This window comes from Notechis scutatus, chromosome 3, assembly GCF_049901735.1.
Source record: "Notechis scutatus isolate UNSWTSFEM ecotype Mainland chromosome 3, rNotScu1.2, whole genome shotgun sequence".
Classification (NCBI taxonomy): domain Eukaryota; kingdom Metazoa; phylum Chordata; class Lepidosauria; order Squamata; family Elapidae; genus Notechis; species Notechis scutatus.
Window position 1 is genome coordinate 84,059,004 of NC_142011.1, and position 144,179 is coordinate 84,203,182.

Here is a 144,179-nt window from a genome sequence, read left to right on the forward strand (position 1 = left end):
GGCATTTTTTTAGAGGGCCGCACAGCCCTCCATGTGCTCACCAGAGGTAGCCTGACTGCCATTAGGTACTGAGATGAGACCCTCAGACCCCTTGTGAGACCATATGCTGGTACGGTTGGTCCTGGGTTCCTCCTAATGCAAGAAAATGCTAGACCTCATGTGGCTGGAGTGTGTCAGCAGTTCCTGCAAGACGAAGGCAGTGATACTATGGACTGGCCGGCCCGTTCCCCAGACCTGAATCCAATTGAGCACATCAGGGACATCATGTCTCGCTCCATCCACCAACGCCACGTTGCACCACAGACTGTCCAGGAGTTGGGGGATGCTTTAGTCCAGGTATGGGAGGAGATCCCTCAGGAGACCATCTGCCACCTCATCAGGATCATGCCCAGGCGTTGTAGGGAGGTCATACAGGCACGTGGAGGCCACACACATTACTGAGCCTCATTTTGACTTGTTTTAAGGACATTACATCAAAGTTGGATCAGCCTGTAGTGTTTTTTTCCACTTTAATTTTGAGTGTAACTCCAAATCCAGACCTCCATGGGTTGCTAAATTTGATTTCCATTGATAATTTTTGTATGATTTTGTTGTCAGCACATTCAACTGTGTAATGAACAAAGTATTTAATAAGAATATTTCATTCATTCAGATCTAGGATGTCTTATTTTTGTGTTTCCTTTATTTTTTTGAGCAGTGTATTTTACAAGGTTGTTGTTTATAGGGAAAAATAGGAAGAGGAAGGAATAGCCTGAGTTCCTGAAAAAAAAAGTGGGATAGAATTTAAAAAGAATTAAGTAAATAGAATATTTTAGGTTGCCAGTGGGAGAAGCTAACACTACATGACTCCCTCAGAAGAAGGGTTAGATAAAGATATAATGAATAAAATGTCCTTAATTTTTGCTTTTGCAAAAAGCAAGATATTGTGTGTGTGTGTGTGTGTGTGTGTGTGTGTGTGTGAGAGAGAGAGAGAGAGAGAGCGAGAGAGAGAGAGAGAGAGAGAGAGAGGAGGGGAGGGAGGGAGAGGGAGAATTGTTACATATAGTGCCATCTTGTGGTCTTTCCATAGAAAAACATAAAAGCAAACCTTTAAACAACTGGAAGTGACAGTAAGCTTAACCAGAAATGAGAAAAGAATGAAGAGAGAGAGAATCATTGGCCCGGAAGCAGCCCTTAAATGTTCACTGATTTTTTTTCCTTGAAGATGCCAAACACATTTGCAATGTTTAAACCAGAGAATGCTAAGCAAATTGTGCCGAGCAATAGTGACAGGTTAAATATCAAATTCATGATTCCTGGATTCTCTAAAACACATTTCTGAAAATGAATCCGCAGTACTGCCCAGCCCTACTTACATTGTATTAATCAAGTATATTAGGAATAGATATTTATTATTTTAAGCTTAGCATAGACATTTTTAACCAGTTTATTTTTTTATTCTGTTAGACATCTTACTATAAAAGAAGATAAATGCTATGTTCTCTCCTACTTTATAAATTGCAATATAATTGTAATTATCTAAAAATGGTTAACCCTGATTATATTTTAAAACATACGTTGTTGGCACAAGTTGTCGGCTTAAGTTGACACTTGATGAGACCATGGAGTTTACATCTATCCCACATCAACAGGAAAAATATATCTTTTCTATGCACTAGTTATATTGTCACCATTCTGAACATTTAAAAAAAAAATTAAATGAAAACCTACCTTAATTCAAAATGAGTTTGCTTTCATATCTCTCTTTTTTCCTCACCTGAGCTTGCTACTGTTGGCATTATTTTTAGATCAATTAACAGGATGCTGTAATTATACATCTGAAAATACTTTATGCTACATTTTTATAGAAATCACATAGCTAATAGCTCAGACAGTATTTTCTTTCAAGTTGTTCACTAGACACAGCTCTACAGAAATAACACAATATTAAAAGCAAGAGAGATTTCTTAAAAATGTAATCTTATTTGTAAGAGGAAGATAGAAGACCTCATTACTTTCTACAAGTATAAACACTAATATAGTATATAAATGTTAGCATTTTATTTTATTTTTTTATTTGAAGTGAGAAAAATCATATCTTGGTATGTAATCATTTGGCCTACTTAATAAGATGATCATTGAATGTTTATTAGTATTTCTTTGGCATTTTGGTAAAGATCATGATTTTGGTCTTATGGTAATTACCAATTGGACATTGAGGTTGTATTAACTAAGGGCCTTCAAGGCTCCTGAGACCAACTGGAATCTATGATCGCATCACCCCAATTATCTGCATAGAAAGTGAAATGCAGTTGTTCCCTAGATGAAGTGTCTACAGGTAGTCCTCGTCTTATGACCACAACTGAGCCTAAAATTTCCATTGCTAAGCAAGTTGTTCAATGAATTTTGCCCCATTTTATGACCTTTCTTGCCATAGTTGTTAAGTGAATCACTGCAGTTGTAAGTTAATAACATGGTTCCTAATTGAATTTGGCTTCTCCATTGACTTCGCTTTTCAGAAGGTCACAAAAGATGATCACAGGACTCCAGGACATTGCAACCGAAATAGAAATTCTGGAATAGCCCCACCGCCCCGTATAATAATTAAATAAATTACTACAAAGAATAATTACAGTTCTTTATATATGAAGCTGTCTCATTATGCCCAGAGATAATTAGATAGATTAGTACAATGAATAAGTAAAGTCATGAATTGTAAGTCATGAATTGTAATTAAGTTCTGGGCTTCTAGATGACATAATTGAAAAGACGGTCAGGTAGAAATTACATGGTACCCAGTCTGCAACTTCTCCTCCGTTAATTGTTATTCAGTAACAGTAAACTTTTTCTAAATGGACACGGTTATCCCCAAGTTGATATAATAAGGGAGGGGGGTCTCCCTTTCACAGGGAACAAGTCTGCAATATTTTGTATTGGTTGTGCGTTCCGGCCCCCTTGAGCCCCCGCTTTCCCTGGTCAGTAGATCAATAGTGGCCCAGATCTTAGGCTGTTGCTCTTAAACCCAGGTTGGTCTACAATAAGGCACCCCTCATTATTGACTGGATCACCACCAAGAGTGTATAGGCTTGGCATGTATCACGGATACATAGGACCAGAGGGAAGATTTCCTCTCTCAGAAATATACCTAGCCAGATATCGGGTATGGGCACCAGTCCAGATTGCGGGGCAGGGGAAGTAATGTGACTGTTGCTTTCCAAGAGCTGTTACCAAGGGCATAGCTCCACAAATGCCCATTGTGAGACCTTTTTCCTTAGAGTGGTCCAGAGGTGGTATTCAGCAGGTTCTGACCAGTTCTGGAGAACTGGTAGCGGAAATTTTGAGTAGTTTGGAGAACCGGTAAATACCACCTCTGACTGTCCCCGTCTATTCTCTGCTTCCCGAGTCCCAGCTGATTGGCTGGGTCTTCTTTTGTTGCCCTGCACAGGAGAACGGAGCTGGGAAGCAGGTTAGTGGGGTGGGGAGGGAATGGGGATTTTGCAGTATCCTTCCCCTGCCACGCCCACCAAGTCACGCCCACAGAACCAGCACTAAAAAATTTTTGAATCCCACCACTGGAGTAGTCTCTAAGGACTGCTGCTATTGTATTAGTCTCATTGCCACCTAGCAGTTTCCCTGCCCAAGCTCTTGAACCAAGCTACAGGGGTGGTGGTGGAGTTTCCCAGGCTGATGATGATCTGGGGGGCTTCAACCTGCCTTCCATGGGAGTGGGGTGTGTGTGTCAGAGATAGCTCAGGAGTTCATGGAATGACATTCATGGGCCTGTCCCTAGATATCCAGGACTCGACTAGGAATAATGGTCACACTCGATTTGGTGTTCTTATTGGAATGGTGCCTTTGTGATGTGGAATTGGTGGATCTATCTTTTGGCCCCATTGTCATGTTCAGCTTAGAGCAAGGGTCTTCAAACTTGACAGCTTTAAGACTTGTGGACTTCAACTCCCAGAATTCCTGAGCTAACATGACTGGAGGTGGAATTCTGGGAGTTGAAGTCCACAAGTCTTAAAGCTGTCAAGTTTGAAGACCCCTGGCTTAGAGTGTGGTAATGATGAATTTCTCTAAGGCTGTACCCCTCTGCAGGGATGTGGAACTTATTAGATCAATTCATCCCTGGCAACGGATGGATCCTGATGGGTTTCAGAAGTTGGGGGCTATAACTAAGGATCTGCTCTATAGTCCTGCCAAGAACCTAGTCCCTACCTGGAGTAAGAAGTCCTGAATAGGATTGTGCCCCCTCTCTCAACCTTGGATCTTGTTGTTTCCTAGGGTTTGCAGAGGAACTGAGAGAGATGGAATGGCTCAAAAGATGCCTACAAGGATTGCTGTTGAAAGATAAAGGTTGAACTCAACCCGAACACATATAAGAACTATCAAAGATTTGTTGCCCATTGCTGGAGAATGGAGTTTAGAGAATCCATAAATGGGGCTGTTCTTATTGCACTTTTTCTTACTCTAATATATATGGGTGCGGAAGGTGATGGTTAAATGAGCATAAAAAGATAATGGAGAGATACTAAGCTATTCTCCTGTTTGCATTGTCTCAAAATAGAACTGACTTTAAAAATGGCACTGTAAAAATTGGCACTGTGAACCTCACTTACAAATATTGGCTTTATGGTAATCAGTTGGCCATTGGACATTCTGACTGGTGTAAAATATTTATTAGATTTTTATTTCATTTGTATTACTTTATAAATAACTCAAGGTGACAAACATAATGCTCCTTCCCTTTTGTATTTTCCCCACAACAAACCTGGAAGGTGAGTGAGTGAGTGAGTGAGTGAGTGACTGGCCCAAAGCAAAGAAGCCAGACTCTGACCAGTTAATACAACTGGTAAAAGTTCAGATGTAATTGTCTCACTCTCTAACCAATCTAATTTGTAAATGTTGGTTTACAGCTTGGCTTCTACCAAATTGTGGTTTAATCATCTGAAAGGCTGAATGAACAAAAATGGATACCTTCCCACCATGCATCAATTTGGCTCACAATTAGTATTTCTGGTGAGCATCCTGGTTTTACTTCATTTAGTACAAAATGATTTGTTCTCCTTGAGATCCAAAGTATTGCCATCAATTTTCTATAGCAATCTTTTTAAAGTCAACTACATATTCACAATTGTATTTGTTGGTCACCTGCCCATCTGTTTAACCATCTCCATATCATTCCCTCTCAACATAATCTAAGGTTAAGTACGAATCTGCTCTGGCATGTTCCTTTTTGTTTTCAACATCGTCCCATTATGATGAGACTTTTCAGCAAAAAAAGACAGGCAGCTGTAAAACCTAACATGCAATCCGATCTTAGTTAGAAGCAAGATCCAGGGAGTCCACTGTTTTCTCTTGAGTAAGCGGAGGTTGGTGTTTTACTACTCTAATCGTTCGACCAACCGGGTGTAAGTCTTAATTATGCATAGCTGTGTGTTTCCCTTAGGGGTATGGCAGCAGGGTTCCCACGTTAAGACATAATTCTGCAACCACTTTATGTCTTCGGCGCCTTGCGGAACTTTAGCCGTTGTTTCCATAAGCATTCTACCTTCTTTTTCCAGAGGAATCGCCATTAAATATCCAGGCGATCGAACAAATGTTAAGAGGTTGGACGAGAAGGTCATTCTCCTGGTTTTTTTCCCCACGGCGTGAAAGTTTCTTACTTTACCTACTCCCAAAGGTGCGTTTGGGTTCTTTCGCTCGGGTTCTCGGCTCCGCCCCTTGTGGGATGCGATGCAGGAAGAGTCCTGGCTATAAGAGCCTATAGATAAGCATGTTTGCCTGCGTGCTTGATAGCGTTAACGTATAGGCTGTGTGTAGGAAGTCTTCATTCCTTGCTGGTGTTTTCGGGCAAAAGTTTGGGTGGTTAAGTTTATGCGGTGTTATGACAAGGTAAGAAACGGGTGTTTTGGGCATCTCGGTATTCAGAGAAGCAAAGGATGGACGAGAGACGCAATCTGTACTGCAACATACAGAGAACATAAAATAAGCTTCCAGTTAATGTAAGGCAACGAGTGTGAGTTAAGTTTATGGGAAGCTGGCCTTGCTGCGGAAAGGACTTGTTGCTATAGAAAGTAGGCCGGCTGAATTAGTTTAAAACAGCTTCCCTGGGACGTGTTGGGCAGCTTTCATTAGATTGTATCCAGGAGTTCACTGCTATTGCTTCTGATGTGTAGTAAAACTACCCAAGTACGTTACTAGGAATAGTTTAAAGAGGAGTTGCTGGTGATCTGCTTTTAGAAGGCCCCACTGAAAGTCAAGTATAAATGAAGAAATGTTCGGGGTTTTTATTAAACCCTGGCTGGTATGTAGTAAAGCTACCCAAGTTACTAGGAATAGTTTAAACCAGAGGTCTCCAACCTTGGCAACTTTAAGACTTGTGGTCTTCAACTCCCAGAGTTTCTCAGCCAGCTGTTGAAGTTCACAAGTCTTAAAGTTGCCAAGGTTAGAGGCCCCTGGTTTAAAGAGTTGCTGGTCACCTGCTTTTAGAAGCCCCCACTGAAAGTGAAGTATTAAATAAAGAAATATTAGGGGGAGGAGCGATTTGTTAAAACCCTGGCTAGGCCTTTTGGAAGCACACTTCTACTGTATTTTGTAAACAGAGTACGCCTTTGCATCACTTTACATTTTACGTAGGTTGGCAATGATGAATAGTTGAAAGTTTCTTCAGAGAAACTTTTCATCCAGCAACATTGAGAAATCTCAGTATGGTTTGGAACACTGTCAGCCAGCACATTTTCTTTTAGAGAGAAAATATATATTCTATAATATTAATGGAGTGTCCAAAAAGAAAAAAATAGTTGCAGAATATTGTGGAAAATCCACTCTGATACATTGCATATAAATTGTTTTTGAATTGGCCTCTTCATGTATGAGATATTTAACAAGATGCTTCATGATAGCACTAATTACTGCTAGTAGAAATACAAAAAAAAAAAAGCATGTTCTTAAGATTTCAAATAATTCCTAGATAATCCTGCTATGTTATATTCTAGATAAATATAAATTTTAGAGACACGAGAGATGCTGTTGGATATGAGATAGTATATAGTATTTGTGTTGTAACCTTTGCAAACTATTTTAATTACGCTTAGCTATTCTCAGGGAATAGATTTGGGAGGGTTCCAATCCATCATTACTATTTATCCTGATTTAATTTCTATTGAAAACATCTTTGAAAGAATGGCATTTGATGGTTAATCTCTGACACTCCAAACTGTATAACTAACTTTAGAATGCTAAAACAAACCTGTTAAGTATATATATTTCCCTAAATATATATGTTTACTTTTTTAGATTTCAGACTGAGAAGTAGTAAGCCGAGTAGCAATTTCCAAGCCTCCTATAAAAGCAGCTGAAATATAGGAAGTTTCCTAAATAGAAAAATGAATCACAAAGAAGCAGTAATTAAAATCTGCTTCCCAAATTCAATTATAAAATATAACTGAACTTCATTGATTTATTTCTCCCTCCTCCTTAGATGGCCAAATCCATGCCTAAGAAACTTAATAGGCATTTTTGAAACCTAGTATCTTTTGGACTAATTTTTTTTACCATTCATGGATAAAAATGTGATGGAGATAGCATATACTGCCATTGAACTCCTTGGAGGAAAGCTGATAAATTAAGGGGATGGAAAGATCAGCAGAGTAGACATTCCTTGATAATCTTGTCTTTCATTGATATTGTGACCTAAAGGCCATTTAATAAATCATATTTTGGAAGATTTCATTTGAACACAAACTGGCAGAGTTGTTCCACTGAATGTATACCCTTGGGTGTACTTCAGAACAAATACTTTTTTGCCCAGTGAAGCTTGTCTTTTCTCTTTTAGAAGCTCAATTGTATTTAATCTGTCTCTCTCAAATGTTATCAGTTATCAGACCCTTCTTTTCTGACTCGGCCTTGTATATGGAGCTCTGTTTGCAAAGTCCAAATGGGTCATCTTGATATAGCAATAACCTAGTAGTCTAGTTTTCTCAATGGCCAATGAGTGGCAACATTATCATTCTTAATATGTTACCTTTCTTTTTTTTAAAATAATAATAATACACAGTCTTCTTTATAATTAGGGGTTCATTGGAAAGTTGAATTATTCCTGAATCTTGTTCTTTCTCTGACCTTACTCTGAAAATAATGTCTAATGTGGATAATAGCATAAATATATTTTATTTTTAGTAAAACATTGATCCTGCATACTAAATTCTGATGATTTTTCATTGGCTACTATATTTTATTACTTAGCAATTATGTTTAACATTTATTCATTACATTTATATCCTACCTATTCTTCAGTAGTTCTAGCATTCCATTTTTATCCACAATGTTCCTGTAAGATACGTTTGGACAGAGAGATGATGACTATTCTGGGTTGGTCCTCCAAGCCTAATCTTCACCGTTACTGAAATGTAATTCAGCTGCTCTTTCATGACCATTTCTTCCATATTCTTTCTTAAGAACCTAAATCAAGCTATGTTGTTATCTCACAAAACCCTCATTCTGTTTTTTTAATTTTCTATGTGTAGACAATAAAATAGCCACATTAATCAAGTGATGCCAATATGCAGAAATTGATATTTGGACATCAGATTTGCCTCTACTGTAATTGGATTATGAAAAGCAGTCCATTTCTTCAAGTTACAGAACCATTGTAGCTCCTTTAATAAAGATGGTTCTTTTGAGTAGTTGTCGAAAAACTTGCTTTTTCTATCAAGGGGAATATAGAAAATTACCTCCCTTCTTCCTGCTCTTCAAGTTCTCTTTCTCCCCAAATATATATTTTGCTTCTTTGTTTAACCATCATTTCATTAATATCCTCATTGGTGTATGATGATGTAATGGTGTCATTTCAAATAGAGTTAATATAGTACTGGTGAATGATTCAAGAAACAGAGGGGAAAATGGCTTCTTTTGCAAGTTCCATCAATATAATATGAGAAAGTAGTTTGCTTAGAGTGGTCATATATTGTCCTTTACAGAAGACAGGATTTTATTTGGCGGGCTATCAAAAGAAATGTTGAAAAATGATGCAGTCCTTGCCTTCAAGTTGCTTATTGGCATTTCTTCTCTTGATGACGTATGAGTGGGTGTCATGGAACCCTTCATAGACTATAAATTTGAACTTGCTATACCCCAGAAAATATTAATAGGTGAAATGAAGCTCATACCTGATAAGTTCTCTGTAACTCAAAGTGGTAGTTAAGCTTATGTTTTGCTACATGTTTCCTCAAATAACACATATGTAACTAACATAGTGTAACAGGCAGCAACTGATAAATAGCACATATGTCCCTGTGATTTTGTTTTTAATATATGTTTCTTAGGATTTAGTCTGTTCCAGTTATGAAGAATGTGGTCAGATCTGTTTGGGATCTGCTTTTGGAGACTAAGAGTTATAGAAATATTTTCAAATAAACTAATCAAATGTCTAACTCTATCACCAGTCTTAGTCTAGAGTTACATGTCCTGCCAATATGGTTTATGACTGGGATCATGCGACATGCTAAGCTCAGATCAAACCAACACTTTAACATTAAACTGCATTTAAACCTAGTATTACTGTGGGGTTTTTTTCTGTCTCTAGACTGTTAGGCTTACTTAAACCTATAATAATCTATGAGAGTAAGGAAGAGGATTTTGGTGGAAATATGCAGGATACTATTACTTAGGCAAAAAGGGCTGTAATATTTTTGAAGTTTGGAGAAACATTCAGAAGTAATTCAGGCAAATAACTGTCTAATTCTCTGGAGAGAGATGTATAAACCAGACGTCTCCAAACTTGGCAACTGGCTGGAGAATTCTGGGAGTTAAAATCCACAAAGTTGCCAAGTTTGAGGATCCCTGTATAACACAATCACACTGACAAGCTTTTATTAGTTTAGCCCATCTATGCTTCTAGCCCAATCGAATGGGGTTGACGCTTAAGAGTTTTCCTTCAAAACCAGCTTGATTGAGAAATTCCTAGCACTTCTTAACTCAGTTCTTCCACACTGATGTGTGATCACAAATCAGTGACTCACAGTGCTGACTCCTTTTTTTGAGGAAAATTTTTGAAGTTCATTCAGCTCTTCAAGGATTTTTATATTTGTAAAGAGCTCAAACATGAAATGAACTTTGATTATTTGCCTATGAATTCAAAGAATGAGTGTTACCGGCATCTCCTTGAAAGAGATGGATGGTCTAGAAATGTGAAATATAATCTTATGACAAGGTGGAGGAAGGTATTTATATATGTTGGCAGTCTTGAGATGCTTATAAAGTAATAAAGGTGGGATAAAAATCAAATACATATATACTAATTGTATCCCTTTTAAGTAAGCTCTGTGAGTATCATATAAAATTATCATATAAGACATAACAAAAGTACAATGGAAGGTATGCAAATGAATTGTAGAAAGGATCTGGGATAGGTAGGTGATGTTGTTTGATGGTGTTAAAGATATTGTAGCAGGATGTACGCTATTCCAAGTAAAGTTGCCTTTAGCAATTGACTGATGGGTGATTTTGTCAATACAGATGATGTTCATGTGAGGCTTCAGAGGTTTCTCGATTGCATCCAAGGCACCTATTAATATGGGTACCATCTTTGCTTTCTTTTGCAACACTCGTTCTACTTCAATTTGCAGATCTTTATTTACTTGAGTTCTTTCTCTTCTCTTCTGCTGACCCCAGGAACTGCCACATCCAATATCCAGATTTTTAAAAATCTTTTTTATTAACAATTGTTAAGCCTGGGATATGTTGTGGCAGGTGCTTGCCTGTCAGAATTCTAAAGTCCCAGGAGCACTGTAGCTTCTTCATTTTCTGTTTGTCTGTTTTGTGGTCCCACCAATTATTGCTTGGAGGAAGTGGTATTCCAATGCAGATATTCCAATTCCAATGCTCCATTGTTCTTAATTTGTTATGCTATTGTTTGTAGTCAGTCTGTGTGTTCTTGCAGCAGTTAACCTGGCAATCTACTATTTCTTCAGCTTCTTTGTAGAGGCAGCATTTGTTGTCTCTTGCTGTCATCTCAATTATGGCCTTGTATGCATTTGTTTTTAAAGCTTGGTCTTGTGCAGCCAGAATTAGCTCCTCTGACTCTTCAACTTTTCTGCTCTTAGCTGTTACCAGGTCTTGTTGTTAACTGCTTTAGGTAATATTTGTTTGTTTAATTTATGGTAAAAATGGGGAGAAAGGGTATTTAAAAATTTAAGGAATGCAATATGCGGTGAAATATGTAAAATACACAATAAAATAGTGTATTTTGTTTTAAAGCAGAATGTCAACTAAATTAATGCCAAAACTCAAATGGTGTCATTCTTTGTTAAATCTTTATTTCTTGAAAAAAATCTACATTTAAAAAATCCCAAAGACCAATGGTTATTACATTCTAAATGTATGTTTCAGTTGTGTCAGCATTTCTCACTCGTTGGAACAATGATGGATTGTCTTGAAATTAAAACATGAACGGAAGTATTTGTTTAAATTGCAGTTAGTATTTAACTCCAGATCGAATAGACCTAAGACAGTATGGCTATTCTCTCTTGGATGGTAGTTAAGGATATTAAATTGGGGTTAGAGTATTTTAAACTGAGGTTGAAAGAACATAGGTTTTTAATATTGCTCACTGGTGATAATTACAACATTGAAAGAAATGATTATAGGGACCCAAAGAGAATGAAGTCACAATATATCTAGTCCCAGATTTTAAAATGGAGATAAGTAGTGGGTTGTGGGCTATTAATCCACAAAGATCAGGTAGAATGTGTGCTCTTCAAGTCCCTTTGATTGAACAGTGTCATCCATGGGGATCAAAGGAGAATGCCTTGTTTGTTACATCACCCTGGAGACTCAGCTGTTTCCACCCTGATGATATTCTGAAAGCCCTTGAAAACTTGGTGGGATCCCAGACCTTGTCTTTAAAGTGTAAACCAGTGGTCCCCAACCTTTTTGTACCAGGGACCGGTTTCAAGCAGAAAATTTTTGCAAGGACCCGGGGGAGAGAAGAGAAGGAGGCTTCGCCTTTGCTCCACCAGCCCAGGAAGAAACTGCTTCAAAGAAGGGGCTTCTTCCTGTCGCCGCAGCTATTCCAAAGCGCCATTTTCACCCCCACTCACCACCGCCCGCCCGCCGCGCTTCAATCCACAGTGTCCCGTTGCTTGCCTGCCTGCCTGCCTGCCTTAGTTTCTGGTTGTTTGGGAGCAGCTTCGCTGAGAATAATAACTATTCGCTCTTTTACTCAGCCGAAGCTGTTCTGATTCAACCATTAACGAAGGCAGGCAGGCAGGCAGAACGGAGCACTGGGTTGAACCCCGCGGGCAGGCGGGCGGACGGGTGGGGGGGGGAGAACGGGCGCTTCGGAGGCGCTGCGGCGACAGGAAAGTCCCCCGCTTCTTTGAAGCAGTTTCTTCCTGGGCTGGTGGAGCGAGAGAGCTGACCCAGAGAGATGACAGGCTTCTCTTTTTTAGCCACCCCATCCAGCAGCATTCACCAAGGTGAAGAAAGCCATTTTTCCTTTATGCGGCCCGGTAGAGGTGCTCCACGGTACCGGTCCGCGGCCCGGTGGTTGGGGACCCCTGGTGTAAACCATCCAGAGTAATCAGGAGCCAGGTTGCCTAAATTTAATAAAGTGAAAACAAAGAAATGAATCAATATCTTGCAACATGGGGAATGAAGGAAGAAAGTGGGCACACTGAATTAAGGAACTAATGTGAAACCAAGTGGGAAGAATTTAGTACAAAAATCCAGTTGGCCGTGAAGCTCGCTAGGGAATCTTACTCCAGTGACTATCTCTTGGCCCACTCTATCCTTTGGGATTCTAGCGAAGGTAATGTCTCTCTTCCTTATGAAAAGCAGAATGCTATAGTCTTCCTTGGCCAGAAGAAAGGAATAGCAGAAAAGTAACCTTTGGAGGACAGATGGTCCTTGATTTACAACTGGTTGCTTAGTTACCATTCAAGGTTATGGTGGACCTTAAAACAGCTACTTATAACCTGGATTTGAAGTTCCAGTGTCTGGGGTCCCTTTGTAATCACACAACTGCATTTTGGGCTCTTGGTAACTGACCCACATTTATGGCCGTTTGCAGCATCCCACAATCATGTGATTGCGATTTACAACTTTTCCCCAGAAACTGGCATTTACATGACAAATAATGGGCTTGCTTCATGACCACTCTATTCATTTGACAACTCCTGCATTTGCTTAACAAGCACTTCAAAAAATGTCGTAAAATCGTGTGCAGTCACATGATGGTTTGTTTTATGATAATCACAACATAGAACTAAAATTGTGTGCTTAATCACAGTCATAAGTGAAGGACTACCTATATATGTTAGTATACTATGGTAAAAGTCTGTTCCTGGCAGAAATTATCATCATAGAAATCATCTCTTATTCTTTGACTTTGAGCAGGTGACTATACTGGCTCATCTTATCTGGGCCTACAGAGAATTAACAAGGTTGTATACTAGTAGGGGCCTGCAAAACCTGTTCATGTACATGTTGCATACATGTATAACCTGTTCATGTATGCAGCACAGTAGGTTTCAGTAGTTTATAGTAAGAGATGTTTGGTCCAAGTTCAAAATAACCCAAGGCCCTTTAATTCTGGAAGCGAATCAAAATGATTGTTCTGATTCATTTAAGAAAAAGGAAAGAGGTTGGGATTAAACTTTAAAAGACCGAGGTCCCTGCAAGGCTGCTTTGGGAAAATGTGAAGGAAGGAATGACAACAGCTCTGTGATGTTCACTCTTAATTTGTTTTGGTAGATGAAGTCTTCCAGAATAACCTTTATTGCTTGGCTGCTTGCGTGCCTTTCTGATCAATCAGTTGGTTACCCAGATGGAAGAGTATCCGAATCCTGTGACTCCATGTTGCCTTTTCACGGAGGGTCACCTCAGGAATTTCCCAAGCATACCATTGAAGTCAATGTGACAGAATTTAAGCCAGGAGATCGTGTGAAAGGTATTGATTTTCGCCAAGGCTCTCTTATGGTGCTAACACCATCTTCTCATGTTTTTGTGCTTGTTTATATATATGTCCTCAGCATACATATTAGTTTAGTGGCCATTCAAAGTGACAATGGCATTGAAAATATGGCATATAAACATTTTTCATCCTTATGACCATTGCAGCATCCCCATGTCACAAATTTAGATGCTTGCCAAGCGACTCATGTTTATGACGGTTGCAGTGTCTCTGGGCCATGGGATCCTCCTTTGCAACCTTCCGACAAAGTCTCTAGGGAAGCCAGATTCACTGAACAGCCATGTTCCTAACTTAACAACTGCAGTGATTCATTTAACAACGGTTGCAAGAAAAGACGTAAAATAGGGTAAAATTCAGTTAACGAATGTCTGGCTTAGCAACAGAAATTTTGGGCTCAATTTTGGTCATGTCGCAGATTAAATGTACTTTTTAAATATGAACATTTATATGTTTACGTTTTTAATTGTGCTGCATGTGGCACACAGATCACTTCTTTCTTGGTGGGATGGGCAACCATTCAAATTTGACAATTTTTCCCCCACTGCTGTTTCCTTCAGAAATGTGGGTGAAATGCTGGTTATAGGTTAGCTTTCCCTAATGGGTTGGAATGACTTGTTGGGCCCAGTTTGAGTTCACAATGGTTCATTCCTAATGCGAGAGTATAAACTATAAACAACATTTATAATAGGCTCTACTGGTTTTTCCACTCTTAAAAGGTGAGTTGTTTCCAGAAGGAGCCTAGGGCAGCTATGCCACTTTTATTTTCCTAGCAACATAGGTTTTTCAAGAGTGTTTTCTAAATTACCATGCTACCATTCTAGGAAGTTGCCATCTTGTCTATCTTAATTCAGGTTCTGTATCTGAAGTTTGTTTTAGATTATAGTATCTGTTTTTTTAAAAAAAATAAAAAATAAAAGGGTGACTGTAACATTCAAATTATGTGGTAAACACGAAAAGACAAGCTAACATTGTTCCAGGTTTTTACATTGTATTTTAAACATGTTCTAGTTGTATTATAATTCCCATAACCAGCTTAGCCATTGAAGAGAATTCTGGGAGTAGAAGTCCATATACACCTGGCAGTTGGCAATTTTACAAAATGCTGGATTTGAGGCCTGCTCTTGTGGCCAGAATAAACTGAGATTCATCTCCATTCCTTTTCTCAAATTCTTGATTTTAGTTAGTTTTTCTGGCCCCGCATTTGAAGGCTTTTTGCTACAAGCTCGTAATGCTGACCGCTTGGAAGACCCGCCCATTGGTTCTTTTGCATTAGCTGATCGGAAACGGTCTCAGCTCCTTAAATGTGGACACGTAAAGGTAAGAAAATCTTGAAAATGGCTTCTGACAGCCAATTTTGACTAGCTTTTGAGCAATAAATAATGTAGGGAGCATTCTTAACACTGTTGCTTTAAATTACAGTTTTATATTTGCATCAGTTTCATATTGGAATTAATCAACACTAATGATGCTTTAATAATACCTTTTCCTTTATAGACTATTTTTCCTTTATAGATTAAGTTTAAATATCAGGGTTCCCTCTGCTGGTTATCCGATGCAGAATAAGTTAGTAGCTGTTAGCACACTATATTGCCATGTTTTATATATCCTTCCCTGTGTGCTTTTTATCTCACTTAACTTTTCAGAATCCCTCTTATCTTTTTCTGATGGACATATTCAGATTGTAGAGCAATGTGCAGATTAAGTAATATTGATGAGTTTCTGGTGGGTTCAGATAACAGAAATAAATCCTCAAGTGGTTGAAATTTTAAACAGGTGGTATGCAGATATTAAAATGAAACATGATTTGCTGCTTCCTCTGAGTAACCCAGCTCTTTATAGGGATGGCCTTCCTGAGAATATGTAGGCTAGAAGCTATAATATGAAAATATAATAAAATAGTAAAAGCACCTTCAAATAAAAGAACCATTAAAATGAAATATTAAAATACCTAATAACAGTGAGCAACTGAAATCTTTAAAATTAAAAGCTGAGGGAAATCATTTGATAACACAATCCGATTTTAGGCAGAATAAAACTCCTAGTGCATACATTCATAGCCTTAAATGGTTTAGGATGTAGGAACTCAGACTGCCTTTCATATGGGATTGTTTGTACATTAACCCTAGTTGTTCCAGTAAAGTTGTTTGGCACCTCAATAATTGCATTTATATCATGCTAAGTCATAAATAGTTTGTAAGGTTTCTGTTAACGGATGTCCGTTTTATTTTAAGCTGTGCCCCCCAATTGGGTTTATATATAATGCTAAACAATAAACTGTTTTTTAAACTGTAAAGTTGCATTCATAGAACATATTAAGCTAAACAAATCAGATGTATCTGAGCTTAATCAGTATGGTGCGTTGAACCAAAATTTAGTTTTTGTATGGCTTGGTGTTTGTGAACCAGTTATGAATTGTTAGATTGGAATTTAGTATGGTTTATAAACCTAATTATTGAGTTGGTTCATACATTTTACTAAGTCTTTATATATTTTGCTTTCTGACTTGATGCATTGTTGGTACTCAAGTGGTTGCGGCTTATTCAAAAAGCTATTGTTAATACAGTGTCTTGATAAAGTGCCATGTATGAATCCAGCCATTATGTAATGCTAAAATGGGGCTTCTGTATTTTGTAGAATTCAGCTGTTAGTCACACCAGTAACTCTAAGAAAAACCATATGGATGCTTATTGGATTGCTCCTAGAGATGCACCAAAGAATGTACAATTTCTGTAAGTGTATTAAAATAATTTTCCTGTTTGGATGTTCTGATGTATTCCTTTCAAAAATACGTATGGCCTGCAGATAATGAAAGATATGCAAATCTCTGAACTGAATGTCATGTTGACAAAGTCCTGTATGACCTTTCAGTCTTCACATATCAGTGTTGGAATCCCTGTTTTATTTGTACAAAGCAGCTGGCAAGAGCTTCAGCTCAACTTGAACCAAGGTTGAACCCTCTAGGTCAGGGGTCCCCAACCACTGGGCCGCGGACCGTACCGGGCGTGGAGCACTCTCTACCGGGCCGCAAAGAATTTTTTTTAAAAATGGCGGCTTTCTTCACCTTCGGTGAATGCTGCTGGGATCGGGATCAAGGACACAAATGAAAGAAGGGGAGGGAGGAAGCAACCGAAGCCTGTCCTTCTCTCTGGGTCAGCTCTCTCAGTCGCTCTCTCGCTCCTCCACCAGCCCAGGAAGAAACTGCTTCAAAGAAGCGGGGGCTTTTCCTGTCGCCGCAGCGCCTCCGAGCGCCCGTTTCTCCCCACCCGTCCGCCCGCCCGCACGGGGTTCAACCCAGTGCTCCGTTCTGCCTGCCTGCCTGCCTTCGTTAATGGTTGAATCGGAACAGCTTCCGGCTGGGTAAAAGAGGCGAATAGTTATTATTCTCAGCCGAAGCTGCTCCCAAACAACCAGAAACTAAGGCAGGCAGGCAGGCAGGCAGAACGGGACACTGTGGATTGAAGCGCGCGGGCGGGGGTGGGGTGGGGTGAAGCGAGGTGCTTGAATAGCTGCGGTGACAGGAAAAGCCCCGCTCTTTGAAGCAGTTTCTTCCTGGGCTGGTGGAGCAGCGAAGAGCGAACCTCCTTCTCTTCTCTCCCCCGGTCCTTGCAAAAATTTTCTGCTTGAAACCGGTCCCTGGTACAAAAAGGTTGGGGACCACTGCTCTAGGTCAGTGGTTCTCAAACTTTTCTTCACCATGGACCCGCTTAAAATACCTTTTATGGCCACAGACCCCCCAAGACATAACTCAAGATTTAAATCATAACACTTCTTTAAGCCTTTGCAAACCTCCTGTGACTGTATCACCTAAATATGAGCCAGCAGTGGGCTGCAGCTGCCAAAAAAGCCAAGGCAATCCTAGACTGCATTAACAGAGGGATAGAATCAACATCATGTGAAGTGTTAATATCACTTTATAATGCCTTGGTAAGACCACACCTGGAATACTGCATCCATCTTTGGTCGCCACAATGTAAAATAGATGTTGAGACACTAGAAAGAGTGCAGTAGAAGAGCAACGAAGATGATTAGGGGACTGGAGGCTAAAACATATAAAGAACAATTGCTGGAATGGGGTATATCCAGTTTAATGAAAAGAAGGACTGGGGTGACATGGTAGGAGTGTTCCAACATCTAAGGGATTGCCACAAAGAAAGGGAGGATAAGAAGCGATGGATGGAAACTGATCAAGGAGAGAAGCAACCTAGAACTAAGGAGAAATTTTCTGACATTACAATTAATCAGTGGAACAACTTGCCTCCAGAAGTTGTGAATTCTCCCTCACTGGAACTTTTTAAGAGGAGATTGGACCACCCTTTGTCTGAAATGGCAGGGGGTTGACCTAGAAGACCTCCAAGATGTCTTCCAACTCTGTTATTCTGTATTCTGACATCACAGCCCCCAGAGTCCACAGACCACAAGTGGAAAACCACTGTTCTAGGTAATTAGGAGCTGTCTCAGAGCTTCTATTTAGTCTGAAGGCTAGTATAAACAGTATGTAGACATCGGGAAGATTTTCTTTTCATTAGTTTAGCTTCTCTGTATCTAGACCTGTGATGGCAAACCTATGGCACATGTGCCACAGGTGGCACGCAGAGCCATTTGTGCCAGCACGCAAGCTGCAGGCAAACTTACCTCACTGTGCGCCTCACAGCTGATTTTCAGCTGGTTTGAGGCCTTTTTCGGCCTCCCAAAGGCTTGAGGAAGGCTTCTGCAGGCTTTGCAGGCCGAAAACTAGCCCCGTTTCATCACTTCCCATTTTTCCGAAAATACCGGAAGTGACGAAACGGGGCTAGTTTTTGGCCTGCAAAGCCTGCAGAAGGCTTCCTCAAGCCTCTGAGAGGCCGAAAAAGGCCTCAAACCGGCCAAAAATAAGCTGTGAGGTACAGTGCAGGTAAGGGGGTGGCAGGGGTGGGTGAGTAGGGATTGCATGTGCATGCCTAGGGGGCGTGGGGGCACGCGCATTGCCTTTTAGGTGCTGGCATGCGAGTGTGAGTGTGCAAGTGCGCGCACAATTTTTGGCACACGAGCCCAAAAAGGTTAGCCACCACTGATCTAGACTGATCACCTGCAATACAGTTAAGAAACTCAAAAGATCTGGAGAATAAATACCACAAAGATTGGATATGGTCTCTTCCTTTAACATTTGTTATAGATCTGTATGAATCCTTGGGACTTTTGCCTCTATCAGTCATTGGTTATGATTAATCCTCCTACCACTATTTAATTAGGAATTAAAATTTAAATAACTCTGGAATGGGTTTAAATAACTCTTAAAGGAACAAATGGTGGATTTTCTGGGTTAATTTAGATGGATGTTTGGTGGGGTCATTTTTTAAAAGGGTATTGTATGTCTGTGTTAGGATATTTTTACAGTTCAGTTGTTAACTAAGAGGCTTTGTCTCTTCACAGACTCACAGTTGTACAAAAATTCATTATCTATTGGGTAAAAATTCCTGGTCCTAAGATTTCTCAACCTAGTATGCTTCCTTTGACAACAATGTCTACAGATTGGACTATTCCAACATCCTTGCCTGTCTCTTCCATAAGCCAACCAGTAAGTAGGAATGAGTTAATGGATTGTTGTTATTGCTGAATTTTCTTACACATAGCAGAAAAACCTAGAGTATTGCTAATGTATTGAAGCAGTGTATACATTTCATGAATAAATATTTGTACAAAACCTTATTTGAGTTTCATATGCATTATCTAGATCAGTGTTTCTTAAACTGCTTTTCTCAGGATCATTTCCCAGTTTTAAAAATTATGGAGCGCTCCAAAAGAGCTTTTCTTTGTGTGGGTTATATTTATCTTTTCTTAATAAATTTTTTTTATTAAAAGAAGATTTTTAAAAAAAGTTTAAAAGCTACTGAAACATAGAAGAAGAAACAGAAAATGATTATAGAAGATTATATTTTTGTAAATATGAAAATGAATAACAAAAAAGCATGAGAGAAAAATATCTTTAAAAAATGACTTCCAAACTTCTTTGTAGCAGTTACAAAGGTAACAATTACTGGTTGGAAGGTATATATTTTTTTATCTTGGCTCCACAAGTTTTGGAATGGAGATGATTTTTAAACCCTTTTGGGTCAAAGTTCAGACTGATTGGGTACAATATTTAGGGTACCTTGGTAAAATATATGCCCTTCTTGGAAGAATGGCTTTAAGAGGTGATGTTTGGGGTTCCTATCTCACTATTTTAATTATGGTTTTGTATTGCCCAAACTCTCTCGAAATGCAGCATACAACTTTTTAATATAAATAAATGAATAAAATTGGGAGAGGCGGTCTAGAGTTTTGGCATGCTTAGATGTTTTTATTATGGTGATTTTGCTTTTTTACTAGATATTGCAATGTTTAACTTGACTTACAAATGTTAGGTACTATATCTACACTCACTCATCTGTACCTGGACCAGCACATAAACCCAATAAATAAGTTAATGGAAAAATGCAGAGCAACATATTCAATCTAGCCAAGATTACAAACTCCTCAAATTCAGCTGGGTATTTTGGAGCACTCCTTGTTTAGGACTGAATTTGCTCAGGTTTCAGTGACAGCTAGAAGTATACTTGCATGCTAAATCTAGTGTGTAACTGCATGCATTCCTAGAGATATTGGATCTGACCGTAGCAATGCATGCCTTAATTATATCCTGCTTGAATTACTGTATTACTGTAGTGCATTCTATACATGGCTCCTTTTAGAAAGTTGGAAAGTTCATTGATGTCACCATTGATCTGTTTCTGGACAAAATTCAAAGTGCTGTCTAGAGCCTATAACGGCACATGTCATATGCAAAGAAGTTCTTTGAAAAGTCACATGTTTCCAGATGTGAGTGACTGGAGTTCATGGCTTTGGGGAAGAATGTTTTCTCTTTCCTGCCATAATAAGAGATCAATATGACAGGAACTTGAGATGCAGCTCCAAGGCTATAAACTACCCTACCAAGTGAGGTCTGACTGTTTCCATATCTCCTATAAGTAAGTCTGAAAGCATTTTTAAAAAATAAACAGCCTTTATTAAATGTGTGTCTTAAGGTTTTGATTTGATAGATTTTGCTCAAATGATGTATTAATTTGAATTGCAAATAGAACTTGATTTGATGCATATTGCTGGCCATATCCAGTAGCATTTTAGTGGACTATCAACAATTGCACTTAATAAGTAACTTTCCAGCAATGACATCATAATATTGATAAAATGATTAGGATATTTATTTACTTCTTATACTTTATACTAGAGTTTCCTTTATATTCGGTTGCTTTATTTACTTAAACATTGATATGGTTGCTCATGTTATATAAAACAAACCCTAGGTGACTAACAGCCACGTATACATATGACAAAAAAATACAACAAAATTAAAACTCTAACCTAGCATCAGGCACTCTAATACTGCATCTCAAAAAGAAAAATGTTGAGCTCATTTCCCATCCTAGCTCAATACCCGAGGAAAAAGCCAGGTCTTATCAACCTTCTGGAAGGCATAGATGATAGGGATCCTCCATAACTCAAGGGGAGACTGTCTGATATTTGAGGTGCTGCTACAGAAAGAGTTTTTTAGGTGCCACCAAATGGCAATGTTTAAAAGAGGGGAACTGAGACACACCCATCCTTACACAATATGGAAGGATGGTTAGATGTCATTGAAAAGAGAAAATATCTTAAATAACATGGTCTGTACCATGCAGGACTTTAAAGGTGAAAACTATCACCTTATATTGCACCCCAAAATAAACCGGAAGCCAGTGAAGCTCTCACACAGCGGTGGTGTAACACGAGCAAAATATAGAGCATTCAGAACTGCACACACTGCTTCATGCTGGACCAGCTGGAGACTTCAACTATATGTCCATATAGAGTGATTCAAACATTGTGGTTTAAGTGGGAAGTGATTAGGTAAGGTGTGGGTTGTCATGAGCACACTTCCTAGATATTGGTTCGTTCTCTCTCTCTCTCTCTCTCTCTCTCTCTCTCTCTCTCCCTCTCCCTCTCCCTCTCCCTCCCCCTCCCCTCCCCTCCCCCTCCCTCCCTCCCTATTGATCTACTATCTATCTATCTATCTATCTATCTATCTATCTATCTATCTATCTATCTATCTATCTATCTATCTAACTAACTAACTAAATTTATATGGCAAGATGACTGTCATGGCTGTCTAAATAAAGTAGTGCTATAGATTTTTTTTTTAAAAAATAATTTTTTAGTCTTTTTGCAGAATGACCAAAATTCTGTCCTCTTAAAAAAAAAGACCTCTGTGCATAGAGTTAGTAATTATAGAGCACTTTGTGTTGATTTAAAAAGCCTTTAATTGTTCTACAGAATAAATATCTATATCCGTATTATACATTTAAGTATCTGACTAGGACTGTAATTGTAGTGTGCATCCCAAATTATAGACTGTTGCTGTGATGTCAAGAATCTGGCTTAAACAGAATTGTGGATTTGAGGCGTAGAGCATAATAATTGCCAGAAAAATGAACTCTTTAAAAATGCTTTAATATGAAAAGAATGAACTAAAACAACAAAACAAAACTGATTAAATTACATATAAAAAGATAAATGCAGTTTTTATCTTCCAAAATATAATTTTATACTAATATTTTTGAAAAGAAAGATTAGAAACTAATGTAATGTAAAATAAGGAGGAAGAGAAACAAAGCTAAAAGTGCAATAAAAAAAAACGCATTAGCAAAAATAGAAAAGAAAAAAGATATAAAGTTGTACTTTTGAATTATAAGTACTAATATAATGCCAGTATATTATTACAAAATGTCAATACAATATCAGTACAGTTACAAATTTACCTCTATGGTTACAACATAACTCTTTTCTTTCTACAATTTAATTAATTATAACCATAAACTATAAGCTTTCTTTTCTGTTTTATGCAAAAAATTCATAAGGGGTTTCCAGCCAGCAATAAATAGATACTATTTTTTCTCATTTCATATTCGAGTCAATTTAGCCATCTCAAGAAGCTCCATCATCTTTAACAACCATTCCTCTATTGTGGGTTAATGCTGAATCTTTCCATCTTTGTTCATACAATAATCTTGCAGCAATTATCGGGTATAAGAACAAAATCCTTATTGGGATTTGTCCTTCGATCCTCCTCAAAAAAAACCTCTGGTCTCGATTTAATTTTTAAAAACTACGGAATCCGTGTGTGTTTTTGAAATTTTCCAGGTTTTATTTCATGGCCTCTCCTTTGTGGGATGCTGTAGAGCTAAGTGCTTTCTCCACTCCTTTTTAACATGTACATGAAATTGCTGGGTAAGATCACCTCTCACCAGGGGACAAAGTATCACGAATATGCTGATGATATCCAGATATATACCTCCCTCCTGGGTGAAGTGAGTGATGCAGTGGACATACTTTCATGGTGTCTGGTGGCTGTGGGGGTCAGGATGGGGAATACGAGACTTCAATTGAACCTTGGTAAGGCAGAGTGGCTGTGAGTGGGCCCCCTGTATCTAGGAGTTTATCACTTTCGGTCTTGGATGGAGTCACACTAGCCCTGTTAGACCCAGTGCATAACTTGAGGATCCTGTTAGACTCACAACAGCCTTGGTCCGCAAAATGCACTGGGTCCGGTATTGGTCATAACCTATAAAGTTCTACATGGCATGTGGCCAGGTTTCCTGTGGGACCAGCTGTGCCCCATGGCATCAGCCCAACCCACTCAATCAGGCAGGGAGGATACATTGCAGACCCTGGCAGTCAAATAATTTTGACTGGCAGGGTCTAGGAAGAACGCCTTCTCTGCCACTCCCTCCACATTATGGAACATTCTTCTTCTAAGGGTGAGATGGACTCATGCTGTCCTGGTCTTGCTGGAGGGGGCACAAAGGTGCATGTAACCGTGAGGATGGCTGGTGCCATGAGAATCCTCTCTCCGCCTTATTACCAACGTTAAATGACCATCTTGGAATTCTTATTTTTCGTTCTTTGAAATAAAATTTTCTAATGTTATAATCTTACATTTTTAAAAACCTTTAATCCTACATTAATCTTAATGTTTTATTATTAATTTTATATGCTGTTTTATAAGTTGATTATACTGTACGCTGCTCAGAGTCCTTCCTTGAGGAAGATGGGCCGCCTAGAAACATTGCAATACAAATAAATGTATAACTAGATTTTTAGCTCCCTGTATCATACATTTTCACTTGTTCTTATTTCTTATTTCAAATTTCAACAAAACTTTATACCTTTTAGCAGTTACATGTTCATCATCTGCATACAATTCTATTTCAAATTCAGTCTTACAAAACCATAAACTTATTTATCTACTTTAAATCTTTCTAATAGTTGTAAATAAGAATACCATTGCCTATCCCTCTGCCACCAGTTCTTCTCTTGATTTTATTTTACATTCCCCTTAACCAAATTCTACGATTGTGTGATTTTATAGGCTCATCTATTAAATGGTTCTTGTGCCGAGAGCCACAAAAGTATTTAGGGGCACAATTTTTAATCGGTAAATAGAACTTTGTGGTTGTGGGAAATGTATTTTCCTTAAATCCTATAACTTACTGATGCTCTGAAAATGCCCCATTTCTCCAGCAGTGGTATGTGGAGTAACTTAACCTTGCTTTTTGTCTCCTTAGTTCAACTCTTCAGACTGTGGAGATCGCAAATTCTGTGTGAGAAATCCAACACACTGTGATCCTAAATCCAACAATTGCTTCTTTCTCTCCTTCAAGCAAGATAATGACTCCGTGTGGATTGAAATGAGTGGTCCCAGTGAAGGCTATATTGCATTTGCATTATCTCATGATCAGTGGATGGTTAGTAAGTCTTCTGACACCTGGAAAAATGGCAGCACCTTTTGAGGCTACTCCTGTGGCCGTTTATTAGTGTTTTAACTTGGGTAATTTCTATAGTATGCGTGAGCAAAAGGGTGGTGTGTCAGCATTCCAGAAAAACTCAACTCCAATTAAAAACTCTGCAACAGGCATTTTCTCAAAGTTTCCTTTTATTTAGGGTAGTATACTAGCACATCTGGGAAAACCGAAATCTGAGAGTTCCGGGTTTTCCCTTAGTAATTCAAAAGCCCTGCACCCATCAGTCCATCACATGGTCCAATCACCATCCACCCCAGCTAGAGACATCCCTTCAACCAGTCCTCCTTCAGGTGCAGGAATAACATGACCTTGACCGAAGGGAAGCATGCTATTATGTCTAACTACCAACACTCTACCATTCCCCCCCTCCTACTTTCCCAGGCACAGGAATGTGGCAGCATGGAAGCTTCTGGTACTAATATGGCTTCCAAAGCTGACATTGTGTTCATCAAAAATTTTCCTACATAAATTTGTTCATTAAACTGCCCATGATAAGTAATGCTTTTCTGACATAGCTTGTAGCAGGGATAGTTTAAAAAAAAAAAAAAAAAGTTAGCACAGCATCTATTCTAGCTGCATTCTGCCCAAGTTAAGCACATTAAAAGTGGTCAAAATCTTGTGCAATCATGAAATCTCAGATTCTAGCATTCTTATTGGAAATGTTGCAGTGAGATTATGATAGTTGAAAATATGTGGGAGAGGGAATTCCCAGGCAATTATGGGAGGTTGTGCATTAATATCCAAGGTCTGTGAAGACTCTTTAACTCTTGATAATAGGATAAATGTTGCATAATTACTAGCATATTCCCTTTTGTATTGGGCCAATGGTACATATTTATTTAAGCCTCATTTCTTATGAACTTGTCCCTAAACTATTTTAATGAAACCCTGCATTATTTTACCAGATTTTTCAGCCACCGGTATTTGTCCTTTAAGATGGAATGTAATGATTCTCATAGCTTTGCGTTTACTACCATAAATAAAACATCAGAGAGGTGCATCTCTAGCTCATCCTTCTCCAACCTGATACCTTCCAAATTAATTTACAACTAGTAATGCTTGTAGATTGACATACAATTCTCATGGTTCTCACAATTCAAGCCTTTTTTAGAATCATACTTGCACAATGCTGTTACAAAGATCACAAGGTGCTATATTGCCACAAGTGATAAACAGCGCTTTAAAAAAAAAATGGATAGAAAGAAGATATAAAAAAAATGAAAATTACCAATTTGTGAAATGACTAAACCACTGCTAGCATGTTAAATGCATGCCTAATGTAACATGTTTAGAGGATGCCATTTGGGGAGGCTGGATTTAATTATTAACTTACTCTGAATTTGAATGTGGGCCATATAGACTGGCAAAGTAAAGTGGAAAAAGAGTTTAATAATCTCTTTGTTATTTCCAGGGTGGTGGTGATGATGCATATCTTTGCATTAGTAAAGTTCATCATGCTGTCATCAGGACAGCTTTCCTGGTTGGGCGATCTTATCCAGAATTTGACTCGAAGGTACTGTAATTTCATGTTATTACAGGGTTGAACTCTGAATGCCCTTGTTACAAAATACCTTGCACAGTACAAACAAACATGTCAAGATAAGTTGTCTTGCTAACAAAACCCATGGAGACCTGTGATATTTGTCCCGTTTTGTCATACAGAATCTGGACTTCTGTATGAAAATCTTCTTGCATCATGGAAAACAACTGCAAAAGTTAAAGAAGCTGTCTGAAGGGGTTGCACTTTAGGAAACTTTATCCTGGCTCTGGCTCTCTGCAGAGTTATTTTTATGCATTTTGCACAGTAGTATGTAATGGAGAATTCTAAACTTAATATGTCTGTATGCAGTTGTTCTATATAATTCTTATGCTGCTGCACAAAGCAATAAATAGGGCCTTTCTTCAACTGTTTCTACAGAATGTAGATATGGTTGTTATTCTACACACAGATTAGTATATCTCGGAGGGAAAAAAATGCACTATCAAGATTTTAGGTCCTTATTTGGATCAAGGTGTTTGCATTCAGTTGGCTTCATTTTGCAACAATAAATATTAGAGAAATCATTGCCTCATTCCTGACAAGTTCAGTGTATACCTGTTTTTACTGGTATTGTAGAAAACCGGTAAAGACGGCACATGATAACGGAGTTAAGAGGACTGAGGTTTGAAGTATTCTTTGAATGATTCCATATCATATTTGAAGGATCCAGTTTTTGTTTAATTATGTGATCAATAGGCTTAGCAAGCCCCAAATTGGCTGCTGAAAAATGATCAGTCTAGTTACATGTTGGTCTTTAGTTTTCAAAAGCATTAAAGTTTACAAGCCAGCAGGATGGTGCTGAAGACATTTGAGAAGGTCACTAAACTTATAATGGGAAGCAGCCCTGACTTGTCTTGCTAAATATTTCTTATCTGCTTCATAAAATCCAACTAATTAAACCTGTTTGGGTTTCGTATATTCTTTCTTTGATAATGATAGGTCCCTGATAAGCTTTTGACAGAAGCAGTTGCAATATATGTGATGGTTTATCTTTTGAGATACAAAAGTTAAATCTGCATTGCCTGTTTTCCAGAGTGCTTTGGAGAATACATCTTGGAGACTGGCTGATGACCTTATCCAGTGTTCTTTCAGAAGAAAAATTCACCTTCCAGCTTCTACAGGAAGATATAATCTGGATGCAAACTATTACATATTTCTGGCTGATGGTGAAATCAGTACAGGTAAAAAGTTTATGACTGTAGGAAAAAAACATTAAATTAAGTTTCACATCAGGCATATTTTTCATGCTGAATTCCAAGCATTACTTGGTTGTCACCTGTTGCTAGCTAATGTTTAGGTTGGAGAAGGAAAAATAATTCTTGATTCATGATTAATCTTAATGGGGTTATGGAAGAGCGTTAATAATAGGTACAGATATGGCAACCTTTCTCTTCCTTGAGTCTTTAACATATTGCATTTGTACTTTGTAGAGTTATACCATGCTTGCAGCTGCCGTCAATATGAAACTAAATAAATCCCTCCTTCCTTATTTTTATTGGTACATGTGTGATCTTTCTATTGCAGATTCACAATATGAATAGCAATGGAAATTTCATACAAGACTTCATACTACATTTTTAAGAAATGCCCAAGCAGTTTAACTTGGATTGCTTTCCAGATGATCTGTGACTCTCATCATTCCCAAACAACATTTTTATTGTACTGGTAAATTAAGCTGAGAGTTGTAAATTAACACATTGGGAAATTAAATCTTAGCCATTAACGAGATTCTGATGCCACAATTATACACTGCTCAAAAAAATAAAGGGATCACAAAAATAAGACACCCTAGATCTGAATGAATGAAATATTCTTATGAAATACTTTGTTCATTACATAGTTGAATGTGCCGACAACAAACTCACACAAATTTTTTCAATGGAAATCAAATTTAGCAACCCATTGAGGTCTGGATTTGGAGTTACACTCAAAATTAAAGTGGAAAAAAACACTATAGGCTGATCCAACTTTGATGTAATGTCCTTAAAACAAGGCAAAATGAGGTTCAGTAGTGTCTGTGGCCTCCACGTGCCTGTATGATCTCCCTACAATGTCTGGGCAAGCTCCTGATGAGGTGGCAGATGGTCTCCTGAGGGATCTCCTCCCACACCTGGACTAAAGCATCCCCCAACTCCTAGACAGTCTGTGGTGCAATGTGGCATTGGTGAATGGAGCAAGATATGATGTCCCAGATGTGCTCAATTGGATTCAGGTCTGGGGAACGGGCGGGCCAGTCCATAGCATCAATGCTTTCGTTTTGCAGGAACTGCTGACACACTCCAGCCACATGAGGTCTAGCATTGTCTTGCATTAGGAGGAACCCAGGGCCAACTGCACCAGCATATGGTCTCACAAGGGGTCTGAGGATCTCATCTCAGTACCTAATAGCAGTCGGGCTACCTCTGGCGAGCACATGGAGGGCTGTGCGGCCCCCTAAAGAAATGCCACCCCACACCATTACTGACCCACTGCCAAACCGGTCATGCTGGAGGATTTTGAAGACAGCAGAACGTTCTCCATGGCGTCTCCAGACCCTGTCATGTCTGTCACATGTGCTCAGTGTGAACCTGCTTTCATCTGTGAAGAGTACAGGGCACCAGTGGCGAATTTGCCAATCTTGGTGTTCTCTGGCAAATACCAAACATCCTGCACGGTGTTGGGCTGTAAGCACAACCCCCACCTGTGGATGTCGGGCCCTCATACCACCCTCATGAAGTCTGTTTCTGACCGTTTGAGCAGCCACATGCACATTTGTGGCCCGCTGGAGGTCATTTTGCAGGGCTCTGGCAGTGCTCCTCCTATCCCTCCTTGCACAAAGGCGGAGGTAGCGGTCCTGATGCTGGGTTGTTGCCCTCCTACGGCCTCCTCCATGTCTCCTGAGGTACTGGCCTGTCTCCTGGTTCTGGACATTACGCTGACAGACACAGCAAACCTTCTTGCCACAGCTCGCATTGATGTGCCATCCTGGATGAGCTGCATTACCTGAGCCACTTGTGTGGGTTGTAGACTCCGTCTCATGCTATCACTAGAGTGAAAGCACCACCAGCATTCAAAAGTGACCAAACCATCAGCCAGAAAGCATAGGAACTGAGAAATGATCTGTGGTCACCACCTGCAGAACCACTCCTTTATTGGGGATGTCTTGCTACCTGCCTATACTTTCCACCTGTTGTCTATTCCATTTGCACAACAGCATGTGAAATGGATTGTCAATCAGTGTTGCTACCTAAGTGGACAGTTTGATTTCACAGAAGTGTGATTGACTTGGAGTTACATTGTGTTGTTTAAGTGTTCCCTTTATTTTTTTGAGCAGTGTATTTATGTATTATTTCAATTCATATAGCCATTCATTTCAAATAGAATACTCTGGATGGCTCAGAGCAATTAAAAGCAATATGAAAAACCCAATAATAAAAAAAACTCTTAAGTGGTAAGAACAATATAAAAACCATGTAAAAACACAGTTCAAAGTCAAGTCATACCAAAACTCATCAACAATAATCAACATAGCCACCGTAAGGGCACTATCCACGCTCAGTTCCCCACACCAGTAGCAAAACCAAGTCTCTTAGGCCCTATGCAATTCTAGTAGGATTGGGGCTAATCTAGGGGGATAATGTTTCAAAGGATGGAACACAACAGAAAAGATCTTTTCCTGGGCCTCAACAGATGACGTCCCTAGTAGGTGCAATGTAGAGCATACCTTTTTTAGATGTAGACAGATATAGTTGGAGAGAGGTGGTCCTTCAAGTAACCTAAAGGGTCATCACCAGCACCTTGAATTGAATCCAGAAGCAAACCGATAACCAATAAATACTACTTGCAGAGTAGAGGTGTAACTTGTGCCGAATGAAGAGTGCACAATACCCACTCGCATAGCTGCATTCTGCATAAGCTGAAGTTTCCAATACTTTTCAAGGGCAGCCTCCTGTAGAGTGCATTGTAGTTGTCCACATGGGATGTGTGATTAATTGTGGGCAGGGCCTCCCAGGCCAGCAATGGGTGCTACTGGCATGCAACACACAGTTATGTAAAGTTGTTCCTGGTCACAGCTGCCACTTGTCACTAGGAGCCAGAGAGACCCCCAAATTGTGCACAGGGTCCTGCTGGTGCTTGTGCAACCCCATCCAGAACAAGAGTTGGAATGTCCCCAGAATCGGGGCTCCCCAAAACCCAAAGCCACTAGGTTGGTCCACACCCTTCAGACATTGAGACAGGATCACCTAAATTCATAGCACCACCTAATTGTCTTGCAGCAGAGATAAACAGCATACTGATAATTATGATATTATTGCATACTGTTGTTAATTTTTCCATGGCAAAGGATTATAATGTCAACACGTGGAATGCATTAAAATGCTAATTTTCACCTAGAAACATTTGCGGGGTTGACTTTGGGTAGCAAATTGGAACCACATAGAGAAACCAGTCTCTGCAGCAAACAATTTCTTTTCTGAAGTCTTCACCGGTGGAGAGAATGTTATTTACTCTTCCTTTGTTGGTAGTGCATAATCTATTATTGTCCCCTCCTACCCCCCCCCCCCCAGGAGGTGCAATCTACAAACACCACCAACAGCCTCTGATTACAAACGGAAAATACAACGTTCTAAGTCCATTAAAAGATATTGGAGGATCCCGCTCTCCATTCCTGATCAAAATCCATGGCAAGTTTAATTTTTGTAAAACACTATAAAATGCATATGTACAAAATGGGGCTCTTGTTGTGTGATGGCTTGGGGTGGAGTTATATGAAGAGGTCCAATTGTTATTGCCTAGCTAGCAGGTTGGATAGCTCACAAAGATTTGATTATTTTATTTCGTCTTCACTTCCAAAGAAAGTTGTTTTGCTCCAGAAAACATTGCAGGGAAACTTGGGAAAATACTATGGAAATATCTTTTTGGCCATGTGGACATCTTGTGGGTATTCAAAATCTGCAAACAAAATACAGTGCAATGATTAGCTTGCAATAGAATAAATAAGGGAAGAAGGCAGCTAAAATGACTTTGATACAGTCTTTTGCTCTTCTCTGACTCTGAAATGAAATGGAAACGTATTTTTAAGAGCAAGTGCTTCTTAGCACTGCAACTCAAGTCATTATCAAGTGTCTTGTATTTTTTTTTCCTTTCAGGTGCATTAATGTTTATTGGATGGATAACTACAGTTAGCATAGGGGTGATCGTTGCCCGGTTTTTCAAGCCTGTCTGGACTAATACTCTACTGTTTGGAGAAGAGATTTGGTTTCAGGTGGGGAAAATGAATTGTGGGGAGTCTTTATTCTATATTGATGCATACAAAATATGTCTGGCAATGTTTTACTATTATTTATTTTTATTCATTTATTTATTTAATTTCTACTAGCTGCCTGTCTCAGCCAAATAAATAAGAGTAGAGTAGAGTAGAGTAGTGTAGAGTAGAGTAGAGTAGAGTAGAGAGTAGAGTGAGAGGAGAGAGAGAGGAGAGGAGAGAAGAGAATTATTGGCCAAGTGTGATTGGACACACAAGGAATTTGTCTTGGTGCAAATGCTCTCAGTATACATAAAAGAAAAGATACACTTATCAAGAGTCAAGAATCATCAGGTACAACACTTAATAATAGTCGTAGGGTACAATAAGCAATCAAATACTAGGAAACAGTCAATATAAATAGTAAGGATATAAGTGACAAAGTTAGAGTCATACAGTCACAAGTGGGAGGGGAGGGCGATAAGGATGACGCTGGTAACTTACAATTCTAAAACTATAAAACAGTTAAAACAACTAAAAACAATAAAAACACCCAAAAATTCATTCAGCTGATGAGATACTTAGCCAACTAACAGTAAATCTAGGAAATGGGGCCCTTAGCATATTCCAAGACCCAGGCCTGAGTACATAGTCAAGATTTTAAAGCCTTACAAAAGGTCTTATACCAGAGTTTGCTTGTTTGTTCTATTCTTAACTGATGAATTTTCTATCAAACATTCTTAGTAATAGAATATGTGTAATAGGCTACTCTTTAGCATTTCCTAATGTTATTTTTTTTAAATATAACTTTTCTAGATCCATCGTTCCTTGATGATAATAACAATATTGCTCACAAGCATATCTTTTGTTCTTCCTTTTATATATCGAGGAGGCTGGAATAAAGTAAGTGACAAGATAAATATGGATTTATCTGCTTAAAATCTAACAACAATCATTTAAATCTTATTTCAAGGGCTTGGTATTCTGTCCTTATCCCCTGTTTAAATACAAGACAGTATTCTAAAGTTACTGTTGTGATATGTATGTTGCAAAAAAGGAAAATGATTGTGCTGCTTGCCAAGTTTGGAACATCCTTGGGATCCAGTGGCTGGTCCCTACCTTCTTGATCCTCACTAAATCTTTGAAAACCAAGGGCTGTTTTGTGGGGTGTTTATGCTGGTTTAATGTTTTTTTTTAATTTTTATTATTATTTGTAAGCTTCCCAGGGTTATGCTTTGTAACATAGGACAGCTATGTACAGTAAATCTTTTAAATAAACGAAGTACATAAAAAGCCTAATTATAACTAACATTCATTTTTTTAATATAGCAAGCAGGTTTTCACCCCTATTTTGGCAGCACTGTGATGGCTCTGGCACTTTTTCAGTCTCTTATGGCAGCGTTCAGACCCCCTCTACAAGCACCAAGGTATTCTGATTTTGTACTGTACTCTTAATTGCTCAAATGTTTCTTAACAAAATTGTTAGTAGGTTATTGGAAGATTTAAATGATCATTCAGCTTAGTATCCTTTCGATGCCAAACTACCTTCTAGAATTATCAGCCAAGTATTGATGTTGGCCAGTTTGGACCTGCAGGTTGGGAATTATAGGGATTTCATTTAACACATGTGGAAGTACCTTATTCTGTGTCTTTTATCTTAGGAATTTAGCCCCTGCAAACCTCCAAAGGTCTTCTGCAGACACTATTTTTTCCAGCTTGTATAAATGTTTAAATGAAAATCCATAATATATTTCTGCTTCCCTTCCCCCCTCCCTTTCCTTTTCTTTCCTTTCCTTTCCTTTCTCCTTTCCTTTCCTTTCCTTTCCTTTCCTTTCCTTTCCTTTCCTTTCCTTTCCTTTCCTCTCCTCTCCTCTCCTCCTTTCCTTTCTCCTTTCCTTTCCCTTTCCTTTCCTTTCCTTTCCTTTCCTTTCCTTTCCTTTTCCTTTCCTTTCCCTTTCCTTTCCCTTTCCTTTCCCTTTCCCTTTCCCTTTCCCTTTCCCTCCTTCCCTTTCCTTTCCTTTCCTTCCTTTCCTTTCCTTTCCTTTCCTTTCCTTTCCTTTCCTTTCTTTCCTTTCCTTTCCTTTCCTTTCCTTTCCTTTCCTTTCCTTTCCTTTCCTTTCCTTTCCTTTCCTTTCCTTGAAATAAGAAATGACTTCTTCTTTCCTTTCTGGGGACAGAAGGCAGATTTTCAACTGGTTACATTGGAGTGCTGGCACAACTGCTAGAATATTAGCCGGTGAGTTTCCTATTTTAACTCTTCCGTGTACAACTGCATGTCACATAAGAGGAAAAAGCCACTTTTCTGCTCTCTGCTGACTGCTTGAAATTCCTCTAATGCAGTCTGTTGCTTTCCAGATGTGTTGGACCACTCTCTGACTATTCTCCATTCAGCATAATCTCAGAATTCAGGGAGTTGCATTTAACATATCTAGTAGGCACCGGTTTGCAAAATGCTACTGTGGCATGTGGGATTTCGCTCTTCTGGTTATAATCCAACTACATCTATAAAAGTTCCGTCTAGTACAGTAGTGCATTTAGATTATTTAAAGAATGGGAAGCTAGCAGCCTGCAAAATAAAGCTGCCTGGTATAATCTTTATTTACTGCAGTGATTCTGGGCCTCACATATACTTTAAAGATATTCTCAGAAAATAAAAACAGCAGAGGACTGGAACTCAGTGTCTGAGCAGAAATTAGGGTTCAGCTCACAGAAATAAATCTGCCCAAATGCTTCAAACAAAGAGAGAAGCCAAAGAAGCCGAGTCATCCTGGTAAATGGGATGGTGGGAGCCAGTTTTGTGAGAATGCCCACAAACGCTCCCAAGATTTTATGTGGAGTAGATGGTAAAAAAATGTTGGGATTCTCTGATTTAAAGGCTCTGCAGCACTCGCCTATTGAAGTGGAGAGGATGTAAAGTTCCCCCAGCTATTAACAGCGGCTAGGATTGTATTTGATAAAAACTGGAAAAATGAGAAAACACCATCACAGGAGGAAATCATTAAGAAAATATTGGAATGTGCTGAAATGAGATTGACATTTGAAATTAGAGAACAAGACGATAAACAATTTTATAAAATTTGGGATCTATTCTATCAATGGTTAGACAATAAAATACAGTAATGAAATATGTAGACTCTTAGAAAATAATAAATATACAAAGATGTACTTCTTATTATATCTACAAAATGATTTTAGGATAGATTTGGGATGATAATATGAACTGTTATAAAACAAACTAAGTAAATTATGATTATCTTGTAAAACATGAATGATTAAAAGTATAGTCAAATGATTGATTAATGATACTAAGGTATTTAATTTTTGATTGAAAATACAAGATTATATGCAATGTAATTGTAACTGAAGACTAAGAAATGGAAGCACAAAACAATTTGTAAACCAACCGGCACACTGTATGTACACATATGGAAGATGGCTTGATGTTTTTATGTTTTGTTTATGTTTGTTTTTAAAAACCAATAAAATTTATTAAAAAAACCAATAAAAAATAGAAAAAAAATAAAGAAAAAAAATAAAGTTCCCCCAGGGAAACAAGCATGCCCCAATGCTCCCTAATTCCATCTCTACAAAAGATTTGAATGAATGTTTTGGTGCACAGTACTTTTTGAATGCCTCAGAAAGGAATCTAAATTTGGTCTTGTTCTTAACTAGTGGTAACAATATTCCTGGGAATGGACTTGCCAGCTCTCGACCTTCCTCCATGGGATACTTACGTAATGATTGGATTTGTAGCTTGGCATGTTGGGATTGATGTGCTTCTGGAGTTACACGGCTACTGCCTCATCCGCAAAGGTTTGCATGGAGAATAATCAAATTACAAAAGAACAATTTTTCTGGGTTTTTTTTGTTTTTTGTTTTGGCAGGGCAGGGGTGGCTTTCTGGAAGATCTTGGCTTTTGCTATTTGTGATTACTTCGTACACTTTTTCCTGTGACACATTCCTATACAAGTCACAGAAACAATAGGCAGCTCAATATTTTAATCATTGAGTTTGGTTGCCTTGTTACACAAAGATTTATATTTACTGTTTCTTAAAGTACTGAATTGTTAATTTTAGCGAGGTGAGGTTTTGCTGTGCAAAACTGCATATGAACAAAAATCTGTTCTTAGATTAGAAACCTGCGATGCCACAAAACATAATAATCATGATGTAAAACTTCAGGGAGGGAATTCCACCATTTTGTCTTGTTGCTGTTCAGATAGACCAAGAGAATTTCATTGTTTGGCTTCTGTTAACAGAGAAAAATAGCATTTTGGAATCCAAATAGTATTTTCAGGTGAGGAGGTGAAAGAGAAATCCCAATTCACCTCTCCTGCTAGAAAACTATAATGCTGTGTCATTTGGACAGCTAGTTACTGTACAGAAAATAGCACTGTGCTGAGAATGCCAATAAAAATGCCTTTCACTGACTTGCTGTGAAAGGGCAGGTTTTAAGTAGCATTTAAGTGGACGAGTATTCTTTCTCCTCTAGCCACACTTAATAATATCTCTGTGTGTATACGTGTACATATAGAGACTTATACATGAGACACTGTGCCATTTTTCAGATGAAGCCATCCACAGCCATTATGGCCAGTATTTTATTTTTGTAATGCAACAAATGGCAGGAAGGATTTCCCCCCCCCCCCCAGATGCCTTTGAGGGGGGCAGTTATTGCAAATTGGAACAAAGAGCTATATAGAAAAAAAGGCAGAATTGTAATTATATTTGTCTCTAAAGGCCTATGTTTGACCTCCTGGGGGCCATCCAATGTGAAACTTAAAAGGCAACACATTTTAAGGGGAAAAAAAACAAACATAATGAATTTCAAACATATCCTATTAAATAGATCTTTATTGTACTGTGAATGGATGAGTGGTCGTATTACAGTGAACCTAGTATGTTGTATGGTTTGTATGTACAATATTATCTTTTTGGATAAAGTATTTCTTTTATTTTGTCTGGGGAATTCCGAGAATTGAACTCCATACATCTTAAAGTTGCCATGGTTGAGAAACACTGATTTAAGGTGATAGTATGTATGTGAGTGAACGGAAGAAAGCTTTCCTGCAGAATAGCTTTAATTATACTTCTCTTTTACAGTTGAGGTGTTGGAGGATGACAGGGTACAAATATTGCAATCCATATCTTCTGCAGAAGCCCAGGTAAGCGTAGCGCTTTGTCAGATGGTGAAGAGAATGGAAAGACAAACTTACTTGGTTTTAACATGAAACACCTTCTAAGATCTATATTATTTTATGACAATAGGGTTAGAGCATATGAATACTTCTTTTTCTCCTTAGGAAAGAGAAGCCTCTCTGGGGGTCATGTCTCGGCTAGTATTTTTCATTTTCAGATGATTTTTCATTAACAGATGATCCTGTTAATTTTATCATCCTTGAAATGCTAGTATTGTTTTTCACAGATTAACTTTCTAATACTCTCTTTCATTTCTACCACTACCATCAAGAATAATTATAGACATGCCTTTTTCTGATGTGGTTTAATCATTTCATAAATGAGTAAACAAATTTTCTTTTCCCCCTTTTCTTCCCCCAGGGCCATACATTTAAAAAAGCAATGCTGTTCATCTACATTTGTGGCAACATAGCATTTCTTGTCACCTTCATAACAGCAGTTGTGCAAGTATGATTCCTCAAAAAGCCGTGACTAAAGACTTTGTCATTACAGTTCAAAATAACTTCTTACTAGATTTCATATCTGTCAACGAAACTTATCTCCAAGATGTGAGAACAACTCTTCACCACACAGCCATTGAAGAGCAAACTTTCTTGGTCTTGATAAGAATCTGCCCCAAAGATGCTGCTGCATGTGTCTCGTGTTTCCTACATTTTGTCTTCCCTCCCACACACAAATAATCACTATTTCAGTATTATGAAGCCCATCTCCAAGTACAGACATTTTTAGAAGAAGCTCCTTTACCTGGAATTTTTTTGAATTCAAGATATTTGTATGAGGAGAACACTCTTTGGAAGTATTTATTACTGATTTTTAGATTGATTGAGATGTGCAATAACACATATTATTCCAAGAGTGATGACAATTGTTTGAACATTGTTGTTTCTTGACACTTCTAAACACTTGAATATGTTTGTAGACTACCTCTTTCTCTTGAAAATAACTAGGTACTATACAGATTGTCCTCTTTAGCATGTATTTAATGAATAATGCCTAGCATATTGTTTCTAAAGTTAGGATGATCTCTAATTGTATTCATCCATTGGTGACCCTTCTGTTACAGACCTGTGTATGTGTTCTACAGGGTTAGAAGAACCTCTAGAGAAGAAGTTGAATGTATGTATGTTGAATGTATGACCCTGATCCTAAAGAGGCTTCAGGAAAATCTTTCAGCTCAGTCTCCTTGGTGTTAGACTGTTTCCATTAGTATGCTCCATAAAAATGATGTCCGTGACCAGCAACACTGTAGTTTTATAGATGTATATTGCACACCAAAGATTTAATATTTTTAATTTTATGAAATTCTTGTCTGTTTTTGAAGGGAATTTCTTTATAACTTCTAAGCAGCGTTGAACGAAATATATAGCTGCTAGTCATATTACTACCGTATTCGCTGCAAATATATTTTCCATTAGAGAGTTTGTTCACCTATTATGTTAAGTAGAGTGTCATATCTTCTTAAATTTCTATGACGTAGTATTTATGTAATGTAATTTTGCTAGATATTTTTCTCTAGGCAGCAACTGTACCCATCACCTATGAATCAGTGTCTGAAAACTTAATAAAGATAACATTAAAATAATAAATCTGTGAGAATTGTGATGTCTAGAAATGAGAAGAAAAACTTGCTAGTTCTTTTAAGACACAAAATTCCGTCTAAGACCCTTGTAGTTATTTTAAAATACTGCTGGTTCCAATCTTGCTTTTAGATCGGAAATTATTAGTAAGGTGATAACAGCTTCCATTAGAAAATTATAAGCAGTCTTGTGAATGATTTGCAATATACTCCTGTGTACACAACTAGAAGTCAGAATAGGTAGATTATGGAAAAAGAAAATTATTTTCATCCTCATATTTTTCATCACAAATATATAAGCAACATAGAAAATATCATCTGTAGCAGTGTATTTTAAATAGGCTTTGACCAAGTTTTCTTTTGGGGAAGAAGATAGCTTCATAGTCTCGTGTATAATGTATTGTTCATATATTTCCCACAGGATAAGTGCATTTTAATTCCATTTTGGCCTTTTCACTGGCCTCTTTCATTCCTAGGAAACATGCATAGTGCCTTCTGAAGTATTTTTAGATTGGACTCTTAAATACACCAAAATAACATTTCCACAATTGAGACACTGTGTGGTGCTATTGATCAGGTTTATAGCCATAGCTTGTCATGTTGAAGTTGTCCACAGTAGTCTAAACTTTCCAAGAGAAATACATTTGGAAAATGCATAATATTAACAAAACATCTGAATTACACTGAATATTTTTCAGAACACAAATATGAAATACTGTATCCAAACATACAGACTCAACCAAACAAGAAAGCCTTGCATATATCATAATAGAACATTTTGATTTCTGGGCCAAGCTGCATTCAGAAGCAGATACCGATGGCCAGTGTGATTTTTATAACCCAGTTTCTGAGTAATGGCAAGTGTCTAAGTATTGAGATACTTTGATGATAAATGCAAGATTTGGTAACTAAACTGGGAGAGAGGTATGTACATTCCAGCTCAAAAGCAAACTTTTTATCAGAGGGCTAGAGGAAATGAACTATTGGACAAGGATGCCTTACTGGCTAAATTCCAAAGATGAGCAATAAACACAGATAGGAATATAGCAAGCAAATGACATGGGTAGAGTGGCCCACATTTCCCAAACAATGGGGCATTTTCCAATGTTCAAAGGAAAATGAGATGGCTGCCTCTCCAGGATACATTACTATTGATAATATTAGGGGTACTTTAATGGCTTTATCCACCAGCCATAATAAAGCTCTTATTCTTTACAAGTGAACTGTTGGTAAATGACATAGCTTCTGCTGGCTATGCTGGAGGTCATCAGCTTCCAATATCAAACACACATGGAGAATGCTTGTGTCAAGTTTGAAAACCACTGCTGAAATGGAATAGAGTTTAGTAATTGGAAAGTCAGCATGTATCCTATATTCATGTTTAGGTGTAGTCAGAGAAGAAGATTGAGAAGACTCCTTCAACAAAACGAGATGCATTTGTATTCATGACAATGACCCTTCAGCTCTTATAAAATACAACAAGGCTGACAAATTCCTAACAAATGCCACTAATAATTCCTTGAGGAACACACTGTTTTAACAATATTCATTTATGGATCAGAGTATCCATATATCAGGACTGGAAAACATTCATTTTCCTGTAAAGTGCCATTATTCTTATGGATGTATAGTTGAGTAAGTAAAAGCTACCCAGGTCCAAAACATAGAAAATTATTCTTTTGCTTTTGTTAAACTGCCAGACTTTTAGCATTATATCACTGCAGCTGTTTAAATCACCTTTTTCCCCAGTTTTGCCATTCTCATTCTCAGAGCTGTAAAAAAAAAAGCAAAAGTAAAATATTATATATTGATATGATATTGTAAAATTATAGTATTAATTAGTCAGAGAGTGTATACTTACCTCACAAGATTAGTCCCAGAAAGTACTGTTAAGTTAGTATAAAAGAAGACCAGAAATTAATAAATGTACTGTCAAGTTACAGCATAGCCACATGAGAAATAAAGAATGGATGATTTTCAAACTTATAGTGACAGCTGAATCTGCGTTCCATATTTACCTAAATAATTTGGCTTTTCATTACAAGTCTAGACTTCTGTCCGTAATGAATATAATACCAATGTAAGGGTTAGTTTGTTCACTTGCACTAATCTAAAATAGAATCAAGTTTTCCTATGGTATTTACCTTTCTAAAACATCTGTCCACTTTTGCAGGCTTACAAGTCACTGTAAGTTTAGAAATACAGGTACTCCTCAACTTATAACTACAACCGAGCCCCAAATTTCCATTCCTAAGCAAGATAGTTAAGTGAATGTTGCTCCATTTCTTGCCACAGTTGTTAAGTGAAATTTTGCAGTTGTTAAGTTAGTAACACAGATGTTAAGTGCATCTGGTTTCCCCATTGACTTTGCTTGTTAGAAGATTGCAAAAGATGATCACATGACCCTGGGACACTGCAAATAAGCCAATTACCAAGCATCTTAATTTTGATCATGTGACTGTGGGGAATGCTGCAATGGTCTAAAGCTGAAACATATACATAAGTCAACTTTTTTTTTCAGTGCCATTGTAACTTTACTAAATGAACTGTTGTAAATTGAGGACTACCAGTATGTTGGCTAACGAATTCTGGGAGTTAAAGTTCACACATTTTAAAGTTGCCAAGTTTGAAAAATACTGCCATGAATCATTTAGTGATTCACATTTCATCTAGACGCCTGGCTGGTCTGAAATCTGTATTATATTTTTTAAGACAACTTTGTTAATATGAATGTTGAGGCCCATCATTTCTACCTCATCAAGATGTGAAACAATTATAAAGTGAAGAGGCTTTCTTCCAGTCTACAGTTGCTTACATCCTTTCTTATACATTGGGTTTTAGTGCGCCCTATATTTTATTTTATTCTTTAGTGCCTTTTAGGCTTTGGTTTTCTACAAAGAAAACTATTTTATCTTTTCCATTAAAAAGACTGCCATTGATTTCAGTGGTTTTAGACAAAGGAATTTTGCTGAAAATATTCCAAGAAAAGAACGTTACTCACTTCACAAACAACCCTTTGTACGTTGCTACCTTATTCTTCCTGGCTTTGTTTTCCTTTTAGAACAAGCAGTATAATTATGAGATTGTTTTGGAAAATTACTCATTTCCCTGCGTTCTCTGATTATTCAGTAAGTGTTATGGCAGAGGGACAATGTGTGGGAAAACTATGGAGGAGGGGACCAAGTCAAGGGCAATCGAATTGCTTCAATAGTAGATAGCAAATATTATGTGGGTCTGTCTACAGCTGATGTGCTTATTTCAGTTCCATACTGAGAATGACGGGTAGGGCAATGCCTCTGTAACATTAAAGAAATTGTGGATAAAGAGAAAGCACTGACTAAGTTCATTAGCAAAGCATGCACAATATATTCCTTATGGACAAAATTGGGCTACTCATTATATGTTGGGTTGTTTTAACAGCATTAAAACAGCATTCCATATGTTAAGGAGGAAAAACAAAAAGCTAGCAATTGCAACTTAGAAATGTTTTATAGACACTACCCTTCAATACTTGGGAGGTCCATAACCATGGATTCAAAGAAATACATCAAGTTCTTATCATCATCATCAGTTGTCATCAGTTCTTATACCATTCCTCACAGACTTAAGTCCTAGACCTGTGATGGCTAACCTATGGCCCTGTGTGTTAAAGGGGACACACAACACAACATTTTGGGTGACATGCCAGCATTCAACACTTGACAACTATTCTTGAAAGCATGCCTATTTATCACTTGATTTTCAAAGCCTACGGAGCTGAATGAGAATTGGCTGTGTTCTCATATGGCCTCTGAAAATGGATGGCAATTCAGTTGCAGTTAAATTTTTACACTGTATGAAGAGGTATTTCCTTTTTTTATCTCTTGAATCTCTCAGCAATCACCAAAACTGCTGCTAGATTGCCCTGCAGGGCAATTCCAAGAATACTCAGGATAATCATGCAATAAAGTATCTTCTTCAATGATTTTGAGGGGGATAAATCTGCTTTCCCTTCGGCTCCATCATCAAGATGGTTTAATCCAGTACCCACCTATTTAAAGCAGCCAAGTCAAGTTTTACTTATGAAAACCCTGTTGAAGCTCTAACCCCTTTTAGCTTTAACTTCTGAACTCTTTTTTTTTTTACTTTTAATTTGTAAATCTTAGCTTCATTTTTAATTTCATTCTTAACTATGCGTTATTAGTTTACAATGTTCTTTGTAAACCACCCAGAATCACTTAGATGAAGTGGGTGGTGTATAAATTTGATTAATAAATATCACGCAGGACATTGTCTCCTTGTAGATATGTCCCTTTGGGCTTCACTATATTCATCTCAAACATTTAGATCTCCAATATTTTTTTCCCCCACCCAAAGGAAACCAAACTTGGACAGCCAATTAACTTTGCACTCTCTCATCACTCAAGAATGTGAGGCGTGTATAAGAATATACCAACTGTTCTTTTAATAAGTGGGCATTGCTCTCTCTCCTATACCGTATCAGTCTGCTACTATTGAACTGGCATTTTAACATGTGTTATCAAGCTATAAATTGCAGGCTACTGTCAAGCTCTGTGAGTCAAACTGAGAAGGAATGCCACATTGGACCAATGTTTTGGGAACTCTGCTGGTCTGCCTGCTGTGAATAACTCTGAGATAATGAGAGTTAGGAATTGGTCCTAGAATGTCCACTTCCAAACTTCTCTGACAGCTTCCAGGTAAAAAGAATTATAATCAACAATGCAGCACCTTCAGGGACAGTCCAAGTTGAGGTATACCCTGGCCCAAATGGTATGCTAACTGGATTATACTACAGTATTGTGAAAGCTTATGATCTACTTGCTGCCTATGTTGCAACAACACTTCCACTGTTTGTTCTGCAGGAAACAGAGTGCCTTTCTATAGCCATTGGTCTAAGTCAGGAGTGTCAAACTCGAGGCCCGGGGGCCAGATGTATGGGGTGCTTAGATCTGGCCTGTGGGGCCACTCGGGAAACAGTGAAGGACCGGCCCGTGGTACCCCTGCCAGAGAAAATGGAGCTTGCAAGGGCTGCGGGAGGCCCTCACGAGTTCTGTTTTCACTGGCAGAGGGTTGCAGGAGGCTGTTGGAGCTCAAAATGGACCTTGGGAGCCCATTTTCACTGGTAGAACACTCGGGCCACCACAGGAGCCCAACACAAGTGGCGTTGAGCTGGCCATGCCCTCTCCCAAGGTCAAACACAACCCTGATGCGGCCCTGAATGAAATAAAGTTTGATACTCCTGGTCTAAGTCCACAAGGCAGGATTCAGTGCTTCTACTGAGAGAGAGTAAAGAGGCTTTAAATATTAATATCATCTTTTGAGAGATTTGCAAACTAGAAACAAGAATCAGTTGGACTTCTGGAAAGCTTTCTAGTCTTCATATCTATTCTAAACTCCAAGGCACATTAATTGGGATATGATTGTTATAAAACAGGAAAGATTTGGCCTTCATTTCTCAAAATATATTTTTCTAAAGCGTGTGTGTGTGTGTGTGTTTGTGTATGAATCTTGTCTGCAAAGAGATGGCTGCAATCTCCAAGCACTGAATGAGGCAAGAACTTGTACTATTTTATCAACGTAACTTTTTCTTCCATAAAATTCTTCTTGAAAGTGCAAGAATTATATAGAGCATATGTGGTTTATTGCTACCAAATGTACTTTTTTTTGCTGACCAATGAAAGAAACTTCAGCTTATTGCTTTCCCTTGCACTTCTCTTTCTATTCCCACCATGTCATAAGCCTGAGATCTGTATCAGCAGTTGGGATCGCTAGACATTTGCCAAAGAAGACATTCTAGCTATGCTTTTATTTCTCAACATCATTTCCTGTTCAGTACTTAAACAATAATGAACGAAGGGAAGATAGGGCATCCTTTCTTTGCTTTGTCCACTAAATAGGATTAAAAGACCAATTTAGAGCATCTTAGATGAAAAGCAAACATTTTATCTTAGACCAAATATAGGCTTGCATGAACAAAAGGCTTGATTGTATGTAGATTGTGCTATCTGTTTTGTGGTTGTCGAAGAAAGCTACTATTAGTTGTGTTTGCATGGACGCAAAATAAAAATATGAACTCTGACACCACTTGATTTTAAGGCTATTATGATCTGAAAAACATTTTGAATGCAAAAGATTAATAGTGAGATGATTTCATGCAAAAGATTAGAAAATGTAACAGTTTTTATTAAAGGTAGATATACAGTCTGAGATTAATAAAAGAAATGGATTTCTGTTATTTTTAGCTATTAAAATAGGCATTCTCTGTTAAAACAGGATAAAATTATATATTAAAAGTTGCATTATGTCCTATCAAATGAAACAGGCACTATCGAATAATGATTAAGGCAAGACATATGAGTAAATTCCAAAAATGGAAAGAAAGGTTATTATTTAATCACCAAACTGCAATTTGATTTGATTTGCCACATATTGCATAGGTGCAGTGAGAATTCTTAATACTATTTTCAAAACATGCTTAAATTAGAAAGTAAAATATCTGATTTGCATTATTATTCTGATCTGATTTTAGTAATATTAAACAAACTTTCTGTTCTGATCACTTAGATCCTTCAAAGTGCTATGACTGCACGTTATTAAAAATTAAATAAAGCCCTCAAACAAGTCTCCTCAATCTGCAGCCCTCCGGATGCATTGGACTTCATTTTCTATGATGTATAATCAATCTAGTATGTTCAACTCAACTCAACCACTGAAAATGTCAGCAAGGGACTATGGAAACTGGGAATTCAATACATGAGGAAGGGTGGATTAGAATTTAGAAGAGCAGGAAGAAATTGGTTAGAGGTTGCAGATGAATCAGAATTAAAATGAAAAACAAGAAGGGGAAGAGAGTGATGTGAGTAATGAATCTGTTACACAAGAGTACAGCAATGCTTTGACTTGCCCATTTTTTTACCTGTTAAGGAAGGTTCTTCTGTTCCATCACTTGCTACATGGCCATCAAGTTGACCATTAAAGGTAGAACAGCTCAAACTTTCTTCTTGTTCTTTCAGTGACATGGAATTTCTGTAAAGTGGCTTGTTTATGTTGTCTCCAGAAGTTTTAGTCTGTGATCCTGCACATGTCTGATTGGATGGCTGAAAGACCTGGCTATAAGGACCCACTGGATGATAAAGAGGTGTCTCGATTTTTTTCCCTTCATCTTCACTGTCATCGCTGATGACAACAAGTTCCGCATGGATAATTCCATCATACCCACAGATTTTTTTATTCAGTTCTTCATCATCCACATGCTGGTATCCCATGAAAATCATTGTAACCGGTTCTTCTGTATCATCCACATAACATGGCATAGCTTGGACCACGCTATAATTATCCTCACTCTCTAGTGTTACCGGAGAAGAGTTTTTGATCTTTTGATCTTGGTACTCCTTCATCTTTTGATATGACTGAGCAGTTTCTTGTATAGCTTCTCTTTGGGCAGAAGATACTAGCTTATTTTGAGGACTAACCTGTAAGGGCCTTCCTAATGGTTGACTAACTGGACAGTGAGAATTCTGCTGGCAGCTCTTTGAAGTATCTAGACCATCTTTTTTAACATCATGCCATTTATCCTTATCAACAAGTTCACTAGAAAAATTGTCAAGGTGGCTGATCTTATTCTGGTTTTTATCTTTTCCATCATTTGCTTCTTGGATGAATTTATCCTTTTGAGGCGTTCTGGGTCTGCAAAACTGGTTGGCATATACCGGCTCATGATATTCAGTGGGAGACTTGGATTGTTTCTCAGTGGCTTGTCTTAAGATATCCTCCACTTCAACTGGAGCAAGATCATCCACGTCATCATTCTTTACGCTCCCATTGGCGCACACCGCATAGACCGACTTTCTGCCATCGTCATACACTTTGACTCCTGCTCCTTTAAATTCTTCTGAAGGAAGGGGGATTGTTGACAAAACTGTACTCTCCCCAGTCTTCGTGTCTTTTTTTACTTTAATTTCCATAGCAAACAAAGCTGTGGGGAAGAAGCAAGCAACCTTTTAAAAGGTAATTATTAGCTAATGATATTGTCAGGTCCAAGCCCAGAGAACACACAGAGAAATCCAATCCACTTTAATTCTTGATTTGCTTACACCTAATGGACAGAATGTTGCCAGACTAAAGCTATAACTTTCTAACCAAAAAGTATAAACACATCCCGAGAGACTCTATGGCTACTCTGAATTTCTTCTCCATTCCCTATCCAGCTCAGGATTGCACAGTGTCTTAATCATGGCCTCTCTCTGAGAAAGCTCTGTGTTGCCAACAGTGTCCCCCACGGCTCCTTTTTTTTTTGCATTACAAATTTTCATTACAAATAAACAACTTTAAAAATCTATAAGAAAAATTTATAAGAGATAGCAGTAGATCTGTGTGCCAGCAAGGAGGCTGAATAATTTCAAGTCTTGTGCATGGGGAATTTCCCCTACCCCAGTTAGCTTTTCACTTACAATTCTTTTTCTCCATATAGGAAGCAGGAAGTAAATTGCAGTATATTGGGACAAAAACTGCTAGGAAGTGGAGAGGCATCAACACTAGAGAAAGATTGAACACTTCCATCCAATCTACCTGCTTCTTCCAGTTGATGTCACCCAACTCCTTTTTATTTAAGTCCAATTTAGCTCTAATTCAAAAATTGATTTCAGCTAAGAGGGCAGTGAGGAAGTAAACATAATTTCCTCCTCATTTTCAAAGTATCTTTTCTACAATTGCTCTGCTGTTCTTACCTGGCCACTATCCAGTAAAGATTAGAATAAGGTGCAAATGGCTTTGGCTGTACTGCAGAAATCTCCGTATAAATACAATATGACTTTTTATAGGCTCAATTTTATTGTAATAAAACTGAGCCTATACATACAGGCATCTGGTAGAAGCCATGATGACATCATGTATATTATGATATAAACATGTCAATAACTGAACAAGGAGAGATTTAACCTGGAATTTCACAAATGACCAATCTCATCTCATGTTGTCAATGATGACATGACACATATGACTTATTTGCTTTTGTCAAACTCCTTCCCCTGAGGAGTTGCAGTTCTTGCCTCCCCATTGTAGTTCTGTGTTATTGATGATCACATTTTAAATGATGGAGGTAGGGTGAATTTGGAAGCAATTTCAATGAGAATGTCAGCTTTGCAAAGAAATCTATGCAAGTTAACACCCCAAAAATTTACCAGTAAATTTGTTTATCCACAATACTATAAATCATTTGTGATCCATCAATTGCCAGGAAATAGAAAGCTTTTCCTTTTTTTTTTTTTTTGCAAGACCCAATAATTTGGTGGCCCATCTCCAGCTAAAGCTTGGATTCACACTGAAGCTTCTGCAACTATCACTAGCTGGTATATTCCTGATTTTCTCAAATGAATGTCTTCTAGATGTGCTGGATTACAACTCTCAGAATTTTAATTCATGCTGGTTGGTCTTCTAGAAGTTATACTCCAACATATGAGGTCCCAGGTTGTTGGGACAATATGATGACTCTGTAAACTGTAAAGCACTGTGAAGCGGTATATAAGACTAAGTGCTATTGCTAAGTGCTATATCTGGAAGATACCAGGCTGGGCAAAATCAAATGCAGATAATATAGGACTAGACAGTCATATTCAGATATCAACACCCAGAAGTGGCTGGAAAACAGCCTGACATTGTTTTAACTTCTTCCAGTGTGAAAGCTAAAAAGCAAGAAGAGAAAAATCTGCCTTGGCCTGATTTGCTGCCATTCCTACAGCAACAAAAAATCCCCTTCCCCACTTCACTCACAAAAAAAACAACCAAAGAGAATTTTGTAGCCTAATGCTTTTCATGACAGATCTTTGTGCTGAAGAGAGGAGACAAACTGATGCAAAATGTCTTAGTTTCATCCCTGTTCTTTTGCTTAGGCTGCTAAAGTAGAACTAAGTTACCACCAGCTTGATCATAAGTGATCTAAGAATAAATGTCAGATTTCTGTTGAGACTCTAGAAAAAGAACAGAGAAGAGCAACCAGGATGATTAGGGGACTGGAGACTAAAACATATGAAGAACGGTTACAGGAACTGGGCATGTGCTAGTCTCGTGAAGAGAAGGACCAGGGGAGACATGATAGCAGTCTTCCAATATTTGAGGGGCTGCCACAGAGAGGAGGGGGGTCAAGCTATTTTCTAAAGTGCCTGTAGGCCAGACAAGGAATAATGGATGGAAACTGAACAAGGAGAGATTTAACCTGGAAATAAGGAGAAACTTTCTGAGAGTGAGAACAATCAACCAATAGAACAGCTTGCCCTCGGAAGTTGTGGGAACGCCATCACTTGAGACTTTCAAGAAGAGAGTGGACTCCCATCTGTCAGAAATGGTGTAGGGTCTCCCGCTTGGGCGGGGGGGTTGGACTAGATGACCTACAAGGTCCCTTTCAACTCTGATTATCTGTTATCTGTTATCTCTAACATTACACACATTTTTGGGAAATGTGGACTTGCTTCATTGTGAAGCAGAATCCACATGTGGAAATTCAACCATTTAAGCTCTCCCAAGTCATAATTTCTGTTCATGTGATTACATGGAATGGAATGCATCTAGAGGGCACGAGTTAGAAAATGTTGGTCGTATGCAATTTCGTATGAACTTATAAAATGACACACCAGCAACAATCATGCGTGCTATTTTTAGACACTTAGATTGTTTTCAAAATGTAAGACCGTACATATGGTTTTTTTCCTTGAATTCAACTATTAATCTGTACCTTTTCGATTTTCTTCTTCATCACCTGTTTGCAGATGGCCTGTCTTTTTAAGTGCAGAAGGTTTGAAAGGTTTTGGAAGGTCTGGTATGTTGGCATATATATAGTCAGCTGGCTCTATAAAAAGGGATTGTTAATTAATACATAGATCACTTCTGCTTTTGTATAAAATAATTTGAATTATACTTAAGAGAAACATACCTTCGGTAGTCTCTACTCTTTCCACTTTCACAGACTAAAAAAAAAAAGCAACAAAGAACGCTGTGATGTTTCCCATCATTTTAAACAATTACAATACAGTTGCTTATTACTTTCTTTTAGGTTAGCCGATATAACCAATTCCATGTGGTGACTCGGGAATATATCCCATGGCACATTTTTCAGGAAATGTGCATAAAATCTCAGCTTAAAAAGTAATTGGGATTGAAAATTAATTTGTATAAAACAGGGAGGAGCAATATTTTGGTGCCCAAGGGTCATGCTTTGACACAGTGGTAGGATTCAAATTTTTTTACTACCGGTTCTGTGGACGTGGTTTGGTGGGCATGGTGTGGCTTGATGGGTGTGGCTTGGTGGGCATGGCAGGGGAAAAATACTGCAAAATCCCATTCCCTCCCCACCCTACTCACCTGCTTTCCAGCTCTGTTCTCCTGTGCAGGGCAACAAAAGAAGACCCAGCCAATCAGCTGGGACTCAAAAAGCAGAGAATAGATGGGGATGAGGCCAGTCAGAGGTGGTATTTGCCGGTTCTCCGAACTACTCAAAATTTCCACTGCCAGTTCTCCAGAACTGGTCAGAACCTGCTGAATACCACCTCTGCTTTGACAGGAACTGAGGAAGGGGGAGGAAGGCTGAAAAGTGAGTGGCACCATATTTTTGGAGAGGAAAACTTCCTGTGTCCTTGCAGCAGTGGTGGTATTCTACCGGATCAGCCCGGTTCTGCCGAGCCGGTAGCGCCAATGAGCAGTGGAGACCAAACTGGTTCTCTCCACCACTCTGCTATCGGGCCCACCTGCCCGCCTGGGCTCCCATACTCGCCTTTATCCTCTGCTTTTGAAGTGCAGCTGCCTTGTGCGGCACAGCAAAGTGCGGCATGGCAGCCGCTGAAGCAACAGGGAGAGTGCAGGCTTGCAGGAGGTGAATTGGAATGCCTCTACACCTGCACAAAATGCACATTTGGTGCGCGCACACAAAGTGCGCCCACCAAGCCATGCCCACCAAACTGATGGTAAAAATCTTTGAACCCCACCACTGCCTTGCAAGCAAGTATGTGGACTGTTTTACTCCTTTTTAAAAAATTGTTCACAAACTTCGTGTTATCCTACATTATTGTGTGTGTTGTTGGGAAAAAGGAAGGAGAAGGGAATCATCGCGAAAAAAAACAAGTATGGAGAAAAATTGGCAACGAAGCAAAGAAGTAAAAAGCCCACTTTCTTTCTCAGAGCTGTGCTGTTACAGGGAGCCTTCGACTTTACAGCAGTTTGTTTAATGACTGTCCTCAGAGTTACAATGGCACTGAAAAAAGTGACGCGACAATTTTTCACATTTATGACCACTGCAGCATCCTCGTTATCATGTGACCATCTGACAAGCAAAGCCAATGGGCGAAGCCAGGTTCACTCAACCACTGTGTTGCTAAGTGAATGACTGCAGCGATTCACTTACTAACTGCGACAAGAAAAGTCGTAAAATGGGTCAAAACTCACTTAACCAATTAGCCACAGAAATGTTGGGCTCAATTGTGATTGTAAGTCGAGGACTATCTGTATTGTACAAATGCAGCTCGGCTCTAAAAATCAAAGTTTCTCTCTTCCCAAAATGGAGCAAGCATTTCCTTTGTACATTTCGGGTATTCAAATGATTACAAAAACCTTTCAAGTGGTAAATGTGTTTGTCGTTTCCAGCCAATAACACAAGATTTCCCCTCCATGTATCTGTAGTACTACTATAGTCTCAATAAAATGGAGCATTTTTCAAACTGTAGCAATTGCATAGTATGTCTCTGCAGAATTATTTCAGAGCAAGCTTCAAAGTTCAGACGTCTTCGTCTGAAGGATGAATAAATATGGATCATTCTTTTTCTTCCTTTTGGGGTTTGGGGAGGGCAAGGGAATGTCCTTGACATTTAGGTAATATAAATACAGTTATTAGTTAATATCAAATCATTTCATGTTGTAATAATACTTTGGCGCATAACACAAAGTACAATTATATGCTGCTACAGGGTTAAAATAGAAATTTAGAGAAAATTTTCTATGATGTGGAACAAATTTGGCAAGGCTTGGTAATAATATAACCGGATTGATCCTGACATTTACTTTGTGTACAGTATCTGATCCTGAGCTTCACTTTTGTAAGTTTTTGGGTATTATTAATTTCTAGTGCTGTGCGTCAGATTGTAGCCTTCAATATTTCCTTGTTTTCATCCCCGTGCCTACCTTAAGGCTCATTTGTTATATCTGACAGATCAGTTGACTGTATCAGTGGCAACAGGATTTTAAAATTAGATGCTGACCTTTATAATGTCTTCTGTGGTCCTTTCAACAGATTTAAGCTTCTTCAAAATGGCTTTTTCTTTTATCGAGATTGTCAATTCTTCTTTCTCAAGATCCTCAATTTCTTGCTCCAGCCTGCATAGATGTGATATTAGATAGACCACAGATTAACAGTAATGAGTACATGACAGAGAACCATTTTTCTCAGTTTGGCACTTGTTGGAGTTCAACTCCTAGAATTTGAAGGTTTGGAAACTGTGGGAACTGCACTCCCAACTCAGATGGGGATATCAATTTGAAAAAGTCTGTTCCAGAATTAGGATTGTCCCAAGATAATTAATTGCCTGCTTCCGTGTACAATATGTGTACATATACAATATGAGAAGCCATGGTGCCACAAAGGTTAATTCTGCCAATTGTGGGCAGTTCAATCCTGACCGGCTCAAGGTTGACTCAGCCTTCTATCTTTCTGAGGTTGGTAAAATGAGGACCCATATTGTTGGGGGCAATATGCTGACTCTATAAAACTTTTTGGGCTCCTGTGCCAAAAATTGTATGTGCACTGGCATTCACGCTTGCATGCCAACATCCAGAAGGCAATGCATGCCCCCCATGCCCCCTGCACATGTGCGCGCAACCCCCCCGCCCCCTGTTACTTGCACTGCGCCTCACAGCTGATTTTCAGCCTGTTTGAGGCCTTTTGACCTCCCAGAGGTTTGAAAAAAGCCTCTGCAGGCTTTGCAGGCCGAATAATTTGCCTGTTTCATCACTTCCGGTATTACAGGAAGTGATGAAATGGGCCTATTCATCCTGCAAAGCCTGCAGAGGCTTTTTCAAACCTCTGGGAGGCCGAAAAGGCCTCAAACCAGCTGAAAATCAACTGTGAGGCATATGCATGCGCAGTGAGGTAAGTTTGCCTGAGGCTCGAGTGCTGGCACAAATGGCTCTGCGTTCCACCTGTGGCACACATGCCATAGGTTCCCCATCATGGCTATAAATTGATTAGAGAGGGCTGTAAAGCACTAAGAAGCAATATATAAGTCTAAGTGCTATTGCTATAGCACTTGAAGTGAGCTAGCACTTCAAATTTTAAAGAGCATCATCATGCCATGCTTAAATGGAGCTTGGAGAAAAAAATGGTGGTAGGCTACTATCAGTATCTCTCCATCTCATCTGCCAACATTTGCTTCAGGAAGCAGCAAATACCCACAAAATGACTAGGTGGACTCTGCTCTATAGAGCAACAGTGAGGTTGAATTATTTGGTTAGATCAGGAGCAGGAAACCTTTTGGTGCCAGAACCTGCACTGAATACAGGTAGTCCTTGATTAACGACCACAACTGAGCCCAAAATTTATGTTGCGAAGTGAAACATTTGCTAAGGGAGTTTGCCCCATTTTACCAATTTTCCTGCCACAGTTGTTAAGTGAATCACCACAGTTGTTAAATTAGTAACACTGTTGTTAAGTGAATCTGGTTTTCCCATTGATTTTGCTTGCCGGAAGGTCACAAAACCTGACCTTGGGACACTGCAACCGTCATAAATATGAACCAGTTGTCAAGCATCCAAATGTAAATCACACGACTGTGGGGATGCTGCAATGGTCATAAGTGTGAAAAATATTCATCATAAGACACTTTTACAATAGTTACTGTTTTAATTTCAAATCAGAGGGGGTATTCAGCAGGTTCTGACCAGTTCTGGAGAACCGGTAGCGGAAATTTTGAGTAGTTCGGAGAACCGACAAATACCACCTCTGACTGGAGATTTTACAGTATCCTTCCCCTGCCACGCCCACCAAGCCACACCCACAGAACAGGTAGTAAAAAAAATTGAATCCCACCACTGTTTCAAATGGTCACTAAATAAACTAGTAAGTCAAGGACTATGTCAAGGACTAAGGGAGCTGAAGACCACAATGGACGGAAGAAATAAAATAGCCTAGGCCAGGGGTGTCAACCTCACGGCCTGCGGGCTGGATCCGGCCTGCAGGGTGCTTAGATCTTGCCCGTGGGGCTAGCCTGGAAATAGCAAAGGAGTGGCTCACGGTGCCTCTGCTGCTGTGCCCCCCCCGGGCCCTGTTCTGGGCTTGGACAGCCTCCTGCAGTACTCTGGCAGTCAAAATGGGCCTGGGTGGGCCGTATGTGGCCCCTCACACCGCGTTTTGGCTGCCAGAGTGCTACAGGAGGCCTTCCTTGATTCAGAAGGTAATAAAAGGGAGGAAAGGTCAAACACAACGTTGATGCCTCCCTCAATGAAATAGAGTTTGACAACCCTGGCCTAGGCCATGCCATATACTTGGTCAAAACACAGATTTCCTATTTTTTCCCTTTGATTGAGGAGAAAGTTTGACAGGTGATCTTATTTTAACGTTACAATTTTCATATCCTCAAACGGTAGAACAATTTTGACAGTGATTTTTGACTGAGAAAGAGTTGGGGAAACAGATGAAAATCTTGTTACCGTACTTGGATTACCCAAACCCTGCACACGTTCCATATGGAGAAGCTGTGCCAGAGAAACCCTGCTTTGTTTATAGCTATGACACCAATAATGCTTCCTTTGTTGCTGTTATTGCTGCACGTTGAATCATTTAAACAAGATTGGTTCAGCTGCCGGCCCAAAGGAAACACAGAGAATATGATTCTGCTTTGGGTTCCCTTGTTAGCTGCAACATAAGCGGTTTACCACTTTCAGGAACTTTTGGCAGCTGAGATTCTCCTCACCTTCTGAAGCAAAAGGCAGGCGGAGGCTTGCTGATGTCTCCTTGCCACAAAGAAGCATCTTTGCAGAGCCCCTGGAGAGGGCTGGGTTGGCTTTATCCTTCTCTACAGCACTTCCCCTTCCCACCAACATGGATAAGTCAACACAAAAGCTAAGAAGAGGGCAGGGCACCTGTTAGCTTTTTAAAATACTATTTTAGTTACAGGGTAAAACAATACAGGCTTAAGCAGAAGGGCAGAAGATCAGGGCAATAATGAGAATTCTAGGGAGTGGCGAAAAATACTGGTGGCCACTAAGAAGGCAAAGGTGGTAGATTACTGCAATGCACTCTACATTGGGCTGGCCTGGAAGACCACCTAGAAACTTCAAGTAGTCCAGACGGCAGCAGCGCGCACAGTAATGAGCTCCCTAGGTTTGGCTGTGCAACACTTCTGTTGCTCAAGTGGCACGGACTCTCAGTTTCTTTATGGGTACAATTCAAGGTGTTGGTCTACTCTTAACCCTTTAAAGCAGGGCCAGGCTTTTGCTGGATCACCTTTCCTAAAGGACACCTAACTCGTCCCAAAGAGCAGATAGGGGGACACACATTCCTGGTCCCTTCCCCCAAATATTGTCATATAATGGAAGCTAGGAGCATGCCTTTTCTGTGATGGCCCCTGGCCTATGGGCACTCTACCCCCGAAGTTCAATAGCCCTCCACTCTTTTAGCTTTGGGTGAGGCTCTAAACAGTGGTGGTATTCTACCGGTTCAGCCCGGTTCTGCCGAGCCGGTAGTGGTGATGAGCAGCGGAGATCAAACCAGTTATCTCCGCTGTTCTGTTATTGGGCCCACCCGCCCAGGCTACCATATTCATCTTTATCCTCTGCTTTTGAAGTGCAGCTGCTTTGCGCGGTGCAGCTGCTTTGCGCGGCATAGCGGAGTGCCATGCGGCAGCTGCTGAAACGACTGGGAGAGTGCAGGCTTGTAGGAGATGAGTTGGAATGCCTTTGCGCCTGCGGAAATGCCTCTGCGCCTGTGCAAAGTGTGCCTTTGGTGCACGGCCACGTGCAAAGCGCGCCCATCAAGTCACGCCCACCGAACCAGTGGTAAAACTTTTTGAATCCCACTACTATTCTAAAGACCTGCCCTCCCCCCCCAACGCCCAAGCATTGGGAGAAGATTAGATGATGGCATGTTAACATGAATTAGCCCCAAGTTTTTCTTGTTTTGATTTTGTAAGTTTTAAAACTGGTTGTTTTTTTATAATTTTAAAAATAGTTTTATATATTTGTTAAATTTTTGGTTGCAAGCTGCCCAGACTATGATTGAAAGATGGGCAGCTATATGCATGTATTAAATTTTAAAAAATTAGTAAAAAAAAAAAAGGTGTGTGGAAGGAGCCTACGTTAGAGCTGCGATCCCAAAAATGTGAGGTGAAAAATGCAGAAATCTGCTAAACAAAATCTCAGCCCATGTTCTATTATTACCTTCTAAGGATTTGAATTACTGAGGATTTTTTTCAGAAATGGACCAAAGTGATGGAAAGAAGTATTTTCCATTTTATATTCTGGACATATATATATATATATATATATATATTTCTCTGCACCATTGAGACTTGTTCTCTTGGAACTGGATTGCTTTTATTTGACATGTGCCTGAACATGTTTTCAGCTGGATTGGTCAATGGATTATTGCCAGACAATAAACACAGACCAGACTCCCAACCAATCAGGATGAAGAAAACCATTCTGGAGAATGTCAGTGTAAAAATGATTCTTAAGAAAACAAATATATATATATATATATATATATATATATATATATATATATATATATATATATATATATATATATATATATATATATATCTGAGGTCTCAGCGGTATTTATATGTGGATCTTTGGTTATTCGGGTTTTCTCCCGCGTAAGATTGGAAGTATCTAGGCAACGTTTTGATGAAGTCGAATGAGAAGCACAGAGCTGAAGACAGAAGCCTGAAGATGATGAATGAGACTTCATCGAACGTTGCCTCAGATACTTCCAATCTTACCGGGAGAAAACCCGAATAACCAAAGATCCACACACACACACACACACATATATATATATATATATATATATATATATATATATATATATATATATATATATATATATATATATATATATATATATATATTTCTCTGCACCATTGAGCCTTGTTCTCTTGGAACTGGATTGCTTTTATTTGACATGTGCCTGAACATGTTTTCAGCTGTCAATGGATTATTGGACGGAGAATGTCAGTGTAAAAATGATTCACATTGGTGACACATTCTACCAGAATTAGAATTAGTTGGTATTATCTTATTTAAAGTGTGCTCACAGAGCACGGAACACAGTAAAATCAATTCATGTGGCATGTCTTTTACTCTATTCTCAAGCCAAACATCTCATTTGCTTTGTGATGATATATACTGTACCTAGGAGTGAAGTGAATGCCAGGCAACCTTTCTGATTTAATCCTGGTGACATTTTGCTGAGAATCTGTCTCTATTCCAATATCTATTCTAATATCTATTCCAATAAAAGGCATATTTTAAATATGCACCAACACAAAACCATTCCAGAAGAGAGAACAGTTTGGAAGAGATCTGCATGTGAAAGGTCAGGGTCAAACGAAAAGGAAACATGGGCATCAGAGGTTAGCAAACCAATGTTTCCAGATGTTTTGGACCAGCAAAGGGCTGTGAGAGTTGTGATCCAAAACATAAGAAGGGCAATAGGCCTCTTGTGCTAATCTAACACATAGCTATCAGTTCCCTAAGAACAATGGGTCTAGAAATAAGTGTTTTCTACCTATTAGCCTGGGAAAAGGAGAGAAGAATACATCATTTTTTATATCATTAAAGGCATTAGCCACAACTTAAAGCAGGGAACAGACTATCTGGTATATCCAAGATCTGTTTGACATTAATTCCATTGGTGTAACCCAGAGAACTTCCCATGTTGGTTTGATAGTGGACTAGTTTTTTTTTCAAAGGGATTGTAGAAAGTTAGCACCCACCCCTCTCCTAGAAGAATGAAATATTCTAGGAAATATTAAAAAGGCAGAATATTTCTCCTAAAAGAGAAACAGAAAACTTAAGGGAGACAGAAACTCAGCCCCAGCAGATATTTTAATGCTAGCTTATCTACAGGACAAAAGGCTGGGCCAGCTTATCTGCAACACAAAAGACCTTCACCCTCAGGACACAATAGGATTAGCCCTCACTCAGATTCAAACCAGGACAAAGCCATTAAGCCCCTTCATTACATCACCCAGCAAGATTCAACCAAGCCTGGGACTCAAGACAACCTACAAAGTTACCCCTGCATGGCCCCATGGGAGTCTGACAACCAATCAGAATACATTTCTTGCCACAGGAACAAGAAGCAAGTTCAAAGTTCAACAGAGGGTATAAATCTCTCTCCCTCTCTCACCCATGTGTTCAATTTTGTCCAGGACCTCAAACCAGGTGGTCCTACTGTCCACCATTAAACCATCCTTCCAAGCAGCCTCCATGTTTCCAGTGTCTTTCTTCACACTTGGAACTGAACCCAGAGGGATATTTCTTCCAACAGGGTTAAAAATCTCCTTCCCTTTACTTTCAACACCAAAGGTTATAGGGTATCTTTATTCAAAAGACAATAGAGAACTTGTTATGGAAATGTGACACCAGTTATAATTCCAGGTGGCCTTTTATTTAAGTAATCTTAGCTATAATAAATACTGGATCACTTTGAGTAAAATTAGATCAAATGTCGTAGCATCACCTAGGCTGATAGTATATTTGTCCCACAAAGATTTGGCCGTTGCAATACAGGTAGGTCCTCGACTTACAACAGTTCACTTAGGGACCATTTGAAGTTACAGTGGCACTGAAAAAAGTGGCTTATAACCATTTTTCACACTCATGACTGTTGCAGCATCCCCATAGTCATGTGATTTACATTTGGATGCTTGACAACTGATTCACATTTACGATGGTTGCAGTGACTTTCTGGCAAGCAAGGTCAATGGGGAAACAGATTCACTTAACAGTGTTACTAATTTAACAGCTGCAGTGAGTCACTTAACAAATGTGGCAAGAGAAGTCGTACAATGGGACAAACTCACTTAACAAGAGTTTCACTTAGCAACAGAAATTTTGGGCTCAGTTGTGGTCGGACCTCGAGGACTACCTGTAGTAGTACCAAGTGAGAAGTTAGGCAACATATTCTGTTTGCAATTTTTATGTGGGGGCTCATTTTGATCTGGCCTTAGACCAGGGGTGGGATCCGACCGGTGTAACTACCGGTTCGGTGATTTTACATTTTGCATGCACATGCTGCGTGCGCGTGTATATCGTTGTCATCTAGCTGCCTGGACAGCTGAGTAGCGCTGCATGTGGGTGCGCAGCGGTTGAAAAAGCATTTTTCCCCCCTGCTTTTTCAACCACAGCTGCAGGAAACAAAGGTCAGGTGCGGGCGGGTGGGCCAAAACAGCAGCAGACACAGAACCCATTCTATGTATGCTCTCTGTTTGCTCCTTTTCAGAGCAACCGGTTCTACAGAAGTAGACAGAACCGGTAGAATCCCACCCCTGCCTTAGACTTAGCAGAGTTAATTTTGTAAAGTTTTTGCTGTTTTGTTTCTATCTGATTTTTTAAATGGTAGCTATCAAATTATTAGACTTAGAATAACTTTATTATCACTTTGAATGTACATTAATCGGCATACATTAAAATGAAATTTCATTGCATACAGCTCTCAAAGAGTCACCACCTCCAATATACACTACATAATCATTAATGATGAAGCTAATACATTATTAGGAATGATTGAAGTTTTAATACTTTGTCAATAATTGACCAGTGCTTAACATTTACTGTATGTTTTTTTCTGCATTGCCTAGTGTAATAACTGTAGTACTCTTTATACCAGGGATTGCCAACCTTTTGGACCTTAGGAACCACCAAGCTCATACTTTTAAATCCCGCGGACCAGACACCCTGGGAAAATCCCAAAAAAAGTCTGCAGGAAAATTCCCCACCTCGTTTTCCTACTGATCAATCATTCTTTATTTGGGATCGCAGGTTACTGTCTCCAGCTCAATTCTCAGGGGGAGAGAGAGAGAGAGGGAGAGAGAGAGAGAGGGAGAGAGAGAGACTTTTAGTTTCATGCAAGGAAAGCAGCAGAAGCAGCAGAAATCTTTCTTTCTCTCCCCCTAACTCCGCCAGAATGGTGCAGCCTCTTGGAGCAGGATGCCTTGCAGTGTCCCAAAGACTCATTTCTGGCAGAATTTGGGGGAGAGAAAGAAAGACTTTTGCTACTTTCTTTGCATGCAGTCAAAAGCAGAAGAAGAAAGAAGCGGAAAGAAGTAGCCCAGTGGCCAGGCCAGGCACGTGGGGCAAGTTCCCCCTCTCCATCCTTTCCCCCTCCCCCCCACTACCTCGTGTTGTTCGCAATGTGAGTGATGCAAGCCTTGTGTTCCTGTGGGCCATGTGGGCGGCATGGCCTTGTGTTCCTGCACAGCCTGGATTAACTGATTTGGGGGTTGCTTTGGGGGTGACATTTCTCTGCGGACCACCAAAATTTTCTTGCAGACCACCAGTGGTCCCCAGCGCACTGGTTGGCGACCACTGCTTTATACTCTGTTTCATGTTAGATATCTTGACTATAAAGTTAGTATTATTATTAAATAGTTGGCCCCATAAATATTAATCCTATTAAGAAAAGAACATTGTTCTGATCCCAAGGGCTTATAGTCCTACATTAATAAGGAAGAAAATGTATGTTGTACCTGAGAATATTTTGTTCCAGTTTCTTAATTCGATGTTGATCTTCTCGATGTTGGTTTTGCATTTCTTTCTGTTCTTCTGGAGAAAGGGTGCTTAATCCATCCCAGAGCCATTTCTCACGCAAAGCTTTTTTCTACAAATGTATATTTAAAAATACTGATTAAAAATTTAATCTGCCTATCACACTTCTAGTACATATTGCCAGCATAGCTAGATGTCAGTTCTATCCTGAAGAATAAGCAAATGAATGTTATCGTTTGTTCTCATGATCAATGAAGTTGCTAAGTTTCCATGAACTAATTTGTTTCCTTCTTTCCTTACCCCTTCCTCTTTTATGGGAGGCGGGAACAGCTGGACAGGCATAATCTCATTTCATTTGTACACAGGTAGTCCTCGACTTACAAGAGTTTATTTAGTGACCATTCAAAGTTACAACATCACTGGTTTCTTGTCCCAGGCAATCCTTTTTATCTTCCCAAAGTTCCTGGGATAAGCAGTCCAACACTACAAAGGCTTCCATACAAAGTTAATTTATTGGATTATATCAGGTATCCTCAAGGTATAACTCACAGTTATGTTGAGAGTCATCGAATGTCCAATCTTTGCCTTAATAGTTGCCTTAATAGTGTGAAAAGATGATTAACTTCATCCCATAGCGATATACCAAAGGAAGACTCCAGCACGATGCTGGGGTCCAGGTGATAATGCCCCAAAAACTCCCTCAGCCCACCAGAGATCAATTCAGTGACCAATCAGAATTACAGATATAACCATGTGACATGAACTACATCTCCCAAGAGGCATTAACTATATTTCCCATGAAGCATTCCCTTAAGGGGGTAGCTCTCATTCCTAAACTAACTATATACTGTCTAACCAGCACAAGGGACTTATGATCGTCTTTCACACTTATGACCGTTGCAGTGTCCCAGGGTCATGTGATCACCTTTAGGGACCTTCTGACAAGTACAATCAATGCGGAAGTCAGATTCACTTTAAAAGCCATGTTACTAACTTAACAACTGCTGTGATTCACAACTATGGCAAGAAAGGTTGTAAAGTAAGCCAAAAGTCATTTAACAAACGTCTTGCTTAGTAACAGAGATTTGGGGCTCAACTGTGGTCATAAGTCAAAGAATACCTGTAATTTCCTATCATTTTGGTGTAAGCAAACTACCATGTGAAGTTTCTGGGGGGGAAAGTATGTTTAGTTTGAGAATGGAGCAGGGCCAGAATTCCAGACATTTAAAAAAAACGAATTCTGATATAAATAGCTTGATCAACTCCACTAAGTACAAATGAAGCAACCTGCAGAGTAGGAACCTGTGGCTTTTCAGATCTTGCTATAGATTTCAGAGGACTCAGCCAGCACAGCTAATGTTGGGAGATGCTAGGAGCTGCAAGTCATCAAACTGTGGGGAAATCATAGGTTCCCTTTCCTCTTGCATCATGCTGACCTGTGCATTTATAAGGATCAAAGAGGAGACAATAGCAAAGGGAGAGAGAGAGAGACTGTTTTATGTTCCTTATCTTCCAATCATGAGCACTTCAGGAATACTGCATCTGCGTGAGCTGCAAATAATTATGCTAACAGCTGAGTGATGAGAACAGCAGGAAAATTAATCTGAAAGAAGTGGAGGATGGGAAACTATAAATCAGAAAAGGAATGGGGAAAGTGTAAGGTGTCTGAAGAAAGGCAAAACGCATATATGTCCCATTCCTTTCATCAATTATCCCCTTGAACTGGCTCAACGGGAAATGTATTGGGTTTGGGTTGGAGATAAAATGCAATCTATATATTGTTTCATTCATACATAGGTGAATTCTCATGTATACATGGAAGCAGATGAGAAACATGTAAGTGTGAACTCTGTATGTTATGTAGTACCTTCTTAAATATCATGGTATCTTGAGGTATATTACATAAAAGAGACAATACTAATACCAAGTGATAAGCTAAGACTTTCGGAATGACACGAATGGCAGAAGGCTACACTTGCCTTGTGTAGATCACATTCCACTTCACTGCTGTTGCTGTTGCTAGTAGCATGAACTCCTGCCATTAGGACCTCATGCATGGATGGGATATGTGCAGTCCCCCAAGCTAGCCAAAAGCAAAGAATTCCTGTAGTAGTTCTTCAGCAACCCATCACTTCATAAACTGAAATAAATCTTGCCTGGGGTTAGCTGTGTTTCTGGTATTCTGTATTATATTTTAAAGAACTGTTTAAAGGAAAAAAAAATATTAAAATGCCTCTTTTGAGAGTCTACCTCCTGTTGAATTCTTTTATGACCGATCAGCTATTTTAGCTTTGGTGGGAAAAATAATATTTTTGGTGAGAAAAAGTGATAGGACGAAGGGGTGCAACAAATGGAACTTTATACTTTATAGGTTCATAACTCCTATGGTGGAACTAATGGATTAAGGCTTCTCAAAGTGTATTCTGTGGAACTCTAAGGTTCATTGAGAACTTGATGGGCTTCTGTGAGAGATTAAAGCAGGGGTCCTCAAACTTGACAGCTTTAAGACTTGTGGACTTCAACTCCCAGAATTCCTCCTCCAGTCATGTTAGCTCAGGAATTCTGGGAGTTGAAGTCCACAAGTCTTAAACTTACCAAGTTTGAAGACCCTTGGATTAAAGACTAATAAACAAACAAACAAAATCCTCCAAATAAGGCCAATTTTCTATTATTTTGCCTTTTGATCAGCGGCCTGGGATTTTTTTTTAAAACTAAAGATTATATTGTAAACCTGGACAGAAATTAAGGTGTACAACATCTCCTTGAAGATTTGTGCTTAGCAAATATTTGGTATACAGCAATCCAAAGATGGCCTTTTAAATATTGATTTGGGTTTCTGTTCATTTATGATTAATATTAAATCCAATTAACTTGCAAAAGTAATGTATCTTCTTCTTCACCAAACTTTAGGATGAATTTAATCTATTAGTTAAGTTAGCTTCTGTTATTGTCTTGGTCTTTAATTTTTATCATTTTTCAGAGTTCTAACTTCTGAATTGAGTGTTCTTTGTTGCTTTGTTTTATTGTATCTGCTTAAGGAATTCTTAAAGAAACATGGACTTAAATAGTTATAAATAAAATATATTACATAATTGATATGTTTTTATTTTGCAAATGACTTGTCCTCAGTCCTGTGAAATCTCCTTTAGTGCTTAGAAGATTTTAGTTTTAACCAAAGGGCCTGAGGTTATGGAAAGCTAGTGGAGCTCACTTTTCCTGTAACAACTGATTGGTCATTCCCTGTGTCTTGCTCTCCTATCCAAACAGGAAAGGAAAGCCTCATTGGCTGGGTCCCTTCTTCACATTATCTCCTTTGATCCTTTCTTTTTTTCTCATCACATTAACATCATAGCTGTGATATCAAGCAATGGGAAACAAGGTGTTCTTGTTTGTAACATATTTTCAAATCAGTGGTATACACATGGCACCATAATATGCCAACATCTTTCTGGGTGACCTCGAATTTCAAGTCTTAAACCACCTCTTTACTTGTGATTTATTGTTGACATTTCCTATGGACCCATGGAAATGAATAATCAAATCTGTCATCAGCCTCAGTCTGTAGTAAATCCATTCCTTCAGGTCATGGTACAATTCACAATGGGCATGTTAAGGCCACATTATGCAGGAAAGATCATATGAATCTTACATGCTTCTGGCTCCCATCCAGAATATACCACCCAATCTGTTAATTGTAGCCAGGCTCTAAATTAGAATAAAATAGAATAACAAAGCTGGAAGGGACCTTGCAGGTCTTCTAGTCCAACCCCGTTTAGGCAGGAAACCCTACACCATTTCAGACAAATGGTTATCCAACATCTTTTTTAAAACTTCCAGTGTTGGAGCATTCACAACTTCTGAAGGCAAATTTTTCCACTGATTAATTATTCTAACTGTTAGGAAATTTCTCCTTAGTTCTAAGTTGCTTCTCTCCTTGATTAGTTTCTGTTAGGGTTTTGGGATTAACCCCTAGAAGAGTATTGCAGCAGTAGTCAAGCCAGGAAGGGCCCAATGAGTATACACACACTGAACACAAACACTGTTTGTAGTTTAAATAGTTTTTAATCCAGTTAGAGTTTAAGCATTTTCATTCAGTCCATTAAGTCATTCACAGTATTTCCATCCAGTAAGACTCACTAGTATAGTCCAAGTTAAGAGTCCTTGCAATATCTTTATCAGCCGATAAAGATATCTTCTCCTCCTCCGGTTTCACTCTCCAGAGAAACAAACGCTGGATATTCAGCAAACAGTAGCAAACAAAAACAGTTCAGTCACAGGCACTCACAGTCAGTAATCACAGTTAGTCACAGTAAGACACAGTAAGTCGCAGCAGCACACAGTTACAGTTACAGCCAGACGGTAACAGCCAGCACAGTTCACAGCCAGCCAGAGCAGTAAGCTTTCCAGCTTCTAATGCTTCCTTATATTGTAACTTCTAGCCGCACCCTTAATCGGCTAATTGCCTGCTGCATTGTGCTTAAAGTGATAAGCACTTAAACCATGATATCTAAGTTTTATATATTTATTCACCCAAACCATATTTGGTATCAATGTTATACCTAACATACTCCCCTTTTGGGTGAAATAAATATATAATTCCTTTACAATCTTATCCCATATTTTTCACAACTCTCCTGGTGCTTACTGGCACCTTGGGCTTTAGTAAAATTATCAGCTAAATTGTCCTCCGACATACAGTACTCTAGCTGAATCATCTTACTTCTTACAGATTGTCTCACGTTTAGGTATCTTAGATCTGTATGCTTGCTCCTTGTTTTTACTCCAATATTTGTGGCCATTTGAATTGCTACCTGATTATCTTCATGTATAATTATAGGATAATCTACAGTTATACCTATATCAATTAACATTTGTTTATACATTATTAATTCTGTACATAACAATGATAAACAGGAGAATTCTGCCTCCATAGTAGACAAACTTATATGCTGTTGTCTTATTGACTTCCAGCCTATTAATGTATTACCCAGCATTATGGCTGTTCCTGAAGTCGACTTTCTAGTGTCTCTTTCTGATGCAAAGCTAGCATCTGCATAAGCACTCAAAATTAAATCACCCTTTGGTTCTAAATACAATGAATAATTCATTGTCTTTTTAAGATATCTTAATATCCTCTTAGCTGCAATCCAGTGTCTTTCACATGGTGCAGAATTGAATCTAGCCAACTGATTCACACAGTACGATATATCTGGTCTAGACCAATTACTAATATAACTCAAACTACCAATTAAAGATTGATAAATCACCTTATCAAACTCAGGGCTTTGTACATCAGTGTTGCTAAACTCCTGACTCATTGGAGTCTTAGCTGGCTTACAAAGCTCCATCTTGTAATCTTTTAGTAATTTGCTTATCTTATCTTCCTGAGATATCTTAAAACCTTTCCTTGTTTTCTTTATATTCAAACCGAGATATTTTTTTATCTCCCTAATTGCTTGATCTTTATTCTCTTTCCTAATGATGCTATTATTTTATTTGCTTCATCATTAGTTTCAGTTATCAATGCAATGTCATCTGTGAATAGTAATAATAATGATACTTTCCCATTTGTCTCCTCTTAAACAGACATGGATCGGCTAAACCAGCTTTAAATCCTATATTGTCTAGTTCCTTTACAATATACTGGTTCCATTCATAGCCTGATTGTTTAAGACCATATAAGCTTTTCTTTAACAACCAACAATCATTATTATTCTTATTTTCACTTTTAATACCAACAGGTTTTTCATATAAATAATATGTTTTAATGGGGCGTGCAAGTAAGCAGTTTCCACATCTAGATGGTTAACTATATAGTTTTTACTAGCTGCCCACACTAAAGCTGCCCTCAAGGTTGCTGCCTTAAGACTAGGTGCAAACACCTCATCGTAGTCATTGGCATTCTGCCTAAAACCTTGGGCTACTAACCTTGCCTTATGGATTAAATTACCATCTTTATCTGTTTTTACCTTAAATATCCATTTGCAGCCAATGGATTTCTTTCCTACAGGTAATTTGGCATTTTCATACACTTTCATATCACTTAATGAATTCAGTTCCTTATTCATTGCTGCATACCATCTTTCTTTTTCCTTAATAGGATACTTTTTAATTTCTTCAACAGAATTAGGAACTTGATTAATCTGGCACACTGTGTTAGCCTGGTACCTATCAGGCGGTCTAGATACACGTGTAGTTCTTCTGGGAATTACAGGGCTTACAGGAGGACTTTCTTGAACTACTACCTGTTCATCTTCCTCATTCTGTTCAGCTATTGAATCTGTTTCTTCCTTTATGGGCACTATTTCATCCTGTATTTGTCTCTTTACTTTATTTTTAAAGTTACAGGGATAACTAATGGGATTTCTATAGGATTCAATAATTACATCTTTATTGGCATCCTGTTCTAATTTCTCCCATCCTTCATGTTCTAGAAATTGGGCACTAGCACTACATAACACTTTAGATGTGCCTTTCTCCCAAAATCTATATGCCCTATGGTTTGCCTGATAACCAACGAAGAAAAATCTTTTAGCTCTATGTTGCCCTTTTTTTCTGAGTTGTGCAGGAATATGCACCCATGCTGGTGCACCAAATGTGTGCAGGTAACTTAGATCAGGTTTCCTGCCATGCCATCTGGTGAATGGAATTTCACCTGTTGTTGTATTAACAACGTTGTTCAATATGTTATTAGCACACATTATAGCCTCCCCCACACAGAATCAGGTAACCCAGAATCATTTAACATTGTTCTAACCATTGCCTGTAGTGTTTGGCCTCTTCTTTCAATAAAACGTTATGTTCTGGCCTGTATGGAGCAGACTTCTTATGCTCTATTCCAGCTACCTTAAGTCTGTTCTGGAATTTGTTATTAATAAATTCTACCATTATCTGTCACCAGGGTTATCAGTTGCCGTTTAGACTTTCTTTCAGCAAACCTAAGCCAATTGAAAAAATGTTGATATGTTTCAGTTTTGCTTTTCATTAAATAGCAAAACCCATATCTAGAATAATGGTCCATAATGCTCAGTATATATCTAGCACCCCCATACTGGGTTTCTTTGGACCTATTATGTCTGCAAATACTACTTCTAAAGGTTCTTTTGTTTTGAAACCATTTAGCCTATTTGCAGGCAATACTTTGCTCTTATCTTCACAGCAAACATTACAACGCAAATATTTATCACAAGGTTTTAACCTTATTCCTTCAGATAACTCAACTGTACGTTTTAGCATTTTAAAATTTACATGCCCCAAACGCCTATGCAATAAATGGATACATTCTTCATGAGGCTTTATATTATTAAATACAGTTTGAGCCTCCCTTTCTTACTATTATCTAAGACATATAATGTTCCATTTAAAGCTGCAGTTACTCTTTTGTTATCTTTTGCAATTATGCAATTATTATCCTTAAAAGTAATTACATAACCTAATTTATCTAATACCCTTACTGAAAGCAAATTAAACTTTAGTTGCGGTACATACAACATTTTTATATCCTGGTTTATGTACGGACAACGTGCAAAACCTTGACCTTTCGCTTTCAGGTTCCAGCCGTTAGCAAGAGATATATGTTGAGAACTTGTAGACATTTTTATAAATTTTGTCTTATCTCTTGTGATGCAGTGGGATGCGCCACTGTCAACCACCCATAAATTATTCTTCACATCAGAGTTGCTAAGCGTGGCTAGTTCAAATGCTTTCTTTGGCTTTTTACATTCTGGCTTTTTCTCTTTTTGCAGAACCTTGCCAAATGTCTCTGCCTTCACAATTAAAACACTTTTTAATTGTGTATGCCGTTGAAGATAAATTCTTTTCTTCCAGGTGCTTTACTTTGCTTTGCTGGTTTCTTTCAAGCTTTGAAGATAATTTCTCTTCTTTCTTATCTTCTCTCAGCTCGTCACGCTCACGCCTTCTTCTGGCTTCTTCTAGTAGCCTGCCTGTAATCTCGGTTAATGAGAGGCTTTCTTTTGGCAATACTTCCAACGAAGTCACATAGTCATCATAGCTTTGATCTAATGAAGATAATATTATGTAGACTTGTTGCAGTTCATTAAATATAAGCTCTTTTTCTTGCAAATCTTGAAAAATGCTCTTCATACAGTTTAAATGAACTAATATATCTCCATTCCTCTGAAGATGCGTTGAAAAGCTTCCGTGTAAGATTTATATGTGCTCCTACACTGTCCCGAACATAAATCTTCCTGAGGTTCTCCCAGCAGTTTGCAGCATTTTCTTCTCCACGAATATGGACAAGCTGCTGATCACAGAGAGTCAGTCCTATGATGCATAAAGCCTGCTCATTCTTTAGTTTAAAGTCTTGTAACTTTTCTTTATCATCATCATTAGCAGAATCCCAGCTACTCACATCTGGTGGGTTTGCTATAATGTCCCACAAACCTTCTCTGCGTAGAAAGTAAACTACATTTCATTGACCATGAAACATAGTTTGTTCCATCCAGCCTGGATATCATGGACAGTTGTGACAAATTTACTTGTGCCATTACTCTTCAGATATTTTGACTATTTTAAACTAATTAAAACAGTTTGTTTTTACAGTAATGTGCAACTCACACCAACTCTCTCTGCTATATCCTGGTTAGTGAGACTATGCTGCTGGGCCCATAACCAATGTTAGGGTTTTGGGATTAACCCTAGAAGAGTATTGCAGCAGTAGTCAAGCCAGGAAGGGCCCAATGAGTATACACACACTGAACACAAACACTGTTTGTAGTTTAAATAGTTTTTAATCCAGTTAGAGTTTAAGCATTTTCATTCAGTCCATTAAGTCATTCACAGTATTTCCATCCAGTAAGACTCACTAGTATAGTCCAAGTTAAGAGTCCTTGCAATATCTTTATCAGCCGATAAAGATATCTTCTCCTCCTCCGGTTTCACTCTCCAGAGAAACAAACGCTGGATATTCAGCAAACAGTAGCAAACAAAAACAGTTCAGTCACAGGCACTCACAGTCAGTAATCACAGTTAGTCACAGTAAGACACAGTAAGTCGCAGCAGCACACAGTTACAGTTACAGCCAGACGGTAACAGCCAGCACAGTTCACAGCCAGCCAGAGCAGTAAGCTTTCCAGCTTCTAATGCTTCCTTATATTGTAACTTCTAGCCGCACCCTTAATCGGCTAATTGCCTGCTGCATTGTGCTTAAAGTGATAAGCACTTAAACCATGATATCTAAGTTTTATATATTTATTCACCCAAACCATATTTGGTATCAATGTTATACCTAACAGTTTCCACCCATTGCTTCTTTTCCTGCCCTGAGGTGCTTTGGAGAATAGCTTGACACACTCTTTGTGGCAGCCCCTGAGATATTGGAACAATGCAATCATGTCACACCCTAGTCCTTCTTTTCATCAAATTAGACATACCCCGTTCCAGCAATGGTTCTTTATATGTTTTAGCTTCCAGTCCCCTAATCATCTTTGTTGCTCTTCTCTGCACTCTTTCTGGAATCTCAACATCTTTTTTACATCGTGGTGACCATAACTGGATACATTTGTTCTGATCCACTTGAAGAGATGGCCAAAAAAATGGAATTAGCCCAAGCTTTGGGGAGACTATGAACAATCCACCAAATGAGATCAACAGACAAATCAATATAGTCAAACAAACTGATATTCAAGAGAACCTGTTAAAGACAGATTACATAAACAGAACAAAACTCGTCTGGTTGTCATCTATACTACAGCACACAGCTCAACTCACTGAAATGCATAATTTAAAAGCTACATCCCATACAATGACTTTTTACTTTCTCAGGTATTGGGTAGCAGGAGTAGTTGCACATAATTAAACACCCAGCCTGGAGCAGATTCTCACAAGTATCAAGAATTAACAGGACAGTGATACTAACATGGAGATCAGACTATTTAACAAACTCACCTTTACATATCACCCCCTTTAAATCAACAATACCACCAGGGGTCTCAACAACTTTCATATGAGATTAGAGAAAGAGTAGGTGAAAGTGTGTCTAACGTGATATAGATCATTATAAGCCAGTAATACTCCTCTGGATTTACATAAAATAAATAAGCCAAATTTGTGTAACAGGATTAATGCTCATACAATTTGACATCAGAACTCAAAACAAGATAAAGTAATAGCAAGTTATTTCAACCTTCCAGGGCACTGCATGGCTGTTTTTTGAGGGGGAAAGGAACTTTAACATCACAATTAACAAGAGACCGTGGAACTCGCATACATAGACATGTATCTTAGAAAGTCTCAATAGACACAATGGGTTTTTAAAAGATTACATATTACAATTGTTAACTGATATAGTTTGTAATCACTTCCACATGTTACCTGCCTCTTAATAATCGCCATATCTTTCCGTCAACCCAATTTTAATCCTAGTTCAGTTTAGTGACATTATGAAGTGAAGTGAAGCCTTTTAACTTATGCCTTTCAGTAGTCAAATTGATTAGGACTGAAAGGTGCTATTGGACTCTTGACTTTGGCTACTCTAAATCAATAAAGCTCTCCTCCTCCAATTCAGAGGAACTGAATTTGGATAGCTCTTGAATTTGCCTCAGTCGAGATTTTTAGGTTGTGGATTCACTTTTCTGAATCTGATGTACACCCATATCTTCGTGAAACCATGTGGCTCTTACTAGAGTACAACAATAACTATTGTAATATCCTCGTGGTCTTGTTTTGTTCTCCTCCATATCTGCAAAATCTTTAGATTTCACGAGTTTCCTGTTGTTGTTGTTTTTTAAACCCCATATATTTGTTAGGCAATTAAACATCCAAACATCTGAACTGTCCTGAAGGGGTTACAAATTGAATTCTGTATAGCAACTACCATTCCATATAGCAAATAATACTTACATATTGTAAACCACTGAGAGAAAGCACTATGGGGCGGTATAGATAGAAGACTAAATGCTATTGCTATTGCTAAATCAAGATTTGTTATTCCTCCCAGTTCCCCATATCCACAAAGCATACCACTGTCAGGTATAAAGAATCAGGATCATTCGTAAGGTTGCAGCATAGATGATTTATTCAAGCCTATACACTAGAATCTGGTTAACTAAAGTTCAACAGCAAAATGGCGCCAGATAAAGGCAACAGAATTCAGAAGGAGTTGGACTTGGCCTGCTTGTAGGAATGCAATGACTCTAAACTGATGAGGTGTTTTAACTCCGTCCCCCGGTTCTGCCTTCTCTTCTCCTACATCAACAGACATGATTAAAGGAGGATAAATTGCCTTTATATAGGCTGACCTAGAGCCTGGATCTCCCAAATTGAGGCTGCATTTACTATAGCACTAGGGAGATTAATCTGAAAAATGGACAGCAATTTCATGTACTTCACACATATCTTCAAAACAGCAATCAGGAACCTAGCTGTAAGATGCAATATTGGCAGCCAAAGCAACATTGTTTTTAGTTTTTCAGCTTGTAACCAAGAGCAGATCTGACCTTTCTTTATTAGAACAGCTGTTCAATTAAACTCCAATTCTCTCAGTGATTCATCAGTTTTTAATTATGTCTTTTTCAAAGAAATGTCTGGCTGTTTGTTAATTACATTTTCTTGAAACAGTATAATAGAATCTAAAACTCTGCACAATAAAATTATAATTGTTATTATCAATAATATTTTACAGCCTGTTGGATTAGATAAAACTGGAAATTATGACTGTGATAATAATATAGAATGTTAAGATTTATATTAAAACTAATGCCCTAATTCTATTTAATATAGAGCATACTGCTACTACATTATGATAATAAGAACAAGGTGTAACTTTTGTTTAAATATTAGAATTAATATAATCAGAAGTGGTGAAATTTGAAATATAACAAGTACAGTAAACAAAGAAACATATCTAGAACTAATAGTAAACCACAAATGATATAGGAAATTTCCAGCATATGTAAGCTTGATTACTGTGATAATGATGCCAATTTGGGCTAATAGGTAATGCATCAGGCTAGAAACCAGGAGACTGAATTCTAGTCCCACTGGCTAGGTGACTTTAGGCCAGTTGTTGTTGAGACAATAGGAGGAAAAAGGAATATTGGATATTTTTGCCACCTTGAGTTACTTATGAAATAAAAAAGGAGAGGTTAAAAAATCTAATAAAGGCTAACATCAGTGGAAAACTACATTTATGTTAGAATCTATTTTTGGAAATCTATGTTCAGTTCTGAGTACTACAGTTCAAAAAGGACAGACACAAACAAATCCAGAGGATGGCTTTCAATAGGGTAAAAGGATTTCCTAGAGAGTGGGTAAATTTTCGTTCCTTTTCCCTAAAAAAAGACTTCCCTGTCATGTAACATTTCATTAAGTGGACCTTAATGAAATGACCTGGAAGTCCCTTTTAGATGTACTGCTACAGTATGTCTCTATGTGTTTCGTGACCTGGTTTGGGAAGGGGGAAATTGTAGAGTAAAGAAGATGACTTTAATGGGGATATGCAGAAACTATTGCCTAAGCAGAAGGGATGGAAGCCTTTTAAAGCACAGAGCAGTAAGATAAAATTTAGAAATGGATGTTGCCTCCCTAATTCACTGAACAATAAGGAGATACAGCACACAGTCAGAATTGCAAGATTCTGTAATGGTAGCTAATCACACCTATCTCAAAAGTAGTTTATTGAGCAATTTCCCATGGAGCTGATTTTATATTCTGGAGCTGGCAGTAGGCTTTACTTTTCTGGATCAAGCCAATCTTATGAATATCTGAAACGGATCCTTGATTTCCAGCTCTAAATTCATTAGTTGGGAGAGTCAGTCAGGGTTCTGGATTGTGCATAAGTGCACAATCGTGCCTACCATCACTGTCCTTTTGTCCCCATTTATTCGTACTTATTTCCGGTATTCTTACTCATGTTTAAACTTATACCTATTATCTTGTAAGCGATTGACAAATCAAATAAATAAATAAAATAAATAAACATTGGGAGAGTATCCATCCATCCATCCATCCATCCATCCATCCATCCATCCATCCATCTACAGGTGGTCCTTGATTAACAACCACTTATTCAGCTACTGTTCAAACTTAAGATAGTGCTGAATAAGAGGTCATTATAAGAAGACCTTGTACTTAGGATGCTTGCAGCAACCTGAAGTCATGTAATCTGTTCATGATTTGTAACCTTCCCTGTCGGCTTACCACAAATCAATGGGGAAGCTGGCAGGAAGTCCTCACTTAACTACACGGTCCTTGGTTAACTATGGCATTAAGAGGTGGCACAGTGGTTAGAGTGCAGTACTGCAGGCTACTTCTGCTGACTGCTGGCTGCCTGAAATTTGGCAGTTCAAATCTCACCAGGCCCAAGGTTGACTCATCCTTCCATCCTTCCCAGGTCAGTAAAACAAGGACCCAGATTGTTTGGGGCATTATACTGACTCTGTAAAGCGCTTAGAGAGGGCTGTAAAGCAAGGTGAAGCAGTATATAAGTCTAAATGCTATTGCTATCCATGACCAACTGCTGAAACTGTCACAATTAAGTGGCACAGTCACATGGGTTTATTTTATTTTATTTATGAGTGTATCACTTAACAAGGGACTTTCTGTTCTCAATTAATGTCATTAAATGAGGACTGCTTGTACATATATATCATGCTATGCCATAGTTTCTTTATCCATGGTTTACAGAATAAACCACAATCACTGCTATGCTGCCTAGAGATGTTCTAGTAGGTAGGATATAGATGATCAAAATAATAATTTTAAAAATTAGTACAGTTTATATAGCCAAGCCAAAACCAGATGAACCCTACCGTAAGTTAGTTCGGCAACTATGTATAGACTGGGAGGAGAGTTTACTTTGATGTGCCTCTTAGTGTAGTGAAGATTAGTGGCAGTCAACAACTGAAAAGAACCCTGCAATATTAGCAATTTGATCCCCCAAACACTTGTATGATGGGACAAGCCCAGCAATCTGAGCATGAAGATCCATTAGCAACATTCCTTTGTTGCTGTAGATTTTTGCAGTGTGGGCAGACTGGAAAAATTGAGAAAGTTTATTTCTGCGACTTTAACAATTCTCACATTTTTGTAGCTGAGTTTGACAGGCAAATACACTCATTTGTTCTCTTGTCCCTTGGGAAAGTCTCTATTTATGATTCTGGCATGATTTTGACTACTTTTTTTTAATAAATAAGCATTGTGGGGATTTTAGGTTGGTTCAGTTTTTAACATGCTATGAAATGTCAAGCTGTCCTTGATAAGCCTAGCTGAGAGCATGTCGTCATTTTTTCCTCTTCCCTTTCATTTATGTCAGGCTTGTCATTTGATTCATCTATAATTGAGATTCCATTCCAAGCAACTTGGCAGGTTTAACATCAGTGTAACATTTGCAGATGACTCCCCAAGGTGTGGGAAGCAGGGTTAAAACATCTTTTCTTTCGATCCATAATTATAATTGACTAAAGTTTTGCCAGATTAAATGAGTTTACTGTGTGATGATTTCAGCACAATCTGAAGCTTTCTTGGATCTCAGTGTTATGGTATATTAAACAAAGTGCCAGTTTCAGAGTGAACACACCCTGTTGGAAACACACACACACACACAGAGCCATACTTTATACAGGAATTATTTCTGACAATGATCTCATCTAAAATAACATGACCAAGCAGCAGCAGCCAATCATTTGTGTGTCTCCTAAAATCCTCTAAGCTTAGTTAATGGAGTTGGCTTTTTTTTTTTAACATTAAAGCTCAAAATGCATAAATAGAATTTAAGCTGTAACCATGAAAGAAATGAGATATATGAATTAGATATTTATAGCTTGAGCTGTATTGGTTATACAATTTAAATTGGGTTAGTTCAATACACACACACACACACACAGAGTGTTGGAATGATAGACTGGAATAAAAGACTAATTTGTAGGCATATTCATATAGAATAATTCTAAGCATACAATAGATTTGATTTTCCCTCTAGACATGGAAAGCTGAACTAGTAACATCTCCCAACTTCTTGGCCTGGTGGACACATTTAGAACATTAACAAATGGGTGACCCTTGTAGAAAATGTCTATTTGTGAGATAGGCAGATACACAAGTTTAAAATCCAAATAATAGTCTATAGCCAACCATTGATCTTCTGGAGTGTGTTTGGGGCCTGGAGGTATTCTTATAAATAAGGGCATTAGCTACTATTTTGCTTTCATAAATAAGACAGGACTAAAATTCACACTCTCCCTGGTTTCTAGGCCTGTATCTTAAACCAATATATCAAATTGGTTCTATGTAGCTGCTGGGAGTCAAAAATGATTAGGTAACATCTAGTCACATGATGGCGAACCTATGGCACAGAGCCATCTCTGCGGGCACACGAGCAGTCTCCCTAGCTCAGTTCCACTGCACATGCATAAGCACCTCCCACCAGCCAGCTGATACCAGCTGAGTGGTATCTGTCACTCATGCATGGGGGTGGGTGGGGCTCATATGGGAGATGCGTGCGCATGTGCAGGGGGGCAGGGGGAGCACGAGGAGTCTCACGTGCATGTGCAGGGGGGAAGGAGGGAGCATGGGGGAGCACATGCATCACATTATGGGTGCACTTTTGGCACGCAATGACAAAAAGGTTAGCCATCAGTGACCTAGTCTATCTACCTATTTATCTATGAAAGAGAACAGCAAGTGGATGCATAGGACCTTGAATGAATATAGAATATAGAAACTATGACACTATGGAACAGGCTGCCACAGACACAGAGTTTCAGTATTCTGTCCCTTATTCCTCCGTTACAAAATCTTGGTTTCTTGTTTGGATACCATGCATTTCTAAAGCAACAAGAAAAAGAAAAGAACACCTTACCTTTAAATGCTGGTGCTTTAGCTTTTCTTCTTCTACTTTAAGGCGTCTCTGAGTTATTTCTTCTTGCAGTTTCCTCTTGTCCTGAAAATGGCGAAAATGAGAGACAGTATACATAATGATGCTATATTTTTAAAGTCCATTCATCATGTTGACGTGGCCGCTTTAGCTCTGCTTAATGGCTGCAATACAACACTGAAGCAAATCCTAATCAGCCATTTTAGATGTATCAAAAATAGTAGGGCCTAGTCTTCTTAAGGTTCCTAGCGTGCTAGCTTTTCATGCAGGTGCTAGATATTTGTGCATTCATAGGCTGCAACTGCAGTGCTCGGTTTAACAGATGGGATTAAAGGTAATTACATTCCTCTTTAAGAATTATTTAGTGTGCTAAAGATTTGCAGGCAGCTGCTTAAATTCCTGGAAGTGCTGTCTTTATTGTCTCATTATCACAGGAGAACAGGGTAGATAGAAGGCCCTCAGGATCTTATTTGTTGACTTTCTTGTAACCTAAGGACTGCATAATCACGAACTAAAATCTTTTGCTCCAATGAGTCTCCAACTGTTGTTGGCTGCATTGTTATTATCCGGTAGAGCAGGGGTCTCCAACCTTGGCAACTTTAAGACTTGTGAACTTAAACTTCCAGAATTCTGGGAGTTGAAGTCCATAAGTCTTAAAAGTTGCTAAGGTTGGAGACCCCTGCTGTAGAGGATAACCAGACTGTCCTGGGAAAAGAAGGGCATGTTGAAAGAAGTAACTGTGAAGAAGAAAAAGCCCAAAGGAATGCAAGTAATGGTGATTTGCTTTGGGGTTTTTGTTTTAAAAAGAAGCTATAGTGGCCTGGTTTGCACATATAAGCAGTTTACAAACCACAATTGCTGGGCTCATATAAGTAGATGGTTTCTCAATATGAACTGCAAAGCCAGCTTTGGAACAGAGGGGCAGAAAGATATATCAGATAAGTTTAAAAGGAGGTGAAGAAAGCTTATTACAAATTTCAAATACTTGGATGGAAAGTCCCTTTTCACTCCATGCATGAGAATTTTGCAAACAGAATAGGCAAAAGCCTTTTTGTGCACTTTGCTATGTCCCTCTCATCACAACTACAGACCACCACGTTTTAAAAAAAACCTTTTTATGGCAGCAGTTTGGTCTTTGCTCTTTGCCCATGGCAAACTAACTCATTTGCTGAAAGATACTACTGTATATTCAGCAGATATTGTGGTGTAAAATAATTGCAATTGAACTATAGCAGGGATGTCAAACTTGTGATGACATGTCACATGACGTATTGCAACCCCCCCCCCCCTTGCTAAACCAGGGGAGGATGTGGACAGCGCATGACACATCTGGGCTGCGAGTTTGACAAACTGGCTGGGGAATCCTGGATGTTAAAGTCCATGCATCTTCAAGTTGCCAAGGTTGAAACATACTGATCTATAGGACCCAGCTACCCAGAAATAAACAAAATGGTTACCATAAAGTACAATTTATACCTGGGTGGTTAAAAACAAGTTCCAAAAAGCAGTGCTTAAACCAATAAAAATGAGAGAACCAAGTTTTGTGAGCATGATATTCATTTCCCCAGTTAGATGTTACAGCTGTGAAATTAGAATAGTTATGGTAGACTTGTGCTTTGACCATCTTGTGATTTGAATAAAAAGAAAGTAAAGCTGAATCCAAATAAATGTGAGGAGCTTTTAATGGTTAATAATTCTATTTGATTGGTGGATATGACCTTTCATGGGCCTAGAAAAGCAGGCGCAGGTCTGCATGTTCAGATAAGTGTGATGACAAGAGCTGCTTTCAGTTGGGTGAATTAAATTTATTAACATGCTGATTGAATTTACCAATTTTGCTAAAACTGAACTGGCTTATTGTTATCCATGGGCTGGTTATTCTCTGGCACAGATGACTGTAATGCTCATTATATGGAGATGTTTTTGAAGGAAACCGTAGTAAGCGGATTTCTGTTGGGTGTGTCTACCAGGGAGTGCATCAGCTCCATTGGCTTATAGGTCACACTCCAAGATCTAGTTTTCATTTATAAATAATTCCTTGATGCCTTGAGACCTGCTTATCTAATGAAATGCCTCTGCAATATGTGTCAAACTCCACTCAAGTGGGGAAAATCAAGGGACCAAGAAGTATGATTTCAGTTAGATATCTGTGAAACTAGTCTGGGGTAAATACAGAATCTTGGAAACTGTAAGAGAAATTTCAATTTTAGGGAGTTAATTAAGGTGGAATCTCTGAATGCTTTGAAATGCTTCTGTCCAGTTTCTCTTAAGCTAAGCTGTTATTTGCTAAAGCGGTTAATGATCTTGTCTGCTATCTCTTGATTGTTTTTAATCTTGTATTTGCTTCCTTTCCTTTCCTTCATCCTTTATGTTACGAACCAGGGACTCCATTCATTTACCTGTTTTCGGTGCATGGATAAAACAGGAGAAGGGAGGACCTCCTTAGGGGTGGCACCAACATTAAGGATATTCTTGCATGCTGGCTGCTTGTAACAGAAATGTGAAACCATACTTTCATAATCTACTCTTCCTTTTCTGATTGGCATGTGAATGTGATCATTACTATTTGCTGGCTTTTTCGGGGATATTTATGCAGTTTTATTATTGTTTACCTATCTGATTTTATGTCATGTTTTACTAACTGGATATTTTTATTGTTTAATGTTGCATTGACAAGTACTGTAAGTTGGTTTGCGAGAAGCATATGGATAGAAAAATAACATGATTAAATAATAAATAATTAAACCTAAAAAATAAGTTCCAAATCTGTAGTATTATGTTACTGAGATATCATGAAAGTTTTACCGAAAATTAGATAAGAAATGGGGCATTGCAGTCTATCTGGTATATTCATCGTGTAGAAAAAGTATTCTTGCTGAAACTGTGCTATGGAGCAGAAATGTTGTGGTGGAAAAAATAACTTTGTCTTAAACAGAGTTAAAGGAGCAGGCCAGTGGTGGGGGTGGCTTGGTGGGTGTGCTCTGCGTGCGTGCACACACTTTGCATGCGCATGCATGCGCATGCATGCCAAACATGCACTTTGCATAGGCGCAGAGGCATTTGCACAGGCGCAGAGGCATTCTAACTCACTTACTGCAAACCTGCATGATCCCGGTCACTTCAGCAACTGCCGCGCAGCACTCTTCTGTGCCGCGCGAAGCAGCTGCGCTTCAAATTCAGAGGATAAAGGTGAGCATGGGAGACCAAGCGGGCGGGCAGGCCCAACAGCAGGTGGCGGAGAGAACCAGTTTGGTCTCTGCTGCTCATTGCTGCTACCGGCTTTGCAGAACCAGGCCTGGTTCTGGTAGCATACCACCACTGGAGCAGGCATTTTATACGGGTCGTCTTTAACTTACAACAGTTCATTTAGTGACCATTCAAAGTTGCAATGGCACTGAAACAAGTGACTTATGATCATTTTTCACACTTACGAATGTTGCAGGATCCCCATGGTCATGTGATCAAAATGAAAATGCTTGGCAACTGGTTCATGTTTATGATGGTCACGGTGTCCCAGGATAATGTGATCCCCTTTTGCGACTTTCTGACAAGCAAAGCCAATGGGGGAGCCAGATTCATTTAACAACCATGTTACTAACTTAACAATTCACTGAACAAGTGTGGCAAGAAAGATTGTAAAATGGAGCAAAACTCACTTCACAAATGTCTCGCTCAGCAACATAAATTTTGTGTTCAATTGGGGTTGCAAGTCGAGGACTACCTGTAGCATTTCGTGATTTCCAAAGAACTTTGGAAAAAGTATACTATTGATTTAGTGACATCTGCTTTCATCCCACTGAACTACCTCTCGCAGGATTCTCTGCATAGCCTGAGGAAGTCACTGTATGACCATGGAAAGATTTTCCTTTTGAAAACTTCAGAATTCCATTACAAGGTAGTCTTTCAATTATTTTCATTTTGATAGATATTAAATACCTAGTTAGAATAAATGAATGATTACTGGTAAAATTGCTGTTCATGGGTTGGTTCTGTCATGCATTTATTTTCTCTCTCTATATTTTTTGCCACATGCAGAATATGTCAAGCATGCATTTCCTCTGATTTCAGGGGAAAAAGAACCTCCCACGGTCTAAATATGCTTCTCTGTTTTTTTATGAATATGTTGGCATCACACGTAAAAGCTTTTGCTGCCTAAACCACAGGATAAAATGATTCTCCCCTTGTTATTTAATATACCGAAGTCAAGAAGATTAGCCATTTAATCTTCTAACTGCTTTAAACAACCCTAAAATTCTTGATAGGCAGAGGTGGTATTCAGCAGATTCCGACCAGTTCTGGAGAACCGGTAGTGGAAATTTTGAGTAGCTTGGAGAACTGGCAAATACCACCTCTGACTGGCCCCACCCCTAACTATTCTCTGCCTCCAGAGTCCCAGCTGATTGGCTGGGTCTTCTTTTGTTGCCCTGCACAGGAGAACGGAGCTGGAAAGCAGGCTAGTGGAGTGGGGAGGGAATGGGGATTTTGCAGTATCCTTCCCCTATCACGCCCAGCAAGCCACGCCCACCAAGCCACGCCCATAGAACCGGTAGTAATTTTTTTTTGAATCCCACCACTGTTGATAGGGTATACTGGTGTCCAGGCAGGGCAGGGGAAATAAAATCAGGATGATGATTATGGTAGCATGAGCCACCTCTAAGAGAGAGGGGTGGCATATAAGTTTAATATCTCATGTATATGTGTGCCAACATTGGCACATTTAGAGCAGGAATAGTGTGCTGCAATTGGCATCTTGATTTGTTTTTTTACACCCTCTTTGTGGATGCTTCAGGAAGGATAGCATCCTTCATCACCCCTGAGGCAGATGTTGCTTAGAGGGCATTATAAGTGTGTCCTCCAAGACAGAAAAATGCAGAAAGGCAGCCCCTGTATCTGCCGCTTCAACTGGTTGTTTCTCTTTATTTCATGGTAGGATCTGGCCAGAGGGAAAATTCATTAAGATGATGGAATAGCTTTAATTACGAAGGGCTGGAAGGTGGGTGAGTTCTATTCCTAAATTAATGATAAATCTCTGGAGAATGTTTCTTGCTGGCAGAAGTAGAATGGAAGGAGAGCAACTGTTTTAAAAGTTTGTTTACTATATACACCTCTGCTAAGCAGTTTCAGATAGTACAGTTAATCCAGATTTCAAGAACATCTTGCTTGCCAGTCTTTGAATTACACACTTTCCTTTCTTCCTGATGATGCCACATAAACAGCCTGAGAAAATCCAAAAGCCTAGCTAAGTGGGTTATCAGAATGAGTTTGTACTTTATAAGTAAACTCCCCAACTGCCTTTTCTTTTCTGAGCAGAATGTTTCTATGAACTATAGTGAAAACCTTGTTTTAACAGACTAACTGGGGGAAGCAGGTCTCTGCTTTTCAGGAATGTCCATTAAATACAAAATCATATTATTATGATAGTTTATGCTTTTACACAAGGGACATAAATTACATAATTTGTTTCAACTTAGGTTGCTTCATGCAAATATTGCATTTTTGCATCCTTTGCATAAATGGTATAGATTAAGCCTTTGGGGCAATGATATCATTGTAAAAAATGACAAACTGCAGAAGAAATTTGCTTTGTTGGGTGCAGAGCCCCTTGTATCAAAGTCCCCTTAGCAGAGGTTTTATTTACATTTGCAAACAGGGAACGTTGGGCCTTCTTTTAATGGTTTTGAGTGAAGTTGGCTTGTTTTTGCTTTTGGTTATCAAATGATAATGCATTTTATTGATTTCCAGGGTACCTGAAGAATTTCTTTGTATGCTTTAGATATTTCTTTTTAGAAATGCTTTTTCAGAACATTTTGCCCTTTCCTTTGAAAACTTGGCCCAACTGGGGACTTCCTATTTGTCATAATATAAAATAAACATATATTCGGCCAATTTCATTTCTTGTAGCAATTCTTTGAACCGAATATGGATGGTGGTATACAAATAACAATTAGAATGTATACAATTATGCAATTCCTCTGGGTGCAAAATGTATTTTATGATAAAGCTGATTTTTTAGAATTATCATAGATATGGAAAATCTTTTGGCCCAGTATTTACAAAGAGGCTACGGCAGGCTTTTTAAAAAGTTTGTAAAAGTTATTAGGCTGCATACTTCATAACAATTTGCCTGATTGCTCATTTTTAACTGAGCCTTTTAAGGCATGGTAGTTAGGAAGGAGATGGGGAAAAGTCAAGTGTCTTCCATTTCTTTTTAAAGCTTTGTTGTCTTGCTATTTGGAACATTTTTTTATTAAGCACAAAGTACAAAAACATGTATCTGTATTGGGAAACCTGGCTAGACAGGTAATAGTTACATCTGTCTATCAATGAGAGGTCTTTTATTCATGGATGGAGAAAGAATGGCTAAGCTAAGAGTGGTTAGCAGTTAAGGAAGATATGCACAGGGTAAATACTCTGAAAAAGTTAACTTATTTTTCCTGAAGGATATTATGCCCTATATGAAAATTGCTCCTTTAGATCTAACCAATAATCACTGTGTCTTTACAGAGCAAGTAGACCCAACTTGTCAAAACGTACAAGTGTGAAGGTCATTTTAGGTCAACAGACATCTGGAAGGCAACACATTTTGATGTTACATTGTCTTCCCCTCTGTATCTTCTTTTGATTAACAACACTTTTGAGAACATTTTCCCACCTGCATAACACACATGACTGACTCTTAAAGAACAAAATCAAAAACCCCTGACTATAGTATGAATTGACCTGAATTTCACCTCCGCTGTTCTTTAAACAATCACAACCTCAACTATTTTGGTGTTTTCCAGAATTAGCCACAACTACCCCTTCAGCTAGGCAGAAGACTTCCCTCCCTGGTTATTTACGTTCAAGCTACGGAACTGTTGGATTCCTTCTCTTTTCTAGTTTTCTGCTCTGGTGTCCCTCAAATGCAAAGTTTCTACAAAGAGTCACTCAGACCGAATGGCAGCATTGCAGGAGCCTGACGGAGTCTGACTCCAGCATCTGTTGCATTCGGTGCTGCGGAGCTGTTGGGTCAGATGATGCCCACCGTGAAGGCACTTGAGCTAAAGAATTATGCTGATCTTCAAACTGCTGGGGTCACACAGTCACATCAAACAACAGAAGAAAACAGAAGACTTCTGAGAGCAGAAGACAACATTCTAATCCACACTGAGAATGAGGAAAGCATAGTTTTCTTAGATAGGTACGTTCTTACTTACTGTGATGGCCTGGAATCTTTCCTTCAGCAGTTCCTCTTCTTCCATCCTGGAAAGTGAAACGAACACACAGGTTGTAAAAAGCTACAAAGGAATACCAGGCTCCGGTGTGTAAGAAGGTTTCCAGTTAGATGCTTTGAAAGAGAGCTCTAATTCCACCAAGGAAGGAAGGAGCCTGACTTTAAGATGGAGTGTCTCCAAAGAGAGAGCAAAACTGCTCACATAGACACATGCAACAGGGTGTGCTGAAGAGGCAGACGTCCAGAACCCTGGCATCAGTTGACTGACAAGTTTGAACGGTGGAACATAAGCCTTTTCCTTCTGCAGCAGCTGCCAATTCTTTGTTGTAATAATATACACACTTTACATGCCACAGATTAACTCTGGAGTGCCCAAATATTTTTTCTTTTCTTTTCTTCCTATTCCCCCAACCAGAACACCCATCATACAGTACTTGCCTACGGAATTCCTTTTCAGTTTTTGCTTTAATGGTCAAAATAGAAAACTTTGGGCCTTTTTAACCCCTGCTTATCCTTTCATGCTACTTGAGAGGTCAGGAAAAAAAAGGAAGAGCAATCATTTCTGTAGCAGACAGCAAGATGTAAAACTTAATCTTAACAATGCCTCGCAGGGTCTCTAGTACAAGGTGGAAGCTTTCTCATGTTGTCAGAATAAATTCCTCAGACTGAGAAAACAAATTAATGAGAAAGTTGGACTTGAGTAGAACTCTTGTTTAATTTTACCTTTAATGGTCTCCGGACACACTCACAGATAGTCCTTGATGTACAACAGTTTTGTTTAATGACCATTCGAAGTTACAATGGCACTGAAAAAGTGACTTATGGACCATTTTTCACACTTACAACCATTTGCAGCATCCCCATGGTCATGTGATTTACCTTCAGACGCTTGACAGCTGACTCACATTTATGACGATTGCAGTGTCCTGGGGTCATGTGATCAGTTTTTGCACCCTTCCATTGAGCAAAGTCAATGGGGAAGCCAGATTCAGTTAACAACCATATTACTAGTTTAACGACTGCAGTGATTTGCTTAACAACTGTGGCAAGAAAAGCCATGAAATGGGGCGAAACTGACTTAACACATTTCTCACTTAGCATCATGAGTTCTGGGCTCCATTGTGGTCAGAAGCTGAGGACTACCGGTATACCCAGAGAGAGTTAGTTCTTCTGTCCACAAAATAGGAGGAAGGACTGTCTAAATTTAATTAAATTTATATACCACCACAACAGTGGTGGGGATTCAATTTTTTTTACTACCAGTTCTGTGGGCGTGGCTTGGTGGGCGTGGCAAGGGAAGGATACTGTAAGATCTCCCTTTCCTCCCCATCCCACTAACCTGCTTCCCAGCTCCGTTCTCCTATGCAGGGCAACAAAAGAAGACCCGATCAGCTGGGACTCGGGAGGCAGAGAATAGATGGAGGCGGGGCCAGTCAGAGGGGCTATCTCATTGGCAGTTCCTATGAGAATAAAAAAGAACACCACCACCCCTACCAAAAAAAGTGCCATCTTCCTTTCTGGGAAGCCAAGCTTAAATATCCAAGAAGAGTACAAAAGAATGAAAGCCATTTGCTCAAACTACGTACCAATTTTGAGTGCTTTGGAAGAGTCATTTGACAAACGATTTCTTTTATAAAGCTGCTAAGCAGGCTGGTGACATTTGGAAAATTGGCTGCTATTAGCCCCCCCCCCCCGGCCCTCCTCCCAGCTAATGGTTCTCAGTCAAAGAAGAAACTCCAACAGGGAGAAGAGGTGGGCTCATTTTGCACATGCACGACTGGAAGAGCAGGTTAAGCTGCAATCAAAGTCCAGAGCAGCAACAAGTGTGGCCACAGGGCAGATGCGGTACATAGCCAAGGTCAGACAAGTTTATAAGTTGTAGGAACCTGCATGGAGAGGTTGCGTCAATCTAATAACACTTAGGCAGGGCAGCACTTACCGTAGTTGGTGAAAGGCTACAAGAACGCCACTAATTGCTCTTTCTACTATTCAAATGGTGCACTCCAGGCATGGCCAGTGTGGATTGGGCACTATTCTTGGTGTGGATTGGGGCACTATTTTTGTGTGCCTACAAAACGGAACCCTCCAGGGCGGTTCCCACCACAGCCATCTTCTGGTAGGAAAGGCCATTTCCCATTTGGTTACAGTTCATAAGTGGCAGCCAAATACCACTTTATGTTATCTCCCCCTAAACCTGGCAGTTTTCAAGGGTGATCATTTCCTAGAATTCCAGTCTTGTGGGGCTACAAGTTCAAGTTTGGAAAACTGGTGTGCTCATCTGACTTCTGAGATCTATAAGCCAGCCACTCCCGGTACTTAGTATTCCCAGCCAGCCCACCATAAAAGCATTATTTCTCTAACAAACTTCACAGCATCTCTATGAAGAGTAAGCAACCAATGATCTTCAGAGTGATATTGATGACTTAGGAGATTTTCATTTTCTGTAAATTACTGGGTAACTCTGCCTGAAAGGGAGGTTTTAAAAAGCGATCAAAAAATAGAAACATTGTTGGTGCAACCATATACAATGCAGAAGATATTAAGCATCTGTGCAGGAAAACCAAAGCCAGTTTTGTTTCTTCAGTACCAACATGGGGAATCCAATAAAGTTTTACTTTTGGGAATTCAATTCTCCCAGAGCATTTCCTTGTTTTAGGTTCGCTAATTGGACAGTTAACACAGAGGTTTTTTTTTGTCAAAGTTAGAATTGGATATTTAATCTCTCAGAACAAGAGTGAACTTTACGACACAGTCAAAAGTGGCTTTAAACTGAGAAACAGAGCAAGTTTTTTCCCTTCTCTCATTAAAAGGGCAAGCATTCTAAAAATAAACACACAATGCTTGTGAAGCAGGGGGTTATTTGTGAACCTTTTATTACAAATCTCTGACAAAAGTGGAATGTGAATTATTTAAGATGTTATATGATATCAGGCATTGTTTCATAGCTTCAGTGTTAGGTAAAGTTACCTTATGAATTGCTCAAGTATGCAAGGGTGTGGGAACTGGTCAGTGTCTTTTTTTTTCTATAAAGAAGTATACAGTGAATGTAGCATATGGATCTTATATTTGAGTATTTTAAATTATAAGGAGAAATGAAGAGGGAAAACCTTTTCCCATTACTGTGTCTACCTGACTTGAGAAAGTGTTGTCAGCTATGGTTGTTAAGCAAAATTTCCAAATCCTAGTTTAAAGGTTTCTCCTGAAAATGTACTTTGGAAATCAGGATGACCCAACTGAATGTTATATTGTAGCTATAACCATATGGAGCAAATATGCCATTTCATCCTTGAGCATTTCTTTCCCAGATTTCTGAGTAGATCAACTTAATGTCATATGGTCTTTTGAATTATTTCAGTCTTTTGGGTGTTCAGCTTCAAAGGTTTATTGCACTTCTGTCTTCTACAGTTGTGCTTAATTTGGTTCTTATGCAAGGACAGTTTTAATCCATTATAGATGTTACTTTGTTTATTTAATTCATTCCCTGCTTTTACTACTCTGCTGAGCATTCCAGGCAGCTAACAAAATTAAAGGAAAAGCTTATATAGAGACATATAATATACATAAAGAAAACATATAAAATAAGGGACTTATTTTAAATAATTGGAAAATAAATGTGAAAGCCATCTAATAAGTAGAATTTATAGGAAAGAAATATGCCTTTAAAGATTGTCTAAATCCTGTCACAGTGGGACAAAATGTATCCATTCAGGAAGTTCATTTCATTGCTAGGGAAACCCACTGCAGAAAACCCTTTCTTAGTGTATTAAAAAGTTGGCATCTAACAGGGGAAACATCTGCAAGAAAATATCTTCTGCAAATACTGGAAAACATTCCCATAGGTTATATAGACGTGTATGAATATTTAATTTCATTTTGTGACTCATTCTTTGGAAAAAGTGCATTACTTCTTATTTTAGATGCAACATAAGTAACAATTGACTTGCATATACTTATCAAAATTAATCTTACTGTGCATATAGTTACAATATATTAATAACTAATGATGTTTATTTAACATTAAAAATAAGTTTGCAATTAATAAAGAAAAAATATATAAAGTACTATATCCATATCAAAACCTCTAATTGTCCAGTTGGGACTCACACCGTTTAATAAAACAGAGAAATTCTTCAGGCCATTGGTGGGGTAATAGTATCCTTTCAAACTTATAGTATCATTTCTAACATAAAAATATTTTTATCACCCTATTGTTTGCCAAATCATTGATATATACTCTAATGCAAAATAACATGACTGTCTACAAATCCCAGTATTCTTCTAGAATAAATTTAAAATTTGACAGATTTAATATAAAAAAGCTGACTCAAAAATGAAATCAATTGCAGCTTTTTTTTGTTTTTCCTCTAAGTAAGGTTTAGAGAACCAACAGTATGTTATTTCTCTGAAATGATTTTTTTTCCTCCAAAGAAAGATCATGCAATGACCTAAGTTAAAGTTATTTTTGTAATATCTTACAAAGATTTTTTCAATAACAGGCCACATTTGTCTGTTCTGTAACTTGATGCCTAAACTTGTGGCTTATTGAACAGTGTGCCCAATCGAACAGCTGACATTTTATCTTTCAAATCTTTTTAAAGCATTTGGACCGTCCTGTTTTGTCTTCCCGAAACTTTCTCTGAATACATCCAAGATAAATGTTCAATTTTCGCAACAACCACCCACAAAAGAATGTGGATTGACCTGTTAAACTTTAGCAAGAAGATTATTTGTGTCAACTTTCCCTTTGAGACTCCATTGTTGATTATATAGCAATTCAGTGTTGGCTCGCCTGCTTGATGCCCCTTTTTATCTCTGATAATTATAAACATATAGTTTATAGTTTTAAACAGTTAGAAAGATTATTATCATCTTTTCTTTCCCATTTGTCTATTTCTTGCATATTGTTTGGCACAGTGATGACACCATGCTTGAGGCTTTTGTTAAGTATCGCTGCATTAAGGGTTTTTTCCCTTCACGAGATCTTACTTTCTCTTTGGAATCTTGTAGCAAACTGCTTTGAGTATAAGATTCAACCTTTGATGGCCCATTCACAAAAAATGTGTCAGAACTAACCTTAGAACATATCATAAGATGTAGAATGGGCACCAGCATTTTACTGATTGGAAGACCATTAACAAAGGACAATAAAAAAAATCCACACCCAACAGATTGGGGTAGACATTAGGTGCTGAGGGGCCACACTTGGTGGTCAAAGGGCAAACACATAATTCAGAATGGATGAAGCTATATCTGATATATGGCTAGACTAAGATTTTCCATTTTGCCCTTGTTTTGGTTAGAATTTCCCCCCTTGTTGTTTTTTGTTGTTATTTGTAATTGTATCATCCTTTTGTACCTCCATGCACTATTTATTGCAATAGAACACAGTATTTAAAGCTAGGTTGAGCAAAGAAAAAATAATATTTCCCCCCCTATATATTATATATAATATACAGTCTATGGCTACTTATTTTTAAAACAATTAAGATGCTCTGGGATTTATGTCCATCTAGCTTTTCATAAGATTGCCAGTAGAATACTGTCACTTTCCCAAATAGCTTCAATTCCAAGAGCTCCTTAAATATTCAGCCCATTGAAGTTTGTTGCTATATAGGTAGTCCTTAACTTACAACCAGTTGCTTAGCATCTGTTTGCAGTTATGGCCGACCTCCACATTTATGATTGAGTTCTGAAGTTCTGATGGCCAGTCCTCTTTTGCAGTCCCATGACTGTATGTTGAGTACTCACCAACTGGCCAGCATTTATGGTTATTTGCAGACTCTCACTGACATATGGCTGTATTTTACAGCATTTTTGTCCCAAACCGCCATTTATTGCAAAAGCAGCCCATAGCAAACAATGGATTCACTGTATGAGTTCCATATTCATTTAATAAACATAGCGTACAATCAACAACCACAGTGCAAACAACCATAAATGCTGGCCAGTTAGTGAGTATTCAACTTTCAGTCATGGGAGGGCTGGCCATCAGAACTTCAGAACCGGGTTGTAAACGTGGAGGTCTGCTGTAACCCTTGCCATATTTGCTTAACAACCATCACAAAAAGGGTCACAAAATCAAGTTGGTCATGTGGGTTGCCTGGTTTATAGTCATTATGACTTATGACCGTAGTGGACAGGAAATACTACCTGTATTTTTCCTTCAATCAATATATTCTTTCCCACTCTTCAGATTAGTCTTAGAACTGGATTTATGAGGTAAAGGGAAAAACAGGGCATGCATCATTTTGTGTAATTTTAACTTGTTTTGACTGTGATCGTGCCAGAACTAAAAGAGCATATTTTGACAGCTCTGAAACTATACAAAAGCCACAGTAGGTAGATTCCTCAGAGAAGGAATGATAAATCTAGCAATTACTATTAAAGTAGATCCCTTTATGGTTATTTTTTGAGATGACTGATGCCGTGAAAAGTAAACAATTTGCTCTTAAATTTTAAGCCACTTTTGCAACAACCGGTTGTAGACAAACATTGGTTCTGGATATGATGGATGCAGATGAAGCAATACAAGGCTTGGAGACATCACGTCTGGCCTAATGAAAATTTGATTCTGGAGATGCTGCCTTTTGCTCCATATATTTCATTCCACAGATTGTAAAGGTATGCATGTAGCAGTTTGCCAGTGCTTTACCATGGAAGATATTGAAATAACTATGTGAAGAACTGGCTGGGGATTGGGAAGACTGAATGATTATTTGTTGCATTTAAAAATATCATATGAGCCTTGCATGACGAAAACTACTGGAAACAAATATAGATATGCTCTTGTTCTCAGGATTTTATTCCAAAAAGGCAATCTTAAATAAATGTACAGTTGAGGAAGTGCATCAGCTGCTATTGCCTCACCCGTAGCTTTTGAAATATTTTAAAATGGTGCTTCACCAAATTGCAATAGCTGTAGACACACCCTGATCTGGATTTTAAATTGGAGGCGTCTTTCACTGTTATATTCCCTGAATTAGTACATGGTGAGAGAAAGCAAGAGGTCCCTGCCTTGTTTCTGTGTGGAAGGCATAAAGAAAACTGAAAATAGTGACTCATTAAAAAAAAAAAACCCCTAATAGCCTCCTCTGAAGACTTATCACTCTATTTCGCTTTCTCTGTATTTTCAGCAAGAACGGATGGGAGAAACACCGGAACTATGGCTCATACAAAGTTGGTCAGGCGATTCTCATGCAATGGCATTCCTGCAAAGGGTTGGAGGTTAGATCTTTATGTAAGACACCACTAAATAAATATATCATTTTACAGATGCCTCGCATTTCTGAAATTATTTTTCTAAAATATATCGTTGTTCAGTGGTAGGGTGGATACATAGTTCTTGAATGTCATTGCTATCATTCTTAGGTTCTCAGAAAGAATAACATTCCTTGGCCGCACCATGAGGCTTATCAGTGGGATTTAGCCATTATGCATTATATTTAACTTCAGTTCACTTAACCCGGTGTATAAATACTGTATGTATAAATTTTTTATTTAACCAGATGTATACATCTATTTCAGATTAAATACCTTTGTGGATATTATGCTTTCCAGATTGCATTCTCTCTCTCTCTCCCTCCCTCCCTCCTTCCCTCCCTCTCTCTAAAAAAATACCCATCTGCTTTCAAAAGTTTTGCTATAACATCTCCTTGGAAGATCTATTCCTTTTAGGAGCAAGGTTGCCCACACAAGTTGTTAAAGAAGTTACAGTCTGAATTTAGCAACAGGAAAGTGGGTTCCCAAAAGCAATTTAATGGCTAGGTTCTTTGCTAAAAATATCACTGAAAAACACCAGGGTAAAATTCTTGTTTATCTTTGCTCAAAGGAGGTCATTCTGGTGATAATATTCTAGTATAAAGGGAGAACACTTGGCATGTTCCAGATGGTTTGGTGTAGAAATTCCTCAAATCACATAAGTATGCTTGGTAACATACATAAATCACATAAGTATGCTTGCTAATGGGAGTTGTACTTAAGACTTTGGGAGTATGTTGTATATGTACTACTACTCTTGATCCACTGGGTAGCCATGGTTTCAGATTAGGAGAGAAGAGACCTGGATTCAAAATCTCATTTAGGAACTTTGTACAGGTTAGCATTTCTTGGATTAATTTACTGTTGTGATGTTTAATGGCTAATGGGGATAAAAGTGAGGGAGAGAGTTGTTGCAGTGCCTCAAGCACCTTGGAACTAATTAACACAACAAAGCAAAACATGTAGGAGAGAGTTATATCTGTTCTCTGCAGAATAGAAGTCTAAATCAGGCTTAATTCAAAGCATTGTGGGAGGTAAAGTGGTAGAAATAAATAGAATAGAAAACTGGAGAAAATCACAAAATACAAAGACCTGATAATAGAAGTAGAACAGTTATGGCAAAAGAAAGCAGACTGGATAGTAATATCCAGTAGTAATAAGTGCCAATAGTAATCCAATAGTAATAAGTGCCTTGGGTGCAATCCCGACATATCTGAAGTAACACCTACCTATCCGAAGTCCTTGCGAATAAGTGGACAAAAATGCCAAATCTAGTCTAACCACCTGGCTGATTGTGTGCCCAACCATAATCTCATGAGAACTAACTCAAGAAATTTCTGAAGTGAAATATCTGAAGGATAGTGAAGAAGATGGACTGAAGAGAATACACTGTGAAGGTCTTCTGAATATCAAAGAGACCAGACTGATCTACAAGAAAGACCAAATGAAGAATACAAGACAGTCATGGCAAAGGAAAGTATTATATATGGCCAGTAAACAAAAAAGTAGCAGGCAAAGCAGATAAGAATAAGACTTGGCAATGGCTAAGGGTAGGAAATTTGAAAAAAAAAAAAGAGAAGGGCTAATTCTGGCTGCACAACACTAAGCCTTAAGAACAAATGCACACAAAGACACAATTGAGAAAATAGCAACAGACCGCAAATGCCAGCTCTGCAAGAAGCTGAAGAAACAGTGGACCACCTAGATAGCTGCTGCAAGATGACCACACTAGATTGATTATCAACAAGGGCATGACAAAATAGCAACAATGGCCCATTGGAATATCTGCAAGAAATATCATTTGCCTGCAAGCAAGAACTGGTGAGACCAGCCATTATGATGATGATGATGATGATGATAATAATAATAATAATAATAATAATAATAATAATAATAATAATAATAATAATAATAATAATAATAATACTGTGGGACTTCCGAATACAGACTGATAAAGTTTTGGAACACAACACCCCGGATATCACGATTGTGGAGAAGAAAAAAGTGTGGATCGCCGACATTGCCATACCTGGTAACAGCAGAATCACCGAGAAACAACTTGAAAAAAATCACCAAATATCAGGACTTGACAATCGAACTGCAGAGACTCTGGCATAAACCAGTGCAGGTGGTTCCAGTGGTTCTTGGCACACTGTGTGCTGTGACTAAAGACCTAGGCAAGCACTTGAAAACAATTGGCACTGACAAAATCACCATTGGTCAGCTACAGAAGGCCACCATACTGGGATCTGCTCGCCTAATCCGCCGAAACATCACACAGTCCTAAACGCTTGGGAAGTGTTCGACTAGTGATTTGTGATACGAAATCCAGCATAGTTATCTCATTTGCTGTGTACACTGTTGTTTTTTGTGAATAATAATAATAATAATAATAATAATAATAATAATAATAATAATAATAATAATAATAATAATAATAACAACAACAACAACAATAATAATAATAATAATCTCAGAACAGTTTTCTTATAAACGCTTTCTTTAGCCCTACACAATAACTTATAACTAGAGAGGGATCAGGAGCTGTTCCAGTAAGATTATTTGAAATGCTGTAATTTATTGAAATAAGAATTGGATCTACTGAAACATCCTTCAATTGAGCAACATTATCCTGCTGTAACTGTGTCCAGAATCCAGCAGAAAGAAGCTAAAGCCAATAGGAATTCTTTACGGGCCAGTTCTGGACACTTACAGTAGTTGGCCTGCTTCAAGCGGAGAGCCGGCATGGTTGTTATATGTACCGGTGGAACTTTATCAGACATTTCAGGCTGGCGAATGAAAATCGATGAGTAAAAGTTAAAATGAGAACCAGAAGAAAATAAATATAAATCATGGCTGGACAACATGTGGCTTTTCAGATGTTTCTAAATTACAAGTTAAGGCATTCTTCATCCTAGGCTTTGTTGATACAGAGATATTATGGCCTCATGCATTCCAACTCTTTCTCACTGTGCATTTAGCATGGCCCAGTAAAAATAAAATAAGGCGAACTAGTTTGAACTGCTTTTTAATATTGCTTTTCCTTTGAGCTCTAGAGATTATTATTTTTATCTGATATGATGTTCCTTATGCTGATACAGAAATATAAAAACCGATTAAAAGGTAAGGAAGGCCTAGTTTAAGATCACAGGGAGGGCATGTAAACATTTAGGCTCAGGTGAATGTGCTGATTAACTTATTGCAGGCATTTATGTTCCAAGGTTAATGCTTGCAGGATCATCAGGCTTGTAGGAACATTGGGGTCCAGAAATGGATGCCCTGGTCATCAAGACATTTTAAATTAGCTTTTCTCAAGGTGGTGCCTTCTAACTGTATTGAGGTAACAGCTGCAAGAAGCCCCTAGCCAATATATTCTTGGCTATGCTGGTTGGGAATTCTTGAAGTCATCTCTAAAACATCTGGAGGATACCAGACTTGCAAGTTTGTGTTAATTCCTTATTAATTTCACTCTGAACGCTTACAGAGATTATAACCAGTCTTTCTACATATTTGTGTGGTATGTATTAGGTTGCTTGAATTCCCATGATAGTTTATTGCGGTAGAAAGAAAGGAAATACATCATGCCAGCCTGGTCAAAATGTTGCATTGTGTTAATTACCGGATGAAGAGCTATCTTATTTTCTGGGAGAATTGCCAGCAGAAATGCCAATGCCAAGAAAGGAAACCCACCAGACAAATGCACACATGCATAAGCATACAGGACAAACTGGCTTGCTTGTGCACTTTTCATAGCAGGAAATGGCAATCAGACTTTTAATGGCGTGAAAACAATAATGTTCCTTTGCCAAAATCTTAGCATCAGATTGGGCAGTTAAAAATAAACCATAGGGCCATTAAAAAACAAGCAAGCTAGCATGGTTACATACTCAATGGGTTTGAAAATGCTCCACATGCACAGTATTAGAATCTATTTCTCTTAGAAAAGGAATAGAGTTTGATTTGCTCAGGAAACTATCTAATGCAGGGGTGTCAAACTCGGTTTCATTGAAGACCACATCAAGGTTGTGTTTGACCTCGGGGGAGCAGGGTGGATGTGGTCAGCTCGACGTCACTCATGTCAGTGGCACCTGTGGTGGCCCGAGCACTCTGCCAATGAAAATGGGCTCCCGAGCTCTGTTTTTAGCTGTGACGGCCTCCTGCAACCCTCTGCCAGAGAAAACGGAGCTTGGGAGGGCCGCATCCTTTGCTGTTTCCAGGGCAGCCCCGTGGGCCACATCTAAGCACCCCATGGGCTGAATCCGACCCCCAGTCCTTGAGTTTGACACCCCTGATCTAATGAATTAATATCTGATTTCTAGATTTTTAAAAATTGGTTTAGACTAGGAATGCATATTTTCCCCATGCTTGGTCCTTGAGTGGCCTGCCCAGCCTGTGCTTTCAAAGTACCAAGGCAAAAATAATTTCATTAAATCAAATTCACATCTTGAGTTGATTTACTCAAAAATCAACTTAATAAAATGTCAAGGCTGTGCAATTATTTTCCAGTTGTTATATACATTACTTTTCTTCGTTCCCTTTCAAAATTTCAGTTCCTAGTACAGGTTATGTAAACATGGGTTATGTACTCCTGAGTTAGATTAACTGTGGGAGTGCCAAAAATGTTTTCAGGGTACACCCAGGGGTACTCAAGGGAGGCACACTTCAAACAAAACATACAACAACAACAACAAAAGATGACATAAGCGTAGAACTAGAAACTCATTGTTCAAATGCTTTATTCTAGCCCCAGTTCTGTCATCCATTACTCCACAGATCAATTTGGGTAAGTCAAAAGTTTTCTTTCAAAACCCAGCAGCAAATGGCACTAAATCCTTTAAATAAGCTATTTTCCCCTCTTTTTTCCTTTATCAATTAGCTGCCATCTTATTTGCCTAAACATTATTCCTAGAGGAGGAAGATCTATTGCCCCATGTCTTTTCTCTTCCTTATCCCCACTAACCATAATTTTTCTGTTATGTATCCTGTATCTTAATTTTAACAGAGGCTGGTTACTGAGCAATAAGACATGAAAACCATAACCATAACAAACTCTACATTCCCTCATATAACCTTTCTATAGTGAATCGGTCAATATCATAAGGCCATTTTGCTTCTCCCTCCCCCCCTTTTTCCCTAGTACCAGAAAAAAATAACTTGGAAACCTTAGACAGCTCTCTTAACATTGTCCCAGGTGTTTGTTAAGATAATCTTATCCAAGCAAGTAACAAATGTTTTTCTTTTTCCCTTGGACAAGAAATTCTACATCCTGTGCCACTGGAAGATAAATTTCCATTGCTCTGTTCCTTTAAATGGAACTCTCTTCCTATTGCTATCACTAACAACCCTGTTAAATCTTTTAAGACTGAAAAAAAAAAAAGACTTGTTAATAGAGTTCTAGTTTTTTCTGTAAACTGCAATACGCTTTTAAAAAAATGACTGGCATGTAACGAAAAATATGAGCTGGGCTTGTTTCACAGCTTTATTTTCTCTTTTAACAAATATTTTCTGTCTCCCTCTGTATTTCCATCATTTGATACATTATAAATATTACATCATGAAACTGTTTTGACAATGTAAAGCAGGGGTGTCCAACCTTGGCAACTTTAAGACTTGTGGACTTCAACTCCCAGAATTCCTCAGCCAGCTTTCCTCAGCAAAGCTGGCTGAGGAATTCTGGGAGCTGAAGTCCACAAGTCTTAAAGTTGTCAAGGTTGGACACTCCTGATGTAAAGTATATGTTTTTTTTTTAAAAAAAACAACAACACCTGATTCAATTTAACAGCATTTCTGTAAGTTCCATTGAACTGACCATGAACTGAATCTGAAAACTTTAGCAACTCATTAGGAGCAGAAGTGAAGCATAAATCAGAGCTGCCCTTATGCACATTATAAAGCCTGTTAATTATTTAATTGAGACGAATATGTATTCTGTAACAAGGCCTTCAAAAAAACTGAATTTATATCTCACTTTGTTATTATGATAGATTTAAAGAAAACTATCCAATATATTAGTAGAGATTAAAAGTAAGGGAGACTATTTTTACATGCTGTTTTGGGACATTAGCCTGACAACCTTGACCAAGGAATAAAATTATAGGCTCTCTATCAGGGTTTCTTTTTTCCTTAAGAGATGGTGAACCGTCTTTGCAGGAATTAAGTAGATAGGAGTATCCTGAATTTTTGCACACCATTAATTTATTTTCATCGTAGATAATATTTGTGTTGCCTTTCCAGGTTGCTAGTAACAAAGGTAAAAAGTCTTTCAAGTTTGATTATTTGGGATTAACCTTCTTGTCATTGCCTTCAACTGTAGTCTTTACAAAATAGTTTAGTTTGTAATTCTGGGATTTCCTTTCTAGTTTGACAACTATGGGATGTGAGACAAGTGTAAATGAAACCCCATCCTGCTTACCTTTTCCAGATCAGAAGAAATCCACTCCATTTCTTCTGTTTCTCATGGACTGTGATAGCAATTTAGTCAGGAGTGGGATTCTACCAGTTTGCACCTATTCACTAGAACTGGTTGTTAACATTCTAAGCAGTTTGGAGAACCGGTTGTTAGAAGAAATTACTGGCCTAATCCTGTAAGGAAGGCAGGAAGGAAACATTCTGGTGTTGCTTACAGAAACTGCCGCTACGTTAACCCTTTTTACATTCTTGGCAGGACTAGACTTCCTGTCTCAGGAACATCTCTGGAGTTCCGCCCCCCTCCTTTGCTGGTACTTTGCTTGTGTGGAATGACCATTCATAGTTACAATGGCCCTGAAAAAAGTGACTTATGACCATTTTTCACACTTACGACTATTGCAGCATCCTCACAGTCATGAGAAGCCAGGCGAGGAGATGCGTGCCTCAATGTGAGTGATGTTGAGTTGGCCACGCCCAGCCAATAACATGTCCACCCAGTCACATGACCGCCAAGCTACACCCACCAGCCTAGTCACGCCCACATAACCGGTTGTTAAAAAAATTGAATCCCACCCCTGAATTTAGTGGATTCCAGACGTTTTGAACTTCATTTCCTGTCTTGCACAGCAACTGACAGATTTTCTGGAACTACTGGGGATTGTATTATCATACATATGGAGGCAATACTGTATACAATGCAACAATCCTGGTGATACTTTGGTTGGAATTTTAAACTTCTAAACATACAAAGAGTGATTGTAGGTGGGCATCTCAGCTCATTTGATGTGGCCATGAATTCTGTTATATCCTCATTTTTTCCTGAGGTAATCCCACTGCATATAAATTAATAAATATGGAGTAATATTCAGTTTTTACAATGTCACAAATTGGATTGTATACTTCTCATCTCATCTCCAGTCTGATCTATGCTAGTTCACATGCTGTACGTAAGAGGCATGAGCAGTGAATGGGCCCAGACTCTAGAACTTAGCATCTTTTACTACTACCCTTCTGTTCTTAGTGGACTATTGACTCAGTGGATAGTCATATGACCCATTAGATAATCTTATTTTGATGACAAGCTGTACAGGGCACACACATTGCCAACAGGATCATTTCAATATCAGCTTATTTTTTTATTTGGCTCCCTTGTGAATTCCTCATGGTATTGCATCAATAGATAATAGTGCACAGCTTGGAAATTTATGGATTATCTGCTTCTGCCTCCTGTTTCCAAAATACCCAAACACATGAATGGTACTAAACTGAGAATCACTAGGGAGTTGGATGGCAAAGAAAAAAATACGTATGCTAGAGCTAGACCATATGCCCACTGATCACTATTATGAAGGAAAAGGAGTGTTTTGCAGGCTCTGGAATATAGATGAGTTTATTAAAAGAAGGAAAATGGAAAGGAAATGATTTAAAAGAAAATGAATTGTTCTCCCAGTGTCTGTTATTACATTTAGTATGGATTTTCCTGATGCTTGATTTTTTTTTTAATGTAAAGCGAAAGAAATAGTGTAATGCTAAGAATCTTGATATTTGCTTTGGGCATTTTAGGTAGAAAAACCAGAAAGAATGATTTATTTCATATGTATAGTGCTTTTCAGCAATCTGATTTGCCCCAAAGGAAACCATTACATCTTTTGCAATGTACAAAAGATTAAACAGTATTGGATGAAACATTTTTAACTGGGAAACATGATTATACATGTAATGGTACAGCAAAGTCTGGTTTTTCTACAGTTCAGTGCCTCCCATTGCAGGGGGCATGTGAAAGCCCATGGTATGTAGTAGCTATTAGAGCCGTATGGCATTTTTGAAATAATTTGGAAAAAAGTATTGCAAAAGAGGTGGGGGTCAAAATCTTAGCACCTGCCTCCAACTCTTTAAAGCAGCTGCATCTTCTCAGATTACACACATGCCCCCAACAGCTGCCATGGGATCCCAAGACAAGCAGTTGTTTTAAATTAATTGCAGAAAGGTATATGGTTTGTATCCATGTGTATCCTGAAGCACTTTTTTTTCAGAACTGATACTGCAACACTGCTCAGCCTTTCTACTGTAGAATCAACACTGTTTGGTTTTGATCAGATCCATCACATTGTTACTCCAAGTTCATTGTTTTCTTTGAACTCTGTTAACTTCACATTTATCTCATCTTCATATTGTTTATAACAGGGGTCTCCAACCTTGGCAACTTTACGACTTGTGGACTTCAACTCCCAGAGGGTTCCTCAGCCAGAAGCTGCCACAAGTCTTAAAGTTGCCAAGGTTGGAGACCCCTGGTTTATAACCAGAGAAGAATCTGGATGATCTGAGTCAAGCAACCCTTTTTTCCCCCACTTGCCACATTCACAGAATTGCATGTCAAATCCAGGTGACATTGATCTCCATTTATTACCCCTTCTCTTTTCCTGCCATTTTCCCCATCATGTTTGTTTTCAGGAGGAGAAGAAAAAGCCCATCCCACAAATGAAGAGAATGGCAGATAAATTTGGGAGGTTTATGCCTTATCTTTCTTGCAGGACCTTAAGGCATATCATACTCCCATCTTCCCTCTCCCAACAAAAAGGCTAAAGAGAGAACTCATCTAACTAACTTCTGTGACTGAGTGTGGCTTTGAATCTGGATTCCACAGCATCCCACTTCTATGCTATTTGGGTACCCCATACTTCAGACCACACTGGTGATGTCCAGAGTCCTTCATCTGAAAGCAATCAGGAGAAAAAAGTGAGAACTGTTATTACAGTGCTGATTTTCTTTTCTATTTTGACTAAATTTGCACAAATGCTAGTTTCAAGAATAGTCTGGGCTGAATGCAGAGTTAAGCCCGATGTTTATTTTTTTTGTTTTGAATTTGAATTTATACTTTGTGCACTATCTTTTTTTTTAAAAAAAATGTTGCTAGAAACTGAAATTTCATACAGGTAACTCTTACAACTACAATGGAGCCCAAAATTTCTGTTGCTAAGTGAGACATTTGTTAAGTGAGTTTTGCCCTATTTCACGATCTTTCTTGCCACCGTTGTTAAGTGAATTGCTGCAGTTATAATGTTGTTAAATGAATCTGGTTTTCCCATTGACTTTGCTTGTCAGAAAGTTACAAAAGGTGATCACACAACCCTGGGACACTGCAATCATCATAAATATGAATCAGTTGCCAAGCATCTGAATTTTGATCATGTGACCACGGAGATGCTGCAACAGTCATAAGTGTGAAAAAGTGATCACAGGTCATTTTTTTCAATGTTGTTGTAACTTTGAATGGTCACTGAATGAACTGTTGTAAGGACTACCTGTATACACTTTCCAAATCCTATAATTCCACTGCCAGGATTCTGCCAGTTACCTCAATTAAATCATGAGTCTTGAGCCAAGCTTCAAAAAGTTCAAAGGATTTATTAGGAGCAAACATATCGGCATGACCTGTATGAAGCCGACTCTGAGACACGTAATTCACTGTCACCCTTGCCCCTGGTTTTCCCCCACCCCCTGAGTGTCTCATAATTCATATTCTCCAATGGGACACATCCATAGCCAAGAGTCATCAATCGTGTTCTCCAGTTAGATATTTGCACGGCAGAAACTTCAGTCACCTAGTTACTATCTTTGAAAAAGTATTTATGGAATGCACTTTCGATTTCCAAGCTGCCGCACTGCTCTTTCAAACCCCCTTCCCCCCTCCCTTTCTGTTGGCAACTCTAAAAAGACCATAGAAATATTTTATGAGTTGGCATCCTCCTTTTTATAAAGCTATCCCTTCTTTTTACAGCTTTCAGATCTCTGAAGATCAGATTGAAATAAGCACTGATGCTTTTTTATTTCACTTTTTTTTAAGGAAGGGAGAGGTTTTTCTGCTCTTTGATTTGAAGGGAAATTCAGACTATGCCTTTCCAAGTCGAAATGGTACACCCAAAAGTTATAACACTGCAACAGAACAAAAACTAAACAGCGTAAAACAAGAATGGATACTAAAAGCACATAATAAAAAGGAAAAAGAGCAATTAAATGTCCAGCCCTGTTCAGTTATAGCGCAGGCAAATAACAATGTTATCTTGAAACATTCTCCTTGGCCTTTGCTCTTTTTGTTAACTTGCTTTGGTCAACACAGATAGGAAATGTCAATGCCAAAGAATATAAAGCAACAGCAAAATGGTTGGACTATACATTGTTAAAATGAATTACCTGTGTCCCCCCCCCCCCGCCACTGAATAAATTTAATTCTACCTTTCTGGTAGTGATCTACATGTCTGCCTTCAAGGACAATATCTCAACAGATTGCCAAAAGTTTTAGATGGCATCTATGGCATCATTTAATTGCTACGGCCCTAAAAATGGTCTGTTTTGACAAAGTATATATTATTTATGCAAGTAAATAATGCTTTTTAGTACCCTTGCATAAAATTCTTGATGTTTCTCAATGTTCAAAAGACTTCGTTGCTCTTTTGCTATCATTGTTCTAGAAAAAAAGGGGCAACACCTTAGTTACTCTATGGAGTTTCAAAAGTCATTTTTGGCTTTTCATGACACATTTCCAAATCCCCTCCCAGCTGTTTACTTTTAATCAGACATTCCCAGCTTCCTTGCTAGCTGTCTACTTTGATGAAACAGCTACTTAGCGTTTGAAATCCCTGCACCTTATTGTGAAAAAGAAAAACCAGTTTGCTGCTGTGAAAAAATTAATTAAGACAAGCCTTTTCTGCAGTGGTCTCATCAGAGGCGTGTGTACTCCCATTGGATGTCATTATTTTTCCTAATTACTCAAGAAAAGGCTATTAGAATAGGGTTATTAATTAAGGGGAAAGTGTTCCGATTTCATTAAAAATTGCTAATGGAGGCAGGGATTATGTTTGGCTTTTGTATTGTGTTTCCTTTAGGTATGTGTTTTTGAACACACACACACACCGCAACATTGATAGCAGAGGCTGTTAAGGCAGGCTTATATTTAAACCACTTCCACTTATAATATAAAGGCACCCTGTGCCAGAAGAATAAAACCAGTAATCAGCTCAGTGGTTTCCCATGATAGCCTCCTTCTGAGCTGACTACATCTTGGGTTTTTACTTCAGTTGTGGGTGTGTGGGTTGCTATTCCAGTCGACTCTGTTGACTTTTCCATTTTGGTGGCATCTGGTGAGAAGGGCATCAGTTCCCTAGTACTGTTACACAATCTCTTACTTTGCATCAGACTAGGAAAGGGGTCTCCAAACTTGGCAACTTTAAGACTTATGGACTGCAACTCCAGCCAGCATAACATGTCTTAAAGCTGTCAAGTTTGAAGGACCCCTTGACTAGGATATTACCTTCTCTTCTCAACTTCTCATCCAGTCTTCTTGCATCAGGAGCAGTTATAGGTAGTCCTTGACTTGAGCCCAACAATTCTGTTGTTAAGTTTTTGCCTCATTTTACAACCTTTCCTACCACTGTTGTTAAGTGGATCACTGCAGTTATAAAGTTAGTAACATGGTTGTTAAGCGAATCTCACTTTCCTATTGACTTTGCTTGCCAGAAGGTCACAAAAGGCAGTCACATGACCCCATGGCACTGCAACTGTCATAAATAGGAGTCACCTGCCAAGCATCTGAAATCAAGGGTACTGCAATGGTTGCAAGTCTGAAAAATGGTCATGTCACTTTTTTCAGTGCCATTGCAATATTGAATGGTCACTAAATGAACTGTTGTTAAGTCAAGGACTACCTGTATTCTTGCCTGGTGGGTCCGTATGCAAAGTTAGGAGAAAGAAAGTTTCAAAATAGCTGTCATGGGTGATTATGATTAGCTATAAATAATTTTGAATAATTTTATCAGAAAGCAAATTAGTTATCTCATCAACTCCACCTTTAGTAGAAATCCTATATTACCCTAGTATGCTCTCCTCTTCCCTCTCCTCATGATCAACATCATCATAGTCATAGACTAGAATAACAGAGTTGGAAGGGACTTGGAGGTCTTCAAGCCCAACCCACTTTCAGGAAACTCTATACTATTGCAGACAAACGTTTATCCAATCTCTTCTTAAGAACCTCCAGTGTTGGAACATTAACAACTTCTGGAGGCAGGTTGTTCCAATGATGAATTGTTCTAACTGTCAGGAAATTTGAGGGAATTATTTGTTTAGCAGAGCAATTATTTGTTTAACTCTGTTAAACAAATAATTCCCTCAACATTGTCCAACTATTTACTAAGTCTGCATTATTATTACTATTAATCTTCTCATCGTTCCTATCCCTCATCTTCTCCCACTTGTGACTGTATGGCTGTAACTTTGTTGCTTGTCTCCTTACGATTTATATTGACTGTTTCCTAGTATGATTTGATTGCTTCTTTGTACCCTATGACTATCATTAAGTGTTGTACCTTATGATTCTTGACGAATGTATCTTTTCTTTTTATGTACACTGAGAGCATATGCACCAAGACAAATTCCTTGTGTGTCTAATCACACTTGGCCAATAAAGAATTAATTTGTTTGTTCGTTCATCCATCCATCCATCCATCCATCCATCCATCCATCCATCCATCCATCCATCCATCCATCCATCCATCCATTTATTCATTTCTCCTTACTTCTAGGTTGCTTCTCTCCTTGATTGGTTTCCACCCATTGCTTCTTGTCCTTCTCTCAGGTGCTTTGGAGCAGGGGTCCCCAACCACCGGTCCGCGGACCGGTACCGGTCCGTGGAACAAGTCCTACCGGGCCGCTGGTTTGCTGGGCGCTGCCATCTTTTTTTGATGAAAAAGTGCTTCCGGTGAGCTTTTCCGGGTAGAAAGCTCACCGGAAGCACTTTTCATCAAAGAAATGGCGGCCAGCGCTCGATGAGCTTTTCCGGGTAGAAAGCCATTTCTACTTGGAAAAGCTCACCGAAGCTAACACCGCCATCTTTTTGATGAAAAAGTGCTTCCAGTGAGGTCACCGGAAGCACTTTTTCATCAAAAAAAGATGGCGGCGCCCAGCTGATGCCGGTACCGGGCCGCGGCATAAAAATGGTTGGGGATCACTGCTTTGGAGAATAGCTTGAGTCCTCTTCTTTGTGGCAGCCCCTCAAATATTGGAACACTGCTATCATGAAACTTTCTTTCATTCTGTATATGCTTGTATATACAGTATGTAATCTATCATTCCAGGCCAGTAGGCTGATTAAAGTGAATAACCCCATATAAATTACATATTAGACTTACTTGCTTAGTTTCTATGATGAAAGGGAGAGGCTAAATATAATAAGATGTTATGACATTTGGCACGGATATTCAATTATAGCAGAGCAGGTACTTTAGCAAAAAATGTTCCTCTAAAAATACTGCTCTTAGTTTTTTAAAACTGCTTTGCTTGATGGTGAACAAACAGCTGATGCAGTGTTGGCAACTAATGGAACTTTGCAAAATTGGTGAGCTAAGTGTAGAATTCAAAGTTAGGGCTGTTTCTGCTTGGAGAGCACAGATTAGAGATTCTAGATAGGTAATCTGTCCATGTAGACTGGTAATTTTTTTACAAAGAGGACAGTATCCAAGTTTGAAAAGAGTACTACGAAAGACAGCTGTAAAACAAGTATTACACTGAACTAAGCCAATCATTTTGAAATAAAATAAAATCACAATCTCAAGCGCACTTACCCTAAATGTCTTATTGGTATTCTTGGTTTATAGTTATATGATTTGCACGCCGTTAGGTGCGTGGGCCGCTATATTTCTCCTTTCTACTCACCCTCTGCTTCCTTCACAAGCAGCCAGCAGCTCCTCCCACAACCTCTGGGAATTTGAAATGCAATGGAAGCAATTCAAACTGCCTATATTCATGCACAGGTAGTCCTTGTTTTATGACTTCTCAGGACAACGACTGTTTGCAATGACAAAATTGATGAAAAGTAACTTTGTGACCAATATCTGCATTTATAACCTTTGTAGCATCTCTCAAATAGATGTTCACCATTACAGCTAATAGTATATGTTGTCCTGTGCCTGACTCTTTTTTGTCTTCTCTATCTCATCCTGGGCTGGTTTTCTGCCCAGCCCATATTGTCCCTAAAAATAGTGCTAACCACAAATTAACAGGCTCAACTTTGTGACCTGAATGTAGTCAGCCTGCAGCTGCTTCTTGAAATGGACAAAACCTGAATCAGTTTCACGTTAAAGTCTTTTGTTTGTCTCCTAAGAGGTTGTCTAGACAAACAGGCAGCTGGAGCACATTCCTTTGCATGTGAGTTGCTCATTGTGTGCTTGCTTACTCTCTTGTACTGGATACAAATGGAAAAAATGGAAACAGTCTCTTGTAATGGATAAAAATGGAAAAAATGGAAACAGTGGATAAAAATGCAAACAGTAATTCTCTTCTTCTTGTTATGCCAGTCTCTGGGTGACCATTCCAAAGAACAGGAGATGGAATAAAAGGAGCTATACAATCTGCCCTTTTACTCCATTTCCTTGTGAGTGGAGTTCCACAATCTTCTTACTGTATGGCCTCATCTGGCTGTTTGGGGTTCAGCCTTCTGAAGCAAAGCAAAACTGAAGTAAAATTGTAAGCACAGTTGTGGTCACATAATTTGTCACTTAGCAACTGCTTCACTTAAAGACCAAGTTGCCAGATCAAGTTGCAGTCACTAAACAAGGACTACCTGTAAGAATGTATTTAAAGCAAAGCAAGGCTAGGATTGCTCGGATTTCCTTCTGAACAGTTAATATTTGTTTTGCTTTTTCATCTTTTCTTAGAGTTTCACCAGAATATAGAAAAAAAGTCAGCGCATCCCAATCCTGCCATGTGCCCATTTATTTTTGATAAGAATATGGGACTGCAGTCATATATCTCTGGACTGAGTGACCTTGCAGTGAAAAGCTTTTATTTATTTCTTCATGTTGGTCTCCTTGTGCCTTATTTACCACAATCCTTTCCATTACAGAAGCCGACATAGTTATTGTTATGCAGACATGCATTTAGGAAGCCAGTATCCTATGACCAAAAGGGTTACAGCAGTGATCCCCAACCTTTTTTACGCCGCGGCCCGGTATCCCCAACCTTTTTTATGGCGCAGCCCGGTACCAACATCAGCTGGGCACCGCCATCTTGTTTTGATGAAAAGTGCTTCCGGTGAGCTCACGGAAGCACTTTCATCAAAAAGTGGCGGCGAGCGCTCGGCGAGCTTTTCCGGGTAGAAATGGCTTTCACCCGAAAAGCTGAGGCGTGGCGCCACCATCTTGTTTTGATGAAAAGTGCTTCCGGTGAGCTTTCACCTGGAAAAGCTCACCGGAAGCACTTTTTCATCAAAACAAGATGGCGGTGCCCAGCAAGCCAGCGGCCCGGTAGGACTTGTTCCACGGACCGGTACCGGTCCGCGGACCGGTGGTTGGGGACCCCTGGGTTACAGTATCTGGGCTTTTATAGGGCAGGTGCTTAGGATTTGAAGACTTTTGAAGGGGACTTTATTCCGCAGACATCCTGGGAACTATAGAACGCTTGAGGAAAAAAAAATGCTTAGCATATCTTGGTCAAACTATTTTTCTTTGCATCTGGAAGGAAAGATACTAATAAATTGAACAGAACCACATATCTTGGTAGTATAGGCATGTTTAGTCAACCCAAGAATGGCTAGCCAATATTCATTTGGAATGCTCTCATGTTCTATTCTAGACCGTGTTCTATACGGTCTTATATTTCATATAGAGTTGTACGGGACATGTTTCTGCTCATCCAGTTTAATTTATCCTGTTCTTCGTGATCAGCGTTTTTCCAAAACCATGATGACATTTCTCAATAGGATAAGATGGGTTGTTTGATACTGATCTTCTGTTATAATAATGCCCCAAGATCCTAGTTATACTAACAACCTGAAGCCACCCATGGCTTTCAGTGTTCGTATAATGAAAGAAATTCTTTGATGTATGATATCTGATTCAGGCCTTATTATTTGGATCACATACCTAAGGCTCTGTTTGCATTACGAAAATATTAAAATTCAAGCTAAGATACATTTTAAAAATGTATGTCCATTCACTGTGATCAAAATAATAAGATAGTTAGTTGTAATTAAGCACCAAAGCTCTGGACTGTTACCCTAAGATCATCCTTCTTCTCATTTAAAATCCTATTCTGTGGATTTCTTGGTGCTCTCTGACCTTGGTTGTCTATTTGTAGATGTTTCATTTACCCAGTTGGATAACATCATCAGTAAAAGTCAGTGATGTTATCTAGTTGGGTATCATTGATGTTATATAGTTGGGTAGTGTTACATAGTTGGGTAGTGAATCATCTGCAAGCAAACACCATGTTCAAAGAGCAGCAAGAACTCCAGATTTCAACCCTGAGCTACAGATATGTTCTTCTACTGAAAATGCTATTCACCAAATTTTGAACCTCTAGAAAACTGTACTGGTGTTATAATATGTTTTTCTTACAGCCGCATCTAATTTACAACTCAATGTCATCTATTATTTATTTATTTGCCAATTGTCTAAAGAAAATAAGTATAAGCACAGTTCAACTCAACGGGGGGAGAGAAAGAGAAAAAGAGAAAAGAGGGGGACACGTGGCGACCTTGAAGTATCTCTAATAGCAGTAGCCTTATTTCCCATATGCAGGGCATGTTAAGGAAAAGAATTGATGGCTTTTTCTGGCTGTATCCCTTTCTCTTCAAAAAATAATCAGGAAAATATTTACCGATCACTCCTCTTAGCATGGGCTAGGGCTGAGGACAGGGGTGAGATCCTACCAGCTTAACAACCGGTTTGGTGAGCACACCAGTGGTGGTATTCAAACGGTTCGCACCGGATCGGGTGAACCGGTAGCAAGAATTTGGCGTGGGTTGCTGAACCAGTAATAAGTTCTGGCTGGCCACGCCCCCATCCGGTCTCCCTTCCGCCCGATGCTCCATTCGCCTAAGATATTTTTTTTCCCTCCTGACAATCAGCTGTGCCGGATTCCCCTTGCTGAGGCCCAGGAAGGCAAAAAATGGAGGGAGGAGCTCAGTCCCCCCCTCCATTTTTTGCCTTCCAGAGCCTCAGAGGAGCCTTAGGGGAGCAAAAACGCCATGTGACTGGGTGGGTGTGGCTTTTTTTTTTTGCTTTTTTGCCGCCCCCACCCAGTCACATGGCCACGCCCACCAAGCCACACCCACGGAACCGGTAGTAAAAAATTTTTTGAATCCCACCACTGGAGCACACGCTTTGCAAGAAAATTGAAGAAAGACACAGAGAACCTTAATTTTGGCTGCACAAGACCAAGCCTTAAGAACAAATGCATACAAAGACACAACTGAAAAGACAGCAACAGACAGCAAATCGGCTCTGCAAAGAAGCTGAAGAAACAGTGGACCATCTACAGTAGTTTGCTGCTGCAAGACGATCATACAGACTGACTATAAACAATGACATGACAAAATAGCAACTAATGGTACATTAGAATATTGGCAAGAAATACCATTCACCTGCAAGCAAGAACTGGTGGGACCAGTCATAATAATAATCTCATGAGAACAGTGTTCTTACAAATGTTTTCTGTCATCTGAGTTGAATGGTGAAGGTAGCTCCTCCTTCTTAAAGAGCCAGGCCAGATAGTGTCTCTCCCTTAATTGCCACAATCCAAATGCATGCATGCAGATTACAGAAATTACAGGCCTGGGATGAGCAACATACAGATCAACAGATTTATTTGCAAATAATTTTCATATAAAAATGTAGTTCTGTTTTATGAGATCAAAACTTTACATCTGAGTTGAATTCCGGGCTAGCAATTTTTTGAAACAGTAGATGAATCCTGGAACAAAATGACTCTAGGTATGTCCACAAGAAATCTTGTCAGGATGCACCACTGACATATGATTGCAGGGAAGATTCTGTTCTTATGGATACAACTGTTTTCATGCATTTTTTCTTCCAACCTACCATGCTTGCTAAAAAGTTTTCCGGGTACTATAATAGGACCTGCATTCCCATCCAAAAAGTAGAGGAACAACCAATTCTCTGTTGAGCTGTAACATGCATCATTCTGACAGCTAGTGCTACCCAATTTGTGATGAATTAATTAAAAAAGGTGGCAGATCTATTGGAAACTCATTTATACAGGAAGGCCCAAGCGTCCATATTAGGAATTCTATGCCAGAGATGCAAATCAAGTAAAAGTAGATCAAACAAACAAATAACTCCCAACTAACTTCTGGTTGATTTAAAGCAGTTCTGCAAAACCAGCTTAAACTGTTTGCTGCCCAGACTAATGAATACTGGCAAGGAATGATTCTGGCTTAAGAAATATCTGTTCACATTTCAAGTACTGGCATTGATGCTGAGATCGTTTCCATAGCACTGATTTAAAAACAAAACGAAACATCTGTACAAGTAGCACAGAACAAAACTAAAGAAAATTCCAATGAATACAATTTCACGGGTGGATTGGTTAACAAACAAATAGTTTTATGTTTCATCAGTCCAGTAAACCAGGACAAAATGTAGAACAGGAGCATGGCCTATGGCCACATGAAATACAGGAGATAGACTCTTTGGGATGGGACTGAGACAGACTGAGGATGAAGAAATTTGTTTATATCTTCCAGTATCTGTAAATGGGTCTTCTTGTGCCAAAGGGTAGGAAGCCCGTCCCCCACCCCAGAATAAAATATTCCTTATTCTTCATGTTAAAAAGACGCAGGGTAGAATATTTCCCCAAAGGAGAAATGGAGAAAAATCTTAACAAAGGCATAAAGCAGCCCCAGTCTTCCTGCCATAGGAAAACAGCTTCAAACAAAGAAATGTGAAGAATTTAGGAATGCAGATTTTGTATCTATTAAGAAAGACTGGGCCAGTCTATTCATAAGCAAAACACCTTCAACCACAGCTCCCACAGTTGATGGGATTAAGAATTTACATTCCCCCATCCACATTCTAAAGACAGGACAACCTTTAGGACATAATAGGATTAACCCACCATCATTGAAATAGTAAAAGCCACAAGGCTGACTACATTGCACAACTCCCTGGAGCATCTCAATCACAAAATCCCAGAATCCTATAAAGATCCATCCACTCACTCAGCCATTTTGTCAGCCACCCCAGAAACACAGAAGTTTCTGCTGCTGTCACAGAAGTTTCTGGAAACCAAATAAACCTTCGTTCCTTGCAGTCAGTCTCCACTTTATTTCCAGCACCTTTCTCCCAGCTTGCAACCGGACTGGATATTTCTTCCAACAAAGGCAAATAGAATGTATGGATGAGACTATAGAAGGGGTTAACTGAATTATGAGAGGCTTTCAATAACTTCTAATATTCTTATATCATCATAAGAAACTTTCAGCTTTGAAGTTATTGTAGTTTCCATAGAATAGAAGAACAAATGTTCTTATATTTAGTAGGATGGCACTGTCCATGTCAGGAACATCTGATTTTATGAAATATAATTTTCTCTGTTTTTATCTTTTACATTAATATTAAACATTTCCTCTTTCTCAGATCCTTTTGGCCTCTTATTGAAAGGGGTTGAATCCTTAATCAAGAAGGATATGCAGTTGCATCGCCGATCCTTTTTAAGTTTGGAATGTGTGACCTAGGCTATAGAAGAAAATGAAGAATACCTCTTGAAAATTAAAATGTAATTTAGAAAGGAAAAGAAAATTGCATTCCATCAATCAGTTGGTCAGATTAGGAAAAATGTCTGATTTATGTATGTGTGTGTGTTTATACAGTATGTATGTGTTTGTAGGAGGAATTTTCCTGTCTAAATCAGGGGTGTAAACTCATGTCGTCATGGCAGTGTCACATGACGTATCGGGATTTTTTTCCCCCCTTTGCTAAACTGGGAGGAGGCCTGGCCAGCATGTGATGCATCCGGCCCACAGGCCGGGCGTTTGACAGCTCTGGTCTAAATCATTTGGGGGAGAAAGAATGAAGCATTTTAAATGTGTTTCCATATATAGTTCATAGACACTGCACAGGACTTCCAGATAAGATTTCACACATTGAACCACACTTTTTAAACACTTCTTGAGCTTTCCTCGTGTTTTTAAGAATCTGCTTCTGAACGGGGGCTTTTATTTATCTTCCAATGCATCCACATCAGAGGTGGTATTCAGCAGGTTCTGACCAGTTCTGGAGAACCGGAAGCGGAAATTTTGAGTAATTCAGAGAACCGGCAATTACCACCTCTGACTAGAGATTTTTACACTAGCAGCCCACCAAGCCACACCCACAGAACCGGTAGTAAATTTTTTTGAATCCTACCACTGATCCACATACAGTTTTCTGACTATGGATAGAAAGCTGAGCTGGTATTATTGCAATGGCAGAGTTTGCTGGCTCAAACCTCTCCTGTAAATTAGGACATTTCAGAGATTGCATATATTTCACAAGCCTACAGAGAGACATCATCAAAATGTATTCGATTAATGTAACTATTTACATGAATGTGTGCTAGGCCTGACTCATACTGAATGCTGACTTTATAGAACAGCCCTCAGTTACGTAAGCTTTCCGTGTGTATCTGACCATGTTGAAATGTACTTTAGATGTGTTCTGGATTATGATCTCTGACTCATTCAAATATCACCAAATGGTGAGATAGCCAGAAAGTTTTCTGATGATTCTGCCTTTCTGGATGCTGATTTACAACTGCTTGGAAGAAGAATGGAGGATTTGCTGTATTTGTGTTTTTGTGTGGGGTGTGTGTGTGTATACACACACACACACATACACAATCACCTGTGGGTTTTGGCTTGATTTACAACATGATTTTGTGAACTGAGCAGGCTTTTTTTTAAAACTAAAAGCCATTCATGCAAGTCAAATGCCTGGCATTTTATTGACGCAATGTGCAAATAATACTGACAAAACTAGAACAACCATCAAGCAGGTTTCTCACCTCATGGTTAATATGCAAATTCTGAACCTTGGAGACAATGGCAATAATACACTCATGACTTTTTCCACATATTTGTCTTGCACAATAATTGTTGTAATATTCTGTTTCCTTGACTCCATTGCTGACTTCAACAGTTCACACCCTAATGGAAAAGTTTCTATTGAATGGAGACTTTTGTGTAGCTGCCAGTTCTGTGGGCAGCAGACATCTTTATAGAAAATAAACATAACAGCATGTAATAAGTATTTCAAACTCAAGACATTGATAATGCCCCGTGATTGTTGTAATCTTTTCACTGGTTTGCATGTAAGTGGATGAAACAGAGATATTTTATTCTGGCAAAGCATAATCCAGTGCTTTGGTTTCCGTGAGATTAATTGATCGGGAGGAAACTCTTAAAGAGTTTGTTTTCTTTGATGTAACTTGTAAAATTTGAGCCCCTCTGACTCCAAATGCTATGAGTCATGAAAGCAGCAGACTTTTGATTTCATTGCTGCATTTATTACATTTGAACAACCATTTCTGCTTTGGGGGGGATGTACAGTTGAAGATGAAATACTGTACATTGTTTTAGCATATGTTGGAAGTTAAAACCCATCCCTCTCCTAGAGAAATGAAATAGGATATATTAAAAAGACAGAATATTTCCCCTAAAAGAGAAGTAGAAACTCAGAGAGGCAGAAACTCAGTCCCCCTACCTTTGCTAATGGGCCATTAAGGCCTGGGCCAGTCTATTCTACATAACAAAAATCTACCTTCTTCAGGCAGACCCATAATAGGAATTGCCAAAGCACTTTCATTACATCAGCATCCAGCAAGGCTCAACCAAGCCTTGGACTCAGGACAGCCTACAGAGTTGCCCCTGCATGGCCCCATGGGAGTCTGACAACCAATCAGAATACAAGCTCATATTCAAATCCCAACAGAGGGCATAAAACCCAGGGACTCTCAGCATCTCTTCCCTTTTTTGCTCAGGAGCTCCAAGGCATGTGATCCTGTCCACCATTAAACCATCTTTCCAAACAGCCTCCATGTTTCCAGTGTCTTTCCCCTCACTTGGAACTGAACCCAGAAGGACATTTTCTTCCAACACATAAAAACAAGTTATGGTTAATCTAGTGCAATGAAATTACCACAGATAAATCTGCTGTTTAGGATCAACCTCATTCTAGTGCCCTTCAGATGTGTTAGGAGTTCATGGAGCTGTAATCCCAACATCTTTGAAAGGATTTGATGAAAAAATTAGAACGGACAGTGCCAGGATTCCAAGCTGTACTGGAACAGAACAGCAAACATTTGTGGATATTGTTGTTTAGAGAAACATTTACAGAGAGATTGCCCTTGAACTGGGAAAATCTGTTTATTTTCAATTCATGTTACTTTTATATGTGCTTATCCATTGTAAACCTGTTCTGGTTATTTTTATATTAATCTGCGTTTTTTTCTAAAAAGGCTACAGAAAAAAAATTAAACTCAAATATATATTTAGCACATTGTCCATGAGAAGAATCCTAGTTTATTTATTGTATATACTATTTATCATAAATTATGTTGAGCTTTTTAAAAATGGAAAGCAGTTTACAGATGTTTTAAATTAATATGTACATATTTTATTTCTGATTATTTACATTGACTGACAGTATTATGGTAAGAATCAAAATTGGCACAATTTTGCAGCAAGGAAAAAAATATATCTTTTTATTTTCCTAATTGTTTTTTTTAAACATTCACTTTGTTTTTACTTTAATTATGTCTTGAGTACTTTATATGCTGAAAGGCAGAGTACAAACTAAACAAGTAACTTAATAACATTCTCATCTAAATTTTAGAAGAGGAGATGTACATCAACTTAATTTACATTAGAATTTGCCAGGGCCAGATGTACTGTAAAAACACGAGTTTTTAGATGAAGTTCGTCAAGCAAAGGAAATAACAAATATTTTGCCCTTTTTTGATATGTTTTATCTTGAATCCATTGTCAACGCTTAAATTGTTTTCTGAAAGCTATGAAATGTGTAGTTGGATTTAAAAGTTTTCTCCTAATCCTCAACTAATGAGTTGATTAATCCAGTTCGATAGTCAGGGTATTTTTTTTTCTGAATGAACATGCACAGGATTTCAGAGTTATTCCTGCTCCGATCAGTCAGAATAAAACCTCACAATCAGATCCATTGTTGACCTGGAATCTGGGCAAAGCCTTGAAGGTGAGTATGTACAGATGGCACCATTATCTCTAGACAACTGCAGGGCTGTGGAAAGTCCCCAGGGAAACACCCAATGTCCTGAGATGCCAGTGCCCTAAAGAACTGCCCTACGTATCAAGAACATCTTGATATCTTACCTACTGCGTGCCAGGCTGTCTGGGTGATTCCTGTATCTCTTATGTGACAGCCTTGCAGGGTGGAGGATAAAAATCTCTATGTATTCGGGGTTTCCTCTCTGTTAGAAGGGCCCGTCTTTATTCAGCTGATTAAACATGTACGCTTAAAGGCAATACTTGGTATTTTGTCTCTATTTTATCAGAGGTGGTATTCAGCAAGTTCTGACTGGTTCTGGAGAACCAGTAGTGGAAATTTTGAGTAATTCGGAGACCCGGCAAATACCACCTCTGACTGGCCCCGCCCCCATCTATTCTCTGCCTTCCGAGTCCCGGTTGATTGGCTGGGGTCTTCTTTTGTTGCCCTGCACAGGAGAACGGAGCTGGAAAGCAGGTTAGTGGGGTGGGGAGGGAATGGGGATTTTGCAGTATCCTTCCCCTGGAGTGGGGTGAGAATGGATATTTTATAGTATCCTTCCCCTGCCATGCCTACCAAGCAACGCCCACCAAGCAACGCCCACCAAGCAATGCCATGCCCACCGAGCCACGCCCACAGAACCAGTAGTAAAAATTTTTTAATCCCATCACTCTATTTTACTAAGCCTCACCTCGAATTAGACAAAACACCATCTTGGTATTTCTGAAGATTGAGGAACACACTCTGTTTCCTAACTAAAATATTTTTTAAAACGGCACTCGTTTTCCTTTTCAAATGGGCTAATTAAATAAAACAAAAATGCACTGAAGAAATTTGTAACAAGATTCAATTTTTGGAGACGGAGATCCATGTGTTTATCTAATTATGCAGTTGTTAAATGATTCTGGCCGTTGCTGTTTTCTGGATATTTTACTTTATATACAAGTACTATTAGTTATCAACCCTAGAGAAATAGGCCTTGTTAATATGTACTATAAATTATGTCCAGCTCTATTTGCGGTGTCAGACCCAGTGATTCTCAATTCAGCTTGTAAAATGGAGGGCTTCCCTTTAGGTATTGGCCTGATTTTGAAAAACAGCCTACAAGAAAAGAAATAGAACAAGTACCTTGGGTCCATCTTCTTTCAATTGACAAGTTAGATCTGAAGCAGAGGTGGTATTCAGCAGATTCTGACCAGTTCTGGAGAACCGGTAGTGGAAATTTTGAGTAGTTTGGAGGACTGGCAAATACCACCTCTGACTGGAGATTTTATAGCATCTTCTCCTGCCACACCCACCAAGCCATGCCCACAGAACTGGTAGTAAAATTTTTTGAATCTCACCACTGGTCTGAAGTAAGGGCGGGAAGCTACATTTGTCTTAATATAATTATAGGCTTCACACATTACTCTGCATGTTATGTGCTGAGAGCTCATTCAAATGCAAATACCAGTAGTCCTTGCTTAATAACCACAACTCCAACTCCACAACTCCAACACTAAGTGATACGGTCGTTAAGCGAGACATTGCACAATCACAATAGCTTATGGCTCCACTTCTGCTGCATTTGTTAACCAAACCACCAAGATTGTTCGGCGAGACTTCATGTGAGTGTGACTTGTGATTTTACTGCTGGCTTCTCCATTGACTCGGCTTGTTGGAAGCCATCTGTGAAGTGTGCAAGTGGTGATCATGTTACCTTCAGGATGCTGGGACAGTCATAAATGTGAGAATCAATTGCAAAGTTACTTGTTCAGTGCCATCGTAACTTCAAATGGTTACTTAACAAGGCAGTTGTTAAATAAGCTTTACCTGTACATATTCATTTCAAGGATGAATATGTCCTAAGCAAGGAATTAGTGCAGATAGTATATATGAATATGCCTAATCAAGAAACCACTAACACTGACAGGGCAAGCCACAAATATATAAATGCAGAGCAAACACCACTCCTTTCCAGCACTAATGACATTACTAGTGTGGTAATGAAACACCTCAAGAAAACAATGAAACTTAGTGAGTACCAAGGACATCACATATTCATTTCAGAATTTAGTCAGGGACTGAAAGACCAGGAACAATGACTTAAGACCAGGAACAATGACTTCCCTTTACATAGTCTTTTCTTGAACACTTGAAGTTTATGTAGTATCTCTCCCTCTTATTGCATCTTGCATAGTTATTCTGAAAGTGAAAAACTATCTCTTTGTTGTAAGATTGTCAAATATATAATCAGGGGTGGGATTCTACCGGTTCGTACAGGTTCAGGTGTTAAATTTGCATCTGGTTTGATGAACCGGTATTTCAACCGACCGGCAATGAGTATGAATTCTACGCTGTCTTTCTGTTGCCAGAATTTGCCTTAGAATCTTTCTTTTAATATTATGCCTCTTATTAGTTATTACTGATGGTTTCTTTATTATAAAGAGTAGTTGGATTGGATTTATTAAATTACTCTGCTCATTCAGAAATATATTTTATTTTGATTAGAGGCCTATATGACTTAGAGGTCATATCTGGGGGTTATTCATTGTAAAATAGAATTGCTAATCCGTAGTTCATGGACTATATGCTTCTCTCCAGCCTTAATGATAGACTTCAATGCCCAATTTCCTAGATTATTCATTTATTAGTTATGTTTATATTTTGTCTTTTATCGTAGAGCTGTAATCATAATTCTAATTACAGCAACCCTGTGAAGTAGCTTGGGATGAAAAAAAATCACCCCATCGGGTGCTGTGATCAAATGGGGACTCTGGGGTCTGTCTCCAACAGCTTACACTGGCTTTCAACTTCAATAGCAAACTGTGAGTTGATTAACTATTTTTTTAAACAACTAAGAAGACAAATGGTTTATTAAACTCATCACAACAAAGGGGAGAACTTTCTGCTTAATCCCTTTGGGTGTTACAGCCCTTCCTCAAGCCTTAAAGACTAAAAATATTTAAAATGTGGACTTCTGGTTGCAAATACATTATTTGTTTAAACTTTCCTTAAGTAAGCTTCCCTTTTATTTTTCTAGGGTAAATCCATATTACAGCATCTCCAGTTTTTGCTTTAAAACAATTCAGTCCTTCCTTTTACCTCTCAAGGAAGAAGGATCATGATTCTTTGGGGAGAAATATATCTTTGAGGTCCCTCAAATCTTTTATCTCTTTATTTCCAGCCTTTCCCAAGGTGGTATCTTCCCCAAAGTTTGGATTATAGCAATCGTTATTCACAGCCATCATGACTAGAGAGGACCAGATAAGCAAGGCCGCTTTTCCCAGCTGCTTTGCTTCACCTTATAGAAATAATACAAACAACAAAGAAATACATTAGAATTCTTAACAAGTAAAACTGGGGGTGGGGTGGGGAATGATGTTTGGGAACTTGCTTCTCTTTTTACAAAAATAATAAAAACATGGCATCTTACCTTTGGGCCCTCAGAGTGGAAGAATCCATGCAAGTAGTAGTTTTGCTCTGCCACATCACAAAGGAGCAGGTCAGAGTGTATAGATAAAAAATTCCAAGTTAAAAGGATTTTGGGCTTTATTGACGTAAGAAAAGTGGCCCGTTGAAGGCTGGCACATTCTAGCCATCTAGTACTGGTTTTAACATGACAACTGCACAAGCACTTCCTGGCCTTACATTAAGCCAATCTGGTAAATAGTTAACCTCAGTGTAAATGCAGGGGGTTTGAATGCAATTATGAAATGATTGGAATGTGTGTGTGCCTGGCAACATCATTGTTCAGGGTAAACACTGGTGAACAGGAAGGCAGTGGCAGCAAGAGGAGTGGCCATTATTGATGATGCTTTCATTTTGCCAGAAAAATGACTCACGGATTTTGAATTTCATTACCCCATCTAATCACCTTTGGCAGAGAAACAGATTTTCTTCAGACATTTATGTAGGCATTCAGACATTCTTCAGAATTTATGTAGGCAGCTAAAAGGATAAAACAGAATGCTCCCTTTCAAACATTTATTATGTTTCTTTTCATTCTAATTCATGCCTTAATTGATAGAGCTACCATTCCATTTGTGCTTTTCCAAAAAAAATCACTGAATTTTCGTTATAAGTATATAAGTATATAAGGCTCCCCCTTGTGGAGGTTTCTCAGTATTACAACAGAAGCGTTCTGCTGTTGAACCAAATAGATTTCAGAAAAGCATTTAATGCTTTTTTGGCTACGAATGCATTGCCTAAACCAGTTCATGTTCTACATCTAACAAGCAGGGTTGGGACTAATATTTATGTGATGGGCTCTATTGTCAGACTATTTTTATTTGTTAGAAACTTTCTTCTAATGGAATCTGCCTTCTGCAACCTAAATCCAATATATCAAGTCCTGAATTATGGAATGAGAGAGAGAAAGAGAGAGCAAGTCTTGATTTTCTCCTGCAGAATATCATTTCAGTATTATCATGTCCCCACTTCATCATTATTTTTCTCAGGGCTCAGCATATCCAGTTCTTTAATTAGGATTTAATTTCAAGCCCCCCAATAATCATAGTTGCTGTTCATTGAATCTGTCTCAATTTCTTTGAATCTTTCTTAACAAATGATGTCTGAAACTAGACAATGCATCTAAGGAATGGTTGGACCAATGCAGAATAGATGGAAACAATGGAATCCCATCATTTGGAAATTACACTTTTGTTAATACAGCCTAAAAGTACACATGCCTTTTTTTTGCAGCATAACATACTGCTGGCTATATACTCAATTTGAAATAAGCTATTCTTCCAGTCAGAGTCAGTTTGGTGTTGTTGGGAAGTATCCAGCCTGGCTGGGAGGAGGAATCAAGCACGGAGCTAGCCTGGAGTCACTGCACAACAGTAAAAGGGCTAGCTCTGACCCCCCCTCCCAGTTCCTTGGAGCCTTATATAATTGTTCCTAGAAGTAGGCTGCCAGACTGAAGAAATTCCTGAATTATAGGCAGAACATGATAAAATATTTAGCTCAAACTCTGCAAATGTGGGCCTGGTTGTTCGCACCTGACAGGTGCAGCAGTTAAGTCCTAAGATTTGAAACCAGGAGACTGTAAGTTCTAGTCCCACCTTAGACCCAAAGGCAGCTGGATACTCTCTCTCTGCTCTAGGAAGCAGGCAAGGGCAAACCACTTCCAAAATCTTGACAAGAAAACTGCAGGGACTTGCCAGACAGTCACTAGGAATCAAGAGTGACTAGAAGGGACATTCCTACCTCCCAAATATTCCAATATATTTTCATAAGCATTATTAACTCTGGTAATCTTATCATATGGATTTTGCTTCCTAATACCCTATATCAGAATGTTTGAACTCTGCTTGCAATTAGTTTGTTATTCTAGGAAACCGAATATTTCACTTCTGCAATTTTTGTTTCCTTTCTCAAAAGACTTCTCTAGCATAACCATTTCAAGCAAGAATGTTTTTATTGATTGACATGCTAGACTGATATCCTGTCTTTTCTCCAATAGCCCAAGGAAGTTCTCACAGTGATCTTCCTTCATTTTATTCCCACAAGAGCAATTCTGTGAAGTTGGTTAGGTTAAGATAGAGTGACAAAGTCATCCAGTCAGTTACCATGGTGACTCATGCAGTTGAACCCAAGTCTTCCCAGTCATAGTCCAACATCTGAGATACTTCCAATAGTATCCTTTGTGTTAAGCCCTGTTACAGTTTCTCTGTTGCAGCTGAAGAAATCTTTGGCCAATATATGGGAATGAAAGAGTATGTGTCCACTTTAGAAAAATGGGGAGATAATAGAATAACAAGAGTTGGAAGGGATCTTTGAGGTCTTATCGTGCAATCCTCTGCTCAAGCAGGAGACCCTATACCCATGATGGTGAACCTATGGCACACGTGCCACAGGTGGCATGCAGAGCCATTTGTGCCGGCATGCGAGCTGCAGACAAACTTACCTCACTGCAATGTGCATGCCTCATAGCTGATTTTCGGCCAGTTTGAGGCCTTTTTGGCCTCCCAAAGGCTTGAGGAAGGCTTCTGCAGGCTTCTACAAGCTTTGTAGGCGAAATCAGCCCGTTTTGTCACTTCCGGTATTTTCGGAAAACAGGAAGTGACGAAACGGGCTCGATGTCGCCTTTCTACAAAGCTTGTAGATGCCTGCAGAAGCCTTCCTCAAGCCTTTGGGAGGCCAAAAAGGCCTCAAACCAGCCGAAAATCAGCTGTGAGGCGCAGTGCAGGCAAGGCGGTGGGGTGGGTGGATGGGGGATTGCGCGTGCATGCATAGGGGGCGTGGGGGGCTCATTGCCTTCTGGGTGATGGCATGCGAGCGCAAGCGTGCAAGCGCACACACAATTTTTGGCATAGGAGCCCAAAAGGTTAGCCACCACTGCCCTATACCATTTCAGACAAATGGTTCTCCAATCTCTTAAAATCTTCAGTGATGGTGCACCATAACTTCTGAAGGCAAGTCATTTCATTGATTAATTGTTCTGTCAGGAACTTTCTCCTTATTTCTAGATTGGTTCTCTCCTTGATTAGTTTCTATCTATCATTTGTAAGCAGCACTTTATCTCTCCTCGCAGCTTTTTATGAAGTTGTTGTGTAGAAGTTATGGATTATGGATCTCTCAAGAAGAAATATTTATGTTTATAGTTATATGTTATATTTATATCCTGCCTTTTTCTAGGAGGTCAAATTGTTGTATGAAGTTGGTTGGACTGAGAATGATTGGCTCTTAAATCATCCAAGGAGGTTCAGAGCCAAAGGTGGACCTGAAACTGGGTTACGCCAGTCCTAATCCAAAGTCTTAATTACTACATCACATTTTGTAATTTTCTGCTCCTGCACAGAGGTGGATTTGAAGCTGTACAGATGCAAATAGATAACTCAACAAGACATCCATAACAAAGTACATTTATTGGTTCATCAGGTATCCTCATAACTCACATTTGTGATGAAGTTCTTTAATGACCAATCCTTTGTATATCTGCCTTGTAGTAAAAGATGGTTATCTCCTAACCCATGTCGTAGCGATAGAAAGCAGCTCCCATGAGTTAGGAGTTCAGGCAAAAGTGAGGGAAACTCCCCAACCCATCGAGGGTCAAATTAGTGACCAATCGGGATTACAGATGTGGCCACATGACATGGACTACATTTTCCAGGATACCTTTAACTACATTTACCATGGTGCATTCCCTTAAGGGGACAGCTCATAATTCCTAAGCAACTATCCAATTCCCATAGACTGGCTGGGACAGCACAGCTAATGCTTATTGTTTTGCAGGGACAGCTTCTTTATTGCCTTCTCCTTTTCCAAAATAGAATTGCTTATATAGAATTATATGGATTCCAGAGGAAGTTGCTATTGGAAAGTCTTAAGGAAAGACTTCAGCTTGCTGTGATAATGTTTCAGATGAGTTCAGAAATGTCTTCCATTAAATTTGGTGGACGATAAATAACCAGAGTCATTCTGATTATCACTTTGGGTTCAAGATGATCTAGGAATTTCATGGGACCGACTGGTTGCAATTGCGTGAGATAATACTGAATTCTTCTAACCTGTTACATCTGAAACAGAAGTATTTGATACCTGAGTGTCCCATGGCCATAGACCAATAACAGGATATACAGATCACAGAATTCCAGCTTCAGATCCTGGGATTTCCCCATTGCCTAATAGGTATTATCCCTACACTCTGGAGTATGAATTAAATTATATAAATTACTGTGTTTCTCTGAAAATAAGACCCTGTCTTATATATTTTTTTGCCACCAAAAAGGGTGCCAGGTCTTATTTTCAGGGGATGTCATCCACTGATTAACCTCACTTGCGCACATCACCCCATGCCTCCTTTTCACTGTCAGAGGCCTTCAGTAACTACTTCTTCTGCGGGCAGCAAGGTTTTCCTGAAGGCCTCTGCAGCTGATAACAGAACTCTGGATTGATCCAGCCTTCAGGAAAGCCTTGCTGGCTGAAGAAATGGACTGGCAAGGCAGGTGTTGGGGTGTGTGAGGCCTGGCTACAACTGTCCAAAGGTAAATAGTAGGGCAGCTCCACACACCCCATCCCCAACCTAGCTTAATTTTTACCTGTGCACTCTGGAGTGGGCGGAACTTAATCAGGGCTTATTTGGAGGATAGGGTTGTTGGTAAGCTAGGACTTACTTTCAGGGTAGGAACTATTTTGGGGAAACAGGATATATAAGTAGGGAGTTAACTCTAAATGCTTATTGGAATAGTTGTAAAATGAAAAAAACCCTACTACTAATAAAGTGGCATACACAGAAGTATAATATACATTTAAGTTCCAGAAGCAATCAATTAAAATAGCAGTATTATTTAATTCCAGGCCATTTTTCATAACCATTATAGTCATGCCATTACAAATCGGCAGGAGCTTTCTCAAACATCATCAATGCGCCATAAAAATCTTAGGAAATGGACACCTAAACTAAGCAGACTTTGGGGGAAATCAATTTAACAACCTAAATTGATGGTGTTGGCTATACAGGAGATGAAAGGAATTCCAGAGATGTAGTCTTTCTCTCAGTACCAAAGAAAATGAAAGAAGAGAGAAGAAAGAGTTTGAATCCGGGCAGGGATAAAATAGTTTTGAGTTATTGCAAACCTTAGACACCTCAGCCTAGTTTGTGTGAATTTCTCTTGAGAGTAAAATGTCAAAGAGCTTCTGAAATGAAGCCCTGGATGGAATTGTGCTAACTTGTCTGCCATTTGATTTTCACAGCAATAACAGATCTTCATATTTTGAATGAGATGAATAGAATAGCTGCTGCGGAATCTTTCTATTAATAGAACGAGCCTGATTAAATTAGAACTGGTAGCAGATTGTTGACAGAGATGGCTGCATGAGAGCTACCATGGAAACAGAGAGGTCAGTATTGCATTAACAGCTGAAGGAAGCTTTTCAGCTACTTTTAGGAACTAGAACTGTGAAGAACTAAAGAAAACCAGATTTGCCAAGCTGTTCTTACCAGTAAATTAAATTGCCAATATCTCTGTTATTAATGAGTAAAAAGCAGTGGCTTTTTCTTTTTCTTTTAATCAATCCATGAATGAACTCTTGGGTGAAATGTTGGGGACACACATTTGCCAATGTGAAAGACTACAGAGTTGACTTTCAGTTAAAACCATTTGCATACTACACCAGTCTCATCATTTATTTTACTAAACACATTTATTTAGTTGCCCATCTTACTGAATGTGACTCTGGGCAGTGTACAAACCAACATTAAAACAATGACATAACTATTAAAACACTTAAAAATAAATAAACAAAACCCACTGAAGCACAATGCAACCATTGCACAGGTCTTCCCCATGGGAACCCCAAGATGGCTGGAGGAACCACATTTTCAAATTTCCACAGTAGAAAAGTCACATCAGATAACAGATAATCAGAGTTGGAAGGGACCTTGTAGGTCATCTAGTCTTGCCCAAGCGGGAGACCCTATACTATTTCTGGCAGTCCAATCTCTTCTTGAAGGTCTCAAGTGATGGCGCTGCCACAACTTCTGAGGGCAAGCTGTTCCGTTGGTTGATTGTTCTCACTGTCAGAAAGTTTCTCCTTATTTCCAGGTTAAATCTCTCCTTGTTCAGTTTCATCCATTATTCCTTGTCTGGCCTACAGACGCTTTAGAAAATCTTCCTCTCTCCAATAGCCCTAAGGAAGTTCTCACAGTGATCTTCCTTCATTTTATTCCCACAAGAGCAATTCTGTGAAGTTGGTTAGGTTAAGATAGAGTGACAAAGTCATCCAGTCAGTTACCATGGTGACTCATGCAGTTGAACCCAAGTCTTCCCAGTCATAGTCCAACATCTGAGATACTTCCAATAGTATCCTTTGTGCTAAGCCCTGTTACAGTTTCTCTGTTGCAGCTGAAGAAATCTTTGGCCAATATATGGGAATGAAAGAGTATGTGTCCACTTTAGAAAAATGGGGAGATAATAGAATAACAAGAGTTGGAAGGGATCTTTGAGGTCTTATCGTGCAATCCTCTGCTCAAGCAGGAGACCCTATACCCATGATGGTGAACCTATGGCACACGTGCCACAGGTGGCATGCAGAGCCATTTGTGCCGGCATGCGAGCTGCAGACAAACTTACCTCACTGCAAATGTGCATGCCTCATAGCTGATTTTCGGCCAGTTTGAGGCCTTTTTTGGCCTCCCAAAGGCTTGAGGAAGGCTTCTGCAGGCTTCTACAAGCTTTGTAGGCCGAAATCTAGCCCCGTTTTGTCACTTCCGGTATTTTCAGAAAAACAGGAAGAAACAGGGCTAGATGTCGGCCTTTCTACAAAGCTTGTAGATGCCTGCAGAAGCCTTCCTCAAGCCTTTGGGAGGCCAAAAAAGGCCTCAAACCAGCCGAAAATCAGCTGTGAGGCGCAGTGCAGGCAAGGCGGTGGGGTGGGTGGATGGGGGGATTGCGCGTGCATGCATAGGGGACGTGGGGGGGCTCATTGCCTTCTGGGTGATGGCATGCGAGCGCAAGCGTGCAAGCGCACACACAATTTTTGGCATAGGAGCCCAAAAAGGTTAGCCACCACTGCCCTATACCATTTCAGACAAATGGTTCTCCAATCTCTTAAAATCTTCAGTGATGGTGCACCATAACTTCTGAAGGCAAGTCATTTCATTGATTAATTGTTCTGTCAGGAACTTTCTCCTTATTTCTAGATTGGTTCTCTCCTTGATTAGTTTCTATCTATCATTTGTAAGCAGCACTTTATCTCTCCTCGCAGCTTTTTATGAAGTTGTTGTGTAGAAGTTATGGATTATGGATCTCTCAAGAAGAAATATTTATGTTTATAGTTATATGTTATATTTATATCCTGCCTTTTTTCTAGGAGGTCAAATTGTTGTATGAAGTTGGTTGGACTGAGAATGATTGGCTCTTAAATCATCCAAGGAGGTTCAGAGCCAAAGGTGGACCTGAAACTGGGTTACGCCAGTCCTAATCCAAAGTCTTAATTACTACATCACATTTTGTAATTTTCTGCTCCTGCACAGAGGTGGATTTGAAGCTGTACAGATGCAGATAGATAACTCAACAAGACATCCATAACAAAGTACATTTATTGGTTCATCAGGTATCCTCATAACTCACATTTGTGATGAAGTTCTTTAATGACCAATCCTTTGTATATCTGCCTTGTAGTAAAAGATGGTTATCTCCTAACCCATGTCGTAGCGATAGAAAGCAGCTCCCATGAGTTAGGGAGTTCAGGCAAAAGTGAGGGAAACTCCCCCAACCCATCGAGGGTCAAATTAGTGACCAATCGGGATTACAGATGTGGCCACATGACATGGACTACATTTTCCAGGATACCTTTAACTACATTTACCATGGTGCATTCCCTTAAGGGGACAGCTCATAATTCCTAAGCAACTATCCAATTCCCATAGACTGGCTGGGACAGCACAGCTAATGCTTATTGTTTTGCAGGGACAGCTTCTTTATTGCCTTCTCCTTTTCCAAAATAGAATTGCTTATATAGAATTATATGGATTCCAGAGGAAGTTGCTATTGGAAAGTCTTAAGGAAAGACTTCAGCTTGCTGTGATAATGTTTCAGATGAGTTCAGAAATGTCTTCCATTAAATTTGGTGGACGATAAATAACCAGAGTCATTCTGATTATCACTTTGGGTTCAAGATGATCTAGGAATTTCATGGGACCGACTGGTTGCAATTGCGTGAGATAATACTGAATTCTTCTAACCTGTTACATCTGAAACAGAAGTATTTGATACCTGAGTGTCCCATGGCCATAGACCAATAACAGGATATACAGATCACAGAATTTCCAGCTTCAGATCCTGGGATTTCCCCATTGCCTAATGGGTATTATCCCTACACTCTGGAGTATGAATTAAATTATATAAATTACTGTGTTTCTCTGAAAATAAGACCCTGTCTTATATTTTTTTTTGCCACCAAAAAGGGCGCCAGGTCTTATTTTCAGGGGATGTCATCCACTGATTAACCTCACTTGCGCACATCACCCCATGCCTCCTTTTCACTGTCAGAGGCCTTCAGTAACTACTTCTTCTGCGGGCAGCAAGGTTTTCCTGAAGGCCTCTGCAGCTGATAACAGAACTCTGGATTGATCCAGCCTTCAGGAAAGCCTTGCTGGCTGAAGAAATGGACTGGCAAGGCAGGTGTTGGGGTGTGTGAGGCCTGGCTACAACTGTCCAAAGGTAAATAGTAGGGCAGCTCCACACACCCCATCCCCAACCTAGCTTAATTTTTACCTGTGCACTCTGGAGTGGGCGGGAACTTAATCAGGGCTTATTTGGAGGATAGGGTTGTTGGTAAGCTAGGACTTACTTTCAGGGTAGGAACTATTTTGGGGGAAACAGGATATATAAGTAGGGAGTTAACTCTAAATGCTTATTGGAATAGTTGTAAAATGAAAAAAACCCTACTACTAATAAAGTGGCATACACAGAAGTATAATATACATTTAAGTTCCAGAAGCAATCAATTAAAATAGCAGTATTATTTAATTCCAGGCCATTTTTCATAACCATTATAGTCATGCCATTACAAATCGGCAGGAGCTTTCTCAAACATCATCAATGCGCCATAAAAATCTTAGGAAATGGACACCTAAACTAAGCAGACTTTGGGGGAAATCAATTTAACAACCTAAATTGATGGTGTTGGCTATACAGGAGATGAAAGGGAATTCCAGAGATGTAGTCTTTCTCTCAGTGCCAAAGAAAATGAAAGAAGAGAGAAGAAAGAGTTTGAATCCGGGCAGGGATAAAATAGTTTTGAGTTATTGCAAACCTTAGACACCTCAGCCTAGTTTGTGTGAATTTCTCTTGAGAGTAAAATGTCAAAGAGCTTCTGAAATGAAGCCCTGGATGGAATTGTGCTAACTTGTCTGCCATTTGATTTTCACAGCAATAACAGATCTTCATATTTTGAATGAGATGAATAGAATAGCTGCCTGCGGAATCTTTCTATTAATAGAACGAGCCTGATTAAATTAGAACTGGTAGCAGATTGTTGACAGAGATGGCTGCATGAGAGCTACCATGGAAACAGAGAGGTCAGTATTGCATTAACAGCTGAAGGAAGCTTTTCAGCTACTTTTAGGAACTAGAACTGTGAAGAACTAAAGAAAACCAGATTTGCCAAGCTGTTCTTACCAGTAAATTAAATTGCCAATATCTCTGTTATTAATGAGTAAAAAGCAGTGGCTTTTTCTTTTTCTTTTAATCAATCCATGAATGAACTCTTGGGTGAAATGTTGGGGACACACATTTGCCAATGTGAAAGACTACAGAGTTGACTTTCAGTTAAAACCATTTGCATACTACACCAGTCTCATCATTTATTTTACTAAACACATTTATTTAGTTGCCCATCTTACTGAATGTGACTCTGGGCAGTGTACAACCAACATTAAAACAATGACATAACTATTAAAACACTTAAAAATAAATAAACAAAACCCACTGAAACACAATGCAACCATTGCACAGGTCTTCCCCATGGGAACCCCAAGATGGCTGGAGGAACCACATTTTCAAATTTCCACAGTAGAAAAGTCACATCAGATAACAGATAATCAGAGTTGGAAGGGACCTTGTAGGTCATCTAGTCTTGCCCAAGCGGGAGACCCTATACTATTTCTGGCAGTCCAATCTCTTCTTGAAGGTCTCAAGTGATGGCGCTGCCACAACTTCTGAGGGCAAGCTGTTCCGTTGGTTGATTGTTCTCACTGTCAGAAAGTTTCTCCTTATTTCCAGGTTAAATCTCTCCTTGTTCAGTTTCCATCCATTATTCCTTGTCTGGCCTACAGACGCTTTAGAAAATAACTTGACCCCTTCCTCTCTGTGGCAGCCCGTCAAATATTGGAAGACTGCTATCAAGTCTCCTCTCATGTCCCCTCTCTTCATGTCATCATTACCATCATTTTCATTTCCCTGATCATAATATTAATCTATTACAACTCAGGATACCTGTTAAAAATCAGGTTAAGAGAGTTATAATCAAAACAAGTTTCATCAGATAGCAGCACCTGAATGATTTAGTCAAGCTAAAGAGGGTCTAACCTTGGTTTGGTTTATGCTTGGTTTATACGTGGATGGGAGATTACCAGGGTTGTAGACTAAACTAGAAATAATGTTAATGTTAATAATAGTAATATATAAAAATAAAGCAGTAACAAACCACTTCTATACTTTTGCCAAGAAACTTGCATGGTTCTGTCTATTGAACTTGGCTTGAAGTTGTTGTTGCCTTTAATTAAAATGATTTTACAATATATCATTCCTGGTGCCAAGCCATCTTTTCTTGAACAGGAGTGCCTGTGTGGTTTGGTGAATTGTGCCAGGCTGTGAGGGCTGAAGCCAAGGCTAAAATCTTTCTTCAACCATGAAGTTAGCTAGATCAGTGGCCCCCAACCTTTTTTGAGCCAGGGACCGGTTTCATGATTATTTATTCTTCCATGGACCGGTACCTGAGTAACGCGAGACTCCACCACCATCAGGACGGCTCTTCGTTCGAAGCCGCCCCCCCTTTGACAAAACTAAGGCGTGAGCACCCAAACGCCGCTTTCCAACTGAAAACCCGGAAGCAACCGAAAACCCGGAAGCAACCGAAAACCTGGAAGCGCCGTCGAAACAAGATGGTGGCGCCCAAGCTTTGCGGCCCGGTAAAAAATGATCCACGGACCGGTAGCGGTCCGGGGACTGGTGGTTGGGGACCCCTGAGCTAGATGACTTGACTCGATGCTCATCTTCTGTCTTATCAGTGTTATATAGATTTGACCATTAAAAAAAAAAAGAGAGAGAGAAGGAAAGACTGATTTCTTGGCTTGAGATCCTTCAAGGAACAATAGGGTAAGGTAGGGCACAAAAACATCTGTGCCAGAGGTGGTATTCAGCAGGTTCTGACCAGTTCTGGAGAACCGGAAATTTTGAGTAGTTTGGAGAACCAGCAAATACCACCTCCGACTGGAGATTTTACAGTATCCTTCCTCTGCCACGCCCACCAAGACACGCCCAGAGAACCGGTAGTAAAAAAAATTGAACCCCACCACTGTTCTGTGCTCATTGCCTACCTAATTTGGGAAGGCAAAGGAGGCCCTCAAATGATAATTATACCGTTTGTCTGGCTCATGTTGTCAGAGGTAGTGAAGTCCCTTGCTGTTTCAAGCTTCATAAACAAGCTTAAAAAAACGCATCTGGTCCTTGGTCTCAACTTTTGTTCCATAAAACTGGTCAATGGCTGGAATTACTGACACGGTAAAAGGAGCCAGTTAGCACAGGAAACTGCCTGTTCAAGATGTTGGGTCTAACTTAAGGTGTAAACTACAACATAGCCCTGGGCAGAGGGCTGAATACCGGTATATGGCTCCAGTTCTCCTATTATTACAGATCATGTAAGTGCTTTGCAATTAAGCAGTTTTAAAATCGACTGAATAAATAGGAGCAATGTGTGATCATGTGACATTTTATGTATTTTATCATTGTTGTAGATAGATTACTATTTTAATCTTTGGAACTTTGAAAAACAGTGATTTTCGTGACCAATGAAAAAAATAATGTCCCTTCCATCTCTTTCTCAAGGAATTTGGTGTAGTGACCAGAAATTGAAAACAACCATAATGTAGGGTTTAATGATATATGTTCCCCACAATATGTTAAGTTCTTTTTTTTTTTTGCTCCAGGTCAGAGTTCAGTCCTAGTTGATCTTCATTAATATAGTTCACTTCTTGTGTCATTGCCTCTGCTCCTCATCATTCACCTATTATTCTGTCAGGCAGCAAGGCTGGATTTTCATTCCAGGAATGTGGAGACATTGATGTGTCTCCTCATATACTTGCTTTCACCATGCAACAGAACCAATTAAAAGTCTTACTCAGTCTTTGGCCACAGGGAAACCATGGTACATGAATCAGGTCTTTACTTGAAATAGCTTACATATCGCGATGATGATGCTTTTAATATTATTAAACACCAATATCCTTCCTTCCTTCCTTCCTTCCTTCCTTCCTTCCTTCCTTCCTTCCTTCCTTCCTTCCTTCCTTCCTTCCTTCCTTCCTTCCTTCCTTCCTTCCTTCCTTCCTTCTTTCCTTCCTTCCTTCCTTCCTTCCTTCCTTCCTTCCTTCCTTCTTTCCTTCCTTCCTTCCTTCCTTCCTTCCTTCCTTCTTTCCTTCCTTCCTTCCTTCCTTCCTTCCTTCCCTTCCTTCCTTCCTTCCTTCCTTCCTTCCTTCCTTCCTTCCTTCCTTCCCTTCCTTCCTTCCTCCTCCCTCCCTATAGATCAGGGATTCTACCAGTTTGGATTGATCCGGATGAACCAAATGTTAAATTTACATCTGGTTCACCAAACTGGTAGTTGAACTGACTGGCTGGCCCTGCCCACCCCTCCTCTCCCCTCCCAGGAGTCTCCACGTGGCCCGTTTTGAATGCAGATGAGTGCAGGGTTTGTGTGGAGGCTCTGGGAGGGTGAAAAAATGGGCCAAACCGGAAGTTCTGGAGGTCCGGAAATGGGCCTGTTTCCAGCTTCTGGAGGCCCTCTGGAGCTTGGGGGAGCCCGTTTTCGCCCTCCCAGAGGCCCGAGGAAAGCCTCCGGACCCTGGGGAAGGTGAGAAATGGCCCTCCCGGAAGTTCCAGTAGGCCACGCCCACCATGGCCACACTCCCCCAGCAACCGAGCAGAGAACCGGTTGCTGGGATTTTTGAATCCCACCTCTGCTATAGATGGACAAAAATGTCAGGTCCAGTTTAAGCATCTGGTTGACCATGTGATCCACCATAATAATTTATTAAATTTATATGCTGTTCAATTCCCAACAACTCTGGGCCATTTACAATGGTTGATTGCGATAAGTTGCAATCAGGTCTTTTAGATGCTTCCAAAATATCGAACGTACCCCTCTCTGCCTCTTACCATGAGAACACTTAATCACAGCAGAGTTTGATAGCATTTGTATAAAGGAGATCACAACTAGTCTTTTGATAAGCATATAAAAAAGTTACATTTCAGGGAGATTGTCAACACTGCCATGCACACCTTTTGAGTAAAAGGCCTCCTTCGATGTCTGTGTACTTTCTAGTAGAGCACAGACTTCAGTCTTTCTGGACCTAAAGCTCACAGCATACATAGAGGGAATCTCTCCTTAAATGTTGACTTTAAATATAGCTGGTGGAATGCTGCTGTTATATCCCTTAGATCAGGCAGCTGAAGATTGAAGATACATATGTTGAGCAGCAACTAGATGTGCCAATTTCTCCTCCTCTAGCAAGAGTCTTCTATAGTGTTACAGCCAAACTGAGTAATTTATGGATCTTCAGATGAATCTCCCAGCAGCCACAGCCAGTGAAGTGAATACTAGGAGGTGCCAAGAGTTGAAGATCACAGAATCATAGCGTTAGAAGGGATCTAAGAAGTCAACAAGTCCAATTCCATGTACACTGCAGGATTAATTAGGCCTTCCCTGATAGATAGTTCAATGCATGCATGCTCACCATGTCTGCTACAAGTTATACTAGAATCAAAGGTATTGTGGTAATAAAGCATTGCAATACTTTGGAGGAATCTTCATTGTCTGAAAGGCATAAAATATTTCAAGGAAGCATTAATTATCTGAAATCTCAGTATTAGATCGGAAATGATAGATCAAAAACAGATGCTCCAAATTTCAGTATACGTCCTTGTCCCCCCTGGGTTGTACTGATAAGGAATAATGATGTGGATGGGTCCCCTCATTTCCAGAAAAGAAAAGGAAACCTTAAAAATCTTGGCATGTTTTGAGATGAAACCAGCTTAGTTATATGGAACCAGAAGAACAAATGCAACTGCTTTAAGAAGAGAACAATAAATACTTCAGAATTATACATTATTAGCAAAAAGTCATTGAGTTGGAGTGAACCAACATAATAAATCTCATGCAGTTTATTATAAGCCAACAAAGAATTTCCAGTTGAGTTTCATTAGTCTGAGCATTTACAGTGCCTTAGACAACTTGCCCAAGGTTCTAGTTGACTTAAAAAAGCAATTCCCCCCCCCCCACTATAAATTAATTGGGAAGGAGGCATTAGCTGCCTAGTTCCCTAGACTTTGTGCAAAAGTGTTTTAAAATGCAAACAGAATGCTTTCCCCCCCCTTATTGTTAATAGTGCTACCTGGCATTCTTATCTCAGTACAAATACTGGTATCATAGTAAGATCAACGAACTCATCACACATGAAAGAGCTCCGTTTCTACACCGCCAGCATGCTTTGATTTCACAATACCCCAGCAGTATTACAAGATGAATGAGAGATTGTCTTGGTAGTTGCATGCAGCGAACGCAGGCTCAAATGAAGTGTTATATGATGCATATAAAAACACAGCTAATTTTTTTTTACTTTGTTTTCTTAGAACTGTGTACAGTCATCTCCAAAATCTAGATTCAGATCAGGATGCAGTTTAGGAAGAGACAGGCGTGCTTTTGATGGGTATATTCTGCACAATGGACTCTCAGTTGTCAGATTCTAAAGTGGACACATCGCTGATACAAAACAGGGTAAAAGTAGGGCTTATTTTGCCTCATTTTTCTTGGGTTCTTTAAATTTTTTAACAATTTTAGAGCTCACATTAAGGTTGTCTCTATCTCAAATGTAGACCACCAATGTTCTGAAATTTTGGTCCAAATTGATCCTGCAGGAGATGCATACGGACTTGGGGGGCACAGTTTGTTTTCTCCTAGGTTAAATTTCCTCCCCTCCCAATTCTTCCTCACGTATGATTTAAAAGGGAAACGGGAAAAGACCTTCATTCCTCTGTAGCAGGGGTGGGATTCAAAATGTTTACTATCAGTTCTGTGGGTGTGGCTTGATGGGCATGGCAGGGGAAGGATACTGTAAAATCTCCATTCCCTCCCTATTCCTGGGGGAAAGTTACTGCAAAATCCCATTCCCTCCCCACCCCACTAATCTGCTTTCCAGCTCCGTTCTCCTGGGCAGGGCAACCAAAGAAGCTGATCAGCTGGGACTCAGGAGGCAGAGAATAGGTGGGGGTGGAGCCAGTCAGAGGTGGTATTTGCTGGTTCTCCGAACTACTCAAAATTTCTGCTACCAGTTCTCCAGAACTGGTCAGAACCTGCTGAATACCACCTCTGTTCTGTAGGCCATTCCAAGGATAATCTTCAGTCTGAGGGCTCAGTAGCCACCAATATTTTATGGATCCACATCTGAAGTGAGTAGAGATGCATTTTTTTCCCTTGCCATTCTGGGTGAGAAAGGCACGAAAGCCTATGATGCAAATTTTAAAATATACTTCCAAGAATTACATAAATAAAAAATAAAATTTCTGGTGGCTGTGTCCCATTGTCACAATTTCTCTGCCCACCAAACTTCTTCAACGATGCTTGGTAATTACCAAAAGGTTGTCCACTTTGTTGTCTTTTCAAGAACTCTCTAGTCCAAGCTTAATGGAAAGGGAAGAAGTGCTGAACTTGTTCATTAACATCAAGAAGAATATTAACATGGACCAGACAGGCTCATCAATTGGCTAGAGGTTTTTTTCCATGATGTAATATATTTCATTTCTATTACGTATTCAGATTATTATTATTATTATTATTATTATTTCCACAACTGAGTCTCAATACAAATGTGTCAATGTGTAAAAATGTTACTTACTAAATTCTGTATCATCTTTGGTGATGTGCAAGTAAGCAACTGTTTCCCTCCAGAGTGAACACACAAATGGACTTTGCTCAGAGTTTGTGATAAAAACTAACAAACACAGAACATACTTGGCGCCCAAAACGCACCATAGATGTATCGACTGCAGAGCTTCCCCCCACCCCCAAAAAGTCAGCTCTTTACAGCTTTCAGGAAGGCTAAAAAAGGAGCCTTTTGGGATCTCAGGTGGGAGGGAGTTCCAAAGGGCAGGGGCTGCTACCAAGAAGGCCCATCACCTAACTTCTATTAGATACGACATTATTTATTTCCAATATCCGAGGAGCTGCCAAAAAGAAGAGGGAGTCAACCTATGCTCCAAAACAGGACAAGAAGTAATGGATGGAAATTAATGAAGGAGAGAATCAATCTTCTAGAACTCAGGAGAAATTTCCTGGTAGTTGGAATAATTAACCAACGGAACTTCTTGTCTTCAGAAATTGTGGGTGCTCTATCACTAGAGGTTTTTGAGAAGAGACTGGACAGTGATTTGTCTGAAATGATGTAAGGTCTCCTACTTGAGCAAGGGGTTGGGCTAGAAAACCTCCAGGGTCCCTTCCAACTCCAATATTCTGTTACATATAGCTACCCTTCTTTCAGGTAACACTAGGTGGTACCCAATCAAACATTTGAGGAACGGGGCCTGGAAGCCTGCCCACCTTGTCAGATCTAGTGAAACCGGCAGATCACTTCAGGGGCGAGAGATCCCATAAATATTATTTATTTAAAATATTTATATAGCCACCCATCTTATATCAATCTCTGGGCAGCTCACAATCAAGTTTCTTGGTTCTTGTGCTACTTTCAAGGTAATAGCCCAGCATCTTGAATTGCACCTGGAAAGAAACTAGAAGTCACTGCAGTTCCCACAGCAGTGGTGTGACATGGGCTCCCAAAACAACAAATGCTGCAGCCTTCTGGACCAGTTGTAATTTCTGGATGGTACTTCTTCTACTTGGCTGATAACGCATTTCAGAAATAAAGAGTAGACCCTAGGATATTATTATAATATTAATAATGCCAACTGTTAATTGCTGAAGGAATGGATGTCCAGTTTGTAAATAGTGGTAGGTTTTATCATGGTTAGTATACGGTCTGGCTGTAATCTATTATCCTCTCCTTTGAAAGCCTTATTTCTGCTATAGGTCACAGCAAAAAAAATAAAATCTTCTTGCATCACTCAAGAATATCATTGCATTCAACTAACCTTTACAATTTATGAAGATTGTATTGCCTTTAGTCAGAAGCCTTTGTGATGCAAGAATATAGGCATACGGAATTAAAGGAATGCAAAAATATACAGGCTTTTCCATTTAATTACGCTAAAGCCAATAAAACTAGATTTTGGAGCATAAATTGTGACACATCCTTCCTCCTGGTGGCAAATATTTGCAGTCCCAGAGGGCAAAGATGCTTGTAGGCTTCTGGCTCTTAAAGTGACTTCTGCTACCTGGTCAGGGGGAAATAAAAGCCCTCTTATCGATTCCTCCTTGGAATGACACATAATTGGCAGGAGAGTAAATAATGCAAAATATTTTCATCTATTGCACCGCAACAGATACTTCGTGTTCCCTTGGCTAATTATGAATGTATTTCCCAGCTATGGCAGCTGCACGCATGAACTGAAATCTCTGTCTGGGTCAAAGCTGCCTTCAATGAAGGCATTAGATTTTTGCGGGGAAAATGGTTTCTCATCCTTTTGAATTTATTACGCTATTTGGGGAAATGGGACCGTTTGATGTATTAAGCCTTAAAGAGTTTTTGTTACATACATGAGAAAATACTGATTAAAATTTAAGAAGACCTCAAATTAAAATCACCTTAAAAACAGAAGGGTATAAGTTGTTACTCAAAGCCATGCTGATATCAATATCACCAAAAGCAAGGCCTTGGAAGCAGCGCTTCAGAGATTACATCCAAGCAAATTCCATAAATATAGTGATGGTGTTACTTGCCATCCTAAAGGAAACTAAAATTAAACTACATACTTTGGACGTTGCCCAAATCCCACACGAGCTGCTTTATGCGATTTCAAGCAAGTGTGCTGAAATCTCACCAAGTCTCACTGGCAGCTGGTGCTATATAATACAAGAGCTTAAAAGACTGCAGTGTTGATGCAAAATAAGAATGCTTTTAACTTTTCTTCCTTCTTTTTCTTTCTTTTTTCTTTCTTTTCAATCTTTTCTTTTCTTTCTTTTCTTCCTTCTTTTTTTCTCTCTCGTTTATTTGTGTCTGTATCGTTGGTTTGTTTTTAATTGTAAAAACTAATAAACTGTTAAAAAAAAAGACTGCAGTGTTGATGCAAGTTTTTGGAGCAAGATCACTGAAATATAATAAAGGTAAAAGTTCCCCTCGCACATATGTGATAGTCGTTTCTCGCAGTTATGACCTTTGTAGCATCCCCATGATCATGTGATCAAAATTCAGGCAATGGGTTCAAATGTTTGACCGTTGCTGTGTCCCGAGGTCATGCGATCACATTTTGTGACTTTCTGACAAGCAAAGTCAATGGGGAAGCCAGATTCACTTAACAACCTGGTTACTAACTAATCAACTGCAGTGATTCACTTAAACAACTGGGGCAAGAGAGGTTGTAAAATGGGGGGGGGATTCATTTAACAGATGTCTCACTTAGCAACAGAAATGTAGTGCTCAATTGTGGCTGTAAGTCGAGGACTATCTGTACTCTGTATGGTTTTGTCCTTAATCCATACCTGTTTTGTGAGTAACTGTCCAAAGCATTGTCTGCCTGTCTGTCTTGCAAATTTAACAATCATACTATAAAGAAGAATAAACAATTACACTGTTGCATTCTCAGGTTTTGTATTCCAACTATTAAAGAAACTTTTAATTGACTATTCATTCCAGGTACGTGAAATGGCAACTCTTTTTAATTTAAATCACAAAGTACAATGATTGCTGTCTGAGAACCTGAGAAAGGGTCAAAGGAGAGAAGCAAGACTGTGGAGAGTAACTAGAATCCTTCTTTTCTGTTTTTTATCTTGATCTGGGGCTTACTACAAAGGCACCACTGGCAACAGGAGAAGCCTTTAAATATCACCTTGAATTTCTGTGGCTGCATCTCTGCTGTTTATAATAGAGGGCTAGGATTTAGGGGGGAAAACCATTTATTTCTAAGGCCAGATGGTGGCAGTATAGAATGCCCTTGTTCCCTTGAAAAAAAATGTCTGAGGTAAAAATAGGATTTAAATAGATGGGGTGGGTAGCTGGGAGAAACAGACATTCATATTTATGACATCCTTTTTTTCCTTACCACAGTGCCTAAAATGTTGTCTTTTTATCTTCATGAAAGAGGAAAAAAAGCCAGGTTAGATAGGTAGTTCTGACATATCCAGTCTGAAAGTAATCTAGGACCACAACCACATATTTATTTGGAGGCAAACTCCAAGGAATATAAGGGAAAACTTGAACTCTGAGAAACCACCAGGTTTAGCCCAAAATGTTTTATTGTCTGAGGTGAAGTTGAAAAACCAGCTACCCTCTGACAATGCTGTTTTGCCGAGTGTCAAGGCAGTGATCAGGTCTCTAGGCAATTGGTTCTTTTGGATCAATGAGCAAATATAGAATAGAATAGAGTTGGAAGGGACCTTGGAGGTCTTCTAGTCCAACCCACTGCTTAGGCTGGCAACCCTATACCAGTTCAGACAAATGGCTGTCCAATCTCTTCTTAAGAACCTCCAGTGTTGGAGCAGCCACAACTTCTGGAGGCAAGTTGTTCCACAGATTAATTATTCTAACTGTCAGGAAATTTCTCCTTAGTTCTAAGTTGCTTCTCTCCTTGATTAGTTTCCATCCATTGCTTCTTGTCCTGCCCTTCAGGTGCTTTGGAGAATAGTTTTTGACTTCCTCTCCTTTGTGGCAACCCCTCAGATATCAGAACACTGCTATAATATCACCTCTAGTCCTTCTTTTCGACAAACTAGACATACCCAATTCCGGCAGCTGTTCTTTATATGTTTTAACCTCCAGTCCCCTATCGTTGCTCTTCTCTGCACTCTTTCTAGAGTCTCAGCATGAATAAAGAGACTTTAAGCTTTATTATTAACACAAGCAAAAAAGATTTAAAAGCACACTATAAAAAGTAGACACATCGAGCAAAATGATATCCAAATTGCTTGCAGGCTGTCCAGACCTCTGCTTTAATTGTCTTGTAAATAAATTTTCCTAATTCTTGACTTCTTGCCTGCCCAAATGAATTTCATAGTAATTTTATCAAATTCTTTGAAAAATGATTTATCCAATAATATAGGGATTATAAAGCAATTTGGGTAGAACATTCATTTTGATTGTGGCAATTCTGCCTAATAAAGAAATCTGCATTTTGCTCCATATTTCCAAATCTCTTCCTATTTCTTGTAATAGTTTAACATAATTGTCTTCTTTCAAAGTTATTGTTTTAGGTCTTAACCATATACCTAAATATTTAATCTTATTGACAATTTGTAGTCCCATTATTTCTTCTAGTTCTTTTTGTTTATTATTTGTTATATCTTTAACTAACATTTTGGTTTTTTCCTTATTGATTTTCAACCCAGCTAGTTTGCCGAATTTATCAATTTCTTTTAATAAAGTTGGTCCTGACTCTATTGGATCCTCTATAATAACGACCACATCATCAGCAAATGCCTGTAATTGATATTCTTGTCTTTTAATCTTAGTACCTTTAATTTCCTCATTCATTCTAATTCTGTCCAGTAATGTTTCTAATATTGTAAGAAAAAGCAGAGGCAACAATGGGCATCCCTGCCTAACACCCTTTTTTATTTCAAAAGGATTGGTAATTTCTCCATTTATCATTACCCTTGCTTTCTGAGTTAAATAAATCGAATCTAACATCTTTGCGAAGTTATCACCGAATTTCATCAAATTTATCTGGCGTTTCATAAATTCCCAGTTTAGGTTGTCAAATGCCTTTTGTGCATCCAGGAAGACAAGAGCAACTTGGCATCCTGGGTGTGTTTCATAGTATTCTAATATATCAATTATCATTCTTGTATTATTTCTAATCTGTCTCATGGGAAGAAATCCATTCTGGTCAGGGTGAATTCTTTCATTAAGAATTAGCTTCAGTCTTTCCGCCATCGCACTCATAAAAATTTTGTAATCTGTGTTTAAAAGAGATATTGGTCTGTAATTTTTTACCTAGGTGGCATCTGCACCCTCTTTAGGGATCAATATAATATGGGCCTCCTTCCATGATTCCGGGACTCTTGCCTCTAATAGTACCTCATTGCAAATCTCTAGGAACAAATTTTCTAGTGGTTCTCCAATCTCTTTGTATAATTCACTTGGCAACCTGTCTGGGCCTGGAGTTTTATTACTTTTTTGTCTTTTAATCGCTTCTTTTAACTCATCTAAAGTTATTTCCTTAGTTAATATCTCCTTTTTATCTTCCGTAAAAGGCTGTAATGTGCTTTCTTTCAAATATTCCTCAAATTTGTTTGCATCTATTTCTTCTTGGTTATATAAATTCTCAAAATAGTCTCTTGTAATTGTTTTCTTTTTCTCCAATTCCGTCTCTAATATCCCATTATTATCTTGCAATTGGTATATAATTCTTTTTTGGTTTTCTTTTTTCAGTTTATATGCTAACCATCTTTCGGGTTTGTTTGCATATTCAAAGTAATTTTGTTTTGTGTATAGCATTGTCTTAATTAAATCTCCCTGCTCTAATAATCAATTCATGTTTAAGTAATATCAAGTTGTTTTTAATTTGTTCATCCCCTGGGGCTTTCATTAATCTATCTTCTAAATCTTTTAGTCTTTTTATTAACAAGTTTTGTTTCTTCCACTTTTCTTTATTTCTGTTGGCTGTATAAGCTATTGATATACCCCTTAAGTACGCCTTCATTGTATCCCAAAGAATTTGCAACGAGGTATCTTGTTTTTTATTAAATTTAAAAAATATCTCTAATTCTTCCTTAATTTTTTGAGTGTATCCTTTTTCTTTCAATACTTGTGGGTTAAGTGTCCACCTAGCTTTCTTGTAAGTTTGGATTTTCCAAGTTATTTACAATGGGTTATGATCTGCCCAAGTGTTGGTTAATATTTCTATAATTTTTTATATCCTTGAGTAGATCATTATTCATCCATTCCATATCTAACCTTGACCAGGATTTATGTGGATTGGAGTAGAAGGTAAACTGGGTCACTTCTGGATTCAATTTCCTCCATGCATCTACTAAATCTAGTTCCTCAGCCATATCAAAAAAATATTTAGGCAATGTATTTCGTTGTTTTTTTTGGGGTATTTTTGATCACTGGCATAATCCTGTTTATTGTTAGAAATTGCATTAAAGTCACCAATTATGCAGATCATAGGGTTGCCTAATTCTATTAATTTTGTGTATAGAGTTTTATAGAACTCATTGTGATTTGTATTGGGGGCGTATATCCCTACTAGTAAAATCTTTTTGTTTTGTATAAGCACCTCTACAATTAATATTCTTCCAATCTTATCATTATAAATCAGTTTCGATTCGAATTCTTCTTTGATCTATAATGCTACTCCTCTCTCTTTTTCCTCTGCTAGCAATGTGTATAGTTTCCCTAACTTTTTGTTTTGTAAATATTTCTGTTCTTGTGGTTTGATATGACTCTCCTGAAGACATATTATATCCAATTTCAGATTTTCAAGTTTCAAAAGTACTTTTTTCCTTTTTGATGGATTGTTTAAACCATTAATATTTATAGAAGTCAGTGTTAATCCTTTCCCCATTCTTTCTTATTTTAGATGTTACCTCTCGTTGGTTTTGGCTATTGTTTGACTTCTGGTTTTGATTCCTGTTTCTTCTCGGGTGGATCTTTCACCTCTATCCTCTTTGTTTTGGTTTTCCTCTCGTTCTTTAGTTCTTTGTTGTATTTCTTCTTGACTTGGCATTTTCAATTCGTCTCTGCTGCTTGTTTCCTCCTCTGATCTGCCCAGCTGTTCAAAGAATTCTTGTGCTTTATTTAGGTTATCAATTTTCACTCTTTTTTCGTTCCAGAATGTCAGAATACCTTCCGGGGTAATCCATCTAAAAGAATTTTTTTTTAATTTAAATAATTAGTGAGGAATCGATAATCCTTCCTCTGTTCCCAGACTCTTCTTGGTATTTGTTTCAGTACTATTATTTCTTTATCTTTATATTTTATTGTCTCTTCTCTAGAAATCTTGTAAATAATATCTCTGACTTTCCTTCTGGCAAATCTAATATGGAGCTCTCGACGGAGTCTGTGCCGTCTTGCATAACTGGTATAGACTCTGCATGAGTTTCATCTGTGAGCTGGGAAGTTCTGGGTTAGATTGAGTTATTCTTCATTATATGCTAAAGTATGGTAAGCAATTTTAGGGATTCACTAAAAAGAAAATTATCACAGGGCATGATGAATGTACTTTATTTTCAAGTCAATACAGTAACATACATTTTCCAGTTATGGTCTTTAACATGGGAATGGGGCATTGACGATCCCTAAATATTGGTTGTTGCTAAATACAATTCTCAGCAGTTGGTAATTGCAGCAAACTCTGAAGAGTTTATGAGGACAATTTTCTAAGAAAATTCATTGTTTCTAGGGTCTCTTAAGCAGGTTATTTTTTCCCAATGTATTGTCCCATTTTAAAGATGTTCAGCCCAGTTCAGTAACTGTTGATTAATGCATCCAGAGAATGTCAGGTTAAAGAAAGGTAATATTTATGAATTGTATTTTCTGAATCTTAAAATGCTATATTAGTGCTATTTTTATTTTACAATGAATGCGAATCAAAGTGGCCTATTCATTGCCTTTTCTCCCTGTGAGATTGGTTTGCTGATGAGAGAATGACTGACCCATAATCTTCCAGTCAGTCTCCCAGTTTCTAGTCTAGCACCTTAACCACTGCATTAAAATAGATCTCACATAATTATTTTCTCTTTCACTTCTTTTCCTAGGGATTTGGATGATTTTCCTTATTAAAGTAATCTTCCATGGTGATGGGGGTAGAATTGGTGACTGGGAGAGTTGTAGATCTTTTCTTGACAACTCCCCAGGGGTGGGATTCAATTTTTTTAACAACTGGTTCTGTGGGCGTGGCTTAGTTGGTGGGTGTGGCTTGCTGGTCATGTGACTAGGTGGGTGTGGCCAACTCAACGTCACTCACATCAAGGGGCACTTCTCTTCACCTGGCCTCTCATGATTGTGAGGATGCTGCAACGGTTGTAAGTGTGAAAAATGGTCATAACTCACTTTTTTCAGTGCCATTGTAACTTTGAATGGTCACCAGTTTTAGACCAAAATTCAAAAAGGGTATGTAAACTTACATTCAAATGTCAATCTTTCTAGCTAGCCAAGAAGCCTTGCTGAATGTCACTCATCTTGGTTCCTTGTCATTAAAAGCTTCTTTCGGGCAGCTCTGCTTCATGATTCAATTATTTCTTCAAAGTGCTAACTCCAACAGGGGAGTATTTCCTCCCCACAGCAGTGTAAAAAGCTTAAAACAACTCTTCCCCTTTAAGAAAGTACCAGCAAAGAAAAAAAACCTTTGGAGACAGTAGGTCTAGGCATACTGCCAAGAATGCAAGAAGAGTGGAAAAAAAACAAAAGGAGATTTCTTCCAACAACCGGTTCTCCGAACTGCTTAGAAAGTTAACAACCGGTTCTAGCGAATAGGTGAGACCCTGTAGAATCCCATCCCTGCAACTCCCCCAATCCCAATCTAAATCCACCTTTTAAAATATCTTATATCAGGGCACCAGCAGGTGTGAGGCACAACTTTCTATCAGGTTTAAGTAAGAATATTAGAGATTAGGTCTCTTTCTCCAAAATGGCTTTTTTTCATTGCCCTTGGAAGTGGTGATTTAATATACTTTAAGGACCTGCAATGCCACCCTATGAACCATTGTAATTTTTTTACTTTCTTAAATTCAATTGCAGGGCAATTTTGATATATCTAATTTTTTTTTAATCATATGCACCTTTCATTCCCCACTATACATAATTGATTCTTGGCTGCTAATAGGCTGTGACTGAGATCCATTGAAGGTGATGAACTGAGTAGAGTCTGATGCATTGAATGAGCTGTTTCAACAGGCAAAAGAGAATCACTGCCATTAACAGATAATTTAACACTGTCACACAAAATACTGTAGAGGCTATACTTGATTCAGTTCTAATTCTTATGAGGTGGCAGGTGCATATGGAGACCAGTGGTGGTATTCAATTTTGTTTTAGTAATGGTTCTGTGGCGTGGTGTGACTTGGTGGGTGTGGCGTGGCTTGGTGGGCGTAGCAGGGGAAGGATACTGTAAAATCTCCATTCCCTCCCCACCCCACTAACTTGCTTTCCAACTCCATTTTCCTGTGCAGGGCAACAAAAGAAGATCCAGCTGATCAGCTGAGACTCGGGAGGCAGTGAATAGATGGGGGCGGGGCCAACCAGAGGTGGTATTTACCGGTTCTCCTGAAAACTACTGAAAATTTCCTCTGCTGGTTCTCCAGAACCTGTCAGAACTGGCTGAATGCCACCTCTGATCAGACTTTCACTAAGGTGAAGTCATATTAGACATATGCTTAAGTGCACGCTCATGGAGAAAACTACCCTTTACTCATAGCAATGGCTTGTTGACCTGTGTACTCTATCCACATTTGAATGACAAAGGAGTAAAGAAGATGAAGATTATGGCATAACTAACTGTAACATAGTTAGGACACTGTGGTTAAAGTTTTCTTTTTGTATTTTACTATTATTATAAAGTCCAAACTGAATTTATAAATTCTGTGTTTGTGTGTGTGTGTTGTGTATACAGGTATGTATATATGTAGGTAGTCTTTGCATCCTGGAGCATGCTCATTATGGTTGGAAGTCAGTAACTTTTGTAAAATCAGTTTGCTATGTGCTTGACCTGATTTTATGACTTGTTTTACTATGGTCATTAAACAAACACAGTAGTTACAATTGTTCTCTATGGTGTGATTTTGCTGAAAACTGGAAGAAGGTGCTGGCTTTTGGTAAAACTGTCATAAAATACAGTCGTGTGACTGCAGGATGCTGCAAATAACCATAAATGCAGCCATGTTACCCAGCACCCAAAGTGTGGTTACATGGTTATGGGGGAAGGCATCTGATGGTTGAAACTTTGGATCCGGGTTGTAAATCCCCCTTTTCAGGTAAATTGTAACTCCCAACGGTTGCTAAGCAATCAGTCATAAGTTGAGGAGTATCCATATGTGATGATACAGTGGTTTGAATGAAGCTAGGATACTTCTGCTTGCAGTTCAGCAGTTCGATTCTCACTGGCTCAAGGTTGACTCAGCCTTCCCTCCTTCTGAGGTTGGTAAAATGAGGATCCAGATTCTTGGGGTCAATATGCTGACTCTGTAAACTGCTTAGAGAGGGCTATAAAGCACTGTGAAGTGGTGTATAAGTCTAAGTGCTATGGCCATATGTGTACAGTATATGTATATATATGCTTTCCATTGATTAAGCACAATAAAATTTAAACAGTTTCTACCCATGGACACCAAAGTGATAGTTCTAGAGAATAAGAGAATAAGATACCATTTAAGAACTGGGAAATGGACTTGGCTGAGGCCAAGAGCAGCACATAAGGAGCAGGGTGGATTGGCAACACGGTTAAGATTGAAATGGCAGATATTGCAATCAAATGTCACTTTTAAATGCTTAACTTTGTAA

General features: G+C 38.9%; 2 protein-coding genes across 5 annotated transcripts; one reads left to right on the forward strand and one right to left on the reverse strand.

The window, feature by feature from the left end:
- Nucleotides 1–5,684: 5,684 nt before the first annotated feature.
- FRRS1 (ferric chelate reductase 1) lies at nucleotides 5,685–38,202 on the forward strand. Its single transcript, XM_026674089.2, has 16 exons — nucleotides 5,685–5,874; nucleotides 13,735–13,930; nucleotides 15,135–15,271; nucleotides 16,589–16,683; nucleotides 19,364–19,508; nucleotides 24,571–24,750; nucleotides 26,219–26,320; nucleotides 27,381–27,528; nucleotides 30,895–31,011; nucleotides 31,477–31,592; nucleotides 32,388–32,474; nucleotides 32,901–32,998; nucleotides 33,749–33,807; nucleotides 35,244–35,384; nucleotides 36,675–36,736; nucleotides 37,131–38,202. Exons 1-16 carry the CDS (start codon nucleotides 5,857–5,859, stop codon nucleotides 37,221–37,223), a joined length of 1,794 nt encoding a protein of 597 aa, XP_026529874.1. The 5' UTR covers nucleotides 5,685–5,856; the 3' UTR covers nucleotides 37,224–38,202.
- Nucleotides 38,203–38,907: 705 nt separating this feature from the next.
- Nucleotides 38,908–117,611, reverse strand: PALMD (palmdelphin). Of its 4 annotated transcripts, XM_087960621.1 has the most exons (10): nucleotides 117,288–117,515; nucleotides 116,957–117,155; nucleotides 83,122–83,167; nucleotides 75,911–75,991; nucleotides 60,075–60,205; nucleotides 51,585–51,699; nucleotides 49,271–49,304; nucleotides 49,073–49,186; nucleotides 45,263–46,321; nucleotides 38,908–40,118 (listed from the first exon to the last, which is right to left on the reverse strand). In XM_087960621.1, the coding sequence occupies exons 3-10, from the start codon at nucleotides 83,164–83,166 to the stop codon at nucleotides 40,075–40,077; spliced, it is 1,623 nt and encodes a 540-aa protein (XP_087816747.1). In that variant the 5' UTR covers nucleotide 83,167; nucleotides 116,957–117,155; nucleotides 117,288–117,515; the 3' UTR covers nucleotides 38,908–40,074. The 4 variants fall into 4 exon arrangements, with proteins under 4 accessions (XP_087816747.1, XP_087816745.1, XP_087816746.1 ...); XM_087960619.1 differs by lacking the exon at nucleotides 116,957–117,155 and having other exon boundaries at nucleotides 117,288–117,611; XM_087960620.1 differs by lacking the exons at nucleotides 116,957–117,155; nucleotides 117,288–117,515 and adding an exon at nucleotides 115,001–115,159.
- Between the last annotated feature and the right edge of the window lie 26,568 nt (nucleotides 117,612–144,179).

Excerpts from the sequence above, each read along its gene's own strand:
- FRRS1 (XM_026674089.2), top strand. Across the intron at positions 16,684-19,363 it reads CCAAAGAATGTACAATTTCT|ACTCACAGTTGTACAAAAAT; the intron begins GTAAGTGTATTA and ends GTCTCTTCACAG. Across the intron at positions 32,999-33,748 it reads CCCCCTCTACAAGCACCAAG|AAGGCAGATTTTCAACTGGT; the intron begins GTATTCTGATTT and ends TTCTGGGGACAG.
- PALMD (XM_087960619.1), bottom strand. The coding sequence starts at position 117,343 with ATGTGGCAGAGCAAAACTACTACTTGCATGGATTCTTCCACTCTGAGG. Across the intron at positions 49,187-49,270 it reads AAGAGTAGAGACTACCGAAG|AGCCAGCTGACTATATATAT; the intron begins GTATGTTTCTCT and ends CCCTTTTTATAG. Across the intron at positions 40,119-45,262 it reads AGAAGAACCTTCCTTAACAG|CTCTGAGAATGAGAATGGCA; the intron begins GTAAAAAAATGG and ends TTTTTTTTACAG.